Genomic DNA, 144,179 nt, shown 5'->3' with positions numbered 1-144,179 from the left:
GCTTGGAGGGACATTTAACCTTTATCTTTCTGACTACAGGCTAAGCCAGTGATGCAAATGCTTTAAACGACTCTGTCTTTGTCTTCGGGTGTTGCTTTTATGTTACAGAAACCCTATGTTGATTAATTTGTGTGGTCAGTAGCTGGGCCGTTTTTTAACACCTATGCCATGCTAACTCCAATACTGAATTTGCATGCTTTGTTTAGCCATATCCCCTCCTCCTAAGAACACAATATAGCCATGAAATCTTTGTCTTAATTCAGACTTATGTGAGACTTGTGAGAGACTTGTGAAAGAACTTGCAGACTGCGGACCTCTAGTAGGCTCTTGCAGACACATGAACATCTTAAAGACGCTGTATGACTGCAGATTAACCAACACGTCTCAATAAAGGAATTCTGCTTGTTCCGAGTCTCCTGGACTGGGTTCTCTCTTCTTTTCACTCATTTATTTTTTTACAACACCCCCTCCGGGCTGGTGAGCGCTGTCAAAACGGATCCTGAAGCGGACATGTTAGCCGTGCTTTCCCAGGCTGCTTCGGCAGTGGGTTGGAGATGGTTTATCCCTCAGCTCCGCGGCCGGACCGACTAGAGGGGCGTCCCCTTCTTTCCGGAGGTGCACAGTAGGCTCACGCGGTCTTGAAGGGCACTTTTTTCTGCTTGTGCTGCATTTCCCTCCACCCTCACTACTCTTGACGGTGGAACGGCCAGGGGGTATGTGGTGATTCCTCAGGTTGAGTGCGCGATGGCGGTTAATCCACGCGGTGCCTCTTCTTGGTGGGGTCCGCCTCGTCTTCCATCCAAAGCCTGTAAGTTATCTGCCTCCCTCGGAGCTAGAGCTTACAAGGCTGCGGGACGCCTGGACGATGTCCACACTAGTGATCCAGGAGCACCACCCCCGGCTGATATGCGCGAAGTCGACAAAGTCCGCTTTCTTGACCTCCCCATATCCCAAGCTGGCATGTTCGGCGACACCGTCTGTGAATTCACCCAGGAATTCGAGGCGGTGAGAGAGCAGTCTGATGGGTGATGTCTTATCGGCGGGTCCGTAAGCCCACTCCGCCCGCCGTGCCATCCATACCTGCTCCTCGCCGAAGGCGCCTGCCTACGAGAGCTGCACCGCCCCCGCACACGCCTCTGGCGAAGCGAGCGTGTCGAGCACCTCGGAAGCAGACAGCCCCCCCCTGCCCAGAACGCCGCTAAGTCCGGCAAAGGACCGCGAAGCGTCCCAGGGACAGGCTATCTGGAGAAGAGAGAACTTGCTCTTTCCCCGCTGGAGGGCGGGGCGCCATTTCCAACGGCACTTTTTACTGCCATGAAAACATCATGAAATAGCACTTTTCCACTTTCCCGGATGTGACAGCACGAAATCTGCCAGTCTGGGACGCTATGCTTTCTAGCTTGCAGATTCGGTGCGTTTTGTCAGTGGCTCACGAGCGCTGGGAGGACAGTCTCCTTTCTCCCACCCCTCGAACCTCCCCTCCGGAGCTCGGGTGCGGAGTGAGAGCAAATCTCTCACCTCCAGCTCGTCTGTGGGACCCGCGCGCTTCCCGGATCAGCACACCCACTCCGCGCTGCCCCACTGCTGGTACGTCAGAGATTGTAGCGATGAGTCCATTAGCGAGAGCTCTGCCTGCCTGGTTAGCGCGGACCAGCTCTTCGCGGTGGCTCATACGCACAATCAGACTCGGCTATGCGATTCAGTTCGCGTAACGGCCCCCCAAGTCACGGGTGTGTATTCACCAGGGTCAGCCCCCTGTCCGCCCCTGGCTTGCGAGAGGAGATTGCTGTTCTCCTGGTGAAGGATGCAATAGAGCTGCTCCCTTCAGCCGAGATGGAGAGCGGGTTTTACAGCCCACACTTCATCGTGCCCAAAAGAGCGGTGGGTCACGGCCAATCCTAGACCTGCACGTTTTGAACCGCTGTCTGCACAAGCTGCCGTTCAGAATGCTCACGCAGAAGCGCATCCTCCAGTGCGTTCGTCCACTGGGTTGGTCTGCAGCATTAGACCTGATGGATACGTATTTTCATGTCTCCACTCTTCCTCGCCACCGTCAGTTTCTGCAGTTTGCGTTTGAAGGTCGAGCTTGGCAATACAAAGCCCTCCCCTTCGGGCTCTCTCTGTCTCCGCGGGTCCTCACCAAGCCCGTGGAGGGTGCTTTAGCGCCCCTTCGGCTCGCGGGCATCCGCATACTCAATTTTTTTGACGACTGGCTGATTTTTGCCCACTCTCGGAGCAATTGATTATGCACAGAGACAAAGTGCTCCGGCACTTCCTCCTGTTGGGGTTTCAGGTCAACCGAGAAAAGAGCAAACTCGCCCCCGTGCAGAGGATCTCTTCTCTCGGGCTGGAGCTGGACTCGGTCACTATGGCAGCGCGCCTCTCCGGAGAGCCAGCTCAGCTGATGCTGTACTGTTTAAGAGAGCTCGACAGTAAAATAGTGGTCCCACTGAAACTATTTCAGAGGCTCCTGGGGCATATGGTATCCGCTTTCTTGCCGCTCGGATTACTCTATATGTAACCACAGCAGCACTGGCGTTACGATCAAGTCCCCAGATGCACATGGCACGCACACGCACACCGAGTCTCTGTTACTGCACTGTGTTGCCGCGCCCTCAGCTCTTAGAACGACGCCTCGTTCCTACAGGCCTGAGTGCCTATAGGACAGGGGTCCAGTCTTGTTGTCGTTTCAACAGACGGTTCCAACACGGGCTGGGGGGCTGTGCGTTGCGGGCATGTGGCTGCGGACCTGGAAAGGTACCCATTTGCATTGGCATATCGCCTGGAGCTGTTGGCAATGTTCCTCGCTCTCCACCTTTTTTCCGGTGCTAGAGCGGCAACACGTGCTAGTCAGGACAGACAGTACGGCGGCGGCGGCGCAAATACGCGTTTCCCCCAGTGAGCCTGCTCGCGCAGTTACTGTGCAAGGTCAGGGAGAACGAGGAACAGGTTGCTGGTTGCGCCCCTCTGGCTCAACCGGACCTGGATGTCAGAGCTCTCCCTCCTCGCGATAGCCCTCCCCTGGCAGTTCCCTTCGAGAGAGCACCTACTCTCTCAGGGACAGGGCACCATCTGGCACCCTCGCCAATCTTTGGAGGTCCTTAGACGCAAGGAAGACTTAAGTAACCTCCGATTGCGGTGACTATTACAGTCACTCGGGCTAGAGCCCCCTACCCGACCGCGCCTATGCCCTGAAGTGGAGTCAATTCACTGAATGGTGCGTCTCTCGCAGAGAAGAATCCCGTAATTTGCCAGATCAGCGTTGTGCTTTCTTTACGCCGAGAGAAGCTGGAGAGCAGGCTGTCGCCCTCCACACTCAAGGTTATGTGGCTGCCATCTCCGCTCTCATGACGCGGTGGCTGGCAGCACCGTGGAAACGCATAACCTCATCATCCGGTTCCCTTAGGAGCGCTAGGCGAAATAATCCACCCCGCCCCCTCTCATGCCCTCTTAAGATCTCGCCCTCATTACACAAGCTGCGTCAGATCCCTTTGATCCTCGATTCAGTATCTTTCTGTCCCTGAAGACAGCTCTGCTGGTCGCGTTGATATCGATTAGAGGGTCGGGGACCCGGAGGCATTTTTTCGGTCAGTGACTCGTGCCTGTAATTGGGCTGGCTTTCTCTCACGTCCTGAAACCCCGCCCGTGATATGTGCCCAAGGTTCCTTCCACTCCGTTTTAATACAAGGTAGTGAGCCTGCAAGCGCTGCCCCCAGAGGAGGCAGACCCAGCCCTTTCTTTATTGCCCAGTTCGCATCTTGTGTATTATCCGGACCGCACTCAGAGATTAGATCATCTGAGCAGCTCTTCGTCTGTTATGGCGGTCGGCAGCAGGGTAGTGCCGTATTGAAATAAAGTTTTCCCACTGGATTGTGGATGCCATTCTCTCGCTTATCAGCCGAGGTGAGTCACGTCCCCCGAGAGTGCGTGCGCACTCCACTCGGAGCTTCACATCCTTCCCGGGCGCGCGCATGCGGCGCCTCTCTAACAGACATCTGTAGAGCTGCGGGCTGGACGACACCCAACACATTTGCAAGGTTTTACAATCTGCGAGTGGAGCCAGTTTTCTCAAGGGTATTAGGTAACCCTTTGGTGATTGAGGAAACAACTCAGTAGGGTGTTGAAACACGCTTGCTGTGCCATTCTCCCTAACACGGAGGTACGTGCGCCTTTTTATCTGTCAGTAAAGTTCCCCGTCAGGTGGGCCATGCAGATTCCTCCGTGGCCCCCAGCACTGACTCAGCGGAGGAGTCACCTGCTGGCCCACAACATTGTAGGTCTGCCCGCGTTTTGGGTATAGGTGCCTGCTATCCCTACTAGGCGATCCCATATGCCTATTCCGCCACGGTTGGACCCGTTCCCTGGGTGGACCCGTGTCTTTCCTCTTCGCTAACCATTTTTTTCTATGCGTACTCCCCCTTCTTAGGGCTAGTCCATATGTAAATTCTGCCATCTATTCCCCCCTTGGGTAGCGGATGGCCTCCGCAGCGTCCTCCCTATCGGGATTGCACGCTTCCCAACGTACTGTCATATTTTCGTAGAATTATCTAGACACTCACGACTTCCCAAAAAATATATCTAAATCCGTAAAACTTCTGCTGAAGTAGGATAAATTAGGGCCTGGGACACGTTGGAGGACCGCGCTTCCCATGATGTGGGTGCGTCACGCTTGCTTGACTATCCCCTCATCGGGGGCGTTGGTAAGGTGTAGTCATTATGGCGCTTTCCATAGTTCTCCCATACGTGGATTTTCTAAATCAAATCCACTGTATAGCACTGAAGTTCCCCAACCGAAGAGGAACGTTCGAGGTTACAGAAGTAACCCTTCCTTCCCCGAGGAGGGGAACGGAAATGCTATACTCCGTCGCCATAATGACTGTCCCTTAGCTGTTTGAAAGTCTCTTCAGCTTAAAAGGATGGCGTTTGCTCGCTCCAGGTGTGCTTATATGTTGGGATAATTGGCAATGAAGCACACCTGTGCAAGCTTACGCTGCCAATTCATTACATTCATTGGCCCGTTCAATACTCTTTCAGACAAGCGGCTTCTGAACCGAAACCTCCCATATGTGGATTTTCAAAATCAAATCCACTGTATAGCACTTCCGTTCCCCTCCTCGGGGAACGAAGGGTTACTTCTGTAACCTCGAACATTATTCTAAAACAAAAATTTTAAGTGCTGAAGGCAATTAAAGAAAATGACCAGTTCTACCATCTAACATGGCAGTTACCATTAGGAGTGTGTGCCATTAGAGCACAAGTTAAAAGGTTGCCAATGGAGTTGGCATATATATATATATATATATATATATATATATATATATATATATATATATATATATATATATATATATATATACATAATTTCCATACATTGCCAGACTGTAACATTTTTGTTCTTTTATCTATAAAAATTGTTCCAAGTGAAGTGATCACTTAGACACTTTTTAGCTCTAAAGGCAAATACAGTGATGATTCATTCATGAATTTAAAAATGCATTTAAAGGGATAGTTCACCCAAAAATGACAAAAACTAAAAAATTCCTGTTTATTTACTCACCCAAATGTCATCCATTAAAGCAACGGGACTAGATTAGCCTCTTAAGGTGTTGTTCATGCGTTTTTATTTCTCTTTGCTATTTGGGCTTATTGGAACCTAACTAGAATAAAACTGATGTACTTTCAGAGAAAGATTATGTCCATATGATCTGAATTTGCATAAAACACTTTTCCTGACTGTTTTGTAATGCATATTTAACATAGAAACTATCAGTTTTGACGATCAGAGAGTAAAAACATTTTTTCCCCCATTTTGGACAGTTAAAAACATTCATATGCTGCAAAACAGTTGCAGGATGACACTGTATGTCTTAAGCAAAATATAAAACATTCAAAGTGTTTTAAAATAACTACTTAAGAGATAAAATGTGCTGTCCACGTATGTGGCCTCTAAGCCCTGGGAGCTTAGGGCTACAAATTACTTTGTGGACAGTTTACAACCTACTAACTATGTTCTGCCTTAAAAAAAATGTGTTTATATTTTAATCTCAAAAGACTGTCACCACTCACTACTATTACATGAATCACTAAGGACCATGGATTCAGCTAAAAATCTTCTGTAATGTTCAACTGAGGAAGGAAAAGCACCTAAATCTTGGATGACATTGCAAACTTTTATTTTTATCAATGTTTCAATTACCCTTCGATAAATACATTCACTTGCTTTATTCTTGACCTAATCAGATGTTTAAACAAATTATTCAAATTTTACATGATCCAGATTATCTATAGAAACTAAAAAACTAGCAAGTATTACATTCATGTCATTTATCAAAAAATATAGCGTGATGCATTTGAGGTATTGCCCCTACTTGGCTATTTAACAAGTTTAGATTGCAATGTCAAAATTTACTATAACTTTAGATCTGTCCTATCTTGTCCTTCCATCAGGCTAGCCTCTTCCACCTGGTCCTTTGTAAAGGTCGCCTCCTCCACCTGGTCCTTTGTAAAAGTTGCCTCCTCCACCTGGTTCTTTGTAAAGGTTGCCTCCTCCACCTGGTCCTTTGTTAAGGTTGCCTCCTCCACCTGGTCCTTTGTTAAGGTCGCCTCCTCCACCTGGTCCTTCATAATGGCCGCCTCCTCCACCTGGACCTTCTCAATGGTCGCCTCCTACACCTGGACCTCCATGATGGTCGCCTGATCCTGGCTCTCCATAGGGGTTGCCTGATCACCCTCGGTCGTCATCACCTCCTCCTGGTTGGCTGCATTCTCCAACGGGTCACAAGGTGTGAGGTTCAGCGTAATATGCTGATCCTCTTTGGAATTCCGGTTCCAGCCGGTGCAAGTTCGACAATGTGCAGTTCAAACTCATGGTTAACTTGCTGATTTAAGTGTTAGCCTAAACCATACAGTCCTAATTTGTGGGTACCTAACTATAAATGTGGTAAACCTGAATTTGAAATACATGTGCTGTGCTCTTCCTATCACTGCCAAATCATGCTCTCATTTGTGGAGTGAATAGAAATGAACTTAAGAGATTGATTGACCCTAAAACTAAATTGCAGTCATCACCCAAAAAAGAGAGAGAGGAAATTACCAGCCATAGTTCCTTAATCCCCATTTTGTGCAATTACAATGCAATTTAACAAATTATTATGTACTAAATAGTATGCAAAAAAACAACTGTGGCAGTGGACATTAACAGAAAATATTTAAAGAGAGTTCTTACTAGTAATGTCCTACTAAATAGTGTGCTGGTTGGCTGTGTTGCTTTATTTAGTTTTAAAAGCTCAGTTATATTTTATAAAACTGGGTTGCTTTTATACAAGTCTAATTGTCTGTCAGGCTGTAGTTAGTGACGTCTGAATATAGGTGTTAAGGGATGAAGCATCCCTATAAGATTTAGGCATAAACTTTGAAAAAAATGCATATTCAACACAAGATGTTAACTATATAACTATAAAAGTACAGTGCATGCATCTTACCTTCACAAAGGTATTCATTAATTGAGCCAATCTTTTGAAGGTACTCTTGGGCAAAAGTGGAAAGAGTGCACCAAGGGGTCAGTATTTCACATTTCTGCTCATTGGTCTTTGTCTCCTTGCCGAGAAGCAACACAGGCTCGTACCCAATGGCATGGAGTTTCTCAAGCTGCAATGACAACATTAGGTAATTAATGTTCAAAGCAATAGAAAAAACAAACAAAAAATATGTTTATGCTATTAGTTATTGACAACATTCTGTATAATATTTCTGATAACCGCATACCAAGTAATACAATACAGAATTTTTAACTTTGTGGTGAAATTAGCATATAAGGAAGAATGGTACAGTATAACAAAAAACTATTCTTCTAAATTAAAAAAATTTAATAAATAATACTATAAAAATAAACAAAACAAAAAGATGAAACCACGAGGGGCTCTAAACATTTGCTACATTGGCAAAATTGAGTAACCACTACAATTGGACAGTGATAATCTACAGATTAATTTAAAATAAAGGCAGACCCTATTGAATATATGGCATAATGGGCAAACGTTCCACATACACACTGAAGATATTTTACATTTTTACAGAATATGAATGTGGTAGAAAATATGAAGTTGATTAGTTTTCATCATGATAGACAAATTTAATTATTACATTACACTTGTAATTTCCAAATTCAGATTTTCTAACTATCACTTGTATTTGATGTGTTGCATTTGTAGTAGTAACTAATTTGTGACTGTGATGTGTTAAGGCTAAAATAGAATTATTAAAGGTATTACCACTAAAATAAGATCACAATAAATTATATTCTTGAGTAATCACAATTACATCTGACTTTAAATCATAAATATTATATACTGGCTTATAATTACTGGCCTGATCACTTAATCAAAACTGATACTGTACCACTGAATTTAGCATGACAGCTCTAACCATAAAATAACATGCAAGATATGAAGTGAGGTGAATCCTGTCACATTATGGTTTTACAAAGTGCACACACACACACACACACACACACACACACACACACACACACACACACACACAAGTAAAAAGTGAACACACACTCACACACACAAATACACACACACACTCACACACACACACACACGCACACACACACACACACACACACACAAACACACACACACACACACTGCAAGCTCGTGCTTCCAGTGCCATTAGGTGATAGATGCCTTACTCTAGGGCGGGGGTTTTCAAACTTTTTCAGCTAAGGGCCCCTTTGTGTAGGGCGAATTATTTTGGGGACCCCCAAAAAATAAAAATGACTCCAAAAAAAAAAAAACTTCAAATTAACAACTGTATTAATTTTTTTTTTTATTGTATTATTCAATACATTTATATTATTATATATTATTCAATACATTTATATTATTCATTATCTGGATTCATTTTTGTAAAATGTCAGTTGAGTTGACATGGTTTCTGTGCTTCAATCTATTGATCAAATCTTCAAGTGCAGTGTTCATTGTGGTCTGCTCTCATTGGATTCCATCAAGACATATTTTGTGTACAAGTCATCACGTTTACACAGTTTTTTATGCCATATTTATGTTTTTTTCTGCCTATGCACAGCTAGACTCTTCTGTATTTACCCTTACAGCTGAGAGTCTAAATGTATCTAAAGATTTAAAGCTTTGAAGTTTTAAAGAGTTTTGTCATTCACCAGCCTGTTAATGGTTAACAGTTAACTGTACTGTTGTAACTAGCAATACTACAATGGAGGCTGTAGTGGTTCAGTGTGTTGAAGTTTTGTTTATTTTTATTCCTTTTTTTTTGTGCACATCAAAATTTATTAAAGTCGACAATCCTGACTTACACTGATAAAAAATTATTTCCTAAATGCAATCTAGAATTGGGTATTCAAGTTCAAAGAGCCACAAGTTTTACTTTACATAATTTTAGAAGCTTTGCTGACTTTAAAATGTCCATACCAGTTTGTTCTATTAATAATAATACTGAACATTACATTTAAATTACACAAATAAATATGGGAAAAAGTGGATTAACATCTTGAAAAAATGCATTTGCATTCAGAGTATTAAAGTTTGATCACTAATTACAGAGCACTAATACATTTTAATATTTGATAATTAATTAGCTCTATAACATAACACAAACAGATACATTATAATTTTTATAGGTTATAGTGGTTTTACTCAGGGTGTATACAATTTAGTTTTTTTAATCATCCAGTAATGAACCAATGTGTGTAAGAGGTCCACTGCAGAGCTCATCCAGCTGTCATTAGTGTAACAGGAGTGAAACTCTGAGCACTCGCTGATGTTATGACAGCTCCATTCATTGTTATTGCAGCACTTTTTGCTTTACAATTTTAATATGTTTGTTTGCCATGCTGCAAAGAGGACCGTCTGAAATTTGTACAATGCAAAGTGTAAAGCCTATCGCACTGTGGACGAGATGCAATGTTGTGCTGTGTCTTTAAAATGCTATTTGTTCCCTATGAGTGAAGCCTGCGCAGAGAGGCGCGCACTCCGCAGCATCCAGCTGATCGGTTACTTAGCAACGCAAGCCATATACAGGATAGTGCTTTCAGCCACCGATAATGTTCTTATTGATCATGTATTTTAACTGAAATATTGTCAGTTAAATAGACCTGAGCATTCATTTAGTTGTTTAAGCGTAAAAGAGATAAGCATAAGTGAAAGGTAAATGCTGTCAGGTGCAGGAAACAAGCGCCAAAAATCACAGGAAGTGCCCGGCCAGGCGCTTATTCAATAAAAGTCCCCGTGCACAGAGGCGCGGCGGTGCGCTTCTTCACCTGTGTCACGAAGGTGTCAACTGCATTTAAACATAAGCATAAAGCTTCATTTTTGCAGTACTTTTGAGCTCAAATTATAATAAAGAAATACATTAACCTCCAGAATGATGCGGGACACAAAATTCATCCATGTGGGCCCATTGATTACCCCTCATCTAAAATTTCTTTGCGGCCCCCCTAGCGCCATCTGGCGGCCCCCAGTTTGAAAACCCCTGCTCTAGGGCACCTCAACTGGGTACGTAAGATTCACTGCAACCTTATGATTACAACCTCAATTGTACATACCTTCGTCATACACGCTTTTGTTTTACAATGTTAGAAAATCACCTAAATACATTGAAATGATTTGGGATTTTATTTGGGACATTTACATTTACACACATTTCTTCTGATAATAAAACTTTTAAAAAGTACATACCATAACAATTCCTTTATCCTTAATGGATGCATTGTTGTGGTTCTCATTCAACCGACCACCCACTCCTCCCGCTTCTCATCGAACCGCCGAAGCTTTTTCTTCAGCCTTTGCTTCACTGGCTGCTCCTTTTTACAATGCAAACAGATTTTTTGGGCACAAAATAAAATGCCCTGACAAAATGGACATATTTTGTTGGTAGAGCCCCCTGGCATTGTGTATCAGAAAGACAGACAGACAGACTGACAAAGACAGATAAGACAGACAATTAAAATAATAAAGACAGAAAGATTTGATATAGAAAATAGAAATGTTAGTCCAATAGATGAGACTAGAAAAGATAGAACTGTTTAGATAGATAGATAGATAGATAGATAGATAGATAGATAGATAGATAGATAGATAGATAGATAGATAGATAGATAGATAGATAGATAGATAGATAGATAGATAGATAGATAGATGGGTTCGTTAAATGTGTAGGTGTTTGTGAGTGTGTGTTGTGACAGGAGACTCTTTTGAGAAAATAGGCAGGGAGAGCATAACATATTAATTACTATTATTATTACATGTTAAAAGGCATAAAACATGGGCCTAAGGTTCCTGATTGTAAAGGAAGTGAGATCACCTTCAAGTGATAACAAACTAAATTTACCTTTTACTAGGAAGCATAACTGATTTATTTATTTCATAATTTGAATCTCTGTACCTGTACGTTTTTATGTCTGTAAACATTACTAATAATGTCCAACGTTACACTGTTGATGTTAACGCTATGTATTGATTATAGCCAAACTCTGAAGACTTAAGGCCAACTGCATCGATGTACAGTGCTGAAATTATTTTAAATTAATAGTAATGATGGCCATGATTGAAAAAAAGTTTTTTTTTTTTTTTTTTTCCCTTTTGGACCAAAAGTAGTACATCTTGGATTTCTTTTTCTTAATAGAGGTAGCTTGTACTTAAGTAGCTATGCTAACCAAGTTTAGCATGTTTCACAAGCCTACGTTTTTATTTAACTTTTGTCTACGATGAGCAGTGTTGGGAAGGTTACTTTGGAAATGTAATAGATTACAGATTACAAATTACCCTATTTAAAATGTAATAAGTTACTGTAATTTTCAATTACTTTATAAAAGTAAAGTAACTAATTACATTTGATTACTTTTTGATTACTTTTAATTTTCTAATAAACATTTTCAACTAAATAATTTTCAAGCATTTATACAGAGCAGGAGTGAGCTTACAGTAGCTCTGTTTACTGTTAGAATCGCAAAAGCTTTCAACACTTAAATAAAATTAATTTAATTTATATAAATTTAAAGTAGAGCCACCACAAAACCGGACCTTATCACAAAAACATGTTTACTGTTGTTACAAAATCACAATGTTAGTTAGTTGTGCAGGTGATTTATGGGGCATTTGCAATATAAAAATACATCTAATTTTTGAAATTTTCATTTTTAAATAGAAGCCACTTAAATCCAAATCAATCACATCTTAGTGATCAATAAAACTGCCAATGAAACATATGAGGCAGAACTGTTCATTTTAATTATTTACTGTAAATAATATGCTGTACCAAACAGGAATAAATTATAGTATATAACAGCAAAAACAAAAAAATCCAATAAAACCAGGTGTTACACATTTTAAACAATATTGATCCGCGATCTGTAAATGTAGCTTGTGTGGACACTACTGCGCTACTTCACTAATAAAATAGCTTCGCTACTGTGAAAAGCTATTTGATTTTTTAGCGACGCTACCGTCACGCTACTGAGAAATGTAGTTAAGCTATAGCTACACTGGTAATGTGATAACATCACTTTGGCCAGAGGAGTCTGCTGGTGCCCTGAAATTCACAAATCGATAACTTTATAAATCATAATATATCATTAGAAATTAAAGGGTCTGTTTTTATTTCTGTACACTCACGATAACGACAAAAACATTTGCTTTTATAAAACAAAGAAACGCTAGCTTACATCCCTGCAGATGCTTCCTTATGCTTTTCAATGGCAAGGAGGATTAGACATGTCCATTAATTTGATTTAACAGTAGGGGGGACAATAAATATAACATTTCTTATGAGCAATTTTTTAAAGATTGTTTGAAGGACACAAATAATACAGCTGAATTGTACTTTTATGTCTCCGCAGTTAAAAATGGTTTTATTGTTTATATTACAGCATGGAGACTACATCATTATGGTTATTTTTAAAGCTTTTCTCAGGTTCATTGACAGCAAATTTTTTTGAAAACTATTTATTGCATTGTTTGTTGTGTTGTTTACAGTCAACAGACTGACTCCTGAAGCCGAATAAATGCAGGAAAAGACAATTTCCATACTCATAATAACTAACTGGTTTACATTACACTTGTTAAATTGAGAGATCACATTGTAAATTGGTGAGCCTGTGAGGTTCATCTGCTAAACAGCCACAACTCAGAAAACATTTTTAAAAATTGTTCACCCCTAAAAGAATTGTCATTATCCCTTCAATAAAGCACAACACCCTTACCTGACACTGTACATCTGACTGACCCTGCTCTGCCTGTTCCTCAATCATTTCTTTCTCCTCTGCCTGTGATTGATAATGTGACATTAGTATTTTCATAAGCACTCATTCTGAAAGCCAAATTGCTTAATATGTGAACTTTTTGTACTTGGGAGTTTTGCTGCACTGAAAAATGATCTTATGTCCATTTTCCTTTTCTCTGTCATTTTATCATTGAGGTAAAGTTGGCTTTATATTTGCACATTCAGTCTCTCATAATATTACCTCAGAAGAGTATTCATTGGAAATTCTAAATAGTAAAATTATATTAGCAGCCAACAACCATCAAAGTACAGCATTGTTTACAGTTAGTGTTAATATTATAATGGTTTACCTAAAGGTTCTATAAAGACGTTGCAACTGATACAAAATACAGCAGCCAGAGTTTTATTGAAATTGAAGACACAAGAACATATCACAGCAGCATTAATAGAATAAATTTTAGGATTCTTTTATTAGTTTATAAGGCACTACACAACATGACACCTTTCATACTTTTCTGACTGCTTATCAAAATATAATCCAAACCGTTTGCTACGCTCTTCTAGCACTCGACTTTTAGAACTTCACTCTGTAAATCTGATGCTATCTGGCGGCACTTCTTTTAGTCACTATGCTGCAAAATCTTGGAATTTTCTCCCAAATTAAGTAAAAGAATCCCCCAGAATTTATTTTTAAAAAGCTTAAGAAGCACCTTTTTAAAATTGCGTATGAATATAAGTTTGTGAAGTTTATGCAATTAATCTATATCGTGTAGGTTTATGTACATATGCATGTACGGTGTGTGTGCATGTATGTAAAGAATATTGTGTGTGATTGTGTAGATGTATGCATATATGTGTGTACATGTATGCTTTTATCTGAGTATATATTTTGCTTTAATTGTCTAATATACATTATTTTGTATTTGGTTTATTTTACAATGCCTGTTTGTTGTTTGTGAAGTGCCTTGAGTTCCATGTATGTAGGAAAAGTGCTATACAAATAAAATGCATTATTATTATTATTATTAATGTTGTTTTGAAGTCAAACTTGCATGAGATTTCAGTTCAAATATTCAAAGTACCATGGTAAACAATGTATGGAGCTGTCACTGAATGAATGTGCGAATATAAAACCAACTTTACCTCAATCATTTTATCTAGTCCACGACTTGCAATGCAAGTTTATTCTGTAGCACATTTTATATACAATGCTAATTCAAAGTGCTTTACACAAAGAATGAAAAACTATCATAAAAATCATCACAACAATAAAAACAAGGACATTTTATATTTTAAATTAATTTAGTCACCTAAGAACAGAACTGAAATTGATTATACAAAAAATAAAGTGGGGCTAGTTTGGACGTAGCACACAGTGCTCATTTAGCAAATCCACAGACAAACAATATGCTAATTTTGGCCATTAATGTAAAGTTAACATTATGCCAAGTCATCACAACTGAAACAATGCACCACTTTGGCATATTATTTTGCAGTGCGCCACTAACGTAACAAGCTAAACAAGCATACGTTAACTACATGAGTAATTTTAACCGCTAATACAGCAGATTCATGGACTTCTGTAATCTGCATTTTTGCCGCAACTAATTTATAAATGATTCTGCATTAACTTTGAAGAGAATCGATTTTTTTAATGTGATTAATACACCATACTTACTCAAATTCTACATTGACCTGTAGCCACACACCTAACTTCTGCGTCTGTCTGTCTTTAGGCTCGTTTGACTTGAACAAAATCTGCGCAGAATGGATCACCGGTGATCACCGCAAGATGCATGCTGGTTAGAAATGTGTCCGCCTTGCCTTCGCCTCGCTCTGTTGTCACGCTGACGTGCGCCAAAAAACTCTCGCGATCGCGAGGCGGGTACCTCGGATAGAGCAGTCGGCCGCAGTTGCTCTCAAAAGACTGCGTTACTAAAAGCATGATGGGAAACGACTGGCTGACGACACAGCTTAAAGCTGATTGGATGAGACTGACACATTACACTTTATTATCTTGTTTTACTAAGGTTTATACCTGGATTTGTTGAATACCTTTTTTGTATTTTCGTTGATAATTAAAAAAAAAGTCATAAAGAGCATCAAATATGGTTATTTATTTAGATTTACACACAAACAAAAACAAAACACATCTTTGTAAAACATAACGTGACCTATCCAATATAACTAAATGTTATTAATAAATCATTAGGATGTGTGTGTGCTGTATTCTATTTCTCTCTCAGTCTTAAGTCCTGTTTGTTGTCATTTTCACTTTTTGTATGTTTGTGTGAATTTTGTATTGTAATTTTTATGCAGCGTTATTCCATTAAAGTCAGTCCAATATATACACATATTTAGAAATACAAAGATAATCAGACTGTTTTGTCATTATGCCTCATCTTTGTGTGGTTTCATATGAGAAGTGAAAAGGGTGTAGTAAACAATACACACACACACACACACACACACACACACACACACACACACACACACACACACATATGTATATGTATGTGGAGTCAAAAGTCATGTTTAATAGACCAAGAACATTTCCACAGTTTTTCATACAGTCTAATAGTTTTTATTCTTGAGAAAGTCTTGGGCTGTTTATTTTAGTCTGGCTGGAGTAAAAGCAGTTTATATAGACCTAATAAGCATCTCAATATAATTAACCCCCTAAGAATTTATTTGTCAAACAAACATTTGTCATCATGACTTGTCACTCAAAAGCATCTTGCTATGGCTACTTCATTTATAATGTAGCCAAATTAGGTTTCTTGAAAGCTTTATTGCTGTATAAGCTGTTTATTTTGTTATTCTTTTAACGTTTGTTGAATATACAGAATTATATTTTTAATACACCCTTTTAGTTAATGAGCTGTTCATCTTCTGTAATTCTGACCATCTCTGTAAAAACAGTGATATTTCTATTGCATCCACTCCCACATTAAAAAATACTAATGTGTACTGTAGTGCTTTTGAACCATGTTATAAAATAGCCTATTTAAATTTTATAGTTCTGGTATCACAACAACTGTAAACACAACACAATACTGAATAAACATGTTCAAAAATGCAATAATATTTACTATAAATCACCATAGTATTTTTTCATGAGGTCATTCGTCTGCGATAAAAAACGCGAACGAGATCTCCGCCATTGGTGACGTTTCCAGGTGGCTAAACAGCGAGATTCGGCAGGTGTCCGACTTCTGATGTAATTTTTAAGCCCTCCTCTTACTGCGCACGCCTGCTCTCGTTTACAATGCAGCCAAGGCGAGGCGCACCTCAAACGAGCCTTTTGACTGTGACAGGCTGCGTGTACTTGAGGAGTAGGTGGATCAAACCACTATAAGGAAGCGGGGGTGAACTCTTTCTAAATGCATTTTAAATAATAAATGCGTTTTTTTTCTACTTAGACAATTATTTTAGGTATACACACACATATTTTTCAAAATAGAGAGTGCGTTTATATATATATATATATATATATATATATATATATATTTTTTTTTTTTATTTGGTGAGGAGGACAATGAACATGTTCCCCCCGGGATTTACGCCCGTGGTTGCGCCACAAATCAAAAGAATCAGCGCTTGATTAAATGGCCTTAGCAGAAGCCATCGTGCATATCAAAAACAGGCAAAGCAATAGATTAATATTATTTAACATATCACAGAGATTTAAAGAAAAATATTAGATGTAACCCCATTTGTAATTTTTAACATTTTCAAAAGTAACTGTAATTTAATTACATATTTTTCTTAGTAACTGTAACTAATTACTGTTACTTTTATTTCGTAATTAAATTACGTAACATGTAACTAGTTACTCCCCAACACTGGCGATAGGATGTAACATTTGGACATTATGCGATCATATATGAGGTCGTGATTTGCCTGAATGGAGCTCTGAGCGCAATGATGAGATTAATTAACGCGCAGAATGACCCATGAGGCGGAGGATGATGGGTAATGCTTAAATGAGCACAAAACGTAATTTTCCCTCTGATTTTTATCAGAGAATAAGGCAGAATATGTATATATTTATACATATTGTGGCAAATATATGTGGCAAAAATAAAATAACAATAAATAAATACAACGTCTGCTATGGAAAAAAATGAAATAAAATTAAAATAAATAAATAAATACTGCGTCTGGTACCCGTGTCAATAATAATAATCAGAATACTGCGTCTGTGTCAATAATATTAATCAAACTACTTCGTCTGGTACTCTGGTCAATAATAATATTCATAATACTGCGTCTGGTACCCTGTGGCTATAATATTTCATAAAAATATTTTTTAAAAGCGCAGCATCAGGTACCCTATGGCAAAATAAATATATTTAGAATATTTATATATATAAATATATATAGCACAAGACACCAACAAAATTGAGGTTTACAGATGAAGTGCAGCTGATCTGTGACGCTCTTTTTCCAGAGGTATGCCAGACCAAATAATGCACTTACAAAATCTCCTGTACATAAATTGCATGCTGGGTGTTACTCATTTATCGACCCATGTATGATGATATTTGCAGTTCAGTAGTGGTATATTAGTTCATTTAAATGACTAATTTTTTTCATAGGCCATCATACATGCTTTGGGGGTCTTGAGGGGTTTGTCTTCAGATGATGCTAAGCAGGTCTACCTTTCTGGCACAAAATATCATTACAGGTCAGAATATAAGTTATTTTAGCATAATGCTCAGAGAACCTTTTTGTTACTTATATTTACATTAACCCATCAGTGCTTGTTCTCTATTTCAGTGAAGTAGAAGAATTTAATCGAAAAATTGACAAACAATTGAGGAAAGAAGGGAGACCATTCAACACATGGGTATTGCTCTTATATACTTAAAATTTTTGCAGTTGGCAGTTAGGTGTCTTTTTGGTTTTCCCAACAGTGCGTAAGTTTAAACCAGAAATATATATTACAGTTAAACTTTGTAAAATTATTTTTGTTATTACTTAGAATAAATATTAATCTAAATCTAACTGCATAACAAATGGTTAAACTTTTGTAACTTTTTTGATCACCAGCCACTGTGGCTAGTAGATTTCCAACATTACTAGCCACTTGCCATTTTTTACTAGCCACAATTTTGTTGTTTGGAAAATATATTTAATATAAATCAATGTGACTTTGACATGCTAAAATGACTTGATTTAGATGTTGTGTTGTCCACATGCCTTCTCATTTATTTCACTGTTTGTGTGTGTTGTGTATGAGCTTGTTAACTGTGCATGAGCAAATGGGTTGTGTCGCATTGCAATTGGTTTTTATTTCACATGCCTTTTTTAGGGCTCAGAATAAAAGTTTTACTAAATTCATCTCTAACCACACAAAAAAGAAATAATTATTTCTTAGCCACATATTTAAATGTGTCAAAACAAGCAAATATATAGCTGTATACATGCAAATTTTATTCCACAAAACTTTTTTTTTTTTAATTGACATTTAAAAAGATCTATTGTTATGCATCTAAAATATGCACAGTAATCTGTCCTGGCTAAAGGTCCCAGATCAGCAGTTACTACACACAAATGCGGAGTTAATCTCATATTAAAGAAATGTTATTGTAAAGGATGATAATTAAACTATACTAACAAAAATAACTGTAAGCAAAAGAAAGCAGGTAAAAAAAACATACCATGAGTGATAATGAAAGGATGTTCACATGCCTGAGAATAATTAAAATGAAAGCAGTGACTGCTACTGTTGCTTACAGATATATATATATTTTTTTCAATCTTGAACTCTTAAAAGCAGCAGGACTGTGGGTTCACGAGCATCGTTTTTTGTCTAGTCTTTTCAAAGAGAACCGATTGTAAGTAAATGAAAAAAAAAAGTGCGCATCACATCACCTGTTATCACCTGTTAATACGGTATTCACCTGCTTTGTTTCGTGCAAACACAGTTATTGTTTTCAGTTGTGCTGCTTCTCGATTCTAAAATCACATTTGCACACATATTGGGCCATCCTTATTGTCAAACCCTGCTTTAAGAAAACTACAATGTAAACATTATTTCCAACCTGCCAAAGTGGCTAGTGGGAGCGGCTGTCTAACCTGCCAAAGCTGAAATCTACCCGCATTTGGCGGGTGTTAATGTCAGTGGCGTAGCGGACGGGCCCGCAGGGGGGCCCCGCGTGATTAGGGGCCCTACGTCGTCGCGATTTTTAATAATTGAAAATCCGCCAACCGCAATAATTAAACCCCTAGGAACAACTGTGGTCGGAACCAAAGTTCCCAGGTCTGTGTTCTCTGAACTCCTCGCAAACGGTGGACTACTTTATTCTGATTGCTTGCCGCTGAACCGCGTCATAGCTCATGCCATAAAGTCAAATTGATTTCAAGTCCTCCTCGATGCCCACACCAGAGAAGATGGCGGCGCGCTGCTCCTCGCCACCGGTTCTCATTGAAATTGAATGACTTCCGGCTACTTTGACGCTCTCGCTGCTTGTTTGTGAACGCTACCCCACGTCGTCTTTCCACACTGCCCCCCTTTCCCACTCCTTAGTTTGTAATCGCTCCTCAGTTTGTGAAGGCTTTCCTTCGTTGTCACTCCACCCCGCCCTCCTTTCCCGCTCCTCAATTTATGATCGCTTCCTCGCATCGTCGCTCCACCGACTCTCCCTGTCCCCTCAGTTTGTGATCGCTCAACACCTCCCACCCCACGCCCACCCATCAGGGGGCCCTGTTAGTGATCCCTGCAGGGGATCTATATATAGATTCTCTCTCCCTCTCTCATTCACAGGAGCTAAATTAATGCTGCTTTTTGTGCTGTTGTGTGTGGATGTTTAAATAAATGTACATTCCTAAATACTTCCTCTGTCATGTCTCTCTACATCTTTTCCAACCTGGTTTTAAATTAGAAACTGCATATGCTGATTAAATTTTATTTCAATGTATTTGTCCTGATACTGAGCTAATTTGTTTAATCCAAGGGGATTCATCAATATGTAGTATTTTTTCAAAAAATGTAAGTCTTTTAAGGCACTCAACTTATTAATTTGTGTAAAGTTAAGAAACATTTTTATTTTCTATTTTATCTGTAAATTCATTTGTTTTAATTTAAAATTGTTACAGCAGGTGTTGCACACTTTAACTTCTGGTACGTTTTACATCAAAAAGCACAATTGGAAAAAAAAAATCCTGAAAGTCTCCGCTATATCATCCAGTCAGGTAGGTGGCGCTGGGAATCCAGTCCTGAAACTAAAGTTTTCACTATATAATCAAATCCGGTAGGTGGCGTTGTTACAGCAATATTGTCCTAGAAATGCAGTTTACTGTGTCATCCAATCCAGTAGGTGGCGCTGCCAAAAAAAAACACGCGGTCCTAGAAATGCAGTTTTACAATGTCATCCAATCCAGTAGGTGGCGATGTCACAAAAAACTAGGGTCCCAAAGATGCGGTCCTAAAAATACGGTCCTGAAAGTGCAGTCACTCCAGTTGTGCAAGATCATACTATTGGCGTGGTTAGGTATGTTAGCCCTGCTCATTACCTCAAAAATCATGTAATCTGATAATTTAACTGAAAACAAACAGGAAGTGCATTTTCAGATTTCCATTAAAGATTGGAAGAGCAAACAATTTTTTTTCCTAATGGCATGCATAGATGAATTATTCATCACAAAACTGGCAATGTGAGCCAACAAATAATATGGTTAGTTTTGATTTATTGAGGACTTTAAAGAGAGTGATCTAATGTTCAATATTCTTTGAATAATGAAAAGTGGACATTGAGGGCCGGCACTTTCAGGAGCAGTGGTAAATACAATACTTCTTTACAGAAAATTGAGGCAATTGTGTTTGTCTAATTTGTAGAGACTGTTGCGTTGTTTAAGGATTTCATGATAAGAAGCATTACAAAACTAAAAGTGATAAATTATATGACAAGCTAACAGGAAGTGAGCGGTCTGAAAAAATTAAACAATTTCAAGCTGCTCTAACATCACAACAGGGATTCTTTACGCAGGTGTCACCGGCTCGGTCCCAGCTATTCCCTCCACTGACCAGCAGAGGTCATCATCACCGGCATTCTAGAACTTCATCCCCCAGCATTCCACGTACCTACGCTGATTACCTTGCACCTGATTCACATCCACTCACACATATAAGCAGCTCTCACCTTCTCCTTAGTGCAAAGTCTTGTTTTGCTCAGCAGACATTTCTCAGCGGTTTCCCTGTATTCTGATTGTTCTCCTGTTGTCAACCCGGACTGTGTATCGACTCTGTTTACTCTCGCTGCCTGCCCTGAACCTTGCTTTCCTTGGACTCTGAATCTCAGCTGCCAGCCCTGATCTCAGCCTGTTACCTGATGCTGATTACAAGTCGCCTGTCTACAAGCCAGTCTTGCCCTGCTATACACTTGAATATATCGAATTTCCTGTTGTTTCTCAGTTGTTTAATTAACGTACTGCCAAGGATCCTTCTATGTCTGAGCATTCATTACAGCAGGCCTGTGAGTCAAACGAAAACATCACCAAAGGCAGCTACAAAGTGGCCATGTTAATAGCTAAATATGGCAAACCTTTTACTGAAGGTACGTTCGTCAAAGACTGTAATATGAAAATGATAGAGAAAATTTGCCTCGAGAGAAAGCAAGAATTTATGACCGTTGCCTGGCACGAAACATGGTGGTATGGAGAGTTGAGGACTTATCATCAGATATTCTGAGACAGCAAGGGTACAGAGAAGTGGCTTTTGATTATTTCTCATTAGCCTGCAATAAAAGCTCTGATGCATCTGACACTGCACAACTGCTGATTTTTTAAAGAGGAGTTGATGACAACATGAACGTTTCAGAGAAGCTGCTTGACCTCAAAAGCCTTAAGTGAAGTTTTTCAAACTAATTTCGAGAGGAGCACGTGATATGATTGACTTCAGCTGGCCACTCATCTGAAGCTAACGACAGGTCCGCTCCAGCTCCTCTGAAAGTTACTCACGGACAAACCGTGATCCTTCACATCTCCTACTATTTTTCAACTACAATACCACACCACCATTACCACCATCGTCAGCATCTACGAAAATGACAGCAAGAATAACAACAGTGACGGCGGCGGAGATCACAACAGCATCAGCGCAGCTACAGACAAGAAAGAAAGCTCCGCACTCCCTGAAACACCAGCCCCGTCTCAACAACACCCAGCCCAGCCTGGAAGTCAGCTCGAGACAGAGGCTCCAGTAAGAGGCCAAAGGCCTATCCACTCCAGCCAGATCACAATGCAATCCCCATCTCCGCTACATACCTTCTCCAGCATCACCATGCGTCACTCATATCCAACAATGACTGTCACTGCCAACAACTCCTCTAAACTCCTAGACGCCAGGACCACAATTCCAAGCTGCTGCATTAAACCCGAAAAGACTTACGAATCCACGTCGTCAAAGCGACTTACAAATGAGGACAAGGAAGCAATTTACACAACTATAAGAGCAACAATGAATAAGGGCTATAGGCAAGTTTCAGGTCTGTAAAGTCTAAGAAGGAAAGCTTTTACTGAATTACGTTTGCAACCTAATCTAATTTTCAGAATTTCTCATTCCAGGTTTGTTTAACGGATCACAGCCCGATCACGGCGCTCCCTTCCCATAACCTCACTAGCCATCCACAAACGCTGAACCAGAAATCACAAAGCAATTAATCAAGAAAGAGATCGACAATAAACTCACGATTGGCCCCTTCTTCTCACACCCTTGTTTAGCACATTCACATCAGCCCTGCTGAAATGGGCATTAAAACGTTTCTAAAAAATGTCTAATAACTGCTCTTTCATCTCTGGCTAAGAAATAATTATTTCATAATTCTGTCTTTTTCAGCATTAACAGCATGATTCTGCCTAATGAAGATGCTTTAAATTTTCATGATATAAACCAAGTAATCTCTCTAATTAATCTAGACACCTGCAACACTTGGTTTGCAAGTCAACTGTAACGGTTGCCGTATATTGGTGGAATTTTTGGGTCCCGTTCTCTCTCTCTTTTTCTATCTCCCTCTCTTTCTCTCTCCCCATCTCTACCTGTCATATCCTTTAGGTCCGCCTTCGCGGAATCTGATTGGTCAGGAGACCAGTCACTCATCATTGGGTGACGTGGCACTGTCATATATAAGGACGCCAGGGAGAGCGGATGACAGCGCGCTTTTCCTTTGATCCCGTTTTTGTGTATTTTTGCCGACATGATTTTGTTATTCGTTAATCTTGCTTAACTTTCGTTTGGATAAAATTATTTAGTATATTTACTGCCCATTTTTGAACGAGATTGTGATTTCTGTGCATTTATATTCGATTGTTTGTTTGTTACTTTGGCACAACTCTTACCTGCTCAAATCCAAAACAGAGTTGACTTTGTCCTCAGAGTAAGGCGGACAGGGAAGATGTCGTACGACTTCCATCTTACATACACGTAGTCAATCCATTGTTTAAAACACCAGGTAAGAAAGTGAATGCCACTTATGTATTTGTTTTGTTTTTAGTTCAGAATAGGTAAGTTTACGGCGCTCGGCGCTGAAGATTTTTCTTTTCTTTTTCTTTTCATGTTCTAGTGAGGTAAGGGTTTCACTTATGAGTTAGAATTGTTTTGTTATATTTATTTCTTTGATTTGGCTTCACTGGCGTCCCCTTACTCTTGAGTTGACCTAATTTTGTTTGATACTTTGTTTAATTTGTTACTTTATTATTGTAAATATTTTTCTGAGTGTATATATATTTGGGCATTATTCTGGTTTCACTTTTTGTACATTAAATCACTTTTGTTGGCAGTTTTGTTGATTGTGTCTTTTGTTTTCACCCATCATCATGTAAAGGTACCACACCTCTTAAATGTTATTACTTTTACCCTAGACTAACATCAAAGAGGTTGTAACATTTAATTGGAGGCTCGTCCGGGATTAATAACCAGGATTTAATGAGCAGGATAAAAGATCTTTAAAGTTAAATTGGTTTGGTTATTTTTACATTGTGTTGGTGGAAAGCAAAAGTCATTTCGTTCAGTTATATCGTGTCAGCATAGATCAGGTTAGTATTGCAGGTAGTGTTCTCATTTTTGCTTGGGTTTTGGATATGGAAACTTTTAGCTTGGAAAGTTTTGTTGCCAGTCCATCAGAGGAAAGCTTAAATTTGTGCAGGAAGCAGGATTTATTGCAGATCGCAGACCATTTTCAAGTTCCTGTTGGTAAGCAATTGCTTAAGAAAGAAATTAAGGAAAAGTTGATTTTTGGATTACGAGAGTTAAATGTGTTGCCTACATCAAACGTGCAGAATGCTGAAGTTAGCGTTGAAAACACTTGTGACGTGGCTCTAGCGCAAACTAGTCCCGTGAGAGAAGAAATACAAGGCGAAGCTGTTGCTGATGCGGAGGCGGGCGCCGATGTAAAGGCCGGCTTACCGCCGTTTGATATATTCTCACCTTGTTCTATTGATTCACGTGGGGACTCGCGACTTAAAGTCCGACTCGCCCGTTTGCATTATGAAGCGCAAGAAAGAGTCCAAACGCGCCAAGCTGAAATACAGTTCCAGCTGGAAGTGCGCAAATTGGAAATTGAGGCAGATAAGCAGGTGAGGCTTAAACAGCTTGAGTTAGGGGCAGTGAAGGTTGCTGATGACTCGACTGTAAAGCTGGATGCTGTGCAGCAGATCTCCTCTCCTTCTCCGCGCGCTGATGTTATTCCGGGCACCTTTGATGTAAGTAAACACATTGCACTCGTTCCTGAATTTAGAGAACATGAAGTAGATTCGTACTTTTATGCATTTGAACGCATCGCTACTTCACTTCGTTGGCCTCCTGAGGTCTGGTCATTGCTTTTGCAATGCAAGTTATGTGGTAAAGCACAAGAGATTTGTTCTACATTATCACTTGAAGAAAGCTTGAAATATGAGTCTGTGAAATCCGCAATATTGCGTGCTTATGAATTAGTTCCTGAAGCTTATAGGCAACGTTTTAGAAAGCACAAAAAGAGTAATGCACAAACGTTTGTTGAATTTGCGAGAGAAAAGGGAATTCTTTTTGACAAGTGGTGCACAGCTAGCAAGGCTATCAATTTTGGAACTTTGAGAGAGTTGATGTTATTAGAAGAATTTAAGGGATGCTTGCCAGAACCCATGGTTTTGTACTTGAACGAACAGAAAGTGACTTCGTTGGCACACGCGGCTGTACTCGCAGATGAATACGCGTTAACTCACAAAAATGTTTTTATGTCAGTACGTCCTGATAAGTCACAAGCGGGAAACACGCCATCTCACACATCACATTTTAAGTTTAGCTCATCAAATAGCAAAGAGGATCTTGAGTGTTACTACTGTCACAAGAAAGGGCACAAAATTTCTGATTGTTTGATATTAAAGAAAAAGCAGCAGTCACAACCAAAGAGTGTAGGTTTTGTGAGAACTTGTGAATCTAACAGTACTGTACATACAGGGGAAAAAGTGGATGAGAGCTATCGGCCTTTTATGCTTAAAGGGTTAATTTCTCTTACAGGGGAAAAAGGAGGATCAAACAGAATTAAACATTCTCAGAGATACTGGTACAATGCAGTCATTTATTTTAGCTAGTAAAGTACAATTATCTGATGAAACTTTCTGCGGATCTAGCGTTCTTGTTCAAGGTATTAAGATGGGTTGCGTTAATTTCCCATTGCACCTTGTGCATTTGCAAAGCGACCTGTGCACTGGCTTTGTGCGAGTTGCTGTGTGTCCGTCATTGCCTGTGAAGGGAGTTGACTTCATTCTTGGAAATGACCTGGCAGGTGGAAAGTTGATGCCTGTCATTGAAGTCATTAATGAAACGTGTTGTGAATCAGAAACCATGTCGGAAACGGACGTTTTTCCAGCCTGCGTGGTTACGCGCGCTCAGTCACGCAGAGTAGGTGATGTTGTTGACTTGTCTGATTCATGCATGTTTCCACTGCTGTCTGGTGATGCACTACTGGGAAAACATGAACAGACAAACAACGAAAAATCTGAAGGTGAAGGTAAAATTTTGCCTGAAACTGAGACACTTAATTTACCTGTGTCGCGTGGGAAAATAATCGCTGCACAGAAAGACGACAGAACACTTAGCACTGCTTTTAACTCAGCTGTTTTAATGGATGAGACAAAGCATAAGAAATCTGCTTATTTCCTGGAAGATGACTTATTGATGAGGAAGTGGTATCCTCGTGGGGATAAAAATGCAGATTGGGATGTTGTATGTCAAATAGTGGTTCCAGAACCCTATAGACAACATGTTTTATGTCTAGCTCACGATCACCAGCTAGCTGGTCACCTAGGCATTACGAAAACCTATTATAGGATTTTAAAACATTTCTTCTGGCCAGGATTAAAGAAAGATGTTGCTCGTCACTGCCGTACTTGTCATACCTGTCAGATTGTTGGGAAACCGAATCAGAAAATTCCACCCGCTCCTTTAACTCCAATACCCGCGATGGGAGAACCATTTGAGCACGTATTGGTTGATTGTGTTGGTCCACTTCATAAAACGAAGTCAGGTAATCAGTTTTTACTAACCATCATGTGTGTTTCTACCCGTTTTCCAGAGGCAATTCCGCTGCGAAAGATCACCGCTCCCGCCGTCATCAAAGCGTTGGTGAAATTCTTCTGTACATTTGGACTACCAAAAATTGTGCAAACTGACCAAGGTACAAATTTTTTATCGAAACTTTTTAAACAAGTACTCGAAACTCTTGCGATCTCTCACCGCGTCTCAAGTGCGTACCACCCACAGAGTCAGGGCGCACTTGAACGATTTCACCAGACTTTTAAATCAATGTTGAAGAAATATTGTCATGACACTGCTAAAGATTGGGATGAAGGTGTTCCTTTAGTACTTTTTGCTGTCAGGGAAACCGTACAGGAATCTCTGGGGTTTTCCCCGGCTGAGCTCGTTTATGGACATCAGTTAAGGAGTCCGCTTAAAATTTTAAAGGAACGGATTTTAGAACCCACGTCGAATTTGCGCACCAATGTGCTGGATTATGTAAGCACATTTCGAGATCGTCTTCACAATGCTTGGATGCTCGCTAGCGAGGCTTTGAAAAACTCTCAGGAAGGGATGAAACGCGTGTATGATAAGAAATCCGTGGCACGATCATTTCAACCTTGGAGACAAAGTGCTCGTACTTTTACCTGTTCCAGGCGCATCATTGTCAGCCCGTTTCTTTGGTCCATACGTGATTAAGAAAAAAATGAGTGAGACTGACTACTTGCTGTGTACACCCGATCGCAAACGAAAAACTCGTGTTTGTCATCTTAACATGCTAAAAGCATATCATGACCGAGAGCTGTCAATGGCGAGTGTTCCGGCGCAGACTGCAGGGCCCGCGGTCTCTTCTGTTGCATTAGCCGCTGATCTAACATCAGAGCTTTTGGAAACTGATGCGGATGGTGTTGTACTGAGAAATACTTCCCAGCAATGTGCCAGGTTAGACAATTCGGAGATTTTAAAAGATCTGCACTCTCATTTGAATCACTTGACAGTGGAACGTAAAATGGACGTTATAAAATTGATTTCTGATTTTAAATGTCTATTCGGTGACGTACCTACTCAGACCAATGTCTTGAAGCACGACATTAATGTAAATGGAGCTCGTCCTATTAAACAGCACGCTTATCGAGTTAATATGATGAAGAGATCTGTCATGCGTGAGGAGGTGGATTATTTGATGACTAATGGGTTAGCGAAAGTTAGTTGCAGTCCTTGGAGTTCTCCATGTCTGCTCGTAGCAAAATCTGATGGTACATTTAGATTCTGTACTGATTACCGAAAGGTGAATGCTGTAACAGTACCTGACAGTTATCCATTACCGCGAATGGAAGATTGTATCGATAACATCGGATCTGCACGCTTTGTAACAAAGCTCGATATGCTAAAGGGATATTGGCAAATAAAACTTACGTCCCAAGCTTCTGATATTTCTGCTTTTGCAACTCAAGATCATTTTCTTCAATATAATAAGATGGCTTTCGGACTCCGAAACGCCCCAGCAACGTTCCAGCGTCTTGTTGATTTGGTTTTGCATGATGTTCCTAATTGTAGTGCTTATCTTGATGATTTGGTACTATATTCGTTGAGCTGGTCGGAACACATTAGTCTGTTGAAAACTGTGTTTGAACGCCTAGAGAAAGCAAACTTGACACTCAATCTTGCTAAATGTGAGTTTGGAAAAGCATCCGTTACTTACCTTGGTAAAGAGGTTGGCCAGGGCCAAGTACGTCCGGTGGAGGCTAAAGTTACAGCGATCACGGAGTTTCCAATTCCAACTACCCGGCGAGAATTGTGGAGATTTTTAGGCATGTCAGGCTATTATCGTAGCTTTTGCAAGAATTTCTCCACTGTTGTGAATCCTCTCACCTCTCTGCTTAGTCCTTCCAAGTCTTTTGTGTGGTCTGATGAATGTCAGCATGCTTTTGAGTCTGTCAAGACGTTGATGTGTAATGCACCGGTTTTAATGGCACCAGATTTCACTCGTAATTTTAAACTTGAGGTGGATGCAAGTAATGTAGGTGCTGGAGCTGTCCTTAATCAGGAGGATGAAAAGGGAATCGAGCACCCTATTAGTTACTATTCACGTAAGTTCAATAAGCATCAGTTGAACTATTCCACTATCGAAAAAGAGACCCTTGCTCTTCTGCTTGCATTGCAGCATTTTGAAGTTTATCTTGGTTCGAGTAATCTTCCTGTGGTGGTGTACACGGATCATAACCCACTTGTGTTTTTAAACCGTATGTGCAATCACAATCAACGCTTAATGCATTGGGCACTTGTCACTCAGGGCTATAATCTGGAGATCAGACATAAGAAGGGTTCTGAGAATGTTTTGGCTGATGCTCTCTCGAGGGCATAGATCATGTCTGCGGATTAATTTTTTTTTTAACAAAACGAGTTTGTTCATAAGGGTGAGAGTGTAACGGTTGCCGTATATTGGTGGAATTTTTCCCGTTCTCTCTCTCTTTTTCTATCTCCCTCTCTTTCTCTCTCCCCATCTCTACCTGTCATATCCTTTAGGTCCGCCTTCGCGGAATTTGATTGGTCAGGAGACCAGTCACTCATCATTGGGTGACGTGGCGCTGTCATATATAAGGACGCCAGGGAGAGCGGATGACAGCGCGCTTTCCTTTGATCCCGTTTTTGTGTATTTTTGCCGACATGATTTTGTTATTCATTAATCTTGCTTAACTTTCGTTTGGATAAAATTATTTAGTATATTTACTGCCCATTTTTGAACGAGATTGTGATTTCTGTGCATTTATATTCGATTGTTTGTTTGTTACTTTGGCACAACTCTTACCTGCTCAAATCCAAAACAGAGTTGACTTTGTCCTCAGAGTAAGGCGGACAGGGAAGATGTCGTACGACTTCCATCTTACATACACGTAGTCAATCCATTGTTTAAAACACCAGGTAAGGAAGTGAATGCCACTTATGTATTTGTTTTGTTTTTAGTTCAGAATAGGTAAGTTTACGGCGCTCGGCGCTGAAGATTTTTCTTTTCTTTTTCTTTTCATGTTCTAGTGAGGTAAGGGTTTCGCTTATGAGTTAGAATTGTTTTGTTATATTTATTTCTTTGATTTGGCTTCACTGGCGTCCCCTTACTCTTGAGTTGACCTAATTTTGTTTGATACTTGGTTTAATTTGTTACTTTATTATTGTAAATATTTTTCTGAGTGTATATATATTTGGGCATTATTCTGGTTTCACTTTTTGTACATTAAATCACTTTTGTTGGCAGTTTTGTTGATTGTGTCTTTTGTTTTCACCCATCATCATGTAAAGGTACCACACCTCTTAAATGTTATTACTTTTACCCTAGACTAACATCAAAGAGGTTGTAACAAACATTACCCCGCCTTCCATTAAACCCCAATTTCTGGTATTAATCAGAGTTCACAATTATATTTCGTAATCCGTTTAAAATTCGGATGCAGAAATAGCTCAAACATTTATGCTTTAAAAACTATTTGCTGGATTCTTGCCAATAACTACGGCGTTTGCATGTAGTTCATCTACTAAGAGATCCTGTATCTCTCCCTCTAATATCATCCAGCCAAATTTAGTGAACGGTTTTCTAATATTGGCATTCCCATCGCGGAAGAACCTCCGGCTTAATCACTTCTATAGAATTCTTAAGCATCAATTTGGAGTGGCAGAATTTCAAGCATACATAGGCAACTTGAAAAAATTCTACAAATTAGTTCCCTTTTATATTCTGGAAGAAACAAGATCACGCTAAGCACAAACTGCTATCTTAGGACATCAAACACACATGCGCATTATCCCTCGGGGATGCCTTTTTGTCACTCACCTCCTTCAACTCGCAGCATCAATCCCCGGAGTAGAGGAGAAAGTATCTCTATCCGGTCTCGGCTGTAACAAACTCAGCCTAAAGGGCGTCGTGCACCAGAGGCGCCACTCGGCACGGTGACGCTGTGCGCACATGACAGGGGAAAGTAGGCTAATGCACACCAGACACATGCATTCATACGTTATTTAAAATTAAACTAATTAAATGTACAAAAAATATATATATAGCGCTCCGCAGCGTGGTAGAATACGAAGTGTCCTGAATTGTGGCTGGGCACAGATTTGCGGCGCTGGCACGCGTACCCCGATAGAACATGTTTAGAATCCTAAACGCATGGCGCGACGCAGCGTGTCACCGAGTGGCGCTTAAAGCATGTGACCTGCTTTATGCTTTCCTTCCTTAAGCTCTGGAATAGCAGCCCATTCATTTATAAGCTATCCAATTTCATCCTCAGTATATCCATTTTTACACAGACGCCACCCCCTCCATAGGGGATATTATCAGGGCTGCCGACATGCTTCTAACGGGCCATATTACGGAGAAATGAATAGTCCACCCCCAATATTCTCATGCACAGTTACAATAAAGCTGCCGTTCACTTCACTAATAAAGGGCGTTATCATTATCCTGCTTTAATGCGGCTTCTCCATCGCTACATTCGGACTTCAGCCAAAAAACAATTCATTATAACTGTTGTACATGTTTCTAGTTGCATAAGGAAATAGCTGACTCTCTTTTTGCTTTATTTCCAGAAACTGGTACCAGAACCAGAGCCACAGCCGACCCCATCCCTCCTTATGATAATCACATAATCGCATCATACACAAATTGGATCAACATTCATATATACATTTTAAGTTACCCCAGAACACCTCAACAGTTTCTCACTGCTCAACACATCCACACATTCCATTCCCCACACAACACTTCATTTCTGATTTCACCGCTTACAATCAATCAATACATCACATACTTGCATTCTCACAAACACATTCAAGAAAACTCCATCAAGAGTTATTTAAGTGGAATTAAATTCTTTCACAAACTCATGTACAGCTCCATTTCTGATTCTATTGCTAATTCTCAAACCAGCCTTATTAAGGGCATTCAGATTTGCATCTTCATATTTAATATTCCCTCCTCCACAAGCCTATTCCAAATACTCCTAGCTTTCATACACTATAGGAAAACACTAAGTCCCCTAGCCCCCCTTTTCATAGACGACACACACCACCCAGTGACATGTTTTTGGTTCCAAAAACACCTTAAAGTCCTCCACCATTCAGGCTTCCCACCAGAATTCCCCGCAGAAATCATCTCACAGCCCCAGCCTTAGCTTTTCATATTATCATATTATATTTCATATTATTTCCATAATGACATAAAGTATAGCACAATTTTTTTCTGTTTGATTTTATTTATATAAGTTTATATCTATATGCACCCAAGCATATAAATATTAATTATATATAGTGCTGCCACCCTCACGCTCTGTTCCCGCAGAAACACCCCCAGAGCACCTATTCTGCCCGTCACTCTTCAGTAGGAGTCTTCACCTCTTCCTCATCTCTCCCGACTCCTACCGGAGCTGGCCAAAATAGCTCAACCAACCACGAGCTGTGACACGAGTCACGTCACCGACTCTCCCCAGCCCTAGCTTATATTTATTTTTATTATGGTTTATTTCTCACATTTATCTTTTATTTTTCTAATTTATTTATATATATATGTATATATATATATATATATGTATGTATATATATATATATATATATATATATATATATATATATATATATATATATATATATATATATATATATATTTATATATATATACACACACCCACGCATATAAATATATATTTATATATAGTGCTGTCACCCTCAAGCTCTAACTCCTGCCGAAGTTGATCCCAAGCACTCACCCCCCGCAGGGGTCATCGCCCAACTGCCATTCACCCTCCAGCTGGGGCTTCACCAGCCCTTCCTTTTCCCGACTCCATCTGGAGACACCACATACAGCTCTATCTCCTGCAGGAGAGCTTCGACTGTCGCAAGAGTCAGAAAAAAACTCCCGAGTCTCTACTCCAGGAGGAGTATTTATAGCCCACGCCAACTCTGCTCGGGTTTCCGCAGGAGCCTGTTTCACTCTTTGCTCCAATAGGAGCCCCCTTTAGCTTTCCTTTTCAAAATCACTATATCCAGCAGCCGGATATAGCATTTCAAGCCTTTTGTGGAGTTTCTTCAAATACACGCCTGCTGTCCCGAGCTTCAAGCATTTGGGGAGCTCTGAAGAACCACCTGATCTCGTACTCCCCTCTAATACTCTATGGACCTGGCGGGAGCCCTGGGCTCAACTATCTCCAAGCTCAGGGTTCTCTCCCGGGACAGTATGTCAAACCTGTAAACAGCTGTCAATCAATATGTAAGTGTGAACTCTTGAAGTAAAGTTTTTCAAACTAATTTCAAGAGGAGCACGTGATATGATTGACTGCAGCTGGCCACCCATCTACATTCATTAGTTAGCCAATCAGATCTATCTTAACTCACTATAAGTAGCCTAGCTAGATTTACTCCCTTATCTTCGTTTTCTGAAGAAACCCCCCATCCACCCCTTTCTCCTCCTTTCCTCCTTTACAAAAAGGGGAGCTCTCGAGAACCACCTGATCTCGTACTCCCCTCTCATGATCTATGGACCTGGTGGGAGCCCTGGGCTCAACTATCTCCGGTTCTCTCCTGTTGATTCAGTTTAAAGTAATCCACAGATTGTATTATTCCAAAGCAAAACTAAGTAAAATTTCTAACTCCATTTCCCCATTCTGCGAGATGCAAAATTAACAAGCGTTCCTTGTCACACGTTTTGGTTTTGTCTTAAATTTTTTGTTTTTTGGACTTCCATATTTGATTTTTTTTCAAATGTTTTTAAAAACGAGGTTAAGCCAGATCATTGCCTAGCAATTCTTGGATACTCTGAGGCATTAAACACTTTTCCAAGTTTCCAACAACGACCTCTATTGATCGGCATGATTCTTGCAAAAAAAAAAAAAAAAAACTATTTTATTAAACTGGAAATCCCCAGACTCCCCGTGTTTTAAAGCTTGGTTGGGTGAATTGTCTCGTCATACAACTGGAGAGGATACGTTCCCTGGAGCCCAAATCTCATCTGCAATTTCAAACTGCCTGGCAACTCTTTCTGGATTTCCTCAAAACTGAATTGTGCACCACTACTCTCATAGTAATGACTGAATTTACTCTGTTGTTAATTCGTAATTTTGCGTTGATTATGTTAAATGTCCCTCACTTATTAATTTATTTATGTAATTTTTTATTTTATTTATTTATTTTTTTTTTTTGGGGGGGGGGTGGGGGTCCAATTTATTTATTTATTTATTTATTTTTTTTTTCTTCTTCTTTGTGTGTTGTCCTGTTGATACATTATGTAAAACCGTTTAAAATAATAATAAAAAATAAAATATTACTGTAAAATTAAGACCACTTTACCTGTTGTGAAATCCACTCATGAACGTTCCTCGTGTGACCACCAGAGGGAGCCATCGCCTGAGTTCTAATCTCCCCAAGGCTCGACTGGGACTGATTACATACAGCTGAAACCCATTTCAGACTCTCTATATAAACGCACACATCCTTCACTCGGTGCAAAGTTTTGATTAGCCCCGGCTATCATCTCTGAGCGTTACCTTGTTGTTTATTGCCTATCTGTGTATCGACCTGGACTGTCTTACCGTTTCTGCAGCTATCTGCCTGCCCTGACCACTGCATAGTTATATTGATTCCTTCTGCCAGCCGCCTGCCTAGAATCTCTGCCTGTCTCTCGTTAACGATCACTCTCTCCTAATCCCGACCCACGCCTGCTCTTCGACTATTCTACTGGAAAGTTCCATTTCTATCTGATGTTTGTGAGTTTCCGCCTGTGATATCTTACTGTTATTAAAGTGTTCAAATGGATCCAGAAATGCCTGATGAATCATTACAGAAAACTTCGTCACAAGGGGATCCAGCAACTCTACTACAGTTATCGTCCGAATTGTCCACTCAAGGAGCTCAGTTAGCCCTTCATCGACAACAACTGGTACGACTGACCACTTTAACCGAGGAGCTTGTTCAAGCTGTACAACGGCTACATGTCGCACCTGTTAACCCCTCGGCCGCTCCTTCTCCTCCTCCTCCGTCGCCCCTCAGTATGCCCCTCGATCCCCTGCCACAGTCTGCAGTAAATCCCAGATTGGCTTTCCCCGATAAATTTGACGGCAATCCCTCCAATTGTAAGGGATTTTTACTGCAATGTTCATTATTTGTTGATCAACAACCGTTTCTTTACCCCACTGATTCCAGCCGAATCGCCTTTGTATGCGCTCTGCTTTCTGGAAAAGCCCTGGAATGGGCTACAGCTATATGGAAGCCGGAGGGTAACACTTTTATATCCTTTAAGGATTTCCTGACACAATTTCGAGCAGTGTTCGAACACCCCGCCGATGGGAAGAGCCCCGGAGAGCAGCTGTTGACACTTGTTCAGGGAAGGCGAACAGCAGCTGAGTATGCACTCGCCTTTCGTACACTGGCAGCCCAAACAAACTGGGGTGAGGACCCTCTTAAGCTGTTTTTTCGTAAGGGACTGTCTGCTGAATTACAGTCAGAACTGGCTTGTCGCGAAGAGGGTAAAACTCTTAGTGAATTGATTGAAATCACAATCCGACTGGATAATCTTATCAGAGCACGCCGAGTACCGCAGCTGCGACGCCTCCCTGATCTCGAACCGACGCAGAACGAACCCATGCAACTCGGTTACACTCAATTAACTCTGGAGGAGCGTGAACGCAGATTGCAGAATCATCTCTGTCTGTATTGCGGAGAATCTGGGCATCGACGCATTAATTGCACGGTCCGTCCAGCTCGATCGGTGAGTCTATCATCTTCTAACATATCAAGTTTAACTATTCGAATAAGAATGTCTCAGGCGGAGTGGGGTATTGATTGTACAGCCCTCATTGATTCAGGTGCCGCTGGTAATTTTATGTCATGGGAATTTGCTAGACGTCATAAGTTAACGTTGCTACCATGTGAATCTGTGCTTGCAGTGGAAGCGCTAGACGGACGTCCTATTGGAAATGGAAGGATCCAGCATGTCACAAAATCCCTTAATTTACAAATCGGGGCGCTGCATAAGGAAAGGATCAATTTCTATATAATTCAGCCATCTAGACATCCTGTAATTCTCGGTTTACCCTGGCTGCGCCGGCACGACCCTCACATTTCCTGGCAGAAGGGGCAGATACTGCAGTGGGGCTCAACTTGTTTACATCAATGCCTTGATGAGATCACTAAGCTTCCTGTCCAGACAATAAATATACAGTCCCTTCAAGATCAAGAGTTTGCCACATTACCAACAGTATATTCTGATTTGACTGAGGTGTTCAGCCAGCAAAGCGCTACTCACTTACCACCTCATCGCCCCTATGACTGTGCAATTGAGCTGCTGCCAGGCACGATACCTCCCAAGGGAAGAATATTTCCACTGTCTCAGCCCGAGTCAGAAGCCATGAACTCCTACATCCAGGAGGAACTAGAAAAAGGATTCATTCGCCCATCTACTTCACCGGCGGCGGCCGGCTTCTTTTTCGTTAAGAAAAAAGATGGTAATCTGCGTCCATGCATTGATTATCGTGGTCTCAATGAGATTGCCCTAGAACAACTATGTCAGGCTAAAATCTATACCAAACTCGACTTGCGAAGTGCCTATAATCTAATACGGATAAAGCAGGGAGACGAGTGGAAGACCGGGTTTTCCACCACCAGGGGGCACTATGAATACACCGTGATGCCCTTCGGGTTGGCCAACAGTCCATCCGTTTTTAAGGCATTTATGAATGATGTCTTCCGTGACATGCTGGATCAGTGGGTAATCGTCTATATAGACGACATCCTGATCTACTCTAATACTGTGGAGGAACACATCCAACATGTAAGAGCAGTATTACAGAGGCTTATTCACCATCACCTTTACGCAAAATTCGAGAAATGTGAGTTCCATCTGACAAGTGTGTCTTTCCTGGGCTACATTATCAGCGCGGAAGGAGTTACCATGGATGAGAGAAAGGTAACCGCAGTGCAAGAGTGGCCACTCCCCCAGACTTTAAAGCAGCTACAACGCTTCCTAGGCTTCGCAAACTTCTATAGAAGATTTATTAGAAACTTCAGTACCCTAGCAGCTCCCCTCACCTCCATGACTAAACGCAGTCATGCTAAGTTAATCTGGCAACCCGAAGCTATACAGGCCTTCTCAGTGCTAAAGGAGAGATTCACCTCCGCTCCAGTATTACGTCATCCTAATCCCGAACTACCTTTTGTGGTGGAAGTGGACGCCTCCAACACAGGAGTAGGGGCGGTACTCTCTCAGCGCCAGGGCATCCCCGAGAAGATGTATCCATGCGCCTTCTTCTCACGCAAGTTGAACAGTGCAGAACGTAACTATGACGTCGGTAACAGGGAACTCCTAGCTATCAAGCTTGCACTGGAGGAATGGCGACATTGGTTAGAGGGAGCGATTTTTCCATTTACCGTACTAACCGACCACAAAAATCTTGAGTACTTGCGCACCGCCAAGCGCCTCAATCCCCGACAGGCTCGCTGGGCTTTGTTCTTTACTCGTTTTAACTTTACTGTAACTTATCGTCCGGGCAGCAAAAACACCAAGGCGGACGCACTTTCACGAATGGAGGAGAGGGGTAACGAGGTTGAGCAGGCTGATGCCATTATACCCGATCATTTACTACTGGCTCCCGTTCAATGGGACTTAATCACGGAGATTACTCAGTTTAATTACGACAATCCCCCACCTGCAAACTGTCCTGCTGGTTTGACATTTGTACCACCGGAGTTTCGACAGGAGGTGTTAAAGCAAGTGCGCGACAACACCAGCGCAGGTCACCCAGGTATAACAGCCACAAAGAATCTAGTTTCCAATCGTTTCTGGTGGCCAGCGTTATGGAAGGATGCCATGGGCTACGTGAAGAACTGCATCACTTGCCAGACCACAAAATCTTCACATCAAGTACCAGCCGGATTATTACAACCACTCCCAGTTCCCGAACGTCCCTGGTCCCATATCGCTCTAGATTTCATAACCGATCTTCCGGTATCTTAGGGCAACACGGTGGTGCTCACTGTCATTGATCGGTTCTCTAAGGCATGTCGTCTCATTCCTCTGCCTAAACTGCCCACCGCGCTAGAGACAGCGGAGGCGATGTGTAACTGGGTATTTCGCTTTTATGGGCTCCCTGATGATATCGTCTCTGATCGGGGACCCCAATTTACGTCACGATTATGGGCTGCTTTTTGTAAAAACCTAAATATCAACGTCAGCCTCACCTCTGGATATCACCCTGAGTCAAATGGACAGACCGAACAACTAAATCAGGAAATTACCCGCTTCCTTCGATCCTATTGTCATCAGCATCCGTCAGATTGGAATCGCTATCTCTTGTGGGCCGAGTACGCACAAAATTCCCTTGTCAAACCCTCTACCGGAATAACCCCATTCAAATGCATTCTCGGATATCAACCGCCTCTATTTCCATGGTCCGGAGAACCCACTACATTACCTGCAGTTGATGATTGGTTCCGAAGAAGTGAGAAGATCTGGAACAAAACTCACACACACCTATTAAGAGCGGTGAGAAGACAGGAGGTGCAAGCCAACCGGCATCGGCGAACAGGTCATCGATACATGCCAGGACAGTGGGTGTGGTTATCGACCAGAGATCTACGCAACCGAAATTCCTGTAGAAAACTTAATCCCAGGTATGTTGGTCCTTTTAAAATTATCCGTCAAGTTACCCCAGTATCATTTCGTCTTGAACTCCCTAATCATTATCGCATTTCTCCCACATTTCATGTTTCCTTGCTGAAACCCGCTGGTGGTCCACGAGAGGAAATACCACTACACGATGAACAGGCGCTCCCCATCACCATAGAGGGCGAGGTGGCTTATCGAGTTCGAGAATTACTCGATTCGAGGCGTCGGGGTGGCGCCCTCCAATATCTGGTGGACTGGGAGGGTTACGGTTCAGAGGAACAAAGTTGGGTCAACGCGAGGGACATCCTCGATCCCACGCTCACCCTAGAATTTCATCAGAGACATCCGGACAAGCCGGCCCCCCGACCGCATGGAAGACCCCGGCGCCGACAAATTACTCGCCTCCGGAGCTGCTCGCAGGGAGAGGGTTCTGTTGTGAAATCCACTCATGAACGTTCCTCGTGTGACCACCAGAGGGAGCCATCGCCTGAGTTCTAATCTCCCCAAGGCTCGACTGGGACTGATTACATACAGCTGAAATCCATTTCAGACTATCTATATAAACACACACATCCTTCACTCAGTGCGAAGTTTTGATTAGCCCCGGCCATCATCTCTGAGCGTTACCTTGTTGTTTATTGCCTATCTGTGTATCGACCTGGACTGTCTTACCATTTCTGAAGCTATCTGCCTGCCCTGACCACTGCATATTTATATTGATTCCTTCTGCCAGCCGCCTGCCTAGAATCTCTGCCTGTCTCTCGTTAACGATCACTCTCTCCTAACCCCGACCCACGCCTGCTCTTCGACTATTCTACTGGAAAGTTCTGTAACCCTACGGTGGTAGTTCTGCGTTGTTGCAGGCTAAGAATCTATTTGTAGGAGTTATCTAAATCTAGATTCGATGAGGAGGCTGGCTATATTTTGATCACATGGGCTAAGGACTCATAGATTGCACTACAAAAACACAGGACAATAGAATAAAGTTAAATGTAGTTCTTATTAAAAGTATTTGTTCTTTTTTCTTTCCTATTCAGATTCAATATTCAGTTTACTTTACATTACTACCATTGATTTTGACAAATCAGCCACAAATTTTGAGATATCATGAAACAAAATAGAAGGAAAGATCTTTCAAAAAAAGGAAAAAAATTGTTACCCTTGAGTGCACTCAAATATTTTAACTGTCTAACCACCCCTTCAATACTTAGCGTCCATATCAAACTCCAAAAGGAACCGTTGCAGCGCTGTTAGTTGAAGGATAGACCAGAGAACCAGGCACCAAGGCAACAGAGAGAAATCCACTTCCAGTTGGAGGAACACCAGGAATCCAGGATCAGAAGAACCCTCAAAAAAAAACAGTCTACACAAAAATGTGCAGAAAATTAACTAATGTTAACTAAATGTCATTCTTCCATTTTTTCCATTTGTTTAATAATATTTAAAGTCAATATGTTCAATAATACAACTTAAAATAAAAATTAATGAAACGTAATTGAACAACCACAAGTACAATACAGCATTGTAATGCAAAATTAACATGCTTAACTCAAACCAGCATTATTTGCTTTCAAAATGCATCTTTCTTATTGTACAAAACACAAAATAATATACCTGTGAGGTAACATCCACTGCTATTGCAGATAGCCAGACTGGTTTTTTGTCTTTTTTTATCCACTGTAATCCACTGTAACGTTGAAATATAAACTTTTAGTCATATCAACATTTTAGCTTCAAGCTAATCAACACAAACGATAGTTTTCACTTACCCAGATAATTTTTTTTTGTAACAAATGTCATCTCATCTTTAATGTGGTTCAACTTAAGGGATATATATCGTTTTCTGAATAATTTCAACCTTAATATTCACTTCTGCTCTGGCTCCCGTTTTTTTCAGCTTCTCTTCCCTTTAGGCAAAGCCCGCATGGCCAAAAACAGCAGAAGAAGAAAGGTTTATTGTGCCCTGCCACCTAGTGGCGAACTAGATATTGCGCTTTACTCTAGTTTGAGTGTTTGCATTAAGGGTCATTTCAGGACTTTATTTGGACAGAATTGACAGGGTTACACCCTCCCCCTCTAGACCACATGCGTCCCTGCATGTTTGTTAAACCTGACAAGGTATCTGATTGTCAGAAATAATGTCTTGGAGTTTCCCAAAAAACTGACTAATGGCAAGGATTAGGGGTCTCCCTAGCTCTTCATAGGCGAACTTGTGTGGGGGATGTCTTTCTCTGTGTGATCGTCTGGGCTCACCTTGTTCCACCCCACAAGTAACTTCTGAGTGCCCTTTATGGGTTACAGGGAACCTGTTCTGAGCATTGTCCATGTCGTGAGCTGGTGTCGGGTCTGTGACCACTGTGCTTTGCAATATTTCATCTTCTGGAATGTCTATGATGACCTGGTCACATTTGGTTGGGGACTGATGGACAGCTGTATTCATGTCAAGAGGTGCAACTGAGTGATCAGGAATTGGTTGGGGTTCTGGCGATTTGAACTCAGGAGCCATGGGGTTCAGAGAGGACGGAGAGCCACTGACGGGGATAACTTCGAACTCTTGCACATAGGGTCCCCATGTGGTGAACTGTGGAGGTTCATTCACATAGTAGCCATCATCCTCTTCTTCTCTGTCCGAATATTCATGCTCCCTCTCTTGGATTTGTCTGCTCCTCAGGCACATTTGAGTTCGTTTGCTTTGGTGTTTCACTAAATTAGGAGTAATCTCAACTGGCAGAAATCCACAGGGTAAAAGTAAGTCCCTGTGAAGTGTACGCTGAGGGCCATTTCCTGTTTCTGGCTTGACTACATACACAGGACCACCGTCAATCCGTTTCACAACGATATGGATGGGCCTTTCCCATTTATCGGCTAACTTGTGTTTGCCACAGACACTGACATTCTTCACCAAGACACGGTCCCCTTCTTCTAATTCAGCAGTTTTCACCTTGGCATCAAATCTGTGCTTATTTCTTTCTTCAGACTTCTTGGAGTTCTCTGCAGCCAGTGCATAGCTTTCTTTGAGTCTCTGGCGCAAGGTTTGGATATATTCTGAGTGAGTTGTATGAGTCTGATCAGTGAGGTGTTATGAGGTCTATGATCAGTGATGACCAGTATGTTTCTGGTATCACGATTGTCAGGTTCAAGGGACAAGTAATCCATGCAAACAAGCTCTAGCGGGTAAGTTGTTTTAATATTCACCATGGGTGCGGCTCTTTGTGGTGGGGTTTTTCTTCTGAAACAACGCTCGCATGTGTGACACTTCTTCTCAACTGATTCTTTCATTTTTGGCCAATAACATCTGGTACGAGCAAGACTGAACACACGCTCTGGCCCTAGGTGACCAACCTCATCGTGAAAACCCTTGAGAGCTCTTTCTCTGAATGCCTCAGGTAAGAGGAGCTGATGAATTTTGTCTCCTCTGTCAAAACCCTTTCTGTAAAGGACATCATCAATAAACTCAAATTTATCCCACTCCCGAAGGAGCAACTTGACTTCAGGTGACTCAGCTCTTATAGATTTGAAATGGGGCTTTTGTCCTGTTTTGACCAAGGCGATGACTTTCCCAATTGATGGATCGTTTCTTTGTGCTTCATGCCAGTTTTCTTTTGTCATGCCAGGTACAGTGTCTTGTCCAGTACCAGTGAATAAATCAGGTAAGGAGGAGGCGTCAATAACAAGGGACTCCGCAAGGACGGGTAAGTGCATGATTACTGAATGGCGTTGACATACAGCTGAGACTGCGTCAGATGGAATCTCCCTCTCTGTAAGGCGTTTTGTCATTGAGTCGATCCGTTCTTTTTCCTGCAGGTACTCGTGATCCTCTTGAGGAGCTGCTTGAGGTCTCCGTGACAGTCCGTCCGCATCACCATTAGCACGTCCAGCTCTATATTTGATGTTGAATCTAAAGGTTGAGAGGGCCGCTAGCCAGCGGTGTCCGGCTGCGTCGAGCTTTGCAGAAGAAAGGACATAGGTAAGCGGGTTGTTATCTGTTAGGACTGAAAAATCTGTGCCATACAGGTAGTCACAGAATTTCTCACAAACTGCCCACTTTAAAGCTAGAAATTCTAATTTGTGAGTAGGGTAGTTCTTCTCGCTCTTGGATAAGCCTCTGCTGGCATAAGCTATTACTCTGAGCTTTCCATCTTGAACTTGGTAAAGAGCAGCTCCCAACCCCTCACAGCAAGCATCTGTATGTAGCACATACGGGAGCTTGGGATTCGCGAAAGCAAGTACAGGGGCCGATGTCAACTTTTCAACCAGTGTTCTGAAAGAGCACTCACACGCAGGCGTCCACTCTGAGCCGAAGGGTGCTCTGGGGCTTATACCAGTGTTGGGTCTCAGTGTTTTATAAACTTTGCCCCTCTTTTTAGGTGGATAATACCCAGCGGTGAGCGCGTTGAGAGGCCTGGCGATTTTTTGAGTAGCCCTCCACAAATCTTCGGTAATACCCCGAAAATCAGAGGAAGCGTTTCAGTTCTTCCCTGTTTCTAGGGCGAGGCCAATCTTTCAGAGCTGACACTTTTTCTGGGTCTCTGTGAACTCCTTGAGCGTCAACAATATGGCCCAGGTATTTCACGGAGGACTTGAAAAACTGACACTTCTCTGGGGATAGTTTTAGGCCATAGCTTTTGAGACGATGAAGCACTTTCAGGAGCCTTGCCTCGTGCTCTTCTAGAGTCTGGGAGAAGACAATGACATCGTCTAAAAACACCAAAACCTCGCTCAGATGTAGGTCACCAACACACTTTTCCATAAGGCGTTGAAATGTGCTAGTTGCGTTGGTGACACCTTGCGGCATACGATTGAATTCGTAGAAACCTAATGGACATGTGAACGCAGTTTTGTGTTTATCTTCTTCCATCATTTCCACCTGGTAATACCCAGACTTTAGATCCATCACAGAGAACCACTTTGCTCCACTCAGAGCAGAAAATGTCTCCTCGATGTTAGGAAGAGCATAAGCATCCTTGATAGTGCGGCTGTTAAGCTTCCTATAGTCGATGCACAGTCTGATCTTTCCGTTCTTTTTCTTTACAACAACCACTGGGGATGCAAAGGGACTCTCGGATTCCCTTATTATACCAGCATCCAGAAGCTCTCTGGGATGTTGTCTGACAGCTTCTCGATCACTGGGATGTATCGGCCTGGATCTTTCTTTGAAGGGTGTCTCATCCTGCAGACGGATGGTATGTTTTACGGCAATGGTATGGCCAAATGACAGCTCATCAAGCGCAAAAACCTCAGGAATGGAGTTCAGTTTATCCCGAATGCGTGCCTTCCACTCTTCTGGCATCAGGGAGTCATCCAGATTGAATGAATGCTTGCCATTTGAGGTTTGTAAATTGACTGGTGCAGAGGAGGTCATGGGCATTACACTTTGAACTGCAGACACTTCACCAATAACACACTTTGGAGGTAGGGTGACAGTGTGATCTGCTGTGTTGCTGAGGACCACAGGAATCTTGTTTGAAGCTCTTGTGCTTATGTTTATTAGTGCACACTGAGTGAACAACCCACCAGGCAAGAAGGAAGATTCGGGGGGTTCAACGACAAATGTCATATTGGAATTGGCTTTCCCGACTCTAACATCTCCAAAAAGATACATTTTGTGTCTTGCCGGAATAGTGATGGGCTTCTCTCCGTGCAATTTCACTAGGTAAGCTTTAGCTTCACTTTCACGTACTCGGGCCACATGTTGGAGTAGTACTGCAAAACTGTCTGATCTTCTGAGAAACTTGGATTTGTCATAACTTATTCCGCGTTGGTATAACTCAAGCAAGACATTTGTGCCAATTAAGACAGGAACCTTGCTATTGAACTGGTTCTCAGGGACAATGAGTGCTAAAACAGACATTTGCTCTTCTGTTCCAGTAACATTCTCAGGGAAAGTTAAGTGGACTTCCACGTACCCCAGGTAAGGCACCGCTTGACCCCCAGCCCCTTCGACCTCGAGAAGATTGTGTATCGACTGAACAGGTAAGTCTGACATATATCTAGAATGAAAAGTCTCTGAAATTGTTGTTACTAGGGATCCAGTGTCAAGAATGGCATCACATTTCATATCTCCAACAGAGATGATGGAAGTGCAACGAGGTCCCACAAGTCCAGGCGGCAATTTGCAGCCAAAAGATTCACTGCTTTTAGAAGAACACTCATTGTGAGTCATTGCTATGGGACATTCTTTGTCCTCAGCTCCTGGTCGCCCCAAGGCAGGAGCCTCTAGAAGTTTAAAGATGTTCTGTTGGTTCCCTGCTTGGCCCAGAATTTGCTTCGTTTTTCTTTGAGCTCTGCATTCTTTTTCCGGACGAGGCCTGGATTGGGTTCAAAAGTGCACTTTGCAGCGATGTGGCCATCACCCCCACATTTAAAACAGAACCAGGGCTTAGGTGGTGTTGGAGAGTGGGGGTTTGTGTCCCTATTGGAAGCTTGCGCGAGTAAACTTTCAATCTTAGCAGGCGGTTCACTTTGGGCTGGACGGCTCTGCACTCCCTCATGCCTTTCTCCTTCCTTTCCTTGCTGTATTAGCTTTGCAACCTGTATCCTTAACTCTGCAACTTCCTTTTCTAGTTTCGAATCTGTCTCGTGTTTCTTCGTCACAGTGGGGGCAGCTTCAGGTTCGAATACTGGCATGCTCATAACTGAATGAACATGTACTGCAGCCTTCGTACTCCCAAGGTGCTTTTTCATGCGATCCATCTTTGCTGCTCTCCTATCCTCTTCTGTTCTCAAAAGCAACAACAATTCTGGGAATGAGGGGGGATTGGGTTTCCTGTGCTCGAGCTGCAGGCCAATGATTAGACTCTGGTCCCAGCATCCCCTACAGAACTGCCGGAGTAAGTACTTTTCAGACTCTGCAGCTGAAACTCCCCCTCTGGTAATGGCTTTGGTGAGAAGAGTCTGGAGACGGCCCAAATAGACAGAGGGTTTTTCACCTGAGTTTTGGTTAGAGCCCAGGAAGGTAGCAAATAGCTCCTCTCCATCTTCGACTACTCCGAATGCTGACTCGAGCTGGGTGAGGTAAGCTTGCGGAGTTGCATCTGTCCCAAGCGGCTTAACCACGTCTGCTGCTGGGCTGAGAAGGCTCTCCAATATTCTCCTTACTTTCTGTGAATCAGAGACAGACACGTCCTTAAGAAGTAGGTCTACCTGAGTACGCCAGGAATCATAATCGACTTCTCCATTGGGTTTTGGCAGCCGCCCCGAGAATGTACGGATCCTGCTTTGACTGTAGCTAGACGGTGTGGAGTCACTGCGAATGAAATGTTCAACAATAACTTTTTGGACATGAGGTGGGTTAACTGTGCCTTCATCAAGAAATGGATTTCTTGTAGCAGTAGTTGAGATGTTTCGGGGACTGCATTAGATGGATTAGCAATATCATTGTTGTCTTGCATATCACCATCTTCACTGCTACCATTTGTGGAGACAGCAACAGGATTTTCAGAGGGCTGTAGCTGGGTATCTGGGCTTTGCGGAGGGGCAGGTTCTGTCTGGGGCTGGGCACTCTGCAGTTCTCTTTGAAGTGCTTCCCAGAAGCCAGCTTTACTAATTTCAGCAAGAGAGCTCAATTCAGCTAAACATTTCTGAGCAAGTTCTCGTCCTAATTCTTCTTGGCATAGCTCGCGGACTGTCTTGACACACCAGGTGACTGCTGGATCATTGGGACTGGGCAGGATACTTAATTGTACTGGGTCGAGTCTAGATATTGTTAACTCTGCTGTGTATTCAATAAGTGCACGGCCTTGGGGTTGTTCTGGGTCATTGGGAACTCTGACTACTTTCTTAATGTCCCCGTTAACTTTAAAGAACTCTGTAATGTCATCTTCAGAATAAGCTTCATCTATGCCTGTGACATATAGACAACTAGGGCCATGCACACTAAACTGATTGCAAAGATCCATTTTGCAGTAAATGTGATCTTAGTGTACTTCAGCTTTTTAATTTTTTATTTTTTTTATTTTGGGGGGGGGGGTCTATTTTACACACTGTGCCAACCTCCTGGCTGGCTCGCCACGACTGTAACCCTACGGTGGTAGTTCTGCGTTGTTGCAGGCTAAGAATCTATTTGTAGGAGTTATCTAAATCTAGATTCGATGAGGAGGCTGGCTATATTTTGATCACATGGGCTAAGGACTCATAGATTGCACTACAAAAACACAGGACAATAGAATAAAGTTAAATGTAGTTCTTATTAAAAGTATTTGTTCTTTTTTCTTTCCTATTCAGATTCAATATTCAGTTTACTTTACATTACTACCATTGATTTTGACAAATCAGCCACAAATTTTGAGATATCATGAAACAAAATAGAAGGAAAGATCTTTCAAAAAAAAGGAAAAAAATTGTTACCCTTGAGTGCACTCAAATATTTTAACTGTCTAACCACCCCTTCAATACTTAGCGTCCATATCAAACTCCAAAAGGAACCGTTGCAGCGCTGTTAGTTGAAGGATAGACCAGAGAACCAGGCACCAAGGCAACAGAGAGAAATCCACTTCCAGTTGGAGGAACACCAGGAATCCAGGATCAGAAGAACCCTCAAAAAAAAAACAGTCTACACAAAAATGTGCAGAAAATTAACTAATGTTAACTAAATGTCATTCTTCCATTTTTTCCATTTGTTCAATAATATTTAAAGTCAATATGTTCAATAATACAACTTAAAATAAAAATTAATGAAACGTAATTGAACAACCACAAGTACAATACAGCATTGTAATGCAAAATTAACATGCTTAACTCAAACCAGCATTATTTGCTTTCAAAATGCATCTTTCTTATTGTACAAAACACAAAATATACCTGTGAGGTAACATCCACTGCTATTGCAGATAGCCAGACTGTTTTTTTGTCTTTTTTTATCCACTGTAATCCACTGTAACGTTGAAATATAAACTTTTAGTCATATCAACATTTTAGCTTCAAGCTAATCAACACAAACGATAGTTTTCACTTACCCAGATAATTTTGTTTTGTAACAAATGTCATCTCATCTTTAATGTGGTTCAACTTAAGGGATATAATTCGTTTTCTGAATAATTTCAACCTTAATATTCACTTCTGCTCTGGCTCCCGTTTTTTTCAGCTTCTCTTCCCTTTAGGCAAAGCCCGCATGGCCAAAAACATCAGAAGAAGAAAGGTTTATTGTGCCCTGCCACCTAGTGGCGAACTAGATATTGCGCTTTACTCTAGTTTGAGGGTTTGCATTAAGGGTCATTTCAGGACTTTATTTGGACAGAATTGACAGGGTTACAGTTCCATTTCTATCTGATGTTTGTGAGTTTCCGCCTGTGATATCTTACTGTTATTAAAGTGTGCAAATGGATCCAGAAATGCCTGATGAATCATTACATTACCAATCACATAGAGACATTTAAAATGATACCAAACATGAATATAGTGCTGCAAGATACACCATATTAAAGGGCACCTATGGTAAAAAATCTTCTTTTCAAGCTGTTTGGACAGATCTGTGTGTTGGTATAGTGTATAGACCATCATACTGGGGTGATATGAACACACCCAGTCCTTTTTTTTCAATTTAACTACAAAAAAAAGGGTCGGCCAATTGGAGCTGTTTTCAAATCGATCGCATCATTACGTAGGTGTGCGATCCCCCCGCCCACCGAATTGATTGACAGCTGCGAGCATTAACATGTTCCAGTAGTCACGTGTATATGTCAACAAGACCAGACAGACATACGCAAAGCAACCGGGAATAAAAGGTCTGTTCTGTTCACTAGGATCAGCAATCATCATCAAATGTGATTAAGAGTAAGTTTCACATGTTTAAAGTGTTTTAAAACAGAATATGTGTGTAATTAATTACAGCGTTTTACTTCAGCTTTACTTCATCAGCACAGCCGCGTGTCAGAACAATTATAAAAGAAGACGCTTCAATCCCGGTTTGTGGAAGTTAAATCAGGTTTATTTTATACATTAGCATAACAGATATCCACACCGTACTTGAGGTTAGCCTTAACTAAGCTAAGCGCGCTCTGTCTGTCTGTCTGCCTGCGTGTGTATCTATGTGTGTGTGTGTGTGTGTGTGTGTGTGCGCGCATTAACTTCGTAACGATATTGTGTGTGACCCATCAATGCAACTTCACAGTACTGCTTAGTAAAGGTTAGTTCTTACTGTAGTATCTCACAAACGCTACATGAGACCTTTTTCCTTTAAGTCTGTCTGTTGTCTGACGCAGCTGAGGGAGGAGGCATGTAGAAATAGTAGGCGGGCAGAACTCGGCTTAAAGGCGCAGTACGACAAAACCACCCCCTGCTGGAAATCAGTATAAAACAGCATCTTGTAAAAGGTATAATGAAAAATCTGATGGGTATTTTGATCTGAAACTTTATATACACATTCTAGAGACGCAAAAGACTTATATTAAATCTGAAAAAAGGGGTAACTTAGGTGCCCTTTAAAACCTTGAATATTTTATGCGAAATGTGCTCTAATCAGAAGGGGACATAAGGGTCAAGAAAGGGGGTTACCATTACCACCTGCTGTAGTGTAGCTCTGTTTCTCCAGCCTGTGTTTGCATTGTTAACAGTGATTTGGATAGAACAGTTGAACAGCTGGTTTCTTCATCACTTCTCAGATTAGAACATTGCATCTTGTCTCATGAAATTCTATAAGAGTTCTCAGGGTCTGATATTTTGGATCCTTACACCAGCGAGCTGTTCTGCACATGCTTTGAGGACCCCCCAGTAATACCATCTGATCCAGCAGCCTTGTGTAGACTTCTGAGAATGTCAGTGTAATAGGTTAAGTGGTTGGTTGAGGAAGTGATCCTGGTGTAGGGTTCTTTATAGTCTCTTTTAAAATATAAGAGCAGATGATGTAAGTCTGAGGGTGCTGAATTGGCTTTAAAAAAATTAGACCTGACCTGACTGGTGTCCCTCTGGAATCTGACCCCGAAGTTTTTCACCTGCTTATGGACGGTTGTTGTTTTTGAACAGATTGTGGTGATTTACCTGCTGATTTTACTATTGTGCAAGGGTTTGAAAAAAAAAATTACCATTTTGAGGAAAATCACTAGTCAGACAATGCAAAATGAAAGATACAATGTCTGCACAGAGAGCTGAATTGTTGGCAGTGATTGAATATTTAAAGTTGGCAGAGGGAAAAAGGGTAAACATCTACTCAAATTTTGCATATGTGGGTAGAGCTGTACATGTCGAATTGCCACAGAGGTCAGGTTTCTTGACCTCTTTGGGTTAACCCATCTAAAGAACAGAGAACTGTTGAGCATTTCTTGGGTCTGGCTCATTCTTCATGTTACCATCGGCAATGAATAAAAGTATAGATATGACAGAAATTGGCTAAAGTCTGTGTGCACACTAAAATTAATTGGCTGAATATTTTGCCTATTGCATTAATGTCTATACGTACCTCTGTCAACGTACACCTGACTAAATGTCGACAATTTCCTGGCCCTACTTCTGTGCTGTCCCTGGAAAACATTACACTATTGGCACCAACATGTTATCATGATAAACTAGCTGCTTTGATTGCAGTTTTCTATTAACATATCACTCCTGACAACCAATCTAAGGAACCAGTGGCCAACACTGCTGACTGGGTACATCTTCGCCTGTGTAGGAGGAAGTGGAAGAAGCACAGGTGGTTTGAAACATACAAAGTCATTGCCAAAATGTCCCATTGTGTTAAGGTTGCTGGCAAGGGTGATACCACCTCTCATCGTGTGTTGAATGTGATAAACCTAATTGTTCTCTTATGCTGCGTTCACACCAGACGCGGAATGCGCGAATACATCGCGATATTCGCGTATAAATAGCCACGTGAGCATTTGAGCTTACTCGCTTCGTTCACGTGTCAAACTCCGCTTCATTTGCGCGTCAAATTCATTTCAGAACAGACGCGGATTCGCGTAATGGGCGAGGCTTCTGTCTGCCTGGTGACTCTAGCTTCATTGCTAAATGACTAACATGGATTTTATGAAGAAAATAACAGTGTTTATGTGTTTTATGAAGACTAAAAAACAGTGTCAATGCGTTTAGTGTAGTGTCTGAGTACACTACATCCTTTCAGAGGTGCATCCAGCTCTGTGAGCTTATAAACTCCTTCAGAAACTGAACCTGGAGACGGAGGCTTTCAGTGGTGCTTCTGATTAAGCCAAGCCCAGTTTGATGAACTGTTTCCCAGGGGAATTTCTCCAGCTGACACCGACAACAGGCGATACATCACAATCACGCCCCCACAAGAGCAAGCTTCTGATTGGTTAACACGGAGAGAATGTCCGCTAAAGTTCAAATTATCGAACGCTAGTGATTCGCATGAAAAGCTTAATTTGCGCATATCGTGCCATTCGTGCGTATCGCGCCGCAGGATGTCTATTCGCACATTTGCATTGACTTAACATGTAAATCACTCGCACTTGATGCGCGTTCTGCGTCTGGTGTGAACGCAGCATTACAGAAACCAGTGTGGACCTGACCTCTCAGGTCCAAGAGGGGGAGACTGGGACTGATACATTACATATCCCTCCTGACAACCAATCTAAGGATTCAGAATCTAAGTCTGAATTAGTTGAAATATTAGCCCCTTTCACACATATAGACCTTTCCAGAAAATTGCCGGCAATTTTCCGGAAAGGTTGTATGTGTGAACAGGCCCTTTTTGAAAATACCGGTAAATTCGTTCTGGCTATTTTCCGGAAAGAGAAGTTATAACATTACCGGCAATTTGCCGGAATGCTGCGCTGTGTGAATGCTTAAGGAAGATTACCGTAATAAGCGCGTGCACGTCTAGAACGTGCTGACAAGAGACGTCTGCTTTAGCCAATCACAACAGTCAGACGCATTTACATCCGCGAGGTTTATGAGCATAAAAGCCTTTGAATATTTTTCCAGACACATTTAGCTGCTAGAAGTTAGTCAGATCACGTTTATATGTTCTTCTTAATGCCAACTGTGTAAATAATCATCGATGAGATGTTATGATAAGCTGTTGTTTGTTTACCTTCAAGCTTTGCGTGCGCCTATGAGCGCCTGCACACGCACATATTATGAACATCTCGACATGCAAAAGTGATCCTGCGAAAGTTGTTCACAATATTGATCATCCACAGAGTTTGTAATGTAGTCAAATGTTTACAAATACAAGCGCAGCCGTTTAAAGCTCATCTGTGGTGAATGATGTCAGAATTTACCGGTATTTTGGAATGGATGTGTGAATGCTCTTTTCCGGAAAATTTCCGTAACGTCCTCGCCTGTGTGAACAGCGCTTTTTTGAATATACCGGTAAAGTCGTTCCGGAAATTTTCCGGATATTTACCGGTATCACTGTGTGAAAGGGGCTAATGTCTGTTTTACAGGGTGAGCACTGTTTCTATACTCCAGCTAGGGTGTGGCCTGGACAAACTAGACTGTAACTGGAAACTGGAAAGTAGCCCATTATAGGCTTTAAGGGTTTAATTTATTTAAAAAAAAATTTTTTTCTTGTTACTTTTACCACATTTTCTGTTTATATGATATTGTGATATTTTTTGTTTTATCCCTCTACCGCACGCATTATAATAAACCTGTAAAAAAAAAAAAAAAAGTGACTTTTTTTCTTACTTGAAATGCTGTAAAAAAATTGGTTGTATGGTTTAAGGTACTTTATGAAATGTTGCCATATTGTTGCCAATCTTGCCAACAACGTCCAACAGTGGATTTACCTGAGAAATTTTAAATTTAAAACTTTCCTTATAATTAATATATTTTTTGGTTTGAAATAATTTAATTAATGTTGCAGCATTATGAGCTTTAACACAGAACTTAAAAATGACACCTTATACATACTTTACCACAACTCTTATTCCAATAGCTTTTATTTATTCCATTCTTTTTTGCTTAAAGGGCACATATTTTAGCCCTTTTTTGAGATTTAATACTAATATTATGGTTTTTCTGAGTGTGCCAATGTAGGTTCAGATCCAAATGCAATTCAGATATTGTTATTATGCTGTGTTAAAAAGTGTAAATTTAGAGGCGTGTACAAGGGTTGCTGTTTTGGGGTGTGTTGTTTAACATGATAATGAGTTTCGACTGCCCGCCCAACGTAACAAGGGGGCGGAGCCAAGAGCGCGTCTGCTTTGTGCACCGTATCACAGAGGCAGACCGTAAGAGTCATCATGAGTGAGAGGAACACAATTCAACCCTACATATATGACCCAGACTCGGACACAGATCAAGCAGAGTCGACTGTTGAGGAATCTATAATCTGAATGTGCCAGAATGTGTCAGAGTGGTACATACAAAATATTTTATGTTTTTGTATACTTTTACAGCCGCTATGTAACTATGCATGCGCCATCCGTAATTTGTTTGATAAAGTTCGCGAACGTCATGCGTTACGTCAAACACAGACAAGACATAAAGATATCCACAAAGATAAATTTTGCATTGGTATGATTTATTCGTAATTCATGAATATTGACGTTGACAAATATTGGCAGGTGCTTGTGTGGCAAATGTGAAAAAATGCCAACTGAGGCTGAAAATGTATGCTGCAGGGAGATACCGCAGGTAAATTTCCAGTTTATGTTAACGTTGCTGCTCTAAAGACATCGAATGAGATAATAAACAGCATACCTGTGTCGTGTAATAAGGTTAGAAGACGAATGGATCAACTGGAAGTGCAACCCTCGTGCATGACGGAGCATCCAGGAATGGATCCCGTTTGCTTCAATATTTATTCCTTGCAAAATGCATTGAATATATACAAAGCAGACTATGGTCCCCTGCGACTTTGTGGAGTGTAAAAGTGAGTTTAAATAAATTGAAAGAATAGCAGGTTACCTTGTTCATGATCTGCATGCTCACTTTCTTTTTAAGCACATTAACGCTGTGTAGTCAATAAAATAGCGATAAAGTTGGTTTTATATCCGCACATTCAGGAGTCCCTGTATTGTTTACCATGGTAGTTTAAACAATCGATCGGATTTAGCATGCAAGTATGACTTGTAAACAACATTAACACTATCTAATTGACTGTAAACAATGTTGTACTTTGTCATTTGCTGCTAATACGATTTCCCTGTTTTGAATTTGCAAAGAATACTTTACTGAAATGATACTATTAAGGAGAATGTCCGAATATCTGAATATAAAACCAACTTTACCTCAATGTCAATAAAAATGAAATACGTACCTTTTTTTATTGCTGCTATTTCTGAGATGACAATTTGAATGACTTCATAAAAGGCTGAGTAATGCATGTACTTTTTATTGAAAAATAATTTTAAATTCACTAAACATTAATATATAAACTCTTAAAATATATAAAAATCAGTATGGCATAGAAACATCAACACTTCAGAAAAGATGCTTAAATTCCTGAGTCATATAAAAACTTTATATTGAAGTATAAATTAAAATGTGATTGGCAAATATAAAATGTATCCTTGTGCAAATATAAAATATAAACTCCAAGTAGTCACTTTGTTGAATGAAATACAATTGTCCATGAACATTAGAAAGTACAGTATATCTACAAACACATACAAACATATCAAACATACATTGGCAGTTGAATAAACAAAATATGACTTCTGAAATTTTGTTAAAGCTAGTTATTTTATCAAAAATAAAAATGAATATGTGATAACTCTTAAGTTCAAATTGTAGTGCAATTTCTAAAACAATGTTTCATTATTATGTCTCTGTTAGACAGTGCCGCTTTTTGGCTTATCGGAGCTTTGAGAGCTGGTGTTGGGGTTTCCTCGGGCGGAGAGTCCGTGTTGTGATTCCTGCCTGTGTGGTGCTGAAGATTCGAAGACAGTTTCCTGAAGAGCAGGGCAGCTATGTGGGTTTTAGGATAGCTATTGATTGAAGCGGGTCACCCTGCTGGAGATAGCCTCCTCCATCTCAGGTCGATCGTAGGCTGATGATAGAGCAGGTGGTATGTGAATTCCCAACACTTCATCAACATAGGGTGATGGGTCCACAAACACTTGGTTGAAGTTGAGGTCCAGCAGCTCTTCTACATAACCTGTGCAATATAACAGTTATCTCTTTAGTAACTTAATTTTGTATTTTGAGTAGTGAGTTGTCATTGTGAATGTAAAGTGCAATTATTTTTATTTATTTATTGAAGTATTAATAAAACTATAAACATTTATATACATACTGAAAGTTTGCTGCGTCTTCACTTCTCGGACCCTATACTCTCCTTTCTTTGCCTTTGGAAAGGCAAGCTTGTAAATAGGTTTACCAGTTGCTGATGTGGCCTGGGGACGCACGGCATTTTCATTGTAATGCAGTGCAGCCAAGTACAACCTAACAAAAAGAAAAATGTAAATGACGTACCATGACAAGACTGTATAGTATTGTAAATATTAATTTCTGATCATTGGCTTTACCTGCATAGCATCCCTAGAAATGGGAATACCACATTTTTGGGTGCAAACCGCAGTATGACGCTGTGGAAAGCTTCAACAGTTGACGTCTGGTGGTGAGGACTTAGCTTGGCCACATCCTTCAATATTCTCTTGTTAGCGAGAACTTTCTCCAGCTTGTAGAATGGCATCGCTGCTAAACAAGCAAAAATTTAAGGTATTAGAGTCTGAATCAAAAACAAATCTGAACAAAGAAACAAGCTCTATTTTGAATTAGTTTTAATCGCAAAGAATATTTTATTTGTCTGTATACAACTTACCAGCCGACAGCCATTTGTTCTCGTCTCTGCTGATCCGTTGCGGATGCAGACAAGCCGGATAATTGAGGTCTTCATGTACATGTTTGTCTTGTACATGGTTTAAGATAGAGGTCCACTTTGCAACTCTTTCAGGACCTGTTGTGGATGATGCAGCAGTCCAGTAGATGTGTTTTTTGATGCTACGCAACCATTTACGCAACTTCTCACACCCCTTTATCTGGCATATCTTGTCCAGTTTTTTGGAAATGCCTGGAAATTAAAGAAAAAAAAGACATCAACACAAAAATAATAATAAACATGTAAGAACTGTAAATAGCAATTTAATCTTAAGTAAATTAATAACTGCTAAATTACATACCTTTCTGGATATGCCACACATCGTAAAACTGAGTGACATTTCGATCCCTGAGATATTTCTGTATTTGAGGATGTTGGTCTGTGATGATGCATTCCAGACGAACACCGCAGGCATCCAACAGGTCAAGGCTTCTCTTTAGGCCTTCTTTTTCCATATGGTAACTGCCGCCCGCCTCATTACTCTATAAAATTTTAAATAAGGTAAAAAAATATATATTAAAAATCACACATTTTCCATCCAAAATATTATGCTAGTTCACATAACACTTTTCTGTATTACCTGGACTAACTGTAGGTCGACCACTGTGTTAGTTGCAAGGTCCATCATTGTATAACTCCCATACTTGGCCGAGTGACCTTCAAGAACAAACCGTACATAATTATTCTAAACACATTTTTGGAATAATTGTAATGTATTTCATATTTATTTTTTTTATTAGACTGTATTGAATTAGAAATTAAATCTTTTGACTAAATACCTGGGGAGTCAGCCCTCATATCTCCTCCAACAATCACATTCTCTCTTCGACTGAGCTGTTCTAGCATTTCACTCTGCCAATTTCTCCACTTGTGGACAATAGCAGGTTCAATGCAAGGTCTTGCATGACGGCGAAATGAATTATATTTAAAAATGTGTAGTTTCATGGCAGCAAATAACTGACAACAGAGAGGAGAATTTTTAGTACAATGTGCATGGACCCTGTGACAAAATTTATATTATGTTTCTAAAAGAAATGTGATCAATTTTGATAGATAACTACCTTTTCAACTACAAAAAATTATGCACCACTCAAGTAGACTGCAGCAGAAAGATGCAGGTTGCCAGCTGGAGTACTACCAATAATTGGCTGACTGTTCCATTTTCTTACAAACTCGCAGAGTGGGCAGACTTGCTGTACGCTCAGAAATGTCCCAAGCCTTTGTGACTTTACATCACATCTCCTCTGACACACTGGGCAGTCACTGAAGAGCTCCATGAGGCATGTTTCATAGACAATGAACTTGGCAATGTTATGAACTGGGCATTCTTGGATTCTGTAAAAATAAATATACACATGTACATAATTTTTTAAAAAAATGATGATGAATGTTATGATGACAATACACAATCTTTCAAATAATTTACATAATGCATAAACTCACGACAAGTCTGTTGGTTCAGTTGCAGATGTGCATTCCTCTGCAGGGTCAAATCTCACATCTGAGTCTTGGGCTATAATTTTTGACTCGGTCAAAGTCTCTTCGGCTTCTTCTTCTTCCTCCTCCTCCTCCAGCTCCAGATGAGGTCTTTTTAGTGAAGGTTTGAGGGGTGTCGAAGTCATAAACGCAGTAGAGGACGCTAATGGTACAGTCAGTTCAAAACTGGATACTGTTGTCTGGACACCTATAGTATAATTTTATGATTAATCTCATTGCACGTTTATAAAGATAATAAAACACGTTTCTAATGCAGCAACTTAAAATAAACTGAGAAATTTTAACTTACTTGTACTCCTGCGTTTAGCCTGAAGCGTCCTAAAAGACAACTGGGTACCAACACTGTGTAAAGATGTGTGAAATGGTTCTGTCTGGCAACAAACATCCACCTTGTTGCTCTTTGTCGACGTCGTGGCCTTTGTAAGAAAACATACATTTTTTAAAATGACCTTTATTTGATTAAAACATACCGATCTTATTGTAAACAACTGCAGACCACATGCAAGTACAGTGAAAAAAAATCACAACAAACATCCCACATACATAACAAACTTTAGCTGTAACTTAGTCAGTGGTAATGCTTTATTACAATGTTTAATTTTTTCTACCATTTCTGTTTCTGATGGCTAAAACCCCTTTATGGACACATTAACAATTAAAGCTTCGAGTATTTAGACTGTTTTAGAAAAGCACAATAGCTGTAAACGCGCAAACATCCGAAGTAGCTTTAGCCGCAGATGCTATTCATTTCTGCTTAACATTACAGCATACACATTTCAACAAGCATCCCACATAAACAACAAACTTTAGCTGTAGCCAGTACTGGTCACTGCTTTATTACAATGTTTCTATTTTTCTACGGCTTCTTTTTCTAATGGCTAAAATCCCTTCTTGTACACACTACCACTTATAGCTTCGATTATTTAGATTGTTTTAGAAAAACATAATAGCAGTGAACACGTGCAAACAAACATCCGAAGCAACTTTGGCTGCTTTTAACTTTTAGATGCTATTCATTTCGGCTTACCATTACAGTACAACAAACATTTAACAACAACAAACTTTAGCTGTAGCCAGTGGTACTGCTTTTTACAATGTTGCTATTTTTCTACGGTTTCTGTTTCTAATGGCTAAACCCCCTTCATGTACACACTACCATTTGCAGCTTCGAGTATTTAGACTGTTTTTGAAAAGCACAATAAGAGGTAAACACATGCAAACAAACATCCGAAGCTACTTTAGCCGCAGATGCTATTCATCGGCTTATCATAACTAGAATGCTAAGGCTAGAAGTACATAAAAATGTAATACTTACTTGAAGTGAGGCAGGATCACGTATTGTAGGAACTGATCCAGTTTTCAAAAACAATTTTCTCGCGAATCCGCAGTTGTATTGTCCCGCGTTCTCGAGGCAGTCTACGCTAAAGTGGTTAGCGCAAACATACAACAGTTTTGGTACATTTTCAGGCACCTTGTCTTCAAAGATAAAACTCAGCCACTTAAGCCTCTGTTGCTCATTTGCAGGAAGACGGTGAAGGCTCTTGTGCTGAGCCTTACATCCTAAAATAGCACAAGGGTGTTCTCTTGGTGGCATCGCTTCGACGTACACGCTGATAATGGCGGAAACGGCAAACTCAGGATATGTTAATACGCGCAGCTGTCAATCAATTCGGTGGGCGGGGGGAATCGCACACCTACGTAATGGTGCGATCGATTTGAAAATAGCTCCAATTGGCCGACCCTTTTTTTTTAAGTTAAATTGAAAAAAAAGGACTGGGTGTGTTCATATCACCCCAGTATGATGGTCTATACACTATACCAACACACAGATCTGTCCAAACAGCTTGAAAAGAAGATTTTTTACAATAGGTGCCCTTTAATATTATAGAAAACAATCATAATATTGTATTATCATGTATACAACATACAGAATATATATATATATATATATATATATATATATATATATATATATATATTGTAGCGAGCGATTACATGCCACGTCGCCCTGGTCGCTAATTTCACCCAGCTGGACCATCATCAAGCCAGGATCGCTCACAGCTGGACGGCATCAAGCAGAGAGACATATAAGCCCAACCTACGCCAGGAGAAGATGAGCTTCATTCTTTCTATGACTCCCTGTGCTAATGCTTGTCTCTCTGTCTCTCCATAGCGGACTCCAGCTCGTGACGATCCTTCACCCGACTACTCACTGTCCTTCACCTACTTCCCGGAGCACCAGAGCACCTCACCTTGAAGAAGAGCACCTTTTACACAACGCACAATTTGTAAATAAAGCACCCCTCCGGGGACTTGTCTGTAAACTCATCCTGTTGTGCTGCTGTTTTCCCTCTGCCTCGCTACAACTGGTGGAGAATGTGCGCTTTTTCAGAGGGAAAAAAATTCAGGACTTACCAGTAAGAAGAAGTAACCACTGAATTTTCTCTGTTTTTCTTCTGTTTACAGACAGGCATCCGCTCTCTCTCTCTCTCTCACTCACGCTCTCTTACTCGGCTGTCATCCCCTCCTGAGTCATGTCGATCGAAGAGGTAGTACGCCATCTAGCGGAAATCTCAAGAAGACAACAAGTGATAACTGAACAACTCACCGCCAGACAAGACAGTATGGAACAACAGCTCCGCCAAGCGGCCGGTTCCAGCCAGTTCTCTGAGGTGAGCGCTCATAAATTCATCACAAAACTCAGCGACCTGGACGATATTGATGCTTACCTGCACACCTTCGAGGTAATCGCGGAAAGAGAGAGATGGCCGAAGGAAAGTTGGGCGAGGATGTTGGCACCATTCCTGACTGGAGAAGCTCAAAGAGCTTATTTCGCATTAGAGACACCGAAAAACGACGACTATAAAGCATTAAAGAAGGAGATACTCGCCAGAATGGGACTCTCCAACATAAGCGCAGCACAACAATTTTCTCAGTGGTCATATGATGACAAACAGCCGGTACGGACCCAAGCAGCCAACTTATCCAGATTGGGAAGATTATGGTTGCTAGGAGGAGATCCAACCGCAGTCCAGGTCGCTGAGAAAGTGGTCATTGAAAAGATGATAAGGGCGCTACCCAGACGGCTCCGCACACTTACCAGCATGAGGAACCCCGACTCGCTGGCCGCTTTGGTGGAGGCGGTGGAGCTGGCAGAAGCTCACGTGGCCCGGGAGACTGGGGAGAGAGCGGCTCTGCCACCCCGGAGGGTAAATGCGCCATGGCGACCGGTGGAGGGCACAGCACGACCAGGCAGCAGACCGGCGGTCCCCAGCCCAGTCGACGAGCCGATGCCCACAGAGCCAACATCACTCTCGACCCCGGCCTGGACGGCAGGGTGCGTGGTACATCGCAACGTCCCTCCCGAAGCTCCCACCCGAAAAGTATGCTTAGACGGGAAAACGCAGACGGCCACACTGGATACAGGAAGTGCAATAACACTGGTCCACCCAAACACATTAAAATCCCATCAAGAAGGGAAAGGTCGAATCCCGATTACATGCGTACACGGTGATACCCGCCACGTACCCTCCCAAAGAGTCACCATAGCGACGAAGTCGGGAAGCTGGCGCATCGAAGTAGGAGTGGTTTCAGATCTTCCAGTACCCCTTCTTCTGGGCAGAGACTGGCCGGGGTTCGATGATCTCCTCACCCACCATCAGGCTCGATCGGCTCGTTCGAAGAAGAACAGCAAGGGACGGGCTCAACGGGACCGCCAACCAGCGCTGATGGCCACCGAGAGCGACAGAGGGGGTGAGTCATCATCGGCTAACCTGTACTATGATCTTTTCCAACAGATTACCGCAGGTGGCGATTTCGGAAGAGCACAGCGTGAAGACGAAACGTTGAAGCACTGCTGGCCACAAGTCCGGATCATAGACGGTAACGAACGGTTTCCCAGCCCTCACCCCCTCCCACATTTTATTGTACAAAATGGTCTGCTGTACTGTGTCGCAGAGAGGCGGGGGGAAACGAAGACGCTATTGGTCGTCCCGAGGACCAAAAGGGAGACGGTTCTGGAACTGGCACATACTCACCCGATGGCAGGACATCTAGGAGCAGCCAACACGATCAAAAGGATCAGAGATCGTTTCCACTGGCCCGGGTTGGATGGAGAAGTCAAGAGGTATTGTCAGGCATGCGACATCTGCCAAAGAACGTCTCCCCAACGACCACCCCCCAGCCCTCTGATACCATTACCCATCATTGAGGTGCCCTTCAACCGCATTGGCATGGACTTGATAGGGCCTTTGCCGAAGTCGGCCCGGGGACATGAACACATCCTTGTCATCCTCGACTACGCCACCAGATATCCAGAAGCGATCCCTCTGAGAAAAGCCACGTCATCGGCAATCGCTAAGGAGCTGTTTTTATTATGCAGCCGAGTAGGAATACCAGCAGAGATACTGACCGACCAGGGCACCCCATTCATGTCCCGGTTGATGGCAGACCTCTGCCGCCTCCTAAAGGTAAAGCAAATAAAAACTTCTGTTTATCATCCGCAGACTGATGGCTTGGTGGAGCGCTTTAATAAGACGCTGAAGCAGATGCTCCGCAGGGTGGTGGCAGAGGATGGGCGCGACTGGGACCTCATGATCCCGTACGTGCTTTTCGGGATCAGAGAAGTTCCCCAAGGATCTACAGGTTTCACACCCTTTGAACTGCTGTTCGGCCGCCAACCACGAGGGCTATTGGACGTGGCTCGTCAAGCTTGGGAACAAGAGCCAGCCCCACAACGGTCAGTGATTGAGCACGTGCGGGACATGAGAGGACGAATAGAAAAAGTCATGCCCATCGTCAAACAACATCTGACCGAAGCCCAGCGCGCCCAACAGAGATTATATAACCGGCCCGCCCAACCCAGAGAGTTCCATCCAGGGGACAAGGTAATGATCCTGATACCTACCACCACCTCGAAGTTTTTGGCATCCTGGAAGGGGCCATATACAGTGGTAGAAAGGGTAGGGCCGGTAAACTATCGAGTCCGTCAGCCGGGACGAAGAAGAGAACAACTTTACCATATCAATTTGATGAAGAAATGGGTTGCAGCTCCAGGTCATCTAGTTGCCTTCTCAGAAGAAACTTCTCCCGTTGTCCATATAGGTGAGCAACTCTCACCGAATCAGAAGGCAGAGCTGCAAGCCTTGGTCGGTCAGTTCAGGGATGTGTTCTCAGAGAAACCGGGCCGAACCACCATCATCCAGCACGACATCATCACCCCACCTGGCACCATCGTCCGGCAGAGGCCTTATCGAGTACCAGAAGCTCGCCGGCTGGCTATCAACGAGGAGATCCAAAAGATGAGGAAATTGGGAATCATCGAACCATCTCGTAGCTCGTGGTCCAGCCCCATAGTGATGGTCCCCAAACCCGTCGGCACCCTCCGTTTCTGCAATGACTTCAGGAAGCTGAATGAAATTTCCAAATTCGACGGGTACCCCATGCCTCGGGTGGACGAGCTGCTGGATCGACTGGGTGGAGCCCGATTCATATCCACGATCGACCTCACCAAAGGCTACTGGCAATTACCACTAAGTGAAAGCGCCAAGGAGAAAACCGCCTTCTCCACTCCCGGTGGGCACTGGCAATACCGGGTTCTTCCCTTCGGGCTCCACGGGGCTCCAGCAACATTCCAGCGAATGATGGATATCCTGCTGAGACCCCACCAGCCGTATGCAGCAGCATACCTCGACGACCTTATCGTCCACTCCGAGTCATGGGAAGAACATCTATCCCGGTTACGGAGGGTGCTCCTTGATCTCCGTAGGGCTGGGCTCACAGCTAATCCCAAGAAATGCCACCTGGGTCTAGCAGAAGCCAAATACCTCGGTTTCCACATCGGTAGAGGTCTCATACAGCCACAACAGAACAAGATCAGAGTACTACAAGAAACTCCACAACCCACCACAAAGACCCAGGTACGTGCATTTCTGGGGTTAGCGGATAGACGGTAGACGGTAACGAACGGTTTCCCAGCCCTCACCCCCTCCCACATTTTATTGTACAAAATGGTCTGCTGTACTGTGTCGCAGAGAGGCGGGGGGAAACGAAGACGCTATTGGTCGTCCCGAGGACCAAAAGGGAGACGGTTCTGGAACTGGCACATACTCACCCGATGGCAGGACATCTAGGAGCAGCCAACACGATCAAAAGGATCAGAGATCGTTTCCACTGGCCCGGGTTGGATGGAGAAGTCAAGAGGTATTGTCAGGCATGCGACATCTGCCAAAGAACGTCTCCCCAACGACCACCCCCCAGCCCTCTGATACCATTACCCATCATTGAGGTGCCCTTCAACCGCATTGGCATGGACTTGATAGGGCCTTTGCCGAAGTCGGCCCGGGGACATGAACACATCCTTGTCATCCTCGACTACGCCACCAGATATCCAGAAGCGATCCCTCTGAGAAAAGCCACGTCATCGGCAATCGCTAAGGAGCTGTTTTTATTATGCAGCCGAGTAGGAATACCAGCAGAGATACTGACCGACCAGGGCACCCCATTCATGTCCCGGTTGATGGCAGACCTCTGCCGCCTCCTAAAGGTAAAGCAAATAAAAACTTCTGTTTATCATCCGCAGACTGATGGCTTGGTGGAGCGCTTTAATAAGACGCTGAAGCAGATGCTCCGCAGGGTGGTGGCAGAGGATGGGCGCGACTGGGACCTCATGATCCCGTACGTGCTTTTCGGGATCAGAGAAGTTCCCCAAGGATCTACAGGTTTCACACCCTTTGAACTGCTGTTCGGCCGCCAACCACGAGGGCTATTGGACGTGGCTCGTCAAGCTTGGGAACAAGAGCCAGCCCCACAACGGTCAGTGATTGAGCACGTGCGGGACATGAGAGGACGAATAGAAAAAGTCATGCCCATCGTCAAACAACATCTGACCGAAGCCCAGCGCGCCCAACAGAGATTATATAACCGGCCCGCCCAACCCAGAGAGTTCCATCCAGGGGACAAGGTAATGATCCTGATACCTACCACCACCTCGAAGTTTTTGGCATCCTGGAAGGGGCCATATACAGTGGTAGAAAGGGTAGGGCCGGTAAACTATCGAGTCCGTCAGCCGGGACGAAGAAGAGAACAACTTTACCATATCAATTTGATGAAGAAATGGGTTGCAGCTCCAGGTCATCTAGTTGCCTTCTCAGAAGAAACTTCTCCCGTTGTCCATATAGGTGAGCAACTCTCACCGAATCAGAAGGCAGAGCTGCAAGCCTTGGTCGGTCAGTTCAGGGATGTGTTCTCAGAGAAACCGGGCCGAACCACCATCATCCAGCACGACATCATCACCCCACCTGGCACCATCGTCCGGCAGAGGCCTTATCGAGTACCAGAAGCTCGCCGGCTGGCTATCAACGAGGAGATCCAAAAGATGAGGAAATTGGGAATCATCGAACCATCTCGTAGCTCGTGGTCCAGCCCCATAGTGATGGTCCCCAAACCCGACGGCACCCTCCGTTTCTGCAATGACTTCAGGAAGCTGAATGAAATTTCCAAATTCGACGGGTACCCCATGCCTCGGGTGGACGAGCTGCTGGATCGACTGGGTGGAGCCCGATTCATATCCACGATCGACCTCACCAAAGGCTACTGGCAATTACCACTAAGTGAAAGCGCCAAGGAGAAAACCGCCTTCTCCACTCCCGGTGGGCACTGGCAATACCGGGTTCTTCCCTTCGGGCTCCACGGGGCTCCAGCAACATTCCAGCGAATGATGGATATCCTGCTGAGACCCCACCAGCCGTATGCAGCAGCATACCTCGACGACCTTATCGTCCACTCCGAGTCATGGGAAGAACATCTATCCCGGTTACGGAGGGTGCTCCTTGATCTCCGTAGGGCTGGGCTCACAGCTAATCCCAAGAAATGCCACCTGGGTCTAGCAGAAGCCAAATACCTCGGTTTCCACATCGGTAGAGGTCTCATACAGCCACAACAGAACAAGATCAGAGTACTACAAGAAACTCCACAACCCACCACAAAGACCCAGGTACGTGCATTTCTGGGGTTAGCGGGCTACTATAGATGTTTCATTCCCAATTTCTCATCCATAGCCAGCCCTTTGACAGACCTGACCAGAAAGGGGCAGCCAGAGAGGATACAATGGAACAGAGAAGCAGATGGCGCGTTCCAAGCCCTGAAGACGGCACTGACATCCTCACCGGTACTGCACGCACCTGACTTTGGCTGCCCCTTCATTCTACAGACAGACGCTTCCGACTCGGGCCTGGGCGCGGTCCTCTCCCAGGTCCACGGCGATGAAGAACATCCCATCATGTACGTGAGTCAGAAGCTTACCCCTGCAGAGACCCGGTACGTAACGGTAGAAAAAGAGGCCCTGGCGATCAAGTGGGCAATCCTGGAGCTCAGGTATTATCTCCTTGGCAGAAGATTCACCCTGGTGACCGACCACGCTCCACTTCAATGGATGTCAACAGCGAAAAATAACAACGCTCGAGTCACCAGATGGTTCCTGTCGCTCCAGGATTATAACTTCACAGTTCAACATCGAGCCGGGGCCTCCCACGGAAACGCCGACGGGCTCTCAAGGCTATGGTCAGGATGGGCAGGTCTGTCAAAACATTCTACCCCCCCTCTCAATACTCTACCTTTTCTCCGCAGGACACCCAGGACCAGGACGACGCTAAGGGGGGGGGGATGTAGCGAGCGATTACATGCCACGTCGCCCTGGTCGCTAATTTCACCCAGCTGGACCATCATCAAGCCAGGATCGCTCACAGCTGGACGGCATCAAGCAGAGAGACATATAAGCCCAACCTACGCCAGGAGAAGATGAGCTTCATTCTTTCTATGACTCCCTGTGCTAATGCTTGTCTCTCTGTCTCTCCATAGCGGACTCCAGCTCGTGACGATCCTTCACCCGACTACTCACTGTCCTTCACCTACTTCCCGGAGCACCAGAGCACCTCACCTTGAAGAAGAGCACTTTTTACACAACGCACAATTTGTAAATAAAGCACCCCTCCGGGGACTTGTCTGTAAACTCATCCTGTTGTGCCGCTGTTTTCCCTCTGCCTCGCTACAACTGGTGGAGAATGTGCGCTTTTTCAGAGGGAAAAAAATTCAGGACTTACCAGTAAGAAGAAGTAACCACTGAATTTTCTCTGTTTTTCTTCTGTTTACAGACAGGCATCCGCTCTCTCTCTCTCTCTCACTCACGCTCTCTTACTCGGCTGTCATCCCCTCCTGAGTCATGTCGATCGAAGAGGTAGTACGCCATCTAGCGGAAATCTCAAGAAGGCAACAAGTGATAACTGAACAACTCACCGCCAGACAAGACAGTATGGAACAACAGCTCCGCCAAGCAGCCGGTTCCAGCCAGTTCTCTGAGGTGAGCGCTCATAAATTCATCACAAAACTCAGCGACCTGGACGATATTGATGCTTACCTGCACACCTTCGAGGTAATCGCGGAAAGAGAGAGATGGCCGAAGGAAAGTTGGGCGAGGATGTTGGCACCATTCCTGACTGGAGAAGCTCAAAGAGCTTATTTCGCATTAGAGACACCGAAAAACGACGACTATAAAGCATTAAAGAAGGAGATACTCGCCAGAATGGGACTCTCCAACATAAGCGCAGCACAACAATTTTCTCAGTGGTCATATGATGACAAACAGCCGGTACGGACCCAAGCAGCCAACTTATCCAGATTGGGAAGATTATGGTTGCTAGGAGGAGATCCAACCGCAGTCCAGGTCGCTGAGAAAGTGGTCATTGAAAAGATGATAAGGGCGCTACCCAGACGGCTCCGCACACTTACCAGCATGAGGAACCCCGACTCGCTGGCCGCTTTGGTGGAGGCGGTGGAGCTGGCAGAAGCTCACGTGGCCCGGGAGACTGGGGAGAGAGCGGCTCTGCCACCCCGGAGGGTAAATGCGCCATGGCGACCGGTGGAGGGCACAGCACGACCAGGCAGCAGACCGGCGTCCCCAGCCCAGTCGACGAGCCGATGCCCACAGAGCCAACATCACTCTCGACCCCGGCCTGGACGGCAGGGTGAGTGGTACATCGCAACGTCCCTCCCGAAGCTCCCACCCGAAAAGTATGCTTAGACGGGAAAACGCAGACGGCCACACTGGATACAGGAAGTGCAATAACACTGGTCCACCCAAACACATTAAAATCCCATCAAGAAGGGAAAGGTCGAATCCCGATTACATGCGTACACGGTGATACCCGCCACGTACCCTCCCAAAGAGTCACCATAGCGACGAAGTCGGGAAGCTGGCGCATCGAAGTAGGAGTGGTTTCAGATCTTCCAGTACCCCTTCTTCTGGGCAGAGACTGGCCGGGGTTCGATGATCTCCTCACCCACCATCAGGCTCGATCGGCTCGTTCGAAGAAGAACAGCAAGGGACGCGCTCAACGGGACCGCCAACCAGCGCTGATGGCCACCGAGAGCGACAGAGGGGGTGAGTCATCATCGGCTAACCTGTACTATGATCTTTTCCAACAGATTACCGCAGGTGGCGATTTCGGAAGAGCACAGCGTGAAGACGAAACGTTGAAGCACTGCTGGCCACAAGTCCGGATCATAGACGGTAACGAACGGTTTCCCAGCCCTCACCCCCTCCCACATTTTATTGTACAAAATGGTCTGCTGTACTGTGTCGCAGAGAGGCGGGGGGAAACGAAGACGCTATTGGTCGTCCCGAGGACCAAAAGGGAGACGGTTCTGGAACTGGCACATACTCACCCGATGGCAGGACATCTAGGAGCAGCCAACACGATCAAAAGGATCAGAGATCGTTTCCACTGGCCCGGGTTGGATGGAGAAGTCAAGAGGTATTGTCAGGCATGCGACATCTGCCAAAGAACGTCTCCCCAACGACCACCCCCCAGCCCTCTGATACCATTACCCATCATTGAGGTGCCCTTCAACCGCATTGGCATGGACTTGATAGGGCCTTTGCCGAAGTCGGCCCGGGGACATGAACACATCCTTGTCATCCTCGACTACGCCACCAGATATCCAGAAGCGATCCCTCTGAGAAAAGCCACGTCATCGGCAATCGCTAAGGAGCTGTTTTTATTATGCAGCCGAGTAGGAATACCAGCAGAGATACTGACCGACCAGGGCACCCCATTCATGTCCCGGTTGATGGCAGACCTCTGCCGCCTCCTAAAGGTAAAGCAAATAAAAACTTCTGTTTATCATCCGCAGACTGATGGCTTGGTGGAGCGCTTTAATAAGACGCTGAAGCAGATGCTCCGCAGGGTGGTGGCAGAGGATGGGCGCGACTGGGACCTCATGATCCCGTACGTGCTTTTCGGGATCAGAGAAGTTCCCCAAGGATCTACAGGTTTCACACCCTTTGAACTGCTGTTCGGCCGCCAACCACGAAGGCTATTGGACGTGGCTCGTCAAGCTTGGGAACAAGAGCCAGCCCCACAACGGTCAGTGATTGAGCACGTGCGGGACATGAGAGGACGAATAGAAAAAGTCATGCCCATCGTCAAACAACATCTGACCGAAGCCCAGCGCGCCCAACAGAGATTATATAACCGGCCCGCCCAACCCAGAGAGTTCCATCCAGGGGACAAGGTAATGATCCTGATACCTACCACCACCTCGAAGTTTTTGGCATCCTGGAAGGGGCCATATACAGTGGTAGAAAGGGTAGGGCCGGTAAACTATCGAGTCCGTCAGCCGGGACGAAGAAGAGAACAACTTTACCATATCAATTTGATGAAGAAATGGGTTGCAGCTCCAGGTCATCTAGTTGCCTTCTCAGAAGAAACTTCTCCCGTTGTCCATATAGGTGAGCAACTCTCACCGAATCAGAAGGCAGAGCTGCAAGCCTTGGTCGGTCAGTTCAGGGATGTGTTCTCAGAGAAACCGGGCCGAACCACCATCATCCAGCACGACATCATCACCCCACCTGGCACCATCGTCCGGCAGAGGCCTTATCGAGTACCAGAAGCTCGCCGGCTGGCTATCAACGAGGAGATCCAAAAGATGAGGAAATTGGGAATCATCGAACCATCTCGTAGCTCGTGGTCCAGCCCCATAGTGATGGTCCCCAAACCCGACGGCACCCTCCGTTTCTGCAATGACTTCAGGAAGCTGAATGAAATTTCCAAATTCGACGGGTACCCCATGCCTCGGGTGGACGAGCTGCTGGATCGACTGGGTGGAGCCCGATTCATATCCACGATCGACCTCACCAAAGGCTACTGGCAATTACCACTAAGTGAAAGCGCCAAGGAGAAAACCGCCTTCTCCACTCCCGGTGGGCACTGGCAATACCGGGTTCTTCCCTTCGGGCTCCACGGGGCTCCAGCAACATTCCAGCGAATGATGGATATCCTGCTGAGACCCCACCAGCCGTATGCAGCAGCATACCTCGACGACCTTATCGTCCACTCCGAGTCATGGGAAGAACATCTATCCCGGTTACGGAGGGTGCTCCTTGATCTTCGTAGGGCTGGGCTCACAGCTAATCCCAAGAAATGCCACCTGGGTCTAGCAGAAGCCAAATACCTCGGTTTCCACATCGGTAGAGGTCTCATACAGCCACAACAGAACAAGATCAGAGTACTACAAGAAACTCCACAACCCACCACTAAGACCCAGGTACGTGCATTTCTGGGGTTAGCGGGCTACTATAGATGTTTCATTCCCAATTTCTCATCCATAGCCAGCCCTTTGACAGACCTGACCAGAAAGGGGCAGCCAGAGAGGATACAATGGAACAGAGAAGCAGATGGCGCGTTCCAAGCCCTGAAGACGGCACTGACATCCTCACCGGTACTGCACGCACCTGACTTTGGCTGCCCCTTCATTCTACAGACAGACGCTTCCGACTCGGGCCTGGGCGCGGTCCTCTCCCAGGTCCACGGCGATGAAGAACATCCCATCATGTACGTGAGTCAGAAGCTTACCCCTGCAGAGACCCGGTACGTAACGGTAGAAAAAGAGGCCCTGGCGATCAAGTGGGCAATCCTGGAGCTCAGGTATTATCTCCTTGGCAGAAGATTCACCCTGGTGACCGACCACGCTCCACTTCAATGGATGTCAACAGCGAAAAATAACAACGCTCGAGTCACCAGATGGTTCCTGTCGCTCCAGGATTATAACTTCACAGTTCAACATCGAGCCGGGGCCTCCCACGGAAACGCCGACGGGCTCTCAAGGCTATGGTCAGGATGGGCAGGTCTGTCAAAACATTCTACCCCCCCTCTCAATACTCTACCTTTTCTCCGCAGGACACCCAGGACCAGGACGACGCTAAGGGGGGGGGGATGTAGCGAGCGATTACATGCCACGTCGCCCTGGTCGCTAATTTCACCCAGCTGGACCATCATCAAGCCAGGATCGCTCACAGCTGGACGGCATCAAGCAGAGAGACATATAAGCCCAACCTACGCCAGGAGAAGATGAGCTTCATTCTTTCTATGACTCCCTGTGCTAATGCTTGTCTCTCTGTCTCTCCATAGCGGACTCCAGCTCGTGACGATCCTTCACCCGACTACTCACTGTCCTTCACCTACTTCCCGGAGCACCAGAGCACCTCACCTTGAAGAAGAGCACCTTTTACACAACGCACAATTTGTAAATAAAGCACCCCTCCGGGGACTTGTCTGTAAACTCATCCTGTTGTGCCGCTGTTTTCCCTCTGCCTCGCTACAACTGGTGGAGAATGTGCGCTTTTTCAGAGGGAAAAAAATTCAGGACTTACCAGTAAGAAGAAGTAACCACTGAATTTTCTCTGTTTTTCTTCTGTTTACAGACAGGCATCCGCTCTCTCTCTCTCTCTCACTCACGCTCTCTTACTCGGCTGTCATCCCCTCCTGAGTCATGTCGATCGAAGAGGTAGTACGCCATCTAGCGGAAATCTCAAGAAGGCAACAAGTGATAACTGAACAACTCACCGCCAGACAAGACAGTATGGAACAACAGCTCCGCCAAGCAGCCGGTTCCAGCCAGTTCTCTGAGGTGAGCGCTCATAAATTCATCACAAAACTCAGCGACCTGGACGATATTGATGCTTACCTGCACACCTTCGAGGTAATCGCGGAAAGAGAGAGATGGCCGAAGGAAAGTTGGGCGAGGATGTTGGCACCATTCCTGACTGGAGAAGCTCAAAGAGCTTATTTCGCATTAGAGACACCGAAAAACGACGACTATAAAGCATTAAAGAAGGAGATACTCGCCAGAATGGGACTCTCCAACATAAGCGCAGCACAACAATTTTCTCAGTGGTCATATGATGACAAACAGCCGGTACGGACCCAAGCAGCCAACTTATCCAGATTGGGAAGATTATGGTTGCTAGGAGGAGATCCAACCGCAGTCCAGGTCGCTGAGAAAGTGGTCATTGAAAAGATGATAAGGGCGCTACCCAGACGGCTCCGCACACTTACCAGCATGAGGAACCCCGACTCGCTGGCCGCTTTGGTGGAGGCGGTGGAGCTGGCAGAAGCTCACGTGGCCCGGGAGACTGGGGAGAGAGCGGCTCTGCCTCCCCGGAGGGTAAATGCGCCATGGCGACCGGTGGAGGGCACAGCACGACCAGGCAGCAGACCGGCGGTCCCCAGCCCAGTCGACGAGCCGATGCCCACAGAGCCAACATCACTCTCGACCCCGGCCTGGACGGCAGGGTGCGTGGTACATCGCAACGTCCCTCCCGAAGCTCCCACCCGAAAAGTATGCTTAGACGGGAAAACGCAGACGGCCACACTGGATACAGGAAGTGCAATAACACTGGTCCACCCAAACACATTAAAATCCCATCAAGAAGGGAAAGGTCGAATCCCGATTACATGCGTACACGGTGATACCCGCCACGTACCCTCCCAAAGAGTCACCATAGCGACGAAGTCGGGAAGCTGGCGCATCGAAGTAGGAGTGGTTTCAGATCTTCCAGTACCCCTTCTTCTGGGCAGAGACTGGCCGGGGTTCGATGATCTCCTCACCCACCATCAGGCTCGATCGGCTCGTTCGAAGAAGAACAGCAAGGGACGCGCTCAACGGGACTGCCAACCAGCGCTGATGGCCACCGAGAGCGACAGAGGGGGTGAGTCATCATCGGCTAACCTGTACTATGATCTTTTCCAACAGATTACCGCAGGTGGCGATTTCGGAAGAGCACAGCGTGAAGACGAAACGTTGAAGCACTGCTGGCCACAAGTCCGGATCATAGACGGTAACGAACGGTTTCCCAGCCCTCACCCCCTCCCACATTTTATTGTACAAAATGGTCTGCTGTACTGTGTCGCAGAGAGGCGGGGGGAAACGAAGACGCTATTGGTCGTCCCGAGGACCAAAAGGGAGACGGTTCTGGAACTGGCACATACTCACCCGATGGCAGGACATCTAGGAGCAGCCAACACGATCAAAAGGATCAGAGATCGTTTCCACTGGCCCGGGTTGGATGGAGAAGTCAAGAGGTATTGTCAGGCATGCGACATCTGCCAAAGAACGTCTCCCCAACGACCACCCCCCAGCCCTCTGATACCATTACCCATCATTGAGGTGCCCTTCAACCGCATTGGCATGGACTTGATAGGGCCTTTGCCGAAGTCGGCCCGGGGACATGAACACATCCTTGTCATCCTCGACTACGCCACCAGATATCCAGAAGCGATCCCTCTGAGAAAAGCCACGTCATCGGCAATCGCTAAGGAGCTGTTTTTATTATGCAGCCGAGTAGGAATACCAGCAGAGATACTGACCGACCAGGGCACCCCATTCATGTCCCGGTTGATGGCAGACCTCTGCCGCCTCCTAAAGGTAAAGCAAATAAAAACTTCTGTTTATCATCCGCAGACTGATGGCTTGGTGGAGCGCTTTAATAAGACGCTGAAGCAGATGCTCCGCAGGGTGGTGGCAGAGGATGGGCGCGACTGGGACCTCATGATCCCGTACGTGCTTTTCGGGATCAGAGAAGTTCCCCAAGGATCTACAGGTTTCACACCCTTTGAACTGCTGTTCGGCCGCCAACCACGAGGGCTATTGGACGTGGCTCGTCAAGCTTGGGAACAAGAGCCAGCCCCACAACGGTCAGTGATTGAGCACGTGCGGGACATGAGAGGACGAATAGAAAAAGTCATGCCCATCGTCAAACAACATCTGACCGAAGCCCAGCGCGCCCAACAGAGATTATATAACCGGCCCGCCCAACCCAGAGAGTTCCATCCAGGGGACAAGGTAATGATCCTGATACCTACCACCACCTCGAAGTTTTTGGCATCCTGGAAGGGGCCATATACAGTGGTAGAAAGGGTAGGGCCGGTAAACTATCGAGTCCGTCAGCCGGGACGAAGAAGAGAACAACTTTACCATATCAATTTGATGAAGAAATGGGTTGCAGCTCCAGGTCATCTAGTTGCCTTCTCAGAAGAAACTTCTCCCGTTGTCCATATAGGTGAGCAACTCTCACCGAATCAGAAGGCAGAGCTGCAAGCCTTGGTCGGTCAGTTCAGGGATGTGTTCTCAGAGAAACCGGGCCGAACCACCATCATCCAGCACGACATCATCACCCCACCTGGCACCATCGTCCGGCAGAGGCCTTATCGAGTACCAGAAGCTCGCCGGCTGGCTATCAACGAGGAGATCCAAAAGATGAGGAAATTGGGAATCATCGAACCATCTCGTAGCTCGTGGTCCAGCCCCATAGTGATGGTCCCCAAACCCGACGGCACCCTCCGTTTCTGCAATGACTTCAGGAAGCTGAATGAAATTTCCAAATTCGACGGGTACCCCATGCCTCGGGTGGACGAGCTGCTGGATCGACTGGGTGGAGCCCGATTCATATCCACGATCGACCTCACCAAAGGCTACTGGCAATTACCACTAAGTGAAAGCGCCAAGGAGAAAACCGCCTTCTCCACTCCCGGTGGGCACTGGCAATACCGGGTTCTTCCCTTCGGGCTCCACGGGGCTCCAGCAACATTCCAGCGAATGATGGATATCCTGCTGAGACCCCACCAGCCGTATGCAGCAGCATACCTCGACGACCTTATCGTCCACTCCGAGTCATGGGAAGAACATCTATCCCGGTTACGGAGGGTGCTCCTTGATCTTCGTAGGGCTGGGCTCACAGCTAATCCCAAGAAATGCCACCTGGGTCTAGCAGAAGCCAAATACCTCGGTTTCCACATCGGTAGAGGTCTCATACAGCCACAACAGAACAAGATCAGAGTACTACAAGAAACTCCACAACCCACCACAAAGACCCAGGTACGTGCATTTCTGGGGTTAGCGGGCTACTATAGATGTTTCATTCCCAATTTCTCATCCATAGCCAGCCCTTTGACAGACCTGACCAGAAAGGGGCAGCCAGAGAGGATACAATGGAACAGAGAAGCAGATGGCGCGTTCCAAGCCCTGAAGACGGCACTGACATCCTCACCGGTACTGCACGCACCTGACTTTGGCTGCCCCTTCATTCTACAGACAGACGCTTCCGACTCGGGCCTGGGCGCGGTCCTCTCCCAGGTCCACGGCGATGAAGAACATCCCATCATGTACGTGAGTCAGAAGCTTACCCCTGCAGAGACCCGGTACGTAACGGTAGAAAAAGAGGCCCTGGCGATCAAGTGGGCAATCCTGGAGCTCAGGTATTATCTCCTTGGCAGAAGATTCACCCTGGTGACCGACCACGCTCCACTTCAATGGATGTCAACAGCGAAAAATAACAACGCTCGAGTCACCAGATGGTTCCTGTCGCTCCAGGATTATAACTTCACAGTTCAACATCGAGCCGGGGCCTCCCACGGAAACGCCGACGGGCTCTCAAGGCTATGGTCAGGATGGGCAGGTCTGTCAAAACATTCTACCCCCCCTCTCAATACTCTACCTTTTCTCCGCAGGACACCCAGGACCAGGACGACGCTAAGGGGGGGGGGATGTAGCGAGCGATTACATGCCACGTCGCCCTGGTCGCTAATTTCACCCAGCTGGACCATCATCAAGCCAGGATCGCTCACAGCTGGACGGCATCAAGCAAAGAGACATATAAGCCCAACCTACGCCAGGAGAAGATGAGCTTCATTCTTTCTATGACTCCCTGTGCTAATGCTTGTCTCTCTGTCTCTCCATAGCGGACTCCAGCTCGTGACGATCCTTCACCCGACTACTCACTGTCCTTCACCTACTTCCCGGAGCACCAGAGCACCTCACCTTGAAGAAGAGCACCTTTTACACAACGCACAATTTGTAAATAAAGCACCCCTCCGGGGACTTGTCTGTAAACTCATCCTGTTGTGCCGCTGTTTTCCCTCTGCCTCGCTACAATATATATATATATATATATATATATATATATATATATATATATATATATATATATATATATATATATATATTTACTCCAGTAAATAATATAGCAAATAAATAACAAGTCTAGTATATCCAGATGCATCAGAATAATGTAGTTATTAGCTAACAATGTGTAAAGAAGGGTCTGACACAGAGGGTTCTATTTGCAGTATATTTGTTAAAGAGCCCTTATTATAGGCTCAGAACGCTTATATTTCACTTTTTGAAGTCCCAAACAACAGGATGATATGTATGCAAGGTTAAAAAACGCTTTCAATGTCTTATAATATAGAATTATTTTTACCTCCTTTTCTCACCGACTCCCATATGAATCGTCCTAGCGAGTCTTTTTTTCCAAGCCCCTCCTTTACGTGACGCTAATTTGCGGTGATTGGCCGTATGAACCAGTCTGTTGTGATTGGACTACTGCATGTTACGGAGTCGGAAACGAAACGCCCATTACCATCTCTGGACTACAGTTCATCCTAACAATTCACAGCGATTTTTATAGTGTAATTCGATTTTGCCCTATCAATTTGAACCTGCATCTGATGAGGAGGAAGCCACAGTTGCAGAAAACCAAGCGAGTCAACTTCAAACACGGTTGGAGCAGGACATTTCTCAATGGTAAGTGTCAATATTGTTAATGTCACTTCGAGTTGTATTCGTGACAAACTAAGTAATTACCTCTCAAACTTATGTAGGTGCACATGTGGAAACTGCATCAAAATGCCAAGTGAGGTTGAAAATCTTTGCTGCAAAGAAGTACGACAGGTATTGTTTCTGCTGTAAATGAGCATTTGACGATTTGTGCGGTGTCCTCAAGTGAGTAAATAGAGGTTAAGTTAGTTTTTTTTATTCAGACATTCTCCGTAATAATATAATTTCATGAAAGTATTCTTTGCAAATTCTAAATAGGGAATTCATATTAGCAGCAAATGATTATCAAAGTACAGCAATGTTTACAGTGAATTAGACAATGTTAATGTTGTTTACAAGTCAGTCTTGCATGCTAATTCCGATCGAATATTCAAAGTAACATGGTAAACAATATAGAGACTGCTATAGGATTGAATGTGCGAATATAAAACCAACTTTACTTCTATAGTGAGGAATGCTATAAACTAACACAATCCAAATTTGAAGTAAATTTGTTTTACATCTATACAAACGTTTGAAGCACTGAACAGTCCATTTTTATTATTCATATGTATATAATTTTATAGCAACGTGTTTAAGAGTGTTAATGTTTTATACCAGTAAAAACATGAGTATAGCAACTTGTGTTGGATAGTAATAACCTCTTATGCCAATACAAATATTTGTTATTTTAAGTTGTTATACAAGTTAACAAAGAAAACAAATTTCTATATTTATGATTTGTTTATGATCACATATACAATTTTATTTGTCTACTGAAGTTAATATGTATTATTCATATGTAACTATATATCATAGCAAGCTGTTTTAGATTTACGTTTTATGCCACTACAAACATTTATGTTCTTGTAAGTTATTATAAAAATATATTTTTTATTCATTGTCACATATGAAATTGTTTTGTCCACAAAATGTAATCATTTTTATTCATATGCATAAACATGTAATATCATATCAGTTTGTTTTGGAGTGTTAAAGTTGTATGCCAATCCAAACACTTTTATGTTATTATGAATTTTTATACAAGTATTTGTTGTCTGAAACCCCCCCCCCCCCCCCCCCCCCCCCGCCAATCTTACCATCGTAGGTTACAAGAAGGATTAACCAGATTCCAGACCCACCAACATGCATGATACACCATCCAGGCTTTGAACCCAACTGTCTCAATCCATATACACTGCAAAACATCTATAACATTTACCAATGTGACTATGGGCGTCTAAGGCTTAGAACAACAGAGTAAGTACATTTTGATTAACCCCACAAATAATAACATTAGTGCAACCACTTTGATATAGGATAAAAAGAACATGTAAATCATGACAATTGAATCAGATATGTTAATCAAACGATCTTTATTCCCAAAATAAATTGTCACACAGATTTTTTTTTAAAAGTCTTTATTTCTTTTAGGCAGTTCCGCTACCTGGCGTACCGCAGTTTTGTCAGCTGGTGCTGGGGCTACTTGGGTCGGAGTGTTCGTGTCGTAATTCCGTGCTGTGTTGTAACCCGGATACGGCAGGCATTTCCAGATCAGGCTGGTCGGTATGTTGGCTTCCGACCCCCTCTTGACTGAACCGTGACTTGTGATGGGCAATGGCTTCTTCCTTTGTTGGTCTGTCGTATTCTGCACAAAGGGGCTTGGGAATGGGAATTTTCTTCAGTTCATCCACAAATGGAGAGGGGTCCATAATGATGACCTCGAAGACCAGTTTCAGTAGCTCCTCAACATATCCTATAATTATAATTTATATTGTAATTTTGTTATATATTTATTGAATGTAAATTACTTATTTATTTCTAAAAATAAAACTGTTTTATAACTTACTATAGGTTGGTTCTGTTTTTAATGCCCGTGTTGTCCATTCCCCTCTTTTTGATTTTGGCAACACCATTTTGTACATTGCTTGTCCTGTAGCGGTTGTGGCTTGTTGACGGTTTGCGTTTTCATTGTGATGAAACGCTGCAAGGTACAGTCTATAATATCAAAGCAGACAATTAACAAAGAGAATAAACAAAAAAGGCAAACTGATATATGTTGTAATATTTTGAGTACCTGCACAGCATTCCCATGAACGGGAAAACAACGTTTTTTGGTGTAAATCTTAGAATAAGGCTGTGGAAAGCCTCAAGTGAAGATGTCTGATAATGACGACTCAATTTCTCAACATCCTTCAGCACCCTCTTGTTGCACAGTACTCTTTCAACTTTGAAGAGAGCCTGTGACCCTGCATTATTAGAAACTGTAAGTAATAGTACTTTCTCTTGTAGAATTAACTTCACCCAATTATTCATTCAATAAGTAGTGCAAGAAACACAAAGTGTATAAAAGTGACAAATTAACAATAACTACCTGGTTGAAACCATTTCTTTGGGTCCTTTGAAGCTCTAACTGGATGTGCACACTTGGGAAATAAAGCATTGTCATGCGTGTGCACATTCTGGAGGTGGTTAATCAGCGAAGTCCACTTGGCCACCTTCTCTGGTCCCGATGTAGAGGAAGTGGCGCACCAGTAAGCATGATTTCTGATGCTACGTTGCCACTTCTTCACCAATTCACACTCCTTGTTTTTTCCCAGTTTATTTAATTTCTTAAACAAACCTGTTAAAAAGAAAAAATGAATAATAAAAAACAATAATGAATAAAAACCTATTTAACTGTACATTCAAATGTGCTTAGAATGTCAAATACTAACCCTTCTCGAAGTGCCATACATCGTAGAACTGGGTTATCTTGCGCTCCCTGAGATACTTCTGGATCTGTGGATGACGGTCGGTGACGATGTAATCCACCTCTAACCCGTTGTTCTCCAGTAGATCCAGACATCTCTTCAGCCCTTCTTTCTCCATATGGTAGCTACCTCCAACCTCATTGCTCTAAAAATGCATAGCAATATTATAATTGGTTTATTTAAAAATTGTAATACATGTTTAGTCAATGTTATATATATATATATATATATATATATATATATATATATATATATATATATATATATATACACACACACATATACATGTGTATATATATATATATATATATATATGTATATATATATATATATATATATATATATATATATATATATATATATATATATATATATGAATTTACATACCTGAACAAGCTGGAGGTCCACAATTGTATTACTCTGCATGTCCATTACTGTGTAGCTTCCAAATTTGGCTGAATGGCCTACACCAAAAAGTGGGAGCATAAATAAAATTTAACGTGAGAATATACTAAAATAATGGTTTAATAACTTAAGAAAAACGCATGACGTACCTGGTGAGTCTGCACGCATATCTCCAGCAATAGCAGTCTTTCCTCCCTCTTTTAACTTTGCTATTATGTTTTGCTGCTCACTTTTCCACTTATGAACAATTGCTGGTTCCAAAAAACTTCTGCAATGTCGACGAAATGTGTCATACTGGAACAAGTTTAATTGCACAGCCTTAAAAATCTATACAAGAGGAAAAAAATTGTGTATTAATAGATAATATTAACAATTTTGATTTCATAAAATCAGATATTCATAAAATAATTTACTACCTTCTGTAGTTGGATAAATGAGCCTCCTGTAAAATAAGTGGCTGCTGATAAGAGGACGTTTCCAACCGGTGTACTTCCAACAATTGGCTGGCTCTGCCACTTCCTGTTGTACATACACTTGGGGCAAATCTGGCTGAAAGCAACATATGTGCCCATGCGGTGTTGCTCCGTATCACACTTTAATTTGCAAATTGGACACGTTGCAAACAGCTCCCGCAAACATGTTTCAAAAACAATGTATTTTGCATCTCCATACATGGGCCTTTCGACAATCCTAGTAAATAAAGAATTATTTGTAAATTATTAAAATAAATCCTCTTATAATAAACCTATAAAAAGGGTATTACTTACGACATTTCTGATTCCTGTGAAATGGTTGTGTCGTCTGGTTTAAAAGTTGAGTCATGAGGTTCTGTCTCAAAGTATATGTCTGAGTCTTCCTCTTCCACCTCCTCCTCTTCCAATTCCAGATGAGGTCTTTTGATTGTGCTGACACCAGGAGCCTTTATAGGTGTTGAGGCAAATGGTACATCAAAGGACGTCGTTATAGTGCCAACAGTTTCACATTTAACTGTTGCCTGTGATCCTTAAAAAGACAATTATGTAAGTTTAGTTGCAACAAATATAAGCTTTAGAGAGTGTTATTAAAATAAATTAAAGCTTTATTACTGAATGAAAATACAACAACATTTATAAAAATTATACCTTTACTCCGAAAGTGCGACTCTTTCAGCGTTCTTAAGGACAGCTGTGTGCCAACAGATGTTTTTGTTATATCATCCGTTTGTGTAGTCACATTCACAGTTTCTAGAGAGTCAGTCTGACAAGCCACATCTACACGTACACATCCACTTGAAATGGTCTGCTGTGATGTACTCTATACAAAAAAGGACAAAAAAAATCAATAAAAATTACATGGGGCATAAACATAATTCATTTAAAATATCAATTTAGTAAGAGGTAAAGTTGGTTTTATGTTCAGATATTCAGACATTCTCTATAATAATATTTCAGAAAAGCATTCTTTGCAAATTCTAAATAGAAAAAACATATTAGCAGCAAATGACTCTCCAAGTCATTGTTCACAGTGAATTAGGTTAATGTTGTTTAGAACTCATACTTGCATGCTAATTTCGATCTAATATATAAAGTTACATGGTAAACAAAATAGACTTCTAATTAAACGAATGTGCGAATATAAAACCAACTTCACCTCTGTACTTTAGTAAACATCACTGAATACACAACGAATATAAAATTTTAAGCTTCATTATAGTTCAGGTGTGCATACATCATCTAAAAAAGCGCAGAGAACAAAGCCGGAAACATTGTTGCAAGTAACTAATGTTAACTGTATTTACAGAAAGAAATACTGCTTGTGATCTTCAATTTACAACACGATTGTTGCATACATCGTATCAAAGTGTCGATAGTTTTACATAACTTATCAATAGTACAATTTGTTTTATGTCAATGTTAGCACACCTAACGTTAGCCCACCGCTCTTTGATAAACAAACACCCATGGTAACTTATATGGTCAGCAGCCTAATGCCAGAACTTATTGTAAAATCAATACAATAGTCTAACAGCGTATTGTTATATACAACTATATTCTATACATTCAGTAATAAACGTACTTTATGCACTTTTGTAAGCAAACAAATAGTAACATTCGCCTGTAAGCTAAAGGGCTACCGCTAACTTACACGCTGCATGCAGCAAACACAATACAGGCAGCTACACACATATTTAGCTTGTAACAGTGAACAAGAGGAGTAATTTTAATCATACTTACAGGTTGTGATTCGGTGGAAGAACATGCTGGTCCGAATAAACTTGGTATTGATCCATCCTTTAACGACAACCGTACAGCAAATCCTGCTTTGTACGCGTGTACATTGGTGTAGCTCTCGTCAGAGAAATGACGGGAGCACAGCACAATGTTGGGACTATATTTCTGAGGTACATTTCCAAAAATAAACCTCAACCACTGACTTTTCGCAGCCTCATCTTTAGGTAGGGAAAAAAGCGTTACTTTTCCCTCACACTTAAGAGCACAGTGTCTACGCGACATGATTCAACCGGATTTTTCTGCAGCGTTCGTGGTCTACCTCTTTTTGTTGTTATCCTGTTGTTGTGGGCGGGGCCGGTGGAGTTTCGATTTTCCCGGGTTTGCGTGTGCACGTGAATAACTTGGTTTCGTTCATACGTCATGGCGAAACACCTAATGATTCAGTTTTAAGGCGACTCGTTTGAAGCAATAAGAGTCGACTCTTTTATATATGAATCAACAGTTTAAAACACTGTACATTTACAGATTTAAGCCTTAGCTGGGCATTTCACTACACATAGAGCTGTGTGACACACTAAATGGAAGGTTATTTTCAAAAAACCATAATATGGGCTCTTTAAACAGAGTTTAATAAGAAACAGCACACAGATGTTACGCGAGTGCAAACTCACATAAAACACAGTTGTAGTTAGTCGAAGGGCTGGCGGCTGGCAAACACATCAATGACGATTAGTGGGGTTCCCTGGTCACCGGCTGCCACCTCCCTATGCACCTCAGTTGGGCCAGCAGAAGGCTTGAGCAGTGACACATGGAAAGTGGGAGAGATAAGGTAGTTATTGGGTAGTTTAATTCTGTATGAGACTGGTGAAATTTGTCTTACAATCATAAATGGACCCACATACCTGGGACTGAGTTTTTTGCACGGGAGTCTGAGGCGAAGATCTCTGGTGGACAGCTACACCCACTGTCCTGGGGTGCCCTATGTGTGCACGTGCCTGGATGAGGGGGGGTTAAAAGCCCAGGACAACTTGAAAGGGTTTGAGCCCCGTGGATGCTTTCCTTAGCGAGTTCTGAGCGTATTCGGCCCACATGAGAAAACGGCTCCTGTCCTCTTGATGTTGGTGACAGTAAGTGCGGAGGAAATGCCTAATTTCTTGGTTGAGCTGTTCGACTTACCCGTTGGATTGTGGATGATATCCTGAAATGAGACTGATATTGATATTGAGATTTTTGAAGAAGGCAGACCATACTCTAAATGTAAATTGGGGACCTCTGTCAGACACAATGTCTTCGGGCAATCCATAGTAGCGGAATACATGGTTGTACAGAAGTTCAGCGGTTTCCAAAGCTGTTGGAAATTTGGAAATGGGAATGAGCCTGCATGCCTTCGAAAACCGGTCGATGACGGGGAGTATGGTGGTGTGACCCAGAGAGAGGGAAAGATCAGTTATGAAATCGATGGCAACATGGGACCTGGGGCGACCAGTAGAGGTTTAGAACGAGGTCGAGGGTGCCTGCAATGCCTGGGTGACCGGAAATGGGGTTAGCATGTATATGGTCTAGAAGTTTGTTTCTCAATGGCTGGGGTACAAAGACTTTATCTTCGGGACAGGCGGGTGGAGTGGGATGTTAATTGGCAGTTTGGGCGATCTCAGTGTCAATATCCCAGGTGATGGGGGCCATCAAAATGGAGTCAGAAATGATGGGTTGTTCAATCACCTGATTTGGTTCTTCGTCAGAAAGGTGGGAGAGGGCATCAGCCTTAATGTTCTTGGAACCGGAAATGTAAGTGACTGTAAAGTTAAAGCATGTGAAGAATAAAGCCCATCTAGCCTGTCGAGGGTTAAGTCTTTTGGCTGAGCGAATATATTCCAAGTTTTTGTGATCGGTGATTACCGTGAATGGGTGTCGAGCTCCCTCCAGCCAATGACTCTACTTTTCCATAGCCACTTTCATTGCTTGGAGTTCACGATTGCCCACATCATAATTTCTCTCCGCTGAATTAAGCTTGCGTGAAAGGTGCAGGGATGGATCTTGTTTGACGTCACTTTTCATTGAGAGAGTATAGCGCCAATGCCTGTGTTCGAAGCGTCTATCTCCAAGACGAAGGGCAACTTGGGGTCTAGGTGGCAGAGAATAGGTGCAGAGGCAAATCGGGCTTTGAGGGGGTTAAATGCTCATACTGCGTCAGGTTTCCAGTTTATTCTGGAATTGCCTTCTTTAACCATTAAACTGAGCGGTGCGGCTACAGAGCTGAAGTTACATATAAACCTTCTATAGAAATTGCGAACACCAGAAAGCATTGCAGTTCTTTGACTGTAATCGGCTTTGGCCAATTCACTACAGCATTTACCTTTGCTTCGTCCATCGCCACTCCGTCAGCACTAATGATGTATCCAAGGAAGGAGGTGCAGGTCTGGTGAAACTCACATTTGGACAATTTGGCGAATAGCTGGTTCTCTATGAGTCTCTGGAGTAAGGCTCTGACATGGCGAATGTGTTCCTCTAGGGAATCTGAATAGACAAGGATATCATCAATGTATACAATGACCCACTGGTTCAACATGTCTTGAAATACCTCATTTATGAATGCTTGAAAGACAGAAGGACTGTTTGCCAGGCTGAAGGGCATCACCCGGTATTCATAGTGGCCAGTAGTGGTAGAGAACCCGGTTTTCCATTCATCACCCCGTTTTATGCAGATGAGGTTGTAGGAACTGCGGAGATCAAGTTTGGTAAAATACCTGGCTGAACGTAGTTGTTCCAGAGCGGCTGGGACCAGAGGTAATGGATAACGGTACTTAACAGTGATCTCAAATCAAATAATCAATGCAGGGGCGTAAACTTCCATCTTTTTTCTCCACAAAGAAGAAGCCTGCAGAAGCCAGTGATGTAGACGGGTCGAATAAATCCTTTCTCCAACTCCTCCTTTATGCGAGCGTTCATAGCTTCTGTTTCTGTTTGAGACAGAGTAAATATTCTCCCACGAGGGGGCGTGGTGCCAGGCAGTAATTCAATGGCGCAATCATACTCATGGTGAGGAAGTTTAGTGGCTTTTCTATTTACTGAATGCCTCAGCGAGATCCTTGTACTCATCGGGAATCAGGGATTTTTCTGGAGTCTCAGAACTGGCAACAATGGTATTAAGCTGGATGGGAACAACAGAACACAGAAAATTCTGTTGACAAGATTCACTCCATTTATAAATCTTACCCGTTTTCCAGGAGATGAGTGGATTGTGGGTTTGTAACCAGGGCCAACCAAGGATTATGGTGTGTTGAGACGTGGTGATGAGAAACTCCATCTTCTCCTTATGAAGCGAGCCTGTTTGAACTGACAGTTGGTGAGTGCGGTAAGTGACATTTCCATCCCCTAGGGGGCGTCCGTCTACTGCCGTGATTGCTAGAGGGGAATCACAAGAAGTTAGAGGAACGGCGTTGTTACAGGCAAATGCCGTATCCATGAAATTACCAGCAGCTCCTGAGTCAACCAGTGCGACAGTGTGAATAGTGTTGTTCCCGAAACACACTGAAATGGGTACAATAAGAGCATTACTGTTCTTAGAGAGAATAGAGGTTGCACTCACCGAAAGTGTCTTGGAGTTTGGCTTATTGGGACATTTGACCTTGGTATGACCACCAAGTCCGCAATATAGGCACAAATTATTCTTTATACGTCTGTCTCGCTCTTCACTAGTTAATTGGGCTCGACCTAGTTGCATGGGCTCGGCAGGGCATGAGGGAACTGAAGAGGATTCTTGACTGGGACAAGAGAGAGGAACATGAGGGGGTCTGCGAGAACGAAGCAGATTATCCAGCCTGATGGATTAATCAATGAGCTGATCGAGCGACTTCCCATCATCTCTACACGCTAGCTCAGTTTGTAATTCGGGGTTCAGTGCTTTACTATAGAGGGTCTTTTGGGGGTCATCAGCCCAGCCAGTTTGCGCTGCTAATGTGCGAAAGTGCAAAGCAAACTCCGCCGCTGGTTGATTGTTCTGCTGTATAGAACAATGACTGTAAAAAATATGGACGTTGCGCCAGCCCCTTTTCCCATTGAACGCCTTGAGGGCAAAACGCCTGCTTGACGGGCACAAACTGTCGCAAAAGACTGCTGAAATTGGAGCCTTGACATGCGCAGAAGGACTGTGTGATGGAGCCAGAGGAGGAGCCGAGTCGAGCTTCCAACCAAACGCTTTATGTAAAATCAACCACGCCCCCCGAACTTCTCAGCATGCGTTTGCTGTCATATCAACACAAATGGATGTAATAACGTTAACAAATATGAGGGTTTTATATATTCAATCGCGCCAGCTCCGGGCCGCAGCGCATAACCTACTCGCGGCGTCGCGGGCTGGTTCCGGCTCGCATGCGGCAGCGCCGGCTTGCTTGGCCGCCGCATCTGGCTCGATTGACTCGGGCTGGAATCGGGCAGTGAGTCCAGACATCCGGAGTAGGTCCAGCAGAGGTAGTCAGTCTGAGCTGTGAGGGGTAAGTCTCCGGCAGGCGAGAATCTAGCCGGAACTGGCCTGAGTATATTTTGCTCTCTGGGTGGTTAGGCGTGTATCAGCAAACTAATAAAGCCCGAAAAAAGCCCTGACCTTAGCAAATAAACAGTGTTCCACCAGGATCATGTATATCAGAAACTGTATTTTCATGCTGAACTCATTTTGTCAAGGTAAAATAACACAGAAATCGAATAATAACACTTCAGTCTCCTGGCGAAGCTCAGACAGTCTGTTTTGAGAAACTGTCAATCACAGCTGTCAATCACGATGACACGCCCAGCATTAAATTACTGCTAAAAACAAACTGTTTACAAAAATGAAGATCTGCACCTATTTCCGCACAATAACCAGTGCCTTAATCGACCAGAACCATCTTTCGGGACATCTTATTGCAAGTGTAATAATTTTTTTTTATTTGGGCTCAAGTCTCCTTCATTAACACGGAGGAGGCGGGCTTTATGACTTGTACTGCAGCCAGCCCCCAGGGGGCGATCTAACGGCCGAGACCTTCACTCAAACGCAGGCTTGCGGCACACTTGGTATAGAAAGCAGCTCTTCACCTGCGTTTCGTCCTCCTTCTGGGTGATCAAACACAATGCAGAAATGCAGAAGAAATTCCTTAAAGTGGGGAAAGAGGGCGTGTTCTTGGGCCAAACCGCAGTAGTCCAATCCAGGGCTTTTCTAGATAGCATCGAACAGACAAAGGCGATTTTACTGTTCTCATCAGAAAACATGTGGGGTTGTTGAGCGACAAACAGCTTACATTGTAGGAGGAAACCTTTACATTTACTGGTGTTACCATAAAACTTGTCAGGGAATGGCAGACGAGGGCTGGAGTGATGTGGTGTAAAGGTTACCGGAGTTTGACTGGGGGAGTAACTGGCGGTGGGTTGTGCCGTGGAAGTCACATTCAAACCCAGCAATCTTCTTACTAGTTCTTCCGTCAGCTGGGTTAGGTGGGAAAGCTGATGTTGATGTGTCGTTAGTACCTGGGCTTGGGCGGTGAGTTCTGTGGACAAGACCAGCATGGCTGCGGGATCCATGTTGGGCGAAGTCTTTTGTAACGAAAGGTCTGACACAGAGAGGGATCCATTCACAATATTTTTTTAAAAAAAGAGTTTAATAACAAACAGCAAACAGATGTTACACGTGTGCGAACTCACATAAAACACAGTTGTAGATAGTCAAAGAGCTGGCAGCTGGCAAACACAAGGTGAGTATTCAGGCATGGGTCAAGGGCAGGCGGCGAGGATCAAATTTACGATACAGGTTAGAGTTCAGGGCAGGCGGCAGGCAATACAGAGTCGAGATACAGTCCAAGTTGTCAACGGGAAAGCAGGCAATGATCAGGAATCGCTCAGTAGTGTTAGCCGCGGCAGAACAAGACTTCACACTGAACTGTAGTGAGAGTGTGGCCTAAATAGGTGAGTGTGGGTCGTTATCGGGATGAGGAAAAGGTGTGTGTGCTTGTCAGTTTAAGTGGATGACGTAATGTCTAGAAGTCCGGTGATGATGACCTCTGCTGGCCAGAGAGGGGAATGACTGGGACCGAGTCTGTGACACAATGTTTATATATATTATACTATATACTATACTACGCCTGTCTTATCTGCATCTGAGCTAACTTACCTGAACTGTCTCTATCAAATGTCCAGTCTGCATCATTCTTATGGTCACTAAAACTTATCTCACCCTCACTTCAATCTGCAGGAAGAGCTAGTTCTGTCCTTTTCTTCTTTAAATCACCATAGAACATGGTGGTGCTCACGAATACACTGTAATACCTGTATTGATATCTATTCAAAAGTAGTATTGCCATTAAAACTAGATTTTATCCATTATGCAAATGTCATTAACATATGACTAATCAACATTATATTAATAGCATTAATGTTGTTATTGTTACAACTTAAAAGTTCACAGCTGACCTTGCTAGCTAGGTAACCCATTGCAATATTGCATGTTCCATATTGCACAGTGTTGCCATTTGGTAACACACTTTTTATCCATTTACAGAAAACTAATTTGATAAAAAAAAAATGAGTTGTGAATATGTCATCGTAACTTACTGGAGTTGATATTTTAGATTTTTTTTGTGAATTCAAAATAATTTGATCCTTTGTTTTTATTGATGTTTACATTTGCATTTAGCAACTACTTACAAAAAACGCCACTCTGTCAGAAATCATGCTACAGAAAAACACTGGATGTCATGTGACTTAACCAAAGCACATAATTGGCTACACTAAGTTCTTCTCTTTCCAACAAAAAAATAATATGTTGATCTTAAAGAAACAGTGGCAGGGAAATGAACATGATTATCATGTTACCATATGGTTACATCGTGCAATAGAGGGTTAAATAGTTGCACAATTGAAAATGTTACTGCATTTCATCTGATTCACTCTTAGGAGAGGCCATTGCATTGGTAAAGATGTGGGGTGGTTGGAGGTGGCTTCTGAGATTAATCGAGATTACCACCATCGACATTGGCCCCTGTTCAGAAAGAGAAACAAAGTAGGATGGGTGTTTGAAAAAATATGGAGTCTAATATTAAGATTAAGAATGCATGGTGGAAATTGAGGGAAAGGCAGATCATTAATGGTTTAGAGGTGGGATCAAGTGGGGGTACACAAGGGCATGGACCTCAAAAACAACATGATTAGGGGGTTTTAGAAATGAGTGAAAAAAAATGAAAATACAAAGTGATTATAGTCCCAATCAAAATCCAATTACTATGTCTATAGGGGATGGATACCAGACCCCCTAGCTAGGACTCAGTATGCTGGAGGAGACAAACCACCAGAGGTGGGAGTAAGTCACACATGTGCAAGTCACAAGCAAGTCTCAAGTCATAACCTTCAAGTCTCAAGCAAGTCAAGTCAATTTTTGTCAGACCCAAGTCAAGTCACTGCTTATGTCAGGTCACATCATGTCAAGTCGTAGCTTGGTCTAGCAAGTCACTTTCAAGTAAATATAATTATATCTATATCTCTCTCTCTCTCTCTCTCTCTATATATATATATATATATATATATATATATATATATATATATATATATATATATACATACACATACACATACACACACACACACACACACACACACAAAGAGTACATACCAGTAGTCATCAACTTGCCCCTGGAGGGCCGGTGTCCTGTAGATTTTAGCTCCAACCCTAAACACACCTGAACAAGCTAATCAAGGTCTTACTAGGTATACTTGAAACATCCAGGCAGGTGTGTTGAGGCAAGGTGGAGCTAAATCCTGCAGGGACACCGGCCCTCCAGGACCGAGATTGGTGACCCCTGATATACAGTATATAAACTGTCATTTAAAATGAAACTTTTATCACTAGTGAATCAAATCTCAGTGCTCAGGGTGTGTGCTTACTTTAAAGTCATATGAAAAATATTATATAAAATATTATACTATTAATTAATTAATAATACCCAAAACCAATCTTAAAGTGCACAGGTACATTTTTTTGGGTAAAAAAATAATGGATCAAAATGATATTTTTTTTATTTTATTTTATCTTCCTCAAAGACATTTTGTACATTTCAATAACTCCAATAAAAATGTTTTGATTTGTAATATGAATTGCTAAGAATGAACTCTAAAGGCAATTTTGAACCTTTATATTCCAGATAATATATAAAGCCAATTTCACACTTTACAGATTTTTGAGATCTATGGTCAGAAATGGTTTCTTGTTTTGCCTAACTTAATTCTTCGTTTTTTCCCCCCGATAATTTGTTTTTAAAAAGATGCATGTGAGTAAAAAAACAAATATAGCAATTGACAGACTGTTTTAATGCAATGTTTTTTTTTATTAAACTTAACCCCTAACATGTCAAAAACATTAAACATTAGCATACAAATACAATACTATCAGTGCTTCTCACAGGTTTGAAATATATTTGTGGTGGTAGCTGGATTAAAACGCATTATTTACCCACATCAAATAAATAGTTACCTATATGTGACAAACAGAACATATTATTTTTTTTACAATACTTTCATTAATTTGGATATCTTTTTCTTCTGTTTATGTACTTTAAGTTCTTTAAAGCTGGAGAAACAGTTCAAGTGTATTTACCATTACAAGCAGGGGTCTGTTCCCCTTCGGTTGGGGAACTTCAGTGCCATGAATGGGAGGATTCGGATCAGAAGCCGCTTATCTGGAGAGTATTGAACGGGCCAATGAATGAAATTAATTGGCAGCGTAAGCTTGCGCAGGTGTGCGACATCTGCAATTATCTCAGCATATAAGCACACCTGAAGCCAGCAGACGCCATCCTTTTCGCTTCAGATCCTTTCTGAGTGAGTCGATGAGGGTTCCTCTTGCTGATCAGCACTTCAGAGCGAACGAGTGTGTCTCCCGGTCCAGAGTGGGTCTTCGCGGTGGCAGACGGTCGAGCTGGGTTACTCCCTTGCCTGCGGTTCTTTGGGTCCGGTCCTCCAGAGCGGTGCGTATAGTTGCAACTTTCCTAAAAGAGCAACACAGTCGTGCAGCACGTCCTTTTCAGGATGGCGCTCCGACTGTGCGTTTCTGGATGCGGGGGTTTCCTGTCTCCGGATGATGGACACGATCACTGCATTGCATGTTTGGGGGTCCAGCATGTTAATGCGGTGCTCGCGGGCGGTTCATGTCGTCATTGCGATGCCATGACCGTTGCACAGCTAAGATCGCGGCTAACTTTCGCAAGAGAGCGAGCCACCCCAGTTGCCTCCTGTTCTAAAAAAGCAGCGGGCGCTCGGGCAGATCTGAGGGTTTCAGCGGGAGCTAATCCGCCGCCCACGGGCTCGCGGACCTCTCGCTCCTCACGGCGCTCCATCCAAGCTTCGGGTGGTGAGAGTGATCCGTCTAACCAGATGGTAGCTCTCACACTCGCTGACACCGGAGATCAGATGTCCTCCGCGGCATCGGAGGGTGGGCTTTCACTGTCCGACGAAGATCCGGACCCGCTCGCCCCCTCCGGGCAGGTGAGCGCTGTCAAATCGGATCCTGAAGCGGACATGTTAGCCGTGCTTTCCCGGGCTGCTTCGGCCGTGGGGTTGGAGATGGTTTATCCCCCAGCTCCGCGGCCGGACCGACTAGATGGGTGCTACGTAGAGGACCAGAAGGCGAAGCCTTCGAAGCCTCTCGTCCCCTTCTTCCCGGAAGTGCACAGTAGGCTCACGCAGTCCTGGAGGGCACCTTTCTCTGCCCGTGCTGCGAGTGCCTCCGCTCTCACCGCCCTTGATGGCGGAGCTGCCAGGGGGTATGAGGCGATCCCGTCAGTGGAGCGCGCTATCGCGGTCAATCTTTGTCCGCGCGGCGCCTCTACGTGGCGGGGTTTGCCCCGCCTCCCGTCCAAAGCCTGTAGGTTGTCTGCCTCCCTCGGAGCCAGAGCTTATAAGGCTGCGGGCCAGGCTGCTTCTGCTTTGCACGCGATGGCCACCTACCAGCGCTACCAAGCGCAGGCGCTGGCCGAGCTGCACGAGGGCGGGTCCAACCCAAGCTTATTACATGAGCTGCGCACCGCGACCGACTATGCTCTTCGGACTACTAAGTCCGCCGCGTGTGCGCTGGGGAGGACGATGTCCACACTTGTGGTTCAGGAACGCCACCTCTGGCTAAACCTGGCCGATATGCGCGACGTTGACAAAGTTTGCTTTCTTGACTCGCCCATATCCCAGGCTGGCCTGTTCGGCGACACCGTCGGTGAATTCACCCAGGAATTCAAGGCGGTGAAAGAGCAGTCGGATGCGATGGGCAATGTCATCTATCGGCGTGGCCGTAAGCCCGCTCCGCCCGCCGAGCCATCCACCTCCGCTGTTCCTCGCCGAGGGCGCCCGCCAACGAGTGCTGCCCCGCCCCCGCCTGCGCCTCCGGCCAAGCGGGCGCGGCGTTCACCTCGAAAGCAGGCAGCCCCTCCTGCCCAGGGCGCCGTTAAGTCCGGTAAACGGACCGCGAAGCGTCCCTGAGACAGGCCATCCGGAGAAGAGGAAACTTGCTCTTTCCCCGCTGGAGGGCGGGGCCCCGATAACAACGGTACTTTTCAGTGCCACCAAAACATCAGTAAAAGAGCACTTTTTCCCTTCCCCGGATGTGACTGCACGAGTTCTGCCAGTCCGGGACGCGCTGCCTTCCGGCTCGCAGACTCTACGTGCTTCGCCAGTGGCTCACGAGCGCTGGGGGGACGGTCTCCCTTCCCTCAGCCCTCCAGCCCCCTCTCCGGAGTCAGGGTGCGGAGCCAGAGCGAATCACTCTCCAGCTCTTCCGCGGGACCCTCGTGCTTCCCGGATCAGCACACCCACTCCGCGCTGCCCCACCGCTGGTACGTCAGCGATTGTAGCGATGACTCCATTAGCGAGGGCTCTGCCTGCCTGGTTAGCGCGGGCCAGCCCCTCGCGGTGGCTCATACGCACAATCAGACTCGGTTACGCGATTCAGTTCGCGAAACGGCCCCCCAAGTTTACGGGCGTGTATTTCTCCAGGGTCAACCCCCTGTCCGCCCCTGTCTTGCGAGAGGAGATTGCTGCCCTCCTGGCGAAGGGTGCAATCGAGCCGGTTCCTCCAGCCGAGATGGAGAGTGGGTTTTACAGCCCATACTTCATCGTACCCAAAAAGAGCGGTGGGTCACGGCCAATCCTAGATCTGCGCGTTTTGAACCGCTGTCTGCACAAGCTGCCGTTCAGAATGCTCACGCAGAGGCGCATTCTCCAATGCGTTCGTCCTCGGGATTGGTTTGCAGCCATAGACCTGAAGGACGCGTATTTCCATGTCTCCATTCTTCCACGCCACCGCCAATTTCTGCGGTTTGCGTTCGAGGGTCGAGCGTGGCAGTACAAGGTCCTCCCCTTCGGGCTCTCTCTGTCTCCGCGGGTCTTCACCAAACTCGCGGAGGGTGCCCTAGCGCCCCTTCGGCTCGCGGGCATTCGCATACTCAGTTATCTCGACGACTGGCTGATTTTAGCCCACTCACGGGAGCAATTGATTATGCACAGGGACGAGGTGCTTCGGCATCTCCGCCTACTGGGGCTTCAGGTCAACCGAGAAAAGAGCAAACTCGCCCCCGTGCAGAGGATTTCTTTTCTCGGGATGGAGCTGGACTCGATCACCATGGTAGCGCACCTCTCCGAGGAACGCGCTCGCCTGTTGCTGAACTGTCTGAGGGAGCTCGACAGCAAACTAGTGGTCCCACTGAAGTTCTTTCAGAGGCTCCTGGGGCATATGGCATCCGCAGCCGCCGTCACGCCGCTCGGGTTGCTCCATATGAGACCACTTCAGCACTGGCTTCACGATCGGGTCCCCAGACGCGCATGGCACGCGGGCACACACCGGGTCTCGGTTACTGCGCTGTGTCGCCGCGCCCTCAGCCCTTGGAACGACCCCTCGTTCCTACAGGCCGGTGTGCCTCTAGGACAGGCGTCCAGCCATGTTGTTGTTTCAACAGACGCTTCCAACACGGGTTGGGGGGCCGTGTGTCGCGGGCATGCGGCTGCGGGCCTCTGGAAGGGTGCCCAGCTGCATTGGCATATCAATCGCCTAGAGCTGTTGGCAGTGTTCCTCGCTCTCCACCGCTTTTTACCGGTGCTGGAGCGGCAACACGTGCTGGTCAGGACGGACAGTACGGCGGCGGCGGCGTATATCAACCGCATGGGGGGTATGCGCTCTCGCCGCATGTCTCAGCTCGCCCGCCGTCTGCTCCTCTGGAGTCACCCGCGGCTGAAATCGCTGCGCGCCATTCACGTCCCAGGCACGCTCAATCGTGCAGCCGATGCGCTCTCACGACAGCTGTTATGCCCTGGAGAATGGAGACTCCACCCCGAGTCTGTTCAGCTGATATGGGCGCGATTCGGGGAGGCCCAGATCGATCTGTTTGCTTCCCCCGAGAACGCTCACTGCCAGTTGTTTTTTTCCCTGACCGAGGGCTCTCTCGGCACGGATGCACTGGCCCACAGCTGGCCTCGGGGCATGCGCAAGTATGCGTTTCCCCCAGTGAGCCTGCTCGCGCAGTTTCTGTGCAAGGTCAGGGAGGACGAAGAACAGGTTCTGCTAGTTGCGCCCCTTTGGCCCAACCGGACCTGGATATCAGAGCTCTCACTCCTCGCGACGGCCCTCCCCTGGCGGATCCCTTTGAGAGAGGACCTACTCTCTCAGGGACAGGGCACCATCTGGCACCCTCGCCCCGATCTTTGGAACCTCCACGTGTGGTCCCTAGACGCGAGGAAGACTTAGGTAACCTACCGACTGCGGTGGTTAATACCATCACTCAGGCTAGAGCCCCCTCCACGAGGCGCGCCTACACCCTGAAGTGGAGTCTATTCACTGAATGGTGCGTCTCTCGCAGAGAAGACCCCCGAAATTGCCAGATTAGTGTTGTGCTCTCTTTCCTTCAAGAGAAGTTGGACAGCAGGCTGTCGCCCTCCACTCTCAAGGTTTACGTGGCCGCCATCTCCGCTTATCATAGCGCGGTAGCTGGCGGCACCGTGGGAAAGCATAACCTGGTCATCCAGTTCCTTAGGGGTGCTAGGCCAATTAATCCATCTCGCCCCCCTCTCATGCCCTCTTGGGATCTCGCCCTCGTTCTCACGAGTCTGCGATCCGATCCCTTTGAGCCACTCGAATCAGTATCCCACTGGATTGTGGATGCCATTTCACTCGCTTATTCGAGTCGAGGTCAGCCGTGTCCCCCGGGAGTACGTGCACACTCCACTCGGAGCGTTGCATCCTCTTGGGCGCGTGCACGCGGCGCCTCTCTAACAGACATCTGTAGAGCTGCGGGCTGGGCGACACCCAACACATTTGCAAGGTTTTACAATCTGCGAGTGGAGCCGGTTTCCTCAAGGGTATTAGGTAACCCTTTGGTGATTGAGGAGACAACTCGGTAGGGTGTTGAAACACGCTTGCGGCGCCATTCTCCCTAACACGGAGGTACGTGCGCCTTTTTTATCTGTCAGTAAAGTTCCCCGTCAGGTGAGCCCTGCAGATTCCTCCGTGGCCCCCAGCACTGACTCAGCGGAGGAGTCACTTGCTGGCCCACTACGTTGTAGGTCTGCCCGCTGGTCAGCCCGCGTTTTGGGTATAGGTGCCTGCTATGCGTGATCCCCACTAGGCGATCCCATATGCTTATTCCGCCACGGTTAAGTCCCCCCCTGGGCGGACCCGTGTCTTCCCTCTCCGCTAACCACTCTTTTGCTATGCGTACTCCCCCTTTTTAGGGCTAGTCCATAGGTAAATTCTGCCATCTACCCCCCCCTTGGGTAACGGATGGCCTCCGCAGCGTCCTCCCTATCGGGATTGCACGCTTCCCAACGTACTGTCGTATTTCCTAGAATTATCTAGATGCTCACGACTTCCCAAAAAATATATCTAAATCCGTAAAACTTCTGTTGAAGTAGGATAAATTAGGGCCAGGGACACGTTGGAGGACCGCGCCCCCCATGATGTGGGTGCGTCACGCTTGCTTGACTATCTCCTCATCGGGGGTGTTGGTAAGGTGCAGTCATTATGGCGCTTTCCATATTCTCCCATTCATGGCACTGAAGTTCCCCAACCGAAGGGGAACGTTCGAGGTTACAGAAGTAACCCTTCGTTCCCCGAGGAGGGGAACGGAAGTGCCATATTCCGTCGCCATAATGACTGTCCCTTAGCTGTTTGAAAGTCTCTTCAGCTTAAAAGGATGGCGTCTGCTGGCTTCAGGTGTGCTTATATGCTGAGATAATTGCAGATGTCGCACACCTGCGCAAGCTTACGCTGCCAATTAATTTCATTCATTGGCCCGTTCAATACTCTCCAGATAAGCGGCTTCTGATCCGAATCCTCCCATTCATGGCACTTCCGTTCCCCTCCTCGGGGAACGAAGGGTTACTTCTGTAACCTCGAACGTTCTCCGTACCTCGCTTAAATGATCTAAGATGATTTGGCAGATCCTGGATATTTTAATCTTGATAACTGATCTCTGGCTAATTTGGTTCTTCAAACAAGTTCGTGAATCAGATTAGAATGTCTGGATGAACTGATCTGAGATCGCTGCATGTGTTGTGAACAATGACTGTAAAAAATATGGATGACGCAACAGCCCCTTTTCCCATTAAACTCCTTGAGGGCAAAACGCCTGCTTGACAGGCACAAACTTTCGCAAAAGACTGCTGAAATTGGAGCCTTGACATGCGCAGAAGGACTGTCTGATGGAGCCAGAGGAGGAGCCGCGAAAATGAGCGGAGTCGAGCTTCCAACCAAACGCTTTATGTACAATCAACCACGTCCCCCGAACTTCTCAGCATGCGTTTGCTGTCATAAACACAAATGGATGTAATAACGTTAACAAATATGAGGGTTTTATATATTCAATCGCGCCAGCTCCGGGCCGCAGTGCATAACCTACTCGCGGCTGACCTTAGCGAATAACAGTGTTCCACCAGGATCATGTATGTCAGAAACTATAGTTTACTGCTGAACTCATTTTGTCATGGTAAAATAACACAGAAATCGAATAATAACACTTCAGTCTCCTGCCGAAGCTCAGACGCGCTGCTTTGAGAAACTATCAATCACAGCTGTCAATCACGATGACACGCCCAGCATTAAATTACTGCTTAAAACAAACTGTTTACAAAAATGAAGATCTGCACCTATTTCAGCACAATAACCAGTGCCTTAATCGACCAGAACCATCTTTCAGGACATTTTATTGCAAGTGTAATAATTTTTTTTTTATTTGGGCTCAAGTATCCTTTATTAACACAGAGGAGGCGGGCTTTATGACTTGTACTGCAGCCAGCCCCCAGGGGGCGATCTAACGGCCGAGACCTTCACTCAAACGCAGGCTTGCGGCACACTTGGTTGTGAAGGACAGATCTATCGATCCTCGAAATCATGATCAGCAGCGATTGGCTGACGGCACAGCAGGGTAATGACATCATCTGATTAATATTCAATTATCCATGTGAACAAAATTACATCATATAATGTAAACGGTTTGTTAAATATGATACGCCATAACTTTAAACTGTGTTGTGGGCTGCATATGCTTCGCCCTTTCATGTGTCAAAAGCAATTTATTTAGTTTTACATTTACAAATTTTCCTTATTATAGTAGTATTATTGTAGCAGTTTTTTTAATCGGTGTAAATAATAACTTGTAATAATAATACAAAAGCATTTTGATATTGGTAAAAGGTGCCTGCAACTTTTGTGAAGCATAATCACTGGCATATTAACTGTCAAAACATGTTTATGACTGAATAAATGTATTATTGCTTTTAAAAGTCACATATTCTGCATTTCTATTATCATACACAAATTGTACTCAAGCGATCTAAAAAGTTCATACTAATTCGTTTTCACTTTGCACCACCAAGTGGCAGTCTTTGTACTTTCATTTGGGGGGGGTGCAGATTGCATACGTTTTATTAATATATATAACTTTATTTATTTTATTAATAACTTTACATATTTAGTTAAAAATATTAACTTTTTCCCAAGTGTATATAACTACTACTGTAAGAAATTATCAGAAATCGGTACATGCTTTCAGTATTATCTTTGCTTAAACTAAGCCGATCTAATCCTGTTTATATGAATTGTGCTCCAGGGGTCCGTTCTTCGTACGTGGATTACTCAGCTGGATTTGGATATTGACGATTTGACACGATACAGGATCGTTTCGTTCTTTAAAGCTGATCCGAGAGTTCTGCTAGGTCAAACCTGATCGGGAGCAGGTTCAATTCATATAAACAGGATTAGATCGACTCAGTTCAGGCAAATATAATACAGAAAGTATGTACCGAATTCTGATATTTTCTTACAGTAGTAGTTATATACACTTGGGAAAAGAGTAAATATTTTTTAAACTATATATATATATATATATAATAAGTTATAGTTATTAATAAAATAAAGTTATATATATTAATAAAACGTATGCAATCTGCACTCTCGAAATGAAAGTACAAAGAGGTGGTGCAAAGAGAAAGCCTATTGATATGAACTTTTAAGATCGCTTAGTACAAATTGTGTATAATAGAAATGCACAATATGTGACTTTTTAAAAGCAATACATTAATGCAGTCATAAACATGTTTTGAAATTTAATAGTGATTTGATGCTTCACAAAAGTTGCAGACGCCTTTACCAATATCAAAATGCTTTTGTAAACAACCAGTTATTCTTTACACCGAAAAAAACGGCTATTATAATAAAGAAAATATTTTTCTAAATGTGGAACTAAATACATTGATTTGCATTGAAATACATGATGAGTACTCTTGACACATGAAAGTGTAAAGCCTGCAGCTCACAACAAATGTGATAGGTTATTGCATGTCATATTTAACAAACCGTTTACTGCTAATTTAACGTAATTTTGCTCACATGGATAATTGAATATTAATCAGATGATGTCATTACGCAGCTGTGTCGTCAGCCAATCGTTGCATTGCTGATCATGATTTCGAGGATCGATAGATCTGTCCTTCACAACACACGCAGCGATCTCAGATCAGTTTATCCAGACATTCTAATCTAATTCGCGAACTTGTTTGAAGAACCAAATTAGCGAGATATCAGTTATCAAGATTAAAAGATCCAGGATCTGTCAAATCATCTTAGATCATTTAAGCGAGGTACGAAGAACGGACCCCAAGTCCTGGCAGAAAAAAACAAACTAATAAGCATAAAATCACTTACTGTTTTTTATTGTGGCCATATTTGTGTTTTTTCTCCAGTCCAGCATGCACAGTAACACCAGTCCTGCACCTTTTCAGCCCACCCAAGGACGCCAATTGTTGTGGTTTTTGGTTTTTCTCTTAATGAATCAAACTCAGTCTGGAGGTTATGAATACCAGAAGAGTATACTTTATTGTCGACAACAAAGGACAATTTTCAGGAGACCCCCAGTAGCATCTCTGTCTGAAAAATTCTGTCTCACTGATGTTCTGGCCTGCTTATATAGGGCCTACTCTTTTGCAGCTGTTTTTCACATTGTTCTATATTTGTCACACAAGATCCCACCTAGTTTTAACCCCTGACCCAAACCTGATAACCATATATCTTATCCATCTATACTTAACTGTTTCCACATGTGTTGCTCTATTCTCATCCATTTCCTGTGACACCTTAGTTGTTTACTCTGGCTTTCTCCCGCTCTCTTCTCATCCATTTCTTGTGACCCTTAGTTGTTTACTCAGGCCATCTCCCCTTTCTCACTCTACACAGTACCTTAATTCTTCTAATGGTATGCAAGTCCACAAGCAGACCACACACACACAACCCAAATACACAGATCAACCTCACACCACAAAGAGCACAAAATCAGCAGCGTGGTTCACCTCATGTCCATTGCCTATTTTGGATTGAGAATGCCCCAGTGATTGAAAAAATTCAGATGAAGAGGTAATTCAATTTATAGATAAATATGTAACTTGTGAATTAACATCACAGGACAATAAATTATTGGATACTGTAAAAACTCTGCAACATCATTCAAAACGACATTCAAAAACATGCAAAAAAAAAAAAGATTTGTCGTTTAATTTTCCTAGGCCAGCATCTACACGAAAATGTGTATGTCGAGGTAAAAGTGATACAAAGAAAAAGTGTAAGTGTAAGGAAGATAAGAACGTAGATATATTAACAAAAGAATGTGCATGTGTAAATGAAGGTCCAGCGCATTTTAAAATGAAGCGAGAACAGGCAGGTGACATTTTATTAGCCATCAAGAAGGCTCTTTTAGATGAGAATTGCAACTATAACAGTGTGGAACATTTATTTAAACATCTGAGTATAAATTAAGCCACTTTTGAGCTTGTATACAAAACATTTAGTCGTAATACACAGATTGTGTTAAAAAAACAGGTTAATGAGACATGGGTCTATCAACATAGCAAGCCACTTTTAAAATGCTGTAATGCGAATTTAGACATACAGTATGTTGTAGATGCATATGCTTGTGTGGTTTATATAATTTCTTACATAGCAAAGTCAGAAAGGGAGATGGGATTGTTGTTAAGAAATGCCCAAAGGGAAGCACGTAAAGATGGAAATGTTTTAGGCAGTGCTTATTTACATAACAGAGATGTGTGTGCTCAAGAATCAGTTTATAGGTGAACAAAACATGCATCTGAAAGAGTGTTCCAGTAAAGTTGTGTTTGTGCTAACGGGTGATAATATCATTAAAATGAGCCTTCCTTTAAATGTGTTTAGGAATAAATCTATCAAATAGCCTTACAACAAAAGACATGAGGATGACAAGCATAGTAGAATAGATTAGATGATTAAAATGATATATGTATGGCAACATTTGCATCAGAATATTACATTTTAAGTAAAAATGAAAAATCCCAATGTCCACTTAAATTAAAGTATGAGTAGCAAAATTAGCTCAGTTTATGAATATATATATATATATATATATATATATATATATATATATATATATATATATATATATATATATATATATATATAAATTCTACCCGCTCGTCCGAGCGGACTCTCAGATTATAAATATTAATTATCAACAATAATGGATTATTATTAATAATTAATATTCTGAATTAACTTATTGTTAATTTGACAAAATAAATATAACCAGAACTCGCCCACTTGTCCGAGCGGACTCTGTATTGATCCATTTATTTAGAAAGGGAATTATTACTACTTCTTGTGAAGTAGATTAATCATTCATAAGTTTTGATTTAACTTAATAGCAGCTTGTAACAAAGGAATCAATCGTTTCAGTGACTTTTTCTGCGAGGCAAACAATACAATCCATTTGGTTATAATGGGATTTATTGACTTGTCGGACATATAACGAACAAACGCTCAAACATAAAATATAACATAAAACATAGAACAAATGTATGCTTAATATAGATATATACTATATATGGCTATATACGGGGTCTATAGAACATATTACAAACAAAAATAAACAGAAAAGCAAGGAAATAGTTCAAATAAAAGAGTGGCAAATCTACCTCAGTTCCACACACTATTAGGGATCACCAAAATTATAAAAACACCTTCTTAATCAGGGGCTCACAGCAGCTATGAACCCATATGTTACAAATGGATGTGATTTTATCAAAAAAAGAACACGAACACAAACTGCGGTGGTTCGTTGTGCGTTTTTCTGAGGAAAAAAAAATCCAGAAGCATTTTTTCAAAGTATTCTGCAGTTTTTTTTTTTTTTTTTGCCATACCATGTAGATTTGTAGCTAAAGCCATCAAACTGTAATACATTTGAACAGTTTTGCAGAAATAGTCATGTGACATTTGATGATGGCTCGTCATTCAGTCAAGTCAGTTGTAGATTTAAATAGAAAGAAATGGAGGCAGATGAGTTAGGACAGATTAAACAAACTGGTGACTTCTCCCCTTCGGGAACACAAGCATCATTGCTGTTGGAGATTTTTTTTCTGTTACCGCCAGTGAGAGGGAAACCCCTGTATGTTGATGACATGCTAGGTATGAACCTGTGGTCGTAGAATTGAAAACAATAGTTAGACTGAAAGATGAAATGTTTGCAAAGTTATTAAACAGAATTCGAATTCGTACAAAAGTGACTCAAATGTTAAAGAGTGACATTGATACTTTAAAAAAATCTGAAACAGGAGAAGTCAGCACAGCTCTACATATGTATCCTACAAACAGACAAGTAAATGAACATAATCTTCAGCAGCTATTTAAATCTTGTCCGGAACATTTTGAGATAGATGCTCAAGATTTTGTTCATAATAACAAAACGGGTAAACTTGAGCTGAAAAATTGGCCATCATGCTAAACCTTTAATACATGCTTAGAAGAAACACTGTTTTTAGGTGATGGTGCTGGTGTTATGTTTTGTAAAAATGTTGATGTAATTGACGGCCTGGTCATTGGGGTGTGTGGCTCAGTAACGCATGTAGTTTTTCCTAGCAATGACAACGAGTTCTCTCAAACAGTGTATGTAAAGTTTGATGACATTCAGTTTGGCGCACAAAGAAGAAAATGCTCCGGATATGCTTCTGCAGTTGAGTTAACAATAAAGGTGCATTATGACGACAATTTCCACTAAACCTTGCTTGGGCTTGTACAGAACATAAAGTACAAGGAATTGAAGGAGATTTCTATTCTCTCAGTGTGAAGTATTTTCTAAGTATAAAGCAGTTAATTTTCTCTTCACAAAATGTATGTAGTGTTTGCAGCAAACATGCCAGCCTGTGTTAAAAATACAGTGATATGTCTGTGTAAGATGAGTATGCCTGCACAGGAGCAACACTAGGAGAAGGTTGAGTGACTGATTGTGTAGAATAACTGAATATGTAAAGCACTGATCATATATGTTAAATACTTCTATGAAGCTATTTGTGTCAGAAGTTAGAATGAGTAACATATTATCAAGTTATTATCCTATCATAACAATGTATGTAAACACTTAGTTCCTTTGCTTAAGTTGCATCTATACTTTGCTGACATAGACCTGTAACATCTCTGTTGACATGAGCTAGTGGGCTGAGAGCCAAGAATAGCAGGACCCCTTAGAGCAGGGGTCTCAAACTCAATTTACCTGGGGGCCGCAGGAGGCAAAGTCTGGGTGAGGCTGGGCCACATAAGGGATTTCACAAAAGAAAAGTCCCCAAATGTCATTATTAACAGTTTTAATTATTTCTTCTGAACATGAAGTGTCCTGGACATTAATAGAACATTGAGTGAAGATTATGAACAGTTCTTCTGAACATGGCATCTTTTGCCTACATCTTTTAGCGCTTCTTCTCACAAATCTTATATATGTATATATATGTATAAATAAAACACCCACACCCCACTCCAGTCACATCAGTCTGTATCTACCTATAATATATATAAGATGCAGGCTGTAGCTAGGTAAGTGGCAGGCTGCAGATAGGTAGCTAAGTGGCAGGCAGGGGCGGGAACAGCTTACCTTGGTTCTGGCCGGCGCGAGTTCCCTCCCTGCCTGGTTTATACTTCTGCGTCAAGTGACCGGCGCAACTCACGGCGCAGGCAACGCGCGTGGCTGTGCATTTATACTTCTGCGCGCTGTCTCTGTTGGTCTGCATTAACACTTCCGAAACGCTAGTGGGCAGTGAGGTGTAAATGTTCCTCTGTGTCGAGTTTCTTCACTTCTGTTTTGCTATACTAAACACTTCCTGGATGTACAAGTGACTCAAACTCGCTCATTTTGAGGAAGGAACCGGCGGTCGTGCAACAACTTTTACCATGAGGTAAACACAGAACAAAACTTTCCATACGGAGCTCCTTCACGGGACTCCACACTTGTAAACAATCGCTCGCGCCATTCTCGCAGCTCTCGGTCCCGCCCAGACTCGTCGGCGCTAGCAAGCCGACCAATCACAGAGCTTGCGCTACGCGTCGTTGCGACGTGTAGTTAAAATTTTTGAGAGGTGCACGTCAGTGACGGCGACAGCCACGGCGAAGGGCTATGCGTCAGCGCCGTAGTCTAAGCCGGTGTTTGACGCAGAAGTATAAATCACACTCCCGCCCGTCACAGCGTCTAACAAAGGGGCGGGGTGCGTGGTGACGTCACCGGCATCCCCGCCCCTTTGTTTACACGGCGGGCGGGGAATGTCAGTGACCGCTGTGTACGGATTGAATCAGCGGAGCGGGGAGCGCTCTCTCTCCCCGCTCTGCTGATTCTGTCAGTGTACAGCTGTCGGCGCGGGCCACAAAATATTGCACTGAGGGCCGCAAATGGCCCGCGGGCCGCGAGTTTGAGACCCCTGCCTTAGAGTAAAAACCTATCCTAAAATGGTTAAAAGTTAAAATGAGACACCTAGGGGTGTGTCAAAATAACCTTAATAAATATTGTAAAAAAACACACAGAAACTTTAGAAGGAGCAGGAGGAGAATGCTCTGAGGTCTGCTCTGCTCTTTCTCTGCTTTATTATGGAGAATAAAGTCTATTTTCTGATATTCAAAACCTCCGGTCTGATCATTTCTAATTATTAAAAAGTCGAACACAGAGACTTCAGAAGGAGCAGGAGGAGAATGCTATAAGGTCTGCTCTGCTCTTTCTCGGCTTTATTATGGAGAATAAAGTCTATTTTCTGATATTCAAAACCTCCGGTCTGATAATTTCTAATTGATAAGAAGTCTAAATTCACGACAGAATCAGAGTTGATAATGCCATAGTCTCTCTTAAAAAGATATTTGCACCTGGATAGGCATACGTTGCTTTAAGCCGTGTTAGATGTTTGTCAGGTTTGAGTATTGAAGAATTTGAAGAAAAGGCTATATATTGTAAAGACAGCATTATTAATGCAATTGAAAGCATGCCTAAATTTTTTATTAGAAATACATCATACCCTAAAGTGAATACCCAAGCATTCAGTATATTTTTGATAAATGTACAAAATTTAAAACAACATTTAGCAGACTTGGTTTTTCGAACTCAGCATTTGCAGCCTGATTGCATTGCTGTTACTGAAACATGGTTACCTGCAGATACCTTGTCAGAAACTGTACACCTTGATGAGTACAGTTTTCATAGTCAACCACAAGGTTTGTCTTACCTTACCAGTAACCCAATATTAACAGAATTACAAACTCAACAACATGGTGGTGTTGGAATTTATGCCTCAAACAAGTTGTTGTTTAATATCATCCAGATACCAAATGTGAATTTGGAAAGTGTTGTATATAACTTAAGATACAACATATTAACAGCATTCATTTATCGGCTACCATCATATCACATGTCTCTGTTTAAAGAAAATCTTGGCAAATTACTGGACTTTCTACAACCCATAAACCATCCCGGGTTCAATGTAACCATAGTTCCCCATCTAGGAAACGAGACACTGCGTCTAACCAGAACGCAAGGGGAACACCTCTTTTATACGCATCTCGAAGCACATGTGAAATCAATCTAATGTAATTTAGCAGGTGTCGCCAGACCAGAGTATAAAAGCCTGCACTGAGCATTCAGTGTTAACTTCGAATTTGGTTGAAAGAAGTAACGGGCAGCAGAGAGTATGGCGGAAAAAGCAGTGTCTCGTTCCCTCTTGGGGAACTATGGTTACATACGTAAACCGAGACGTTCCCCATCTAGGGAACTTCTACACTGCGTTTAACCAGAAAGCTAGGGGAACGCAATACCCACTAGGCCAGACTCACTCTGACTGTGAAGAATGCACACTCAAGAAGTGAGACTGAAGAGTCCAGCTGGTCGTGATGCACAGAAGTATGGGGAGTTGACCAGCCTACCACCATACAATTTCAGAGAGGGCAGTGCCCGACAGAGGCTCTGGGAGCCATGAGAAAAACCACTAGAGAAAAGGTTAATGATCCCAGCAATCTGTTTTCAAAGTTATTCAGATAGCATTAGCTATCTGCTAGCCTTTCCCCGGTCTGACGCCTGATAAAACCCAGCCTGGAGGTCACCAACCCATTTAAGGGTAGATATATTCAGCAAATAACCCTTTGTCGAGGATCAATTCTGCTGGGGAGCTCCCGCTTGCCCAGCATAGCACCAAAGCTTAACTCTCTCTCCTTAGCTGCTTGCCATTTTATGTCTTCAACTCTATTAGCTGCTTTGGTCATAACCTCCACCAACTCCTTATATTCTAGTGACTGGGGGGCAGACCCCTTTATCCTCTAACATATACAGAAGCAGATGTTACTGCCCCCTTCGCGTGTCAGATAAAGCCGCAGCGTGGGCATCTGACGCGAAAGAGGAGGAGTAGATCTGCCAGAGAGAGACAGAGAAAGTATGGCGTCCATCAGGATGGCATCTCATCTGCCAGATCTACTTAAAGGGCAAATAGGTTACCCCTTTTTTCATATTTAATAATAGTCTTTTGTGTCCCCAGAATGTGTCTGTAAAGTTTCAGCTCAAAACACCCATCAGAGTATTTATTATAGCTGTTTGAAATGTCTGTATTATAGCTGGAAAAAAGGTTGTTGCTGTTTTGTTGCACAGGGCCTTTAAAGCGAGTCATCCCCGCCCACCGATCCCACGTGCCTGTCAGCAGCATGCCTCAACACACCCTCGGCTTCAGGAAGCAGATCTCACATAAGGTTTGTGAGAAATACTGCAGTAAGAACTTCACACATAGCACAGAAAAGTAGCGCAGACACTCACGCACATACATAGCGTAGAGACGCAGACAGACACACACACACACATAGCACAGGCAAGTAGCGCAGACAGACACACACACACACACACACACACACACACATATAGCGTAGAGACGCAGACACACACACACACATGCACACAGAGAGACAGTGAGAGAGACACACGAGGCAGTGGTGATGAAGTAAATCGCAGTACTTCATTACACACGTCCATACGTTTTAAAACATGTTAAACTTGTAAAACTCACTATTGATCACGTCTGGTGATGATTGATGATCCTAGCAAACTGAACAGACCTTTTATTCCCGGTTGCTTTGCGCTCATCCTGTCTTGTCGATGAGTATATGCATTACTATGGAGACATGTTAATGCGCGCAGCTGTCAATCAATATTGGTGGGCGGGGGGACCTCAAACCTACGTAAAGTTACGGTCAATCTGAAAACCGCTCCAATTGGTCCACTGTTTTATGTTGTTAAATTTGAAAAAGAAAAGGACGGAGTGTGTTTATATCACCCCAATATGACAGTATATACATTATACGTACACACATGTATGTCCAAACAGCTTGAAAAGTAGATTTTTCACCATAGGTGCCCTTTAAGAATTCCATGATCTGAGATGCTACTGTGCCTCAGCACGAGCCGCGGGGATTTCCTTGAAAAACGCTCAACGGCTTCGCATTACTTTCCGAGAGAGAGCATTACAGTGTGCACAATCAGCACACTGGAGTGCTGATTGTGCATGCTCTTTACCCAAACACTGCAGACACAGAGGATGTGTGTCACCTCTTGTAATTAAAAGGAGGGCAAGGTGAAGCACACGCTCAAAAACTTCCTTCTGCCATAATGATGTGTATTTATATCTTCTAAAAAATAAAAAAAACAGAAGTTGTCAGTTTTTTTGTCTTATTGTGATGCAGATATCAATATAGTGAGTGGGCAATTCAGAGGACAGCATTCACAGCACTTCTTGAAAGCAAAAAAGTTAACACTGAATGCTCAGTGCAGGCTTTTATACTCTCTGGTCTGAAGGCACCTGCTTAATTACATTAGATTGATTTCACATTTGCTTCAAGACATGTATAAAAGAGGTGTTCCCCCCAAGCGTTCTGGTTAGACGCAGTGTAGAAGTTCCCTAGATGGGGAAAGTACTATTGTTGTCTTGGGAGATTTCAATGACAACATTTTTAAGTCTTCTACTATTTACAAGTTTGTCAGAAAGAGGGTTTGTTCAACATGTCACACAATACACAACAGAAAAAGACGATGTTAAAGCAGTTGTGCTTCCAACACATTTCAGTGATCATGAAGGTATTTTATGTTTTTTTACACCTAATACTTTTACTGTTGATGAGGAAGAATTTGGCCAGTTGTTGGATTAACTGATCTGCTTTATTAAGCAGATGAGGTAGGATAGTGCATTTGACCCTATAAATGCATCATCTTTGCCGAGCAAAATATTGCAGGTATTGCAATGTTTCTTCACTGCAAGGTAGAAATGTGACAGGTTAAACTCATTTGTTAGACATAGAAAGTAAACAGAAATTTACATCCTAGAAATACAACTTTAGCTTTTACAATGATGTTTTTTTTCCTGCATTGCAACAACATGTTTAAATGTTAGAATTAATTCATTCTTGACTCAATTAGTACTCATTCTAAATTGCACTGCAAGTATAATAACTTAAATTAAATATACATTAATTATTCTATAAAAATACTGCCTAGTACTCAACAACGGAACGTATTTTAAACTAAAAGCTCAGTGTATAATTTACATATGGCACCTTGTATTTTGTATTCTCAGTATAAAATTCTGTAACATAAACAACATTTGAATATAACATTACAAAATATTATTCAGTAGATAATTTGCCCTTAAAAGTTTAAAATAAATTACTTTGTGGCGCTAGTTTGTTAGACATTAGACACAAAATATTATGAAACAGATTTAGTTGTAGATATTTTTCACTTAAAAATGAAAGAAAATTACTTTATTGCACTAACTTGACTTAATAAGAAAATCTTTTTCCTAAGATTTGAATATAAAATTATATAAAATAATCAATAATTCTATATTATATAAAAATGCATATATATATATATATATATATATATATATATATATATATATATATACACATACATATATATATATATATATATATGTATATATATATATATATATATATATATATATATATATATATATATATATACATATAAAGTAATTATTGTTGTTTTGCACCAAAATACTTTAAATAAAATACTTTTAAATAAAATAAATAATCTATATTTGAATATCAAAAAATTTTTATGAACGCTATTTTGCACCAAAAAGCAAGAAAATTTGTTATTTCTTACAGAATTTTAGCTGAAATAGAAAATTGCACATATTCACAATTCACAATTTCCCTCTAAAATTGTTAATGTGTCAAATGCAATATTGTTGCTAATGCAGGTTTGGCTTTTCTATTTGTTGTTTCAAAAAGCAAAAGACACTGGTAATGGTACTCCTGGTTTACTGGGATGGGGTTCAATTCCCTACAGTGTCCTTGCTTTTCATAACAACTTCATGCATTCTATTATTATTGTTACTACATTTATAATCACTAGTTAAATGGATTACAAACTTTATAGTTTGGATTATGCTACAATGTTTTAAGACACAGATTGGACTATATTTCAGTTCATTAAAAAAACTGAAAAGGAAAGTGTGATTTTTTTTATTTTTTTTTATTTATTTTTTTTTAAAGAAAACCATGAAACAACCACTGAATATATATATTTTTAAATACAATATTCAGTACCAAGTTGTTCAACTGCAGCATGTAAAAACCATGTTTGCTACTGTGGCTAATAATGCTAGATATAAAAATCTAACATCGTAAATGTTACGATAACCAGCGATCATTCACTGGAGATCGCTGGTTTCCTCTATCATCATTCACTTCACTTCCGCATTCCCCAGGACTACATTTTCATACATGCACTTCTCCCAATCACGCACGCCTGGTCACTCATCTTCCTGATTACATCACCAGCTGAAACCTGTTACAGAGACTGATTACACACAGTATTTAAGCAGCACACACACTCATTCACATTGCCGAGTCTTGTTTACTGTTAGTGACATTACAACGTGTTATCCTGGTCTTGTTTCTCTGTGTTTTGAACCTAGTCTTGTTTATTTAGTTTTCCTTGTCTGCCGCCTGCCTTACGACCTATTGCCTGTTTATTGACTTCGACTCTGGATTTGCCCAAACATACCTGTTCATACCTGTATTGACCACTGCTTGCCTGACAAAGAATAAACCTGCATATTGGATCCTACCTTCTGTTGTGGTGTCACTCCCCGGCGTTACAGAAGACTCGGCCACACAATGGATTCAGCGGGTATCAAGATCATGTGTCTGCGTCAGGAAGCCCGGTCTATAGAGGAATACGTGGAGGACTTCATCCAGGTAGCCCATTTAACATCTTTGGATGACTTATGCCTAATGATTTTCTTTCGTGGAGGACTTTCTGAGCCCCTATATTCCACAATGCCTTTGCATGACCCCCACGGGACTCTAGAAGGTTATATTGATCTTGCACTTCAAATGAGTGGGTCCCCCTTCACTGTAGGAGAGGTGGAGGACACCCCTAAATATTTTTTGGGGGGGGGGCAAAGGACAGCAAGACCCGCTGGCAACGGGGCTTGCTGCTCATTCCATCACCACACTCCCAGCTTACATGGCCGACTCCAGTCCCCCAGCTCACAAGATGGCCGACTCCAGTCCCCCAGCTCACAAGATGGCCGACTCCAGTCCCCCAGCTCACAAGATGGCCGACTCCAGTCCCCCAGCTCACAAGATGGCCGACTCCAGTCCCCCAGCTCACAAGATGGCCGACTCCAGTCCCCCAGCTCACAAGATGGCCGACTCCAGTCCCCCAGCTCACAAGATGGCCGACTCCAGTCCCCCAGCTCACAAGATGGCCGACTCCAGTCCCCCAGCTCACAAGATGGCCGACTCCAGTCCCCCAGCTCACAAGATGGCCGACTCCAGTCCCCCAGCTCACAAGATGGCCGACTCCAGTCCCCCAGCTCACAAGATGGCCGACTCCAGTCCCCCAGCTCACAAGATGGCCGACTCCAGTCCCCCAGCTCACAAGATGGCCGACTCCAGTCCTCCAGCTCACAAGATGGCCGACTCCAGTCCCCCAGCTCACAAGATGGCCGACTCCAGTCCTCCAGCTCACAAGATGGCCGACTCCAGTCCTCCAGCTCACAAGATGGCCGACTCCAGTCCTCCAGCTCACAAGATGGCCGACTCCAGTCCTCCAGCTCACAAGATGGCCGACTCCAATCCTCCAGCTCACAAGATGGCTGACTCCAGTCCTCCAGCTCACAATGTGGTCACAACCAGCCCTCCAGCTCACAATGTGGTAAGCGCCAATCTGGCACCTGCTCACAAGATGGTTTCCTGTTCCTTGTCCGTTCCTGCCTTAGTTCCTGTTTCAGTTCCTGAAATACCATCACCTGAGCCACCAGAATGGCCACCACCACCTGAGTTACAAGAGCTGATGCCACCACCAGAACTGTTACTGCCAGAGCTGCCACCACCAGAGCTGTTACTGCCAGAGCTGCCACTGCCACCTCCAGAGCTGCCACTGCCACCTCCAGAGCTGCCACTGCCACCTCCAGTGCTGCCAGACCCTCCAGAGCTGCCAGACCCTCCAGAGCTGCCAGACCCTCCAGAGCTGCCAGACCCTCCAGAGCTGCCAGACCCTCCAGAGCTGCCAGACCCTCCAGAGCTGCCAGACCCTCCAGAGCTGCCAGACCCTCCAGAGCTGCCAGACCCTCCAGAGCTGCCAGACCCTCCAGAGCTGCCAGACCCTCCTGAATGGCCGCCGCCTCCTGAGCTCCCTGAATGGCCGCCGCCTCCTGAGCTCCCTGAACGGCCGCCGCCTCCTGAGCTCCCTGAACGGCCGCCGCCTCCTGAGCTCCCTGAACGGCCGCCGCCTCCTGAGCTTCCTGAACGGCCGCCGCCGCCTGAGCTCCCTGAACGGCCGCCGCCGCCTGAGCTCCCTGAACGGCCGCCTGAGCTCCCTGAACGGCCGCCGCCGCCTGAACTCCCTGAACGGCCGCCGCCGCCTGAACTCCCTGAACGGCCGCCGCCGCCTGAACTCCCTGAACGGCCGCCGCCGCCTCCTAAGCTTCCTCAATGGTTGCAGCCTCATGATCCAGGGCCACTGCAGCTCCACGCTCCAGGCCCTCCGCAGCTCCACGCTCCAGGCCCTCCGCAGCTCCACGCTCCAGGCCCTCCGCAGCTCCACGCTCCAGGCCCTCCGCAGCTCCACGCTCCAGGCCCTCCGCAGCTCCACGCTCCAGGCCCTCCGCAGCTCCACGCTCCAGGCCCTCCGCAGCTCCACGCTCCAGGCCCTCCGCAGCTCCACGCTCCAGGCCCTCCGCAGCTCCACGCTCCAGGCCCTCCGCAGCTCCACGCTCCAGGCCCTCCGCAGCTCCATGCTCCAGTCCTGCCCCCGCTGCATGGTCCTGGCCCTCCATCCCTCCCCCTGTTCCGCCTCCGCTCCACCTCCCGCCTGAACTGTATTTGGAGCGTCTGGAAGCCGCTCTTTAGAGGGGGGGCTATGTTACGATAACCAGCGATCTCCAGTGAATGATCGCTGGTTTCCTCTATCATCATTCACTTCACTTCCGCATTCCCCAGGACTACATTTTCATACATGCACTTCTCCCAATCACGCACGCCTGGTCACTCATCTTCCTGATTACATCACCAGCTGAAACCTGTTACAGAGACTGATTACACACAGTATTTAAGCAGCACACACACTCATTCACATTGCCGAGTCTTGTTTACTGTTAGTGACATTACAACGCGTTATCCTGGTCTTGTTTCTCTGTGTTTTGAACCTAGTCTTGTTTATTTAGTTTTCCTTGTCTGCCGCCTGCCTTACGACCTATTGCCTGTTTATTGACTTCGACTCTGGATTTGCCCAAACATACCTGTTCATACCTGTATTGACCACTGCTTGCCTGACAAAGAATAAACCTGCATATTGGATCCTACCTTCTGTTGTGGTGTCACTCCCCGGCGTTACAGTAAACTTGAAATAAAAGAACATTTCATTATATTCATAGTTTTGCACAAGCACTCTTAACTCACCAGTTAATTTGTTTAGCTAAGAAGTTAGCCAAAAGTTTCTTGGGATACGTCAAACTGCTTCCTTAGTGGAAAACACCAATGATTCCAAAGTACCTACGAAGCAAAAAAAAAAACAAATAAATTAATAAATAAACTTAAAACACTTAGAAATAAGAGCAAGAGCTTGAACTTACCAGTTTCTTCATTTGTTCAAGCTGCTCCTTTAGTTGATTTTCAAGCTTTTCCATGTCAAATTGGAATGTCAATTTCATCACGTCTGTTTTGATTTTGCTGATTTTTGAGAATGAGGACCAGTTGCTGCATTAAGACGTTGCATGATTTTAAAACTTTAGTCACTAATGCAAAAAAAGAGAAATATCAAACTACTATAAATCAACCTTTAGCTCATTCTCATACAACTTGTGTAAATACAACAGCGGGTAAGATACTGCCGATATTCTCTAGTTGATCTTTAGTTTCTAGCTGCATTAAACCTTTACAAATTTAGTGATGTCTTAAATTCTTACAAAGACATGACGAGTTGCAATAAGTTCTGTCTATGATCTCCAACTGCACTAGGACTGTAAATGTTCATAGGTGTACTGGATTGTACAGCACTTGTGCATCTTGGTGTTATTAAGAATTCTGCCATAGTCATTGGTGGTGATGGTACTTATGGTGCTGCATCGATTTCTGAAATCTTCATATCTGCTTTTTCTCCAGCCTCTTTGTTCCAAATAATTTTTATTCATTACGGTCACTATAGTTGTGTATTTAATGTCCCTTGATCAGATACATTTACAAAACAAAACATCATTTTAGTATAGTGCCAGGGCAAAATCTCACAGGTTGTATTACGTTGACAGTATGTGTTTAAAATAATTGCAAACCAACCTGTTCTTTCTTTAGGTGTAAAAGTTTAAGTCAAGCTTCCTCATATGTGTTTATAACAAAACATCACATTGTTGTTAACCTCCCCCGAAAAAAAGTTTAAATCCTGAGATACTATCAAAGTTAATTAATGGCTATAATACCTAAAATGTAAATAATCAGCACCCTGAAGGTTGCACAAGATTTTTTCAGAGATTCATGCAGAGTGACAGCCTTATGAGTCTTAGACTGAGGCTGTTTCTCAATTCCAAGAACACAGAGAATGGACTTGTGTTCTTGTGGAGACCGGTCTTGCCAGGTGTCCTCGGAAGAATGAACTCAGGAGACCACGAGGGCAGAAAACGCGTGCTTTGAGAAATGAGATGCTGCGTTCTTCCTGATGGTCATGTGACCTTTACACGTTTTAAATGGTAAATTATTTAAACATTACAGCATTCATACAACAATTTGTTTTTTTTCCCTTTTCAAAATATATACTTTGCATAAAAACATTATAAATATACTCTGCACAATATAAATAAAACAGATTTTAATAAGAATTTCAGCAAACAAACACAGTTAATGTGTTTATTCATTTATTAAGATGTCCATGGTAATGTTTAGTTTGATTTAGGGAAACTCCTGAGGTAAATAAGTTATATCTCTGAACTAAATCTGAATAAAATGCTGCACTTCCCATATCCAGTCGCAAAAACTTCTGGGACTTCCAGAGCGAGTTCAATGCTCAAGTCTGCATCGTTGTGTCCTCGATATCAAGATCACATCCGAGAAGTTTCATGCGTCCTCCGTATTTGCGGTCTTGAGTATTGGAACTGAACTTAGGCAGCTGATGATGACGTTGCACGAGAACGTGAGGATGTAAGATCGCTGAAGAATGCATATTGAGAATCAGCTATAGATTTGTAAGATTTTTTTCTTCTTGTGATCTTCATGGTGGATGGCAACCAGCTTTTTGGAGCATGTGTTTCTTATAAAACCAAACTTCTGCTTTATAAAAAACAGTCGGCACAGGAGCATGCTATCTCAAAAATAAGTGCATTTTACACTGTTTTTCTCCAGATGATATGTATAATCCATTTATAAACAATATTGTTTTGTTTGCGTCTAAAAATTGTGACCATCCACACAAAATATTCTTATTATTTTGTTGCTGTCGTACCATGGATTTTTTTCTCAAAATATCATTAAACGAGGAGTTAACAAATCATTAGATAAAATAAGAATTTAAGCGGACTCTACAGACAGACTCGGGCCAGATATGGTTAACAGTAATCAGGCCAGTGCTTTACAGCTGCATCACAAATGCATGTGCGAGAGCGAGCTGCGTACTCGGCCCAGATAACACTCGCCGATGCCAAGTCGGAGCCGGAGGCACCGAAGAACAGCCGATCACGCCGATTACTACCTGCTATCTGGGCCCCTTATTTGAATTTTATGAATATTTTATGAATATTTATGAATAATCAACAATAACGGTTTATTCTTAATTATTAATATTCCGGCTTAAGCTTCAGTCAATTTGGTCAAACAAACATATGATTGTATATGATCCTGCACGCTCGACCGAGCAGACTCTCAGATTATGAATATTAATTATCAACAATAACAAATTATTATTAATCATTAATATTCTGGATCAATTTATTGTTAATTTGACCAAACAAACATAACCAGAGCCGCTGCTCTTCCGAGCGGACATGGTAATGATCTATTCATTTAGAAAAAAGGGGATTATTGCTACTTCTTGTGAAGTAGATTAATCATTCAAAAGTTTTAATCAACTTATAACAGCTAGGCAGGGGAATCTGTGTTTCAGTGACCTTTTCTATGAGGCAAACAATACAATTCATTTGATTATAATGGGATTTATTGACTAGTGTGACAGATAACGTACAAACGCACACAACATACATTAAACATAGAACAAAGGTAAACCACGTGGAGATCGGCTATACGGGTCTATAGAACATGTAACAACAAAGAGAAATAGTAAAGCGAGGAAATAGAGATTTCAGACAAAGAGTGACAAAACTTTCAGTTCCACACGCACCATTAAGGATCACCAAGATTATAAAAACAAAAACACCTTTTTTGATAAAAGAGGCACAGCTTAATTGCATAACTAAAAATACCTGGACTTTAATGTCTGGGGTCTCTCCCTTTTGCTCCCGTCGTGATGAAACTCCTTTGATGTCCTTCTTGATGCGTTGAGTTTGCAATACAGTTCTGAGGAATGCGATCGCAAACTTTAAACTGAGTTTACTTTGCCGGAAAATAAGAAAGCATGGGAATTAAAGAATGTAAGCAGTGGTGATTATGATCGTACTCTACGCATAATGTGTTGTAAAATGTCAGCAGAAACCCATCAATACCAAACATGGGGGTTTTAAAAATACATCAACATAATTCCCACACCCTTGCATTATTTATGCTCTAAAAAGGCCTAAAAGAACCAGGCATACAGGTTATAGGAGAGGTTACACAGGTAAGAAAAGTCCGAAATGAGATACAAAGTTTACAAACATAACATTTTAGTTTTGTGCTAGTCCCTGATTTCTCAGTCCAACTTCTTTGTCCTTGTGGGTGTGTGGATGTGTGTGTGTGTAAGGAGGGGGGGAGATCGGAATGTCTTTGAAGTCTCTAGGTCTATCTCTCTGGATAATGAAAGGTGTCACGGAGGCCAGACTTTAAGGAACCAGGAGTCGTAAAACCCACGCAAGAGGGTTTAATAAAACCAATAGGTAATTTTATCTGTGGGCTGTACGCTACATTGCGCTCCACTCACCATAAAACAAATTATTTATGTGATCAAACTATTAAAATGCTTATAAATTTTAACTACATCGATCCTAGATATCCCATAACATCAATGAATTTAGTTTTAGCCAATAGCAGAATTTGATTAAATAAGTTTCTGCTTACTTCTTTAAAGTGAAGGTCAATTCATCTTTCCCATCAGTGATATTGCCAAGTTGTTGGAAAAATAAGAACCGAGTCCTGGGGGCTCATGTACGAAGACTTGCGTGGAAATCATACTAAAACATTGCGTACGCACAAAGCTGTAAATGTGCGTACACAGAAAAAAATTCAGATGTATGAAACACTGCGTTCGCCGAATCCCACAGATATTCTTTTGTACATCCGAAAGAACGTGAAACTGAGCGCAACATGCACGAGCGCAAAACCCCTCCCTGCCTCCTCCCCCCTATGAATATGCTAATGACTCCACTTTGGCAAAACCCAACGAAAAAGCAATGGCAAAATCAAGCAAAAAGAGAAACTTTGAACAGAATGTGAGTTGGAGGTGCTGCTTTCAGAGGTAGACCGGAGGAAAACGGTGTTATTTGCAAGTTTGTCCTCTGGAATTAACAACAAAAGACAAAAATAGAGTGGGGAGAGTTTAGCTGATGCGGTTAACACAGTTGGGTCTGAACATCGCAATGTGTGGATTTAAAAGAGAAATAGTGTGATATAAAGGTGTAAATGTTGTAAAGCCCATGTCAACATGTTTTGATACGATCGAGCATGAACTCGGTTCGAATCCAGCTTCTGATGAACTCAATCTTCTTTTTTTCCCAGCTATATATCGGATTCTGCCTACTATTTATCACTAGAAAGACAAGTAGGAATCATTAATAAGTATGTGCATCATATTTTATTTGCACATTTATTGAATGGAAATGTTTCTGTTTAACATATGCAAATTCATCTTCAGATGGTGCCTTTATAGCAATGTGTGTGCAGTAGGGGTGTCACGATTTCGATTCGAAATCGATCGAAATTTATGCTCAATTTTGATTATCAAATCAAAAAATAGAATCATCGATACTGCCGCACCCCCATGTCACATTAGCTTGGCTTGCCAAGTGGGAAAAAACAGGCTTGTTGAAGTGCTTGTTAAACTGCACAAGCAGGAGACCCGTCGACAGAACCTAAACCCTCTCCTCTTTCAATGAAGTCTCGGGTGTGTAAGCATTTTGGATTTCCAGTGAGTTATGTTGACAATGTTCGTGTTGTCGACAAAAAAACAACACAGTTTTGCAAGCTCTGCTATGTAGGTGTTACGTACGGATCGTCCGATAGACAACACCGGCATCGCGATCCTCCGCCCGTCCACGTTGCAAATCCGCTCGCGAAAAGTACACACCCAGGCCCTGTTTACACTGTCTTTGTTTTTAAATGGCATTTTAGAACGACAACGATTTGACATCCACAGTGACGTGTAGCATTTCTGAGCAGCCCTCCTTCCTCTCTACCTCTGAAAATGCACATCACGTGATCACACAGACACAGACGCACACACAGCCATGCGCTCGAGACAGCAGGTCCAGGTCTAGACATTTTAGCAAACACCTCAGATACTGTTGGCTGGTTCCTGTTGGTTGTGCGTCTTTTTTACCGACGCCATTATAATGACACAGATCACTGCCTATTCACGAGTCCCGCAGAAAAAGTGATTGACAGGTGGTAATTATGTGTGTATCTTGCCTTTATTCATTAACTGTATGATTTGTTTATGGGTAAAACAAAGACCATGCAGGTCAGGTAGTTTAAACGGTAGGCTACAAATAATTAATTTGTTATTAATTAATTAATTATTCATAATCGAATCGAATCATGCCTTTAGAATCGAAAATGTAATCGAATCGAGGATTTGGAGAATCGTGACACCCCTATCTTCTATGCATAATCATTCATTCATTTTTTCGGCTTAGTCACTTTATTAATCTGGGGTTGCCACAGTGGAATGAACCACCATTTATTCAGCATATGTATTATGCAGTGGATGCCCTTCCAGCTGCTACCCAGCACTGGGAAACATCCATACACTCTCATTACCACACATACACTTTGGACAATTTAGCTTACCCAAATCACCTATATTGCATGTGTTTGAACTTTGAAATGAAATGCCAACTGATCCAGCCGAGGCTCAAACCAGCGACCTTCTTGCTGTGAGGTGACAGCGCTACCCACTGTGCCACCCTGTATGTAATGCATAATCATATGCACTTAAAGCATTCTCTCCTGATACTGTCTGCCAACCCTCCCAACCATCCCCTCATTAGCACAGCTATGTTCTGCTATATCTTCCACAAGCACCAAATCATCAACACAGCCATGTTCTGCCCCCTGCAAGTATAGAAGAATTTTTGTAATGCGTATAGAGTATATACTTTTATTATGTAATCACTATATAGAATTTTTCTAGAGGAATTTTTATTATGTAATCACTATATAATCTGCCACTATTAAAATATAGATTACTATTAAAATACACTGTTAAAACATATAGAAATACATTCAAGTGATGCAGAAGAAAACACACAGACATGCACGGCCTTATAATTGACGAAAACACACAGGCATACAGGGCCTTATAATTGAGGCCCTCACAATTGAAGACCAGCACGTCATGCGCCTAAATGAGAACATTCAGACAGAGCGTTTAGACAAATGTATGTATTGACCAAGACAAAAACAACCCTCGACAAAATAGCATACATAAGGAGAATCATTTAGAAAGTATGGAAACAACATGATCATGTGCAAACACAACATGCCATATGACCTTAAGATATGTAAAAACAGAAAAACATACAGCCATTAATTAAAAAGCTAGGATACTATTGGAGCCGGGAAATGGCATCATGCTACACGACATGTCATGATGACTATGGGAAAAAACTGTATATAAACTGTGGGTTTTTGAACATTGGTAGGAGAGAGATCGATCGACCAACTCTGCTGTAACAATAAACTGCTTTAACTTGAGAACTTCGAAGACCTCAGCTTCTTTTTTGAAACTTAGAAGATGTTTGTCAAGATCCAGCGCAACTTTCCACAACACAAGTCAGTTTCAAACATGAAAAAAAAAAATTAAAAATTAAAAAAAAAAAACAATAAATAAATAAATAAAATAAAATTAAAACATTAAAAAAAAACTTTGTGTCTGTTTTGTGACAGGCAGATGACAATAGCAGGGCTGTATCTTTTAGTATTATATATAATACAACTTTTGTTCTGCCAGTTCTCCCAGGCAGGGTTTTATTTAGTTAATTTTAGTTTTTGGAACTTTTGTGCATTGGAAGGAAGTTATTTTAGAAGAAGAACAGTTCTTTAAAGTATTATTTGTTTTTATTCTGTCTATTCAGTGTCCTTCAACAAGAACGGTGGTGGTGGGGTTCATAATGTTCACAATAGTATTTTATTAGTTGTTGGTTTAACCATGGATGAGGTAATGGCTGTTATGTTATTTTGTTTTCCAATGGCGTTTCTTATTACATATTACGTAAATTAAGTGTAATGGAAAAATATATATTTTTTACGCCATTTTGATTTTTATTCGAATACAAATACAGATAAAAATACTGGCTTCTCTGCACATCCCTATATATATATATATATATATATATATATATATATATATATATATATATATATATATATATATATTGTAAAATTAATTGTTGGTAATTATTAGAACAAGTTTATCTTATCCACAATTTATTTGTTTTATAACAAGTTTATTTTTTTAAACCACTCAGGGGGTTAGTGTTTAGCTGTTTTTATATTTTTTCAATTTTGTGTCAAGATATTTTCTTCTGTTTTGTAATTGTTGTAATAAAAAGTTAAATTACTTATTTTGTCACTCATGTTAATTCCTAAATGTGATAATAAAGTGTCATCTTTGCATTCACCAAATGAGCTCACCTTTATCACAGTAAAAACAACATTTAGTATTAATATCATAACATATTAGATCCTCGATAGTTAAGTCATATTTTTTATAAACAACCCAAAAGTAACTATAAAAATGTTTGTTCAGTGTTTTTACTTAGACGTCAAAAAGATATTTTGTGTGACAAGCACTCTTTTTCTTTACTTTTATACAAGACATTTGTTTGATACCTACTCTTGCTCATTACCTTTTATTTTCCCAATATGACACATTTTCCTGATATTTAAAGTTTTTTTGAAAGCACAATTTATTTTTACAATAATTAGAAATGTAATACTTTGAAATCACAACCCCTGTTTGTGTTTTTAATGGTTTCTTACTCCAAAACTGTGCCTCAAGCAAATTACCCACTTTGCACAAATCAAAACAAACATTCTTATCAGCATGTTTGACACAAATTACAAGCTCAAAAAGATTATTCTCACTGTGTTTTAAATAAATTCCATCACTTCCAAGAATTATACTCGTGCAACTGTACTCTATTCCCCCAATATATATTAACAGATTCACACCTAAAGCATTTGCTGAATATTAAAATTCTATGTCTGAAGCGAAATATCCAACATATTGCATGTGTGACTTTGAAATATATTCAGACATTAAAGCAAATTCTTTGCCTACTAAGTTAATGTGCTCTTTGCTATGATTCTCCATTTACTTGACAACAAGAAGTATAATCTTCCAATGGCTCTTTTCAGAACCGCTAACCACTCTAGCTACTGCTCTGAAAAAACTATTGCTATCTTTTACAACTTTATCTGTCTTACAAACAACACCTAAAGATCCATAAACAGTTGGTACTTGTATATTTTCTTTTTCAAAATCCAAATGTAATTTCTCACATAATGTTTGTGCAGTTTCTGTAGACAGAGGATAATATGTCATCTAACCTGAATTTTCCACAACTTTAGCATCAGAATCTTCCACCATTCCCAGTTCACAACAAGTGTTATTGTGCACTGCTTTTAACATGCGATGCGATTGTTGTTCGGGCATGAACAGTGTTTCCCTATCAATAAGCTCTTTCTTGTTTTTTAAATTGAGAACATTATTTTTGCCCATAATCTTTGCTCTAACACTGTACCCTTCAGTGAAACACATACTGAGTTTGCAGTATCCATAACAACTTTGTTGTGCAGGCTCATTAACACAAACTACAGTCTCATAGTGGTTTTCATGACAGTTTTCTATATTAATGCTATGTTTAGAAACAAGCTTACCACTGCAACTGTATTTCAACCAGTGACCATCATAAAATGTAAATACATCAATTCCTAAATAATCTGCTGTTGCTTGTATTTCAACCTCTATAGCCCAGCTATAAACAAATCTTATTTTGGACCTGTTAATGTACTCCAACACAGATGAATATTCTCTTCGTAAAATATTTCTATATTTTTCGCTATTCTTTTCCAAATGCAGCACAACAGCAAGTCAAATTTTTCGGTGATAATTTTGTGTACCACTAACTGCTTAGGAATTGCTCTGAAGAAACAGTTCCCATTCCTAATAAGCCAACATATAAAAAACTAAAACATTTACTTTTCACAATCCACCCTTAAACAGCCACACAAAGTTTGAAAAACATGTTTAGAAATAGGACTGAACATCACATTGTTCTTTTTTATATCACAAAGCAATTTAACATGAATTAACTTCACGAACATCAAATTGTTTTACTTTCTTTGAAGAACCATTACTTTCTGAAATGTTACGCTTGGTTCTCGCATCAGACCGCCAGAATCCTCATCAAACTCCATTTCAAATGTTTTATCAGAGGCTTAACAACTCTCTGTCATTCTTCTAATGGTGACATGAACACCAGCTATTTCAAAATGTTTTTGCTTTTCACTGAGCCCTTTAGATAAAAGGCAAATGTGACTGAACAAAAATATAAAGAAACACTTTTTCCATTTCCATCAACCATACCAAGAGCACTTCGTGCATGAGAATCAACCAGTGCATATTGTTCAGTGTGAGAAATGATTGCACATGTACCACTACACAATGTCAGAAGACACCTGTCATACAGTGAAAACATGTTTTCCAATCTCTTTGAAAGACTGCTGTAAGCACTACTCTCAATAAATTCACCTTCAACAACATCTACATCACCACTGACAAAATTACCATATTCAAACAAAAAACTTTCTCCATCAATAATAGACTCCTTTGGCAAATCAGAGACGCAGATTTGTTGAGTGACTAATCCTATTCGTCTCTTGCAATCCTGTGTACAACTCATCTCCTAACACTACAATTGTGTCAAGGTTTTTGCTCTGCCATCAGAAGACACTATCTGCTGTATGCTTTGCTAGGCTTACTTAAGCTATTGCCATACACTGGAATCCTCTGTATTTAAACCGCTAATTGCCCTGGTGGAATTATCCTCTTAATCTGTTTTCAGTGCTGACAGAAGTGGCATCCTCACACCCAGCTGCATCTTTACATCCAGCACTGACACCTTCACATCTGACAGAACTGCTAGTCTATTGATCATGATCCTCTTGGGCTGCTTTTACAGAAATGCTATTAACAGCATCACACTGTGCATCTAAAGAGCTTCTAAGATTTCTGATATGAACCATCAGATCGTTAAGGCATGTGTTGAAAACAGCCACAGGCGTGCTAATATTAGATGCAAATCCAAACATATCACATATGCCAAAATCAACCATCACAAAATAATTGTTGTGATGAATAATGATGCTAACTGCACAGTTAAGGTTTAGGAAACACATTCCTTCCCTCAACAAATATTCTTGTAGCTTTTTATACATTACAGCTTCCTCTTCTAACAATCCAAAACCTCTGTACTCTGGAAACCAATTTCTACATTCCACTTTCTGCCAAACACATTGTGCCTTTTCTATCAAAGTGCACAACTCTTTCTCTACAGTCTGTTTTCTGACTTATCTCAGCTACATATGTGGCTAACTTGCTTCCTTCCACACAAATGTCATCGACATCTGTTTTTACCCAAGTACACAAGGGAGCAATTGCATGTTTGTTTGCAGCCACAACACAATATCCAGTCAATGCATTCATATCACAACTCAACAGTGCAGCTCTTACATCACGGCCAGCAACAACAGGCAGCTGCAGTGTTTCTGAACATACACAAACTTTAGCATCAATCTAACGCACTTTTTGGTGTGCGTTGCATGCGAAAACCCTTTTTTCCTCGGCATCCTGAAAGGAAAAAAACACAAGACTAAGGGACATATGCAATAAAATGTAATGATAAGATTACTTCCATCATGTTGATAACTAAAAATAAATATCTTAAGCAGTTTTGTGTGCATTACTTAACAAGACACTTAATTAACAATAAATGTACAAATATAACTAGCTATTTCTTTACAAACATAGTTATTTTCATATATCAATATTTACTTAATATAAATTTTGAGTTAAATCACTGTGTTCTTTGATTTATCATAATGTCATATTAAACGTTTAACTATACTACCTACATGATTTGACTGATACGAAAATACCTATAAATTAAATTTGTTAAGAATTAACCCTACATTATAAGATGTTAGTAAAAGGTTTTAAAATACAGCCGTATTCCTAACTGAAAAGCGCAAGTGCTTAACTGTATTTTCATACTTTTGTTAATGATTAATTTTACTTAACTAAAAAAATATTGCATTATTTACAAACTAGTTATTTAAGAATCGTTGGTGTTTTTAAGATAATTAAAAATGCTTAAATAAATGATTAATCACATTCAAATGTACATTTATATATCTTATCATTCAAGCATATATTAAAAGTTACTTTGCATGTTAATAAATGCTTAAACAAGTTCATCCAGTTTTGTGATCCGTTCTAAAGTGAGAGCTATTTATGATTTATAAATCTCTTATAAATGACAATTATAGGCTCAGTTATATTCTAAAAACTTGATTTGTGTCTATTCATTTCAAAACACACATATGAAACTGTATCAAATGAAAAATAAATCTTTGCATTCTAGGTTTGTCACGATAGACGGTGTTGACGGTGTTACCGGTTTTAAGACGCAACACTGGTGACATCACTTTTTCATCGTGACACCGTCCGCTTATTGTTTTTTTAAAGTATTAATTAAAAAATATATATTTATTGGAATTAAATGGAAAATATAATTCCAAATAATTTACTTAAGATGAGAGCATGCACTATAATTAAAATCTAAACATAGCTAATGCATCATATTTCATTTATCACGTGAGGAGTCGAATTAACAAAAAGAGAATGGTGGATGATTTAGTGTCAAAACGCGATGCAAAAGCACCTGTTTGGCAATAATTTGGGTTCAAACCAAATGCAATAAGAGAACCTGAAAACGTTAATGAGGCAATCTGCAAACTTTGCCTGATAAAGGTGGCAGCATCTGGAGGAAACACAACTAATGTATACACACCTTCAACGAACTTAATGTTTAACAGGTTGGTCGCGGGTAGATAAGCTCAATAGCCATAAGTATGCAAAGCATACTCTCATTTTAAAAATCACGCGACCATTATCGCACATTGTTTAATAATAAATAATCTTATTTTTTATTAAAACAAGTGATTTAGCAATGCCACGCCATTGATAAGCCAACTGCAGAGAAACAAAGCAACCATCGCGGCAACCGCAGTGATCACTTTTTCTGAAGTTCAGCTCTTTTTTTGAACTTTATTATGTGTTTGATGTAAAAAAATCAATAATGAATAAGCCGCCATTGTGCCAAAATGATTTTTTAAATTATCCTTATTAAAAGTTTCAAATAACAAAAATGAATTAATATGTTTTGTTAAAAATATTTATTTTGCATTTTATACGAGTATAATATTGTATTTTATTAAATAAAAAAATATACCATGAGTTTCATGCATTGGCACACACATTTTGATTCAAAATCATTTAACACAATATCATTGTAACATACTAGACAGGATACCAGAGGTACGGGAAAATGAGGACAGTTTATTAGGTACAGTTCGACAAAGGCAGACTGCCGCACGCAATACCGAGGCTGTGCGCAGTGCTGGATAACTCAAAAGTTCTATCAGATGCAAACAGAAGGATCCCGCAAGAGAGGGCTGAGGAGTAGAGGTGGAGACCTGGCGTCAGCTGACAAACCCTTGCTCGGAACCAGACGCTGGCTGGCACTTGATCGCTGAGTGAGCAGAGCAAAGGTGAGTACACACACAGACAGTGATTGCACGCAGGACAGGACTTACAGGACTGGACAAACGGGTAACGATCCACAAACAGCAAGGTGAGACACAGAAGTGATATACAATAATCTGACACAGAAACAGAGAACATAGTGGATTAAGTAGGGACGCTAATAGGCAATGAGTGGCGACAGGTGCTAATGCAATGATAGTTAGTGGGGAGAACCTGCAGCTGCGAGACCAAAGAGGCAATACTGAGTGATATAATTAACAAGATCAGACCTGGCCCATGACAGAACCCCCACCTCTAAGGAGTGCCTCCTGGCGTTCCCAAAGAAGAAGGACTGTGAGAGCGGGAGAAGTCCTCGATGAGCAAGCGGTCCAGGATGTCCCGGGCTGGTACCTAGCTCCTCTCCTCGGGTCCGTACCCCTCCCAGTCGACCAGATACTGAACTCCCCGACCACAGGGACGTACTGCAAGAATCTTCTTGACCTTAAAAATGGAATCCTCGACAAGAGTGGGAATAGGGGGGGTGGGAGGGGAGGAAGAGTGAACGTAGGGTTTAATACACGAGACATGAAAGACAGTATGAACGCATCGGAGGTTGTGGGGTAAGTTAAGTCAAACAGCCACGGGGTTAATGATCTTAGTGATCTGAAACGGTCCAATAAATTTATTTGCGAGATTGTGATTGGAGTGGCAGGTGACGAGTGGAGAGCCATACCCTTTGACCACAAATATATCTCGGGGCTTTGACACGACGTTGATCAGCGGCTCGACGAGTACGTTCCTGAGTCTTAGTGAGAGTCTTACCTACGATTCTCCAGGTACGTTGACATCGTTTAACAAATGCCTCAACAGACGGTACGGCGGATTCGAATTCCTGTGTAGAAAACAAGGGGGGTCGGTAGCCTAAGCACGCATGAAAAGGGGAGATGCCCGTAGAAGAGGTGGGTAAAGAATTGTACGCATATTCAGCCCAACTCAACTGTTCGCACCAGTTAGAAGGGTTACGTGCAGTAAGGGTGTAGAGAAGTCGTCCCAGAATCTGGTTTACACATTCAGCCTGCCTGTTTGTCTAAGGGTGAAACCCAGATGACAAACTGGCAGTACAGCCGATAAGGCGACAAAACTCTCTCCAGAATTGAGAGGCGAATTGAGGACCTCGATCAGACACGATGTCAGTAGGTAGGCCGTAAATCCTAAATACATGATCAAAGACTAGAGCGGCTGTTTCCTTAGCAGAGGGAAGCTTAGGAGCGGGAATGAAGAAGGTGGATTTAGAAAAGCGGTCTACAACGATTAAGATGACAGTATTACCTGACGAGGGCGGAAGACCGGTAACAAAATCCATGGCTAAATGAGACCAGGGTCGAGTGGGGATAGGGAGAGGATGAAGAAGTCCTGCACGCAGATTATTACTAGATTTGGACTGCGCACAAACAGAACAAGACTGGACAAAGTGTTGAATCTCTCGTAGCATAGATGGCAACCAAAAACGTTGATGCGTGGTGGTGTAACTACCTCTAATGCCAGGATGAGCAGCAAGCTTAGAAGAATGATACCAGCGAAGAACCTCTTTGCGTGCGGCTCGTGGAACATAGAGCTTGCCCTCCGGACACCCCTTGGGGACATTAACGCTGGAACGGTGTTTCTTAACCACGCGCTCGATTCTCCAAGTGACAGCTACTAAAACGCATTTACTGGGTAATATGGTCTCGGCGGGAGGATCGCTGTCCGTGGTGCTGAACAGGCGTAATAATGCGTCTGGCTTGACATGTTTAGAACCAGGTCAAAAAGAGATAGTGAAATCGAATCGTGTAAAAAAAACAATGCCCAGCGAGCCTGATGTGCATTAAGTCGTTTAGCCGAGCGTAGATAAGTGAGATTATGGTGATCGGTCCAGATTAGAAAAGGTACGGCCGCGCCCTCCAGCCAGTGACGCCATTCCCCGAGGGCTAAACGAATGGCTAACAATTCACGGTCGCCCACATCATAATTCTATTCAGCTGGCGATAGACGGTTTGAAAAAAAGGCACAGGGATGAACCTTGCCGTTGGCAGGGGAACGTCACCAGCCTTAAATGCGAACGAGATGATAGGCGTTGCGGAGGTCGAGTTTGGTGAAGATTTTAGCCCCCTGGAGAATTTCAAAAGCAGTAGACATTAGCGGATAGCGGTTCTTTATGGTAATGCTATTTAGACCCCGGTAATCTATACAGGGACGAAGACTGCCATCATTCTTCTTAACGAAGAAGAAACCAGCCCCAGCAGGGGAGGTGGATGGAACTATAGTCCCCGCTGCTAAGGATTCGGAGAGATACTTGTTGAGAGCCTCGCGCTCAGGTACAGATAACGGGTGGAGTTTACCGCGAGGGGGTGTGCTGCCAGGAATGAGGTCGATACTGCAATCATATGGGCAATGAGGAGGGAGAGAGGCAGCCCGCGACCGGCTGAACACAGCCCGCAGATCGTGATACTCCTCCGGAACACCAGATAAATCACCAGGTTCCTCCTGAAACACAGAGACAGAAGACACATGAGAAACAGCAGAGACAAGACAATCCACATGACACGCTAGACTCCAGGACAAAATGTTGCTCTTAACCCAATCTATCTGAGGATTATGTTTAACCAGCCAAGTGTGACCCAATACCAGAGGTATCTGAGGGGAATTAAACAAATATAAAGAAATAGTCTCATGATGATTGCCCAAAACAATTAAACTCACAGGAATAGTAGTACGGCACACAGTAGCCAGAGGTTGTCCATCAAGAGAGTCGACCTGGACTGGATCTTTCAAGTCATTCAGTGGGATCTTATGCAGGATGGCCCACACCTTGTCAATAAAGCAAACTTCAGCGCCCGAATCAACAAGCGCTTGGCAGTCAACAGCAACTCCAGGACAGTGTAGATGTGCAGAAAGAAAGGTCCGAGACTTGGTGGGGGAGGAAAGGGTGGTCGAGCTCGCCAGTACTCCTCGATCTACTGGCAAGCTTCGTCTTACTGGACAGAGATGGGCAAAATGACCCAGAGCGCTGCAGTACATGCATCTCCGCTCCATTAGGCGGCGCTGATTTTCCACGGGAGAGATATGCAACCTGTCTAGTTGCATTGGTTCCGCCTCAACTGAAGTACCGGCCTGGGAACCAGCAGAAGAAGAATGTGGACGGTTCTCAGTAGGCTCGCGGCGGGAACGACGACGCAGATCCATGTGTTTATCCACCCGGATGGCTAACTCAGCAAGTTGATCAAAGTGTTGGGGGAGATGCTGAGAAAAGAGCTCCTCCTTCACCTCTGCGTTGAGACCGCCAATGAATCGAGCGATGAGAGCGGGTTCATTCTATTGAATAGAAGCCGCTAAAGTGCGGAACTCGATGGCGTAGTCGATCACTGACCTTCCTGACGGGCGGAGGGCAGCGAGCAGACGAGAGGCCTCACACCCTAAAACTGAATGATCGACGACCTTGACCATCTCCTCTTTGAACTGTGTATAGCAAGAGCAAATCTCTGAATTGGTCTCCCAGACCGCAGTGCCCCACTCTCTCGCCTGACCCATAAGGAGAGAGAGAACGAAGGCGTTCCGAGTGCGGTCTTCTGCGTACTAGGCAGGCTGGAGGGAGAAGACCACCTCGCATTGGGTCAGGAAGGCTCTGCACTGGGTCGGGTGACCGGAGTAGCAAGGGGGGTTGTTAATACGTGGTTTACCGAAGGGCGATTAACCAAACCAGCCTGTCCCTGCCAACAATCAGCTCCTTTGAATTCCATGCAGTCACCATTATCCACCCCTTCTACATAAATGTGGTTGTCATCTACCGCCCACCGGGTACATTAGGTCACTTCTTAGATGAACTGGATGTTCCTCTCTCATCTTTTTCTAATTATGACACTCCCTTGTTGGTGCTAGGTGACTTCAACATTCACATTGAGAGACCGCAAGCTGCTTACTTTCAGACTCTGCTTGCCTCTTTTTACCTCAAAAGAGCACCTACTTCTGCTACCCACAAATCAGGTAATCAGCTAGACCTTATTTACACACGACACTGCTTCGCTGATAAAACAATAGTAACTCCACTACAAATATCGGATCCTTTCCTTCTGTCCCTGAACATTCCACATTACTCCTGAGCCGCCACACACTCCAACACTGGTTCCCTTTCACAGAAACCTACGCTCTCTCTCACCCAATAGACTATCCACCATTGTTTCAGACTCTCTTCCTCCAACTTGCAAACTCTCTGCACTTCATATGAACAGTGCCACTGATACACTCTGCTCCACACAAGCATCATGTCTAGACCGATTATGTCCTCTTGCATCCAGGCCAGCCCGTGCCAGTCCTCCTGCACCCTGGCTCTCGGATGCTCTCCGTGAGCATCGCTCAAAACTTCGGGCTGCAGAGAGAATTTGGCGGAAAACTAAAAATCCTGCACAGCTCTTAACATACCAAACTCTTCTGTCTTCTTTCTCGGCTGAAGTTACTTCTGCAAAGCAGACATATTTCCGTCAGAAAATCAACAATGCCACTAATCCTCGCCTACTTTTTAAAATATTTTCCTCCCTCCTCTATCCTCCTCCTCCACCCGCATCCTTCACACTTACTACTGATGACTTTGCTACAATCTTTTGCACCAAAACTGCAAAAATCAGTGCTGAATTTGCTGCACCTACAACAAACACGCAAGATACACCACCAACACCACACACACTCACCTCTTTTTCTCAGCTCTCTGAGTCTGAGGTGTCCAAACTCGTGCTTTCTAGCCATGCAACCACCTGTCCACTCTATACCATTCCAATGACCCAGCCTTGTATGATAATCATTTTGTTTTAAATAATTCCCTGAAAATCTGGAAACAGATTAAAGCCTATTTAAAGAACCCAGACTTGTACCTGTCATGTTTACCAGCGAACAACCACCAGATGTCGCTGGTAAACACACACACACACACACACACTTAGAACTACACTTTTCCTGGACTACAACTTCATACATGCTCTTCGCCCACACACCTGCTTTCTCATTTAGCTTGATTTACATTCACACCTGAGGACTTTCAGAGACTGATTACAAACAGTATTTAAGCAGCACACACACTCATTCACATTGCCGAGTCTTGTTTACTGTTTAGTGACATTTCAACGCGTTTCTCCCTGTCTTGTTTCTCCGTGTCTGAACCTAGCTTTGTATCCTAGTTATCCGTTTTAGCTGCCTGTCTTTCGACCCATTGCCTGTTTACTGACTTCGACTCTGGATTTGCCCGCACATACCTGTTTATACCTGTATTGACCATTGCTTGCCTGACAAAGATTAAACCTGCATATTGGATCCTACCTTCTATTGTTGGTGTCACTCCCCGTCGTTACAGTACCTAGACAGCCCCATATGTCAGAATCATGCCTTTTCACCTGGTTTGCTTGACATGAGTTTTGCACAATGGGAAAAGAAGGATATTCAAAAATAAAGGATTTATATATAGATGGGACATTTGCCTCATTTGAGCAATTAAAAATAGCATTCAATATCAATATCTCTGACTTTTTCAGATACCTACAGATTAGAGATTTTGTGAAAAAACGCATACCAAATATTAATGTTGTAAAGCAACACAATGTGCTTGAAGAAATTAACAGATTTAATCCAATACATCGGGGAGCTGTGTCATATTTCTATAGCATCTTGCTAAGACAGGAAGTTGTGGATGAAACCAGAGTTAAGCAAGCCTGGGAGAATGAATTAGGCTTAGAGATAGATTCAAAAAGTTGGGAAGAAGGCCTTGAGAATATACATGCATGCTCAATTAATGTAAGACATTATTTAATACAATTTAAATCCCTGAATAGGTTATACATATTGAAGGAGAAACTACATAAGATTTTTCCTCAGGTATCTCCACTCTGTAATAGGTGTAAAACAGCAGAAGGATCCCTAACCCACTTGATATGGTTGTGTCCTAAATTACAAGAATATTGGGAAAATATATTTGAATGTTTTTCTAAAGCCTTCAAAAGAAAACTTGAACCATGTCCACTTATAGCTGTTCTTGGGATATTTAGTAATTTAGAGATGTTTAATAAATATGAATGACAAGCCATGTTATTTGGTATGGCAATTGCCAAAAGGGTGATTTTGAGAATGTGGAAAACTGAATCTGTACCTACATTTGGTATGTGGTGTAGAGATATCATAAACATGCTTGCTTTGGAGAGGTTGAGATATATCAATAATGACAAATTGTGGATGTTTGATAAAACATGGGGACATATGTTAGAACACCTTAATGCATTGGAAGAAACACAAGCTAACCAATAACCCCTTTTCGATAACACAGTAATTAAAGATTGAGTTTAATTGATATTCACAATTCATAATCTATAATATTCTTTATAATGTGCCCAAACTATTTTTTGACAATAACACCGTAGTCAGGATAATGCATTTTTTTTTTTGATGATACAACAATGTTACTTTATAATTGCTTTTATTTATGCATTAACCTGACCAGCTAAATTATATTTTGCTTTCATGTGCATTTGTCCCTCCATGTTCTGTCGTTTGGTTGTTCTGTCATAGATTAGTGTTTCTAGTTTTTATTTATTTATTTAATATTTTATTTTTTTCATAATATTATTATTGTTTTTATTTATATATATTGTATTTTTATGTATATATTAAATTGTAGTGTATTGAATAGTTTTTTTCTGTATTTTATTGCAGCAAAAAGCACAAAAATAAACAAAAAAAAAAAAAGAAAGGCAACAGTAACTCAAATAACCAATTGTTACAACTGAGGTCTGCAGAAAAGCATCTCTAAATGCATGTCCAACCTTGAGGCGGAGGGGCTACAGCAGCAGAAGACCACCAGGGGATTCAACCAGAGATTCCTAAAGCTTTTGATAGGTTAACCGTCTTTATCTATAGTCATAATATGCATTATGCCCTTAATGACCCCCTCTCAAAAGTAGAGTAATTGTCACAAGATAAACAAATTAACTAATTACAAAATCTAAGTTGTTTTTCACTTTACATGTTCTGATGTTAAAGGGGTGGTCCAGAATGTAATTTTAAGGCTTGGTTGTGTTTATAAAATGCAAAGCAATGTGTGCTTACGTTTCACTTGAAGGAAATCGTGTTATTTTTTCAGATATCTCACTATGATTCGACTCTCATATTTCCTAGTTCCTCTGAAAGGCCCGACCTTAAATGACTCTGATTGGTCATCGTCAGAATGTGTTGCTATTCGTGGATCAGCTCCACGTCACGCCTGTAAAAGCATGCGCTTTTCTGCTGTGTAAACATGCAGTTAACCTCCCGCCCGCTCTCTAAAATAACATCTGACAAGTGTCTGTAACGAGTGAAAATGGGGTGCGGCTCCTTAAACAGCGTTTGTGTGTGCGTCTATGTGTGTGTGGTGTGAATGTGTGAACTTTCTGTAACAAGCGCATGTGCGCTCTTTTTCTCTGATGCTCGGATTAAGTTATTTTCTGTAATATATTGTGACAGAAGAATAAAGCACAAGATGTGGGTAGCTACCTGTTGAGCCTTGATTTATTATTCTGCTGCAAGTCAGGTAAGCTAACCTGTATTTTTTTTAACTCAAAGCGTTACACAACGTCTTTCATGTGTATCCGGAATATGAATCATCCACATATCTTTTGCAACTTCATTATCTGTGATGTGAAACACATGGAAAAGCTGCCTGAAGACAATCAGTGCAGTCGCGCGCTACTGCTTCGGGCTTTAGACCTGTCTCTCTGTGCCATAAAAATGGATGTTCACAGGGACATTTGTGGCCAAACTCGTCCGATATCAAGAAAGAGGACAAATGTCTCTTCCTTGACGCCACCATTTTGCCCGCTGGTTCATTAGAGAATCTGTTGAGCGGGCAGAGGGGGGTGGGGCTCCTAGGGGAGCTTCCTTCCCCAAGAAACCATTCTTCTGGGGCGGCTAGGCGGGACCACAAGCCAGTTTATCCGCTCAGCATTGTGTGGGGCAAGAGAGTGCATTGCATCCATTCAGCCCCCAAAAACAGTTGGGGTGGGAAGCAGCGCTCTCAGGAGACAAAGTCCGTCTTGTACAATGGCCAAGAACCATTGTCGTGAAACGGGCATCGTCTCAGAAGTTCTAGTATTAGGAGATTCTTCGGGCAGCCCCTGCGAGGAGCAAGGGCTGCCTTATCATGCCCCACAGGGGGTCCATCTGCCAACCCTCCCACTGTTGGTGCCTCAGGGCGCGGAGACCCCCGGTGTTGTCCACCAGCGTTTTATCCCAAAAGTGTTGGCGCTAGTGGACTTACCCCCTCTATGGAGGGTCCGAAAGCAGTTAACTTAGTGGCCTCCTGTCGTGAGTTCACTTCAGTGCCCTGAGTTAGCCATCTAGGGGAGCATAGAGGCCAGTCTTGAGGGACTGGTACCCCTGCGGTATTTTCTGGCAGAATGGGAGCTGCTGCCAAACATTTCGCAGTTGGGTCCTGCTAACCTTAAAGAGGAGCTATATAATGCAGTTTGGTTCAAACCCCTCTTGCTGCAATAATTTGCTTTACAATTGTAATAAAGTTAAAGCAGGTTCTAGAAATGGAAATGAAGTAGACTCCCTTCTGAGGAAGGAAGTCATAAAACAGGTCCTCCTCCAGACATGGAGTCTGGGTTTTTATAGTATTACTTCATTGTTCCAAAAAAGGATGGACGTTGTATCCTATATATATATATATATATATATATATATATATATATATATATATATATATATATATATATATAGTAACTCAGCCATAGTCTAAGCGGAGTTGAAAACCAGCAGTCATAGAAACCTTGACTCGCCCCTCTTCGACTCCTCATAATTAAGTATTGCCCGGAGCTTAATTCCAATACACACTCGTCTTCCCTTTCTAAACAAAGGATGTGTTGTAACCATGGGTTACTAATTAATGGCCCATTGGGAAAATCCAGCCATTTTGTCCCTCACATGACCACGTTAATGAACTTTTACACCCTAAGGAAGAAAGACATACATATGTCTTTTCGGGCGCGTGACTCCCTCCCTTCTTCCTGCCTAGGAGAGACAGCATCGGTATTGTCTCTGGACAAAAGCCAGCGCGATTTTCAGACATTTCACGTTTTAAAGTGAGTTTTGCTTTAATGTTTTATTGCTAATAGTTGTGTATATTTTACTACGTATGTAAGCAAGTGTATTCACTATAGGGTGCATGTAAATGCAAGGTTGTAGCGTGTGTAACGCATGTAATTAACTGCATTTGATAAAAACTGTGATGTTTGATGTCAAACTGAAGCTATAAGGCTTAAGAAAACATTGGTCTAAATGGTAAAACTGTTTTTTCAGATAGTAGTTAATTACAGAGCTTTATTTAAGTTTTGATATAAGTAAAGTTAAGTTTATGCCCAAGCACAACCACAGGTCTTCCCCTCCCGGGGCGTAGACAACTAGGAAAAGAGAGGCGTGGTCTCACTCAGCAGCCACGGCCATTGGGCATTCACAGAGTAGGCTAGAAGAACTTTGCCAACTATAAAACTCTACTGCCGTGAAAACTTCTTTGTTCTCTGTTGTTCTCATTTTGTTCTCGGTTTGTACTGACATAGTTTCACATTGGCTCCACGAGGGATTTCTACGCACGAACTTTGCGCTGCATGCTTCCCGTCTTTATAACACGCCCGCCGGACATTGCTCTTGGAAGAACTACCCGTGTAAAGCCTGCGTCTGTCCGCCGTCACATCAACACGGCAACAAGAACCCATTCACAGGAGCTCACCTGCTCCTGTGTACGTTCGCGACTCGCACAAACTCAGTCCGACCATGTTTTGCTAGTATAACCGCTTTCCTGTGAACACTCAGACGCAGCCTATCCAGCAATAGGATCAGTCATACAACTTCTCTGAACTCTAACTTCTGAAGTCTTGTGATACTGCCGGAGCTGTCACTGGAGGAATCCCCATCCAACAAACTTTCCGCGTGCTGACGTCAAACTCTCCATCACCGGGACAGGAAGTCCCACGCTCCAGAAGACGAAGGAAAACCCTCTCCAACAAAGGACATCCCAGCCATGTCAACGCGCTGCAACCAATCAGCTTCACTGGGGTTTCCCTCAACCAAAACGCAAGTAAATACAAACTAACTTTTCACTCCTTGCTGAAGCTGGTGTTACTTTTAAGCAGTAAACCTTAGTCAGATTTTCTTTTTGGCGGTTTTCTCAGGTTGCAATGCTAAGAACTTAGCAAGTGCGAGACGTTTGGGACTCTTAGTTGTTCATCTTCAGTCATTCACTCATTCCAGAACTGTGTGTGTGTATCTGTATGTTTTTCGGTTTTACGTAGAGTAGTTTACTGTGTGTGTAGCTTAATAAATCTGTGTTTCATTTCAAGATTCTTTAAGATTCTTTAAGATTCAAACTTATGAGCTAATTCTTAGGAGTACCAGACATATTAGATGGTTTAGATTCCTACAATATATATATATATATATATATATATATATATATATATATATATATATATATATATATATATATATATATATATATTAAGATGACTAAATCGCTCTGATCAAACGCTGAAGTTCAAAACAATGACTATCAGCACCATAGTGTCACTAACACAGTCTGAGAGCTGGTTTGTCACATATCCATCCTTTAAAGTCACAGAAAGTTCCTGAGTTTCGCCTTCAGGGGCAAGGCGTACAGGGTTCTTTCATTTGGTCTGGCATTCTCACCCCACACGTTCACAAAAGTAGTTAACGTACCATTGGTTTCACTTTGGCTACAAAGGACTTGTATTCTCTATTTTCTCAACAGCTGGCTAATTTAATTCCAGTTTAGGGAGTTAGCAATTCCACATAGAGATGTTGTTCTTGCTTACATAGAGAAGTTAGGGTTGCGGCGAATCCTACAGTAAAGTATTATTTTGCCAGTTCATGTTGAGACAGAAGTTGGCAAATACTTCTTAGGTGTATTATGGAACTCCACAACGATGTTCGTGTGTCTGTTCCCCTACTCAAATAGAGTTAATCCAGATCGCCGTAAAGAGTGTGAGGCTGGGCCTAGCTATCACTGTCAAACTGTTTAAAGCTGGTTAGCAGCAGCCATTAACATAGTTGGGTCTGCTAACATGACATTGTTACAGCGGTGGCTCAAATCCAGAGATTTTGCATAATCAAAGCCTTGTGACAGTTTCTACAAGCTTTATCGATATAGTGACAGCCCTGGTTTCTGTCCCAAAGCCCTACATTGGGAGTAATCTATCAGCGCATGGCACTGACTTCAGAAGCCGCTTGCGAGGGTTGGGAAGCGACCCTGAGGGGCCTTCCCACATTGGGGCAAAGGAGGGACCATCTTTTCCACATGCATATCGATTGCTGGGAGATGTTATCAGTGTTTCATGCTCTGAAACACTCGTTTCCCTCAAATAAGAGGTCACCATGTGTTAGTGAAAACCGACAACACATCGGTGGTCTTTTGTCAGCCATTAGGGGGTCTGAATCCACGCTCTCTGTGCAGGTAGCGGAGCAGATCCTTCTGTGAGCTCGGGTGAAGCTGCACTCACTGAAGGCAGCTTACATCTCAGGCCCAGAAATGTAGAAGCAGACCCCCTGTTGAGGCAGTTGTTGGCACCTGGGGGATGGCGACTGCACCCAGAAGTGGTAGTGACCATTTGACAAAAATTCGGCAGAGCCGACGTGGATATATGCACCTGTCAAAACAAACAATACCCACAATACCCATTGTATCTTTTCCCCTGATCGCTTTGCTCCTGGGAGTTCTAGAGAGAGTCCATTTAGGGGGCTCAACCTACTATCGGTGGCCCCTAGGCCTACAAGAGTGTGACTTAGACCTAATGTCTTTCCTTAATGGTCTCCCATGGGAGATTCTTGTTCAGAAGAGTTCTGTCCCAGGCAAGCTATGGGTGTGGCCTCTGAGGGCACCCACCTCATAGATCTTGGTTTTTCAACTAAACATGTTCAAACCACACTCAGCTCCAGAGCCCCTTCCATTAGGACATTGTATGCCACCAGGTACATTTTTCACTTTGTGGTGTACTGACCACCACCTGGGTCAAGTTTCACCGCCTGTGGGGTTGGTGCTGGAATTTTATCCAGGAGCGTTTTAATATGACGCTTTATGTATATGTAGCAGTGGTCAGATTCCTCCATGGATCCAGGAGGTTGAGGCCTAATTGCACCAGTAAAATTTCTATTCAGGATTTGTTGATAGTGCTCGAGGGCCTATCGACAGTCCCTATTTTTGCATTGAGGAGAGGTAAAAAAAATTTCTAATGCTCAAATGGCATTTTATCTCAAAAGAGGAGCTCCCTCTTGCTCACCTGGCATGGTGAGAGCATTCCTGTACCCCACAATAGGGTTGTAAGAATCAGCTCTTTGGTTTAAATCATGTTTAAACTTTGGGGATTCGAATCAAAGATTCGAACATGATTCACATAGAATTATTTAAAGCTTACACTTAACTTAAGTATTTGTCCAGCAAATAGAATGTTTAGTGTAAAGCAGTTCTGTATTATATTATTACGTGGCCAACAATAACAATATAAAAACAGTATCTAATTATTTAATAAGCAAGGTAGGAGTATCTGAAGCTGAGGCATTAACTTATAAAGCACACAACACACCAACACGGATCTTAAAACGAAACAAAAGTTTATTCCTACTCTATAACACAAAGTACTAATCTACGTACAGATGTTACTACTTCAATGTGTTCCTTGTGCCGCTATTCATACCGCGGCGACGGCGGTACTTGATGCACCAGCAGCATTTGACCGCTGGGTGGCACTTTAACCACAGGTAATCAGCTTTGCCTTTTCACAATGCTAAACAGACTGTTCTGTAGGCGTAGCTTACTGTATGTGATGTGATGTGTTCAATTAAAATAGAATTTTAATTTAGTTTTTCTGGTAATAGACATGCTCTTACACTATACTATGATGTAGAAAAGATACATGGTGAGAAGTCAAAAAGCAAATATAAGAATTAAGTTATTAGCCTTCAGTGCCCGATTAAATTGCGTTGGGTTGAAAATAATGTTTTGATTTCTTTGACTATCATGGCAATGTTATTATCTCAAATCTTAAATGTGCGCATATGAAAAACAGCAAAATAATATAGATTATCCTGCCGGTAGAGCACATCACCTCACAGTTGTGAACTTGCGATCACCTCAACTTACATTTAAAATTTGTTTACCTGGTTTATTGTAAACTTTTTAAGTGCAAAGAGGATTTGTTTTGGAAAATAGAATTGAAGAAATAAAAGACAACTAAAATGAAAGCACAAACATTCAGTACAAATAAGTAGTCTTAAATAAATAAATAAATAAATAAATAAAGCAGTCTTTTAGTCTAAATATAGAGTGATGTAGTGTTTGCTATTTTGATAGGACTAAGACAAGACATTTTCATTTATGTTTTTAATTTACGTTTTTATTTACATTTTCGTTGTTGATTATATTTTACTATCTCATTTTATTTTTCAATTATAGTACATAATAATAAACAAATAATGAAAATAAATGAATAATGAAAATAGGACATAAATTAAGTCTGCCAGGTTTATTTTTAATAATTTAGTTTCAGTTCCGTTTTTTTGTTTCAAAACGTCAATGTTTTGCTTTAAAGTATAACTGTTGTTTTGTTTTGTTTTTTTACTTAATGGCTCAGTATGTTTTGTATTTTAATTTTAAATTCAGTCACCTTGCATATGTGTGTAAAATATAATACCGCTTAACCGCGGAAAAAGAAGAAAAGGCTGTCAGTTAAAGCTAATTAATCAAAATTAGCTATATTAAAATACAGCATTTATGTTAATAAAGGCAGAGTGTGAACAAACTCAAAGCTAAGACATGCGCTTGCCTTTTAATGCATTTAAAAATATTTGCGGCCTTTTTATAGGCTACAGGCTACTATGGTGTATAATAATGTTTTTTTTTTTTTTTTTGTATGGTAAAGGACAATGCACATTATGTTATTGATGTAAACTTAGGCTAAAACTTACCATTGATAAACGTGACCTACCTCAAGCAGATCACTTAAAGTGTAATAAAAATGATGTTGCCGCAGGATATAAATGAAGTCCCGTAAGTTTATTTTTAATAATTTAATTTCAGTACTAATAATTTTTTTTGTATATATATATATATATATATATATATATATATATATATATATATATATATATATATATATATATATTGAGATACTGAGCCATTACAAGTAAAAAAACAACAACAACAACAAAAAACAAAAAATTTACTTTAAAGAAGGACAGACGTTTTGAGAAAAAAAACTGAACAGAACTGGATCTAAATTATTAAAACTAAACTTGCGGGACTTCGTTTATGTCCTGCGGCAACTTTATTTTTATTATACTTTAAGTGATCTGCTTGAGGTAGGTCACGTTTATCAATGGTAAGTTTTAGCCTAAGTTTACATCAATAACATAATGTGCATTGTCCTTTACCATACAAAAAAAAAAAAACATTATTATACACCATTTAGCCTGTAGCCTATAAAAAGGCCGCAAATCTTTTTAAATGCATTAAAAAGCAAGCGCATATCTTAGCCGTACCTTGAGTTTGTTCACATTCTGCCTGTATTAACATGAATGCTGTATTTTAATATAGCTTATTTTGATGAATTAGCTCTAACTGACAGCTTTTTCAGCGGTTATGGTCGCATTATATTTCACGCATATGCAAGGTGACTGAAATTGAAATTCAAATACAAAACATACTGAGCCATTAAGTAAAAAAAACAAAAAAAAAACAGTTATAGCTACTTTAAAGGAGAACATTGTTGTTTTGAAACAAAAAAAAAACTGAACTGAAACTAAATTATTAAAAAATAAACCTGCTAGACTTAATTTATGTCCTGCGGCAAAAATATTTTTATTATGATCTGCTTAAGGTAGGTCAATTTATTTATTTTTTTGCTTTTGATGAAGCAGCATTCAACTTAAGCTCAATGTCGGCAATGTCTTTAAATAAATAATTTATTTAGGCCTATTTTCATAATTCATTTATTTTCATTATTCGTTTATTATTATCTACAATTGTTGAGACATAAAATGAGATAGTTAACTATAATCAACAACAAAAATGTAAGTAAAAACAGAAATAAAAACATAAATGAAAATGTCTTGTCTTAGTCCTGTCAAAATAGCAAACACTGAACATTTCTCTATATTTAGGTTAAAAGACAGCTTTATTTATTTATTTATTTAAGACTACTTATTTGTACTGAATGTTTATGCTTTCAGTTTAGTTGCAAAAAGATCCGAAATTAATTGCGCACACGCAGGGAAAAAAGGCAATTATGCGACACATGACTTGCATCGCTCTCATGCCAAGTTTTGAGGATAAATTCGCATTTAGGTACTGCTTGAAATAAAATAAAACTATCAAAAAGCACATTAAAGACTTTAATCAAAAATTAAAACATTCATAAAGGAGTATCTTATGGAAAAAACACCAATTGACGGGCTCTGCTTTCGGTTTTAAAAGAATCAAGCAGCTTTAAAAATACATATAATTTGCTGAAGAGAAATGACACGAAAAAAAAAAGATTAAACATATCTGGACTGTTAAAAAAAAATTCCTCTTTGATATATTCTTTCGACTCCAATACATCAGCTAAGATTATGAATGACGGATTGTCTCTCCTGCTTCAGCAGCGTGTCCCGCTGGTTATAAACGATGAGGCGGAGAGAATGCGCTGCTTAGTAAACCTAACGCGCCATTATTTTAATTCTATATTCGTGAAGAATGAGCCAACCGCATATCCTTAGTCCTGTTGGTCGGGACTCTCTGCTTTATAACTTAGTTTATTACAATAATCACACTTAGCTTTGCCATCGTTCTTCACATGTTGCCACTCGGCACATCTTGCGCTCCATCTTTAAACAAATGTTTACATTATTGAGGTGCTCTCCGGCGGCAAAGTTTCTGGCAGAGTAGCGAGTGAAAAAATGTGCTTGCAGAAATTGGAATCAAAATTTAAATTATATAACAAGCATCGTTTTCTTTCTAATCCTCGCCCAGTTTTAATACAAGTTGTGTTTTTTATATTTGTGGCTGTGAAGTTTATTAAGAATATATATATATATACATTATTTTTATTATACTTTAAGTGATCTGCTAGGTAGGTCACGTTTATCAATGGTAAGTTTTAGCCTAAGGTTACATCAATAACATAATGTGCATTGTTCTTTACCATACAAAAAAAAACATAAAAAAACATTATTATACACTATAGTAGCCTGTAGCCTATAAAAAGGCCGCAAATATATTTAAATGCATTAAAAGGCAAGCGCATATCTTAGCCTTGAGACACTCTGCCTGTATTAACATAAACGCTGTATTTTAATATAGCTTATTTTGATGAATTAGCTCACCGGGGGCGTTGGTTAGACCCAGGGGAGAGCCCACCAAGCCATGCCCGGATAGAGACCACTCTCCCCGGCGTATCCCGCGCCTGGAGGTGCTAGCGCGACCCTGGGTTTCGCTGATCTGCCGTCGAGTTTTCGATAACAGACAGAAATAGAGCACTTAGTGCAATTTTTGATTTAGCGGTTGAACGAACCAGGGCTCTAAAGAGAGGCCCGTTGCCCCAAGACAAGCGTTCGAACCCGGGCAAGGCCAGTGGGCTGAACACCATGGGAGTCAGGGGGTCCATGGCTGAGCTGCCAACCCGCGCCCCAGCGTCCTTCTCCCCGCAGGCCAGCGCGCGCGCCCGCCCTGGGGAGACAGGGGGACGCAGCTGAGCTGCCAACCCACGCTCCAGCGTCCGTCTTCCCGCAGGCCAGAGCGCGCGCCCCGGGGAGACAGGGGACGCAGCTGAGCTGCCAACCCGCGCCAAAGCGTCCTTCTCCCCGCAGCAAACATGGGTTTTCATCGTTCGCGGAGGCTAGAACTACGTGCCGCTGGTGCCCCTTCCACGCGCCAAAGGCCGGTGGTGCTCCATTCAGAAACACAAGACCGACTGGGCCACCAGCTGTACGTCTTGGCCAGTTGGGTCACCAGCAGCACGTCTGTCTTGTCCGTGCGGTTTGGAGGAGTTAGTGTCCCCGGGCTTAATAGTGGGGTGCCCGGGCACTGCTGGTGATCAGGTGCCAATCTGGAGGGTCCTTTGGAACCAGCGCTTGCCCCCGGAGAGTGGGGGTACCTCGGGCAGTGCGCACACGGCACAGGGCCCCCTGAATGTCAGTGGCTCCAGGCCAGGGAGCGAAGCTTGGCTTTCCCCCGGAGAGTGGGGGTACCTTGGGCAGTGCGCACACGGCACAGGGCCCCCTGGATGTCAGTGGCTCCAGGCCAGGGAGTGGAGCTCGGCTTTCCCCCGGAAAGTGGGGGTACCTCGGGCAGTGCGCGCACAGCACAGCACAGGGCCCCCTGGATGTCAGTGGCTCCAGGCCAGGGAGTGGAGCTCGGCTTTCCCCCGGAGAGTGGGGGTACCTCGGCCACTGCCATCAGGGTTTCGGGGAAGGCGACATTTTACGGACTTAGTCTCTGACAGTCTTGTCGCCGGACGCCTCGGTTACTGACTGATAGGAGCTAGTGTGACGCCCCAGGGGCTAGGCCCCCACCCAGGCCCCCCAAAGCACCAATGGTGTCGGCCTCTATGGGTGTGGTAGATCCTCCCCATCCTGGGCGTTCTATCAGGGTGGCGTGGGGGTGTCCCTCCGCACACAGCGCCCCCCCTTCCCGCCTCGATCCGTGGGTGAGGACCCAGATGGCCCATCTGGCTATGACCCAGAGCTTGTCTGCCGCTCAGCCCGCTCCCCTGGACTCCGTTTCCCCCGCGCTGATACTCGGCCCGTGCCTACGCCCTGCGAGGGCTGGGGGATGCTCGGTGGGTTTGGTCGAGTCACCCGGTGTGGTAAATCGAGCCCCCAGGAGCAGCGTAGAGAACGAGCTGGTGTAGGTTTCGATTCTCCCCCCGCCCGAGTGTGTGCGTTTACATCCCGTCCGTCCACCCGCATCGCCGCCCACCCCCTGGGTTTATCCTCGCTGGCTCCCGGCTGACCCCAACCCCACCTACCCTGCTCCCGGGAGGAGTGAGGGTGGTTGGTTGGGGAAGCTAGTGGTCTCCGGCGAGGTGAAACATGCTAGGGTCAGTGATGCCGGGGTTACCGACCATCTGGACTCCCTTTCAATGGTTGGTGCGTATCGATGTGGTTGTAGCAGGTCGTAAAAGCAAAAAAAAGCTCCCGCAGTCGGCGCGTGTGGAGCTGCCCCCCAAAACCATGCATGTTCGATGGGGCTCAAACAATCCCCTTCTTGAGGTGAAAAACTGAATGAGAAAGGTGGTGGAAAAACTCCCGCAGTCCAAGGCAGCAAAATAGGGGGGAGGTGCTTGAGTCGTAACAAGAGAAGAGATGTTGAACTGCAGGCCGGGGTAGCGAAGAAGGGGGTGCATTGTTTCACGGGACATCCCCCCCTGGTTCCTTTGAAAAGGGGGGAGGGAGTGAGGTAAACACCCCTCTCCCCCTACTTGCGCGTCGTAACAAAAGAAACCTTGAACTGAATGAATCTTGTAGGCATCGACTTACCACCCCCTAGTGCGGGGGGCTGTCCTTCCCCTTTAAGAAATAGAGGTTCACCAATGTCATGACGCAGAAGTGGACGCCGCCTCCGCCCGCTTATCAACTGCTGCACGTGGTACCTGGGTCCCTTTCCCCCTCTGCATTGGCTCTAGCATGGTTATGGCTGAATGTGCCCTCTGCTTGAACTTCTACAGCAGGCTGTCTCCTCACCTGACAGCTGTTCAGAAGGTGACCAACTCGAACGAAAAAAAACTACTGCTGTTCACAAGGTGACCAACTCGAACGAAAAAAAAACTACTGCTTGCGCTGGCCGCCGGCCGCATGGACACGAGGAAGACGCCGTGCCCGGTGCCGGGCTGTGGTAGGACGCCAGCCCGCCAAGACAGGCACTTGAGGCAGCACGCAGAGCTCTCGGCCTCGGGCCGGAAAGAGGCTATGGGGAGGGTGAAGCATCAGAAAGTGACTCGAGAGTTGCAGTAGCTGCAGTCCACCCAGCCGGCAATCCCCGTCGTGTCTTGGCTAGCCTGAGGTGCGTGACTCGGAGGCCGGCCGCCCGTGCGCCGATTGTGGATGCAGGTGCACATACAAGCTCAGCTCACGGACCTGGGGAAGCAGGTGAACAAGATGCTGTCTACCCTGGTTCAGTTCACACACCTCTACCGGGAGTAAAGGAGGGGAGAAGGGGGGAGGAGGAGGAGGAAGTGAGCGAGGAGGACCGGGTTGCCTCCTGCACCACCGGCCCCCGAGCGAGGGGTGGCCGGAGGTCCGATGCCCCCCGAGACTCCGGAGGCTTTGGAATCCCATGCCTTTCCATTCCCGGACCACGTCCCCGCGCTGAGTTGAGTATAATTCAGGCACTTCACTGTCAGTGTGCTGGGTTTGTGTCTTCAGGGATGTTGACTCTTGGTTGTACTCGTTCCGCAGACCTTCTCTTGGGGGAGTTTGAAGGCTACCACCTGGGAATAATGTCACTTCGAAGCTAAGGAGAATCAAAACCTTTCTTGGTTACATGGCCAGAGGCACCGCGGAGCCAGAGACCTTCCTTTTCCTCAATCAACCAGCACGAATCCGAGCGTGGGCCGCCCTGCTAGGCCAGACGCGGAAGGTCGAGCCCATGAGGCAGCACTATTTGAAGAACGTAGCCCAGTTCCTCGACTACCTATCAGAAA

At 42.9% G+C, this 144,179-nt stretch overlaps 3 protein-coding genes, 2 long non-coding RNA genes and 1 pseudogene across 6 annotated transcripts in view; 2 read left to right on the top strand and 4 right to left on the bottom strand.

The window, feature by feature from the left end:
* The window catches only part of LOC147843496 (uncharacterized), a 17,467-nt pseudogene extending 6,414 nt beyond the window's left edge, over nucleotides 1-11,053 (bottom strand). The window contains exons 1-4 of the transcript XR_015492915.1: nucleotides 10,716-11,053; nucleotides 7,483-7,647; nucleotides 6,416-6,834; nucleotides 6,006-6,015 (exon numbers count right to left, since the gene is read on the bottom strand). The product of XR_015492915.1 is annotated as an uncharacterized LOC147843496, transcript variant X1 (transcript). The remainder of the gene's footprint in view (nucleotides 1-6,005; nucleotides 6,016-6,415; nucleotides 6,835-7,482; nucleotides 7,648-10,715) is intronic.
* Nucleotides 1-30,001, top strand: part of LOC147836322 (uncharacterized) — a 309,667-nt gene extending 279,666 nt beyond the window's left edge. Inside the window, exon 2 of the long non-coding RNA XR_015493608.1 lies at nucleotides 26,532-30,001. This is a non-coding gene — a long non-coding RNA (uncharacterized LOC147836322). The remainder of the gene's footprint in view (nucleotides 1-26,531) is intronic.
* Nucleotides 11,584-15,188, bottom strand: LOC147836323 (uncharacterized). Its single transcript, XR_015493604.1, has 2 exons — nucleotides 14,936-15,188; nucleotides 11,584-13,300 (listed from the first exon to the last, which is right to left on the bottom strand). It is a non-coding gene; the product is annotated as an uncharacterized LOC147836323 (long non-coding RNA).
* Nucleotides 30,002-53,606: 23,605 nt separating the features above from the next.
* LOC137490194 (uncharacterized) lies at nucleotides 53,607-75,234 on the bottom strand. Its single transcript, XM_087257131.1, has 12 exons — nucleotides 75,200-75,234; nucleotides 57,923-58,028; nucleotides 56,897-57,023; nucleotides 56,554-56,794; nucleotides 56,172-56,445; nucleotides 55,890-56,067; nucleotides 55,691-55,767; nucleotides 55,412-55,592; nucleotides 55,054-55,302; nucleotides 54,758-54,929; nucleotides 54,526-54,674; nucleotides 53,607-54,387 (listed from the first exon to the last, which is right to left on the bottom strand). Exons 6-12 carry the CDS (start codon nucleotides 56,053-56,055, stop codon nucleotides 54,218-54,220), a joined length of 1,164 nt encoding a protein of 387 aa, XP_087113257.1. The 5' UTR covers nucleotides 56,056-56,067; nucleotides 56,172-56,445; nucleotides 56,554-56,794; nucleotides 56,897-57,023; nucleotides 57,923-58,028; nucleotides 75,200-75,234; the 3' UTR covers nucleotides 53,607-54,217.
* A 1,659-nt stretch (nucleotides 75,235-76,893) lies between these two features.
* Nucleotides 76,894-81,523, bottom strand: LOC110438678 (uncharacterized). The gene is made up of 11 exons (XM_087257130.2): nucleotides 80,906-81,523; nucleotides 79,814-79,985; nucleotides 79,460-79,694; nucleotides 79,109-79,382; nucleotides 78,842-79,019; nucleotides 78,675-78,751; nucleotides 78,252-78,432; nucleotides 77,909-78,157; nucleotides 77,612-77,783; nucleotides 77,384-77,532; nucleotides 76,894-77,290 (listed from the first exon to the last, which is right to left on the bottom strand). The coding sequence occupies exons 1-11, from the start codon at nucleotides 81,182-81,184 to the stop codon at nucleotides 77,001-77,003; spliced, it is 2,256 nt and encodes a 751-aa protein (XP_087113256.1). The 5' UTR covers nucleotides 81,185-81,523; the 3' UTR covers nucleotides 76,894-77,000.
* A 26,745-nt stretch (nucleotides 81,524-108,268) lies between these two features.
* LOC147843495 (uncharacterized) lies at nucleotides 108,269-111,586 on the top strand. The gene is made up of 2 exons (XM_087257129.1): nucleotides 108,269-109,618; nucleotides 109,680-111,586. The coding sequence occupies exons 1-2, from the start codon at nucleotides 108,894-108,896 to the stop codon at nucleotides 111,154-111,156; spliced, it is 2,202 nt and encodes a 733-aa protein (XP_087113255.1). The 5' UTR covers nucleotides 108,269-108,893; the 3' UTR covers nucleotides 111,157-111,586.
* Nucleotides 111,587-144,179: the final 32,593 nt, after the last annotated feature.

The sequence above is a fragment of the Danio rerio genome, chromosome 6, assembly GCF_052040795.2.
Source record: "Danio rerio strain M-AB ecotype USA chromosome 6, GRCz13ab, whole genome shotgun sequence".
Taxonomy (NCBI): domain Eukaryota; kingdom Metazoa; phylum Chordata; class Actinopteri; order Cypriniformes; family Danionidae; genus Danio; species Danio rerio.
Note: the sequence above shows the minus strand (reverse complement) of the source record. Positions and strands in the feature narration are given on the sequence as shown.

What these genes read in the sequence shown, in the direction of transcription:
- LOC110438678 (XM_087257130.2), bottom strand. Translation starts at nt 81,184, where the DNA reads ATGTCGCGTAGACACTGTGCTCTTAAGTGTGAGGGAAAAGTAACGCTT. An exon ending in TATGCGTGCAGACTCACCAG is followed by an intron (nt 78,752 to 78,841) that starts GTACGTCATGCG and finishes TTTTTGGTGTAG; the next exon opens with GCCATTCAGCCAAATTTGGA. An exon ending in TTCATGGGAATGCTGTGCAG is followed by an intron (nt 77,533 to 77,611) that starts GTACTCAAAATA and finishes TTGATATTATAG; the next exon opens with ACTGTACCTTGCAGCGTTTC.
- LOC137490194 (XM_087257131.1), bottom strand. Translation starts at nt 56,055, where the DNA reads ATGAAACTACACATTTTTAAATATAATTCATTTCGCCGTCATGCAAGA. An exon ending in TATGAGGGCTGACTCCCCAG is followed by an intron (nt 55,768 to 55,889) that starts GTATTTAGTCAA and finishes TTGTTCTTGAAG; the next exon opens with GTCACTCGGCCAAGTATGGG. An exon ending in TCGACCTACAGTTAGTCCAG is followed by an intron (nt 55,593 to 55,690) that starts GTAATACAGAAA and finishes AAAATTTTATAG; the next exon opens with AGTAATGAGGCGGGCGGCAG.
- LOC147843495 (XM_087257129.1), top strand. Translation starts at nt 108,894, where the DNA reads ATGGATTCAGCGGGTATCAAGATCATGTGTCTGCGTCAGGAAGCCCGG. An exon ending in TCACAAGATGGCCGACTCCA is followed by an intron (nt 109,619 to 109,679) that starts GTCCCCCAGCTC and finishes GGCCGACTCCAG; the next exon opens with TCCTCCAGCTCACAAGATGG.